At 39.0% G+C, this 144,179-nt stretch overlaps 2 protein-coding genes across 3 annotated transcripts; one reads left to right on the top strand and one right to left on the bottom strand.

The window, feature by feature from the left end:
- Positions 1-52,390: 52,390 nt before the first annotated feature.
- Positions 52,391-120,926, bottom strand: CHIC2 (cysteine rich hydrophobic domain 2). Of its 2 annotated transcripts, none has more exons than XM_055294735.2 (6): positions 120,363-120,841; positions 105,105-105,159; positions 104,893-104,964; positions 66,017-66,073; positions 65,791-65,850; positions 52,391-62,096 (listed from the first exon to the last, which is right to left on the bottom strand). In XM_055294735.2, exons 1-6 carry the CDS (start codon positions 120,479-120,481, stop codon positions 62,046-62,048), a joined length of 414 nt encoding a protein of 137 aa, XP_055150710.1. In that variant the 5' UTR covers positions 120,482-120,841; the 3' UTR covers positions 52,391-62,045. The 2 variants fall into 2 exon arrangements, with proteins under 2 accessions (XP_055150710.1, XP_055150709.1); XM_055294734.2 differs by having other exon boundaries at positions 60,317-62,096; positions 104,809-104,964; positions 120,363-120,926.
- Positions 84,377-84,790, top strand: LOC129491029 (cytochrome c oxidase subunit 7C, mitochondrial-like). Its single transcript, XM_055294738.2, has one exon. The coding sequence runs from the start codon at positions 84,461-84,463 to the stop codon at positions 84,650-84,652; it is 192 nt and encodes a 63-aa protein (XP_055150713.1). The 5' UTR covers positions 84,377-84,460; the 3' UTR covers positions 84,653-84,790.
- Positions 120,927-144,179: the final 23,253 nt, after the last annotated feature.

Here is a 144,179-nt window from a genome sequence, read left to right as displayed (position 1 = left end):
TGTGATGGTTAATTTTATGTGTCGATTTGACTGGGCCATGGAGTGCCCAGATACTTGGTCAAATATTGCCCTGGGTGTGTCTGTGTGGGTGTTTTGGGTGAGATTAACATTTAAATCGGGAGACTGTATAGATTACTCTCTCTATTGTGGGTGGGCCTCATCCATTCAATTGAAGGCCTGAATAGAACAGAAAGGCTAAGAGAGAATTCTTCAGCCTGACTGCCTTCAAACTGGGACATCACGATTTTTACTGTCCTCAGACTCAGACTGAGCTCTTTGCTCCTCCTGGTTCTCAGGGCTGTCAACTCACCCTGCAGGTCTTGGGACTTGCCTGGCTCCATGACCACCTGAGCCAATTCCTTATAATCTCCCTCTCTCTCTCTCTCATATATAATATATATTATATTGTATGCTAAATTATATAATTTAACATAAAGAAATTTATGAGGATGTTTATTATAATTTATACACGTAGGTGTGTGTGTGTGTCTATATATATGTAAGGGCTCAATAGGCTCAGAAATGTCACTTCTTATATTCTACAAAAAAAGGGTTTGGAATCTGTTGAATCAAAACTCAGGTCCCATTTTGTGATGTGAAACAGCTCATCACAAAACATTTTCTCAGCTTGTTTCTAGATTTTAGGGCTTGATATTCATATGTTTGTGTAAAGGCTCAATAGTTTCATATAGGCTTAGAACATAAAATACATGTTCTGTTTCTTTGGAGAACACTGACTAACATAGATGGGTAGATGGATGGATGGATGGATGGATGGATGGATGGGTGGATGGGTTGATGGGTGGGTGGGTTGGTGTGTGGATGGATAAATATGAGGTCGTGAAGGAGGATATCTCTGTGGTTCAGGGTCATCAGGGGAAGCTTCCCTGTGGAGGAAGGACTTGAACTTGAAGGACAGGTGAGAAGGAGGAGAACACTGGGGAGTGGGAGGTAGAGGAAAGAAATCATGGACAGCAAACGCTAAGAGGAGGCAGACTCAGAGCATTTGGGGGACAGTGAACAAACCAGTATGGTTGGATCCAAGAGTCTGTAAATAGGAAGAGTGTGAGTTATATTTAATGAGATAATGAGATTGAGATTTGAAACCAGTTTGCTTCCCCATAGAGTACGCTTTCACACCATTCCCTTAACTTCCAGGTGAATACCTTTGGTCAAAGAAAAAGATGTGATATGTTTACTCTTTTCCAAAAATATTTTAAAGTGCAATTCCTTCAAGAGGCATGGAGGTCACCTCCTCAGGAAAGAATTCCCCATGTAACCCTGTGTAACATAGGAACTCTCATCATGTTCTATCTCAGCACCCAACTTCCTTCTTTCCCAACATTGATCATAATTTGCACAATTTGCATGCTCATTAACTAACTGTTTTTCCCAATCATCTGTCAGTTCCATCAAGATAGAGACCTGCACTATTCACCCCAGCACAGTGCCTGGTTGACTGGATAAAACACGGCAGCTAGAAATGTGAGATTTAGGACTGGGCACGATAGCTCACACCTATAATTCCAGCACTTTTGGAGGCCGAGATGAGTGGATCACTTGAGGTCAGGAGTTCAAGACCAGCCTGGCCAACATGGTGAAACCCCATCTCTACTAAAAATACAAAAATCAGGCAGGTGTGGTGGAGCTCGCCTGTATTCACAGCTGCTTGGGGCGCTGAGGCAGGAGAATCACTTGATCCTGGGAGGTGGAGGTTGCAGTGAGCCAAGATTGTGCCACTGCACTCCAGCCTGGGCAACAGAGTGAGATTTCACCTCAAAGAAAAAAAAAAGGAAAAAGATATGTGAGATTTAGGCTTATTATATCCTAGCTCTATTAATGACTCTAACAGCTTGACCTTGGGCAAATAACTTCAGCTTCAGTGTCTTCATCTGCAAAATGAATGATAATACCTCACAGCACTATCATGAAGATTAAATAGGATAGTTTATATAAAGCACAGTGCCCCGTACATGGTGAGCATTCAATAAAAGTTTGCTATTGTTTGTTATTACACCTCAAGACTGCTTGGTGTCATTTTTCTGCTGGGTGAAATTGCCTCTGATCAATTAATTAAGACAGACATTGAGAAAGAAGCTTTAATCATTTGAATCATGACATCCAGATTAATGACTCCTTGTACTTTTTGGTGACAGTAAATAGCCCTTAATTACTTCAAAAAATTGTTAGATCCCTCCAACATGATAATAATTGTGTATTTTTAAAACTTTGATTGAAATACATATAAGACCAAAAAAACTCTCTAAATTCAATAATGCTTTAAATGTATTTTATTGGCCTTAACAGCATTGATATGTGTCTTAAAAATGGCAGGACGAGATGGGCACAGTGGCTTAACGCCTATAATCTCAGTGTTTTGGGAAGTCAGGGCAGAAGGATTGTTTGAGGCTGGGAGTTCTCAATCAGCCTGGGCAAAATAGGAAGACCCTATCTCTCTAAAAAGTTTTTTTAAAAAATAGCCAGGTATGTTGGAATGTGCTGTAGTCCTAGCTTCTCCAGAGGCTGAGGTGGGAGGATCACTCGAGCCCTGGAGTTTAAGGTTGCTGTATTAGTCCGCTTTCACATTGCTGATAAAGACATACCTGAGACTGGGCAATTTACAAAAGAAAGAGGTTTATTGGACTTACAGTTCCACATGGCTGGGGATGCCTCACAATCGTGGAGGAAAGCAAAGAGGAGCAAGTCACATCTTACGTGGATTGCTGCAGGCAAAGAGAGAGCTTGTGCAGAGAAACTCCCATTTTTAAAGCCATCAGATCTTGTGAGACTTATTCACTATCATGAGAACAGCACAGGAAAGGCCTGTCCCCATGATTCAATTACCTCCCACTGGGTTCCTCCCATAACACATGGGAATTGCGGGAGTTACAATTCAGATGAGATTTGGGTGGGGACACAGCCAGATGTGTGTGTGTGTGAGAGAGAGCATTTATTCAACCAGAAACAATGTTTGGTGGTCATCTGAGTTTAAGACCCCATAGGCTTCCCTCCAGGGCCATCCCGGGATCTGAGACCCAGTGGGGTGGAATCACTGATTTTGTTGGGTAACTGTGCAACTCGGAGAAAAACCTCACCTTTTCCTCCTTGTGGGCTTGAAGTAAGTGTTCTTCCCTCTCATCCTTCCAACAAGGCAGCCCTGCTCAGACACGTGTGTGCCCATCTCAGACTTCCCTCCACCATCTCCTTTAGAGGGGCTGCCTGTTCACACACATCAGTCATTTGCTCTTTTATATACCCCATCATGAATAGGTGACCATGACTATGACTTCACATCACTTCATTCTCAGAACCATATTTCTGAGTGCATTGGCCAGAAAGACAAAAACCCTGAGGAGACCACACATGAGCACAATGTCCAGCTAATTTTTGTATTTTTAGTAGAGACAGGTTTTCACCATGTTGGCCAGGCTGTTCTCGAACTCCTGACCTCAAGAGATCCACCCGTCTCAGCCTCCCAAAGTGCTGGAATTACAGTCGTGAGCCACCACGCCCAGCTGAGATGATGGCAATTTGAACTTCCATGGTGATGTGGATGATGTGAGAGATATCTGGCAGATAAAATTAGTGGGTGATAGAATGGACGTGCAGGCTGGGGACGGGAGGTAATGAGATCGTCTCCTAGATCCCTGGCTTGCACAGCCGAATGCATGGTAGGGCCATGCACTAACATAGGAAGAACATGGACAACAACATCAAAAGGGAAAACCTTTGTCATCCAGTCACATGCTTTGTCTACATGCCACTCATTTTGTCAGTTTATTGGACTAATTCCCCAGCCCATTCACTAAATTGATAGATACTGGAGCAACAATCATTTGACCAGCTGCCATGGTACCACATAAATGGTCCCCTGGATGCCATGTGATGAAAAGGAAGGAACACAGATGTTGAAGTCAGAGAGTTATGGTTGCAAAGCTCAGCATCCTGCTTTCTAGGAGATTACAGTTCGTGCTTTGCTAAACCTCAGGTTCCTCATCTGTAAAGTAAACTTACTTTGCATGAGTGCTTTTAGGATTATAGGAGTTATTGCGCATAAACCACTAAGTGCAGGTGCTGTTCGGGCACTGCTGAAAAATCTAAGAGGAGCCACCATGTACGGCCTTACAACATGACTTTTTAAGGCACAAAGTAGTATAACCTAAGTGCCATAATTTGTTTAGCCGATTTCTTAGTATTGGACAGTCAGATTGTTTTTTCAGTATTTGTTATTGTATATAATTCTGTATTTTAAGTTATATACAAGCAAAGATCTTACACATAACATTTTGTGTACATCTCGGATTACTACTTTAAGATAAATTACTAATGGAATTATTAGGCCAAGGCATATTAACATTAAAGATATTAAAGTATTAATCCCCCCAAAAGATTATACAAAGTTCACTCTTGCTCACAAAGTTCAAATGTACCTGTTTTTGGTCCTACTTCAAGGATTTGATAGCCTGTTTGTTAAAGAGTATATTTGGGTTCAGAGGTTTTGACCTTCTCTACCTGAAATCCGATAAATATACAATGATATTTTCTTCTTGCTCAATTTTATTTTCTTCTTTTTAAACCTCTCTGGAAAAAAAATTGATGATGATGTGAACATCAGTAGGGACCTTTGTTCTTTCCCTCACTGATTTATTTAACTCCTCCCCCTCGATCTGTTTCTAGTTTGTTTTGTTTGTTTGTTTTTTAGTGTCATTGACTTATTTGTATGCAAAAACTACTATATTCATCATGGATAAGTCAAAATATCTGGCAGTGTAGCCGCCTCATCCCCCTCAGTCTTCTTTTTGAAAAGAATAAAATAAAAACATAAAATTACAGCAAATACTTTGATACCACCTACCGCATATTATTAAATGTTAATATTTTAACATAGTTGCTTCAGACATGTTTCTTGGAAAAGAAATAAAATATGACAGATTGATTCAAAGTCCCTTAGGCTTGGTTTTCCCACTCACTCCCCTTCCTCCCACCCTAGAAGTAACCACCAACATGAACTTGGCATGGAAACTTCCAGGCCATGTGTTAAAACTTTAACTTCATATATATCTGCCCATAAATAAAATATCATATTGTTTTGTGAGTTTTCAGTTACATAAATAATCTTCTAGATGAATTTTAGAATCATGCCAAAATCCCCGTAGACTCTTCTTTTGGATTTTTATTGGAGAGGCATTAAAGGAATATATTACTTTGGGGAGAATTGACATCTTTACATTATTAGTTTTTTCCTCTAAGGACTAAAGTATGTTTTTCATTTATTCAAGCCTCTACTCTGTCCCTTAGCAAAACACTGTTATCTTCTTCTTGTAGGTCCAGCACATTTCTTGCTAAGCGATATCTTTTTTTGTTTGTTTGTTTCCAGGGCCCAGTGTTTATTGCTAACTTACTTCTAGGTATTTTATGATTTGTCTTGATACTGAGAGTAGGATTTTATTTTTGTATTATAATTTCTAACTCATCATTACTGAGATGAAAGAAAGCAGTTAACTTTAAATATTTATTTTGGAACTGGCCATGTAACTGGATTCTTATGTGTATCTAATACTATAATTTTTCAATTGATTCTTTTGGGTTTTCTTGGTAGACAATTATACATTATGTATAACACTAAAGATTTGCAAATAATGATAATTTGGTCTGCTTTCTACTGACAGTTACACTTAATTTCTTTTTCTTATCTCTATGAATTAGCTTGGACTTCTACAACAACAAATTACAATGATGATAGACAGTGTCCTCATCTCATTTTTTATGTTAAATGGAGTTCCTCTAACATTTAATACTTACATAGAACGTTGACTGTTGCTTGAGACAGCCTTTATTATGTTTTTTCTTTTAGTATAATGAACATTTTTCCCAATCTGTATATAATTGCAAAAACAGAGTGATTTTTGAAAATGGGAACTCAACTACAATTTTTGATAGTATTTGTAAAATTGAAGATTCAACCCTCAACATTAGTATTTTTGGTTAATCATATGAGAAGGAGTGTTAGCCTATTCCTAATCCTGGCTTTAAAATGAGTTAATGATTTTATTTTGATCAAGGCCTCAGTTTTCTCCTTGTAAAATGAAGAGTTAATTGCTAAAAGTTTATTTCAATTGGGTAAGAATCCAAGCCCTATTTTAACAAAAACTTATTTTTTTTAGTCAAACAATTTTACAAGGTCAGCCACACCTAATAAATTCACAAGGCTGAAGAATATTGAAAGTGGCCAGTTGCTGTGGCTCACGTCTGTGATCCCAGAATTCTGGGAGGCAGAGGCAGGTGGATCACTTGAGCTCAGGAGTTCAAGACCAACCTGAGCAACATGATGAAATCCCATCTCTACCAAAAATACAAAAATTAGCTATGGTGGCAAGCGCCTGTAGTCCCAGCTACTTAGGAAGATGAGGCGGGAGGATCTCTTTTTTTTTTTTTTTTTGAGACGGAGTCTCGCTCTGTCGCCCAGGCTGGAGTGCAGTGGCGCAATCTCGGCTCACTGCAAGCTCCAGCTCCCGGGTTCACACCATTCTCCTGCCTCAGCCTCTCCGAGTAGCTGGGACTACAGGCGCCCGCCACCACGCCCGGCTAATTTTTTGTATTTTTAGTAGAGACGGGGTTTCACTGTGGTCTCGATCTCCTGACCTCTTGATCCGCCCGCCTTGGCCTCCCAAAGTGCTGGGATTACAAGCGTGAGCCACCGCGCCCGGCCCGGGGGGATCTCTTGAGCCTGAGACGTGGAGGTTGCAGCGAGCTGAGGTTGCACCACTGCACTCTAGTGTGGGTGACAGTGAAATTCTGTCTAAAAAAAAAAAAAAGATTGAAAGCTTAGGTTTAGTACACAGAAAAATGAACTGAAAACAAGTTCAATATAAGTGGACTATGAAACCTGCATAAAGTTCATAGCTGAAGTTTTAAAAATAATAACTACTACCTATTGAGAATTCATGATGTCCCAGGAATAGTGTTTTACTTACAATATAAACTACTAATTGTCTATAACAATGAAGTAGGCAAAATCAGTTTTCCCATTAGAGACAAGGAAACTGAGGTATTGTGGAGTAAGAATGATGTAGATTCACTCACTCAAAGTCCATTCTGGCCTCCTTCTGGTGTGTTTCCTTCCTGTGTTGGATTGCCCTAAAAGCTCAAGTCCAGATATCCCAGACTTTCGTGTAGATAGCATTCCTGATATGATTTAGGTTGCATCAATAAGCTTCACTGGCCAGAGACTTGATTTTGAGACAGATCTAGGCAGAGAGAAGTGGCATGCAAGACTCTGCTTTGCAGATCGTTGTAGTGCAGACTAGAGCCTACAGTTCTGGGACTGGCTTTCTAATCTCCAGATCACAGTCAAGGCAGGGGACCTGGACCCAGTGGCTGGAATAGCAGCTCTCTGAGTCCTCAGAATGAGATGGAGAAGGCAGTCCCCTACACAGGCCAATTCTAACGTGTCTTTCTGGAAGCCATTCACCAGAGGCCCCCACCTATGGCCTGTTTTTCCAGCCCTTCCAGCAACATTGTAAGCACTTAGAGCCCTTTGAAATCCCTTTCTCCTTGAAGTATCTAAAGTGCTTTCTATTATCTGCACTTGAACTCAGATAATTATAACAGGTGCAATCTTTCTTTTCTTATGTGCCCCATTCAGCTAAAATGACCCACCACATAGTATAATGGGCCCGGGATTAGATTTGGATCAGGTACCCTGGCTTCTTAGTCCCAATTGTTATTTAATAGCTGCATGACTTTGGGCAAATTTCTTCAACTCTTCTGGGACTCAGTTTTCTATCTTTGACATGAAGAAATTGTCATTTCTGGTGTTAACAATGTATGATTATCATTGACACAGAAGAAAATGTAACACCCTCGATGCAGATTTCCTGCTCAGCAGTTCCTAGTAAGCCAATGACAGACCTGAAAATAGCAAGCAAGGCTATTTCCCAAGTCTTGGCTCTTCCTTGATTTAACGCATCTGGCAGAATGCCCTGTGATGGGCGTAGAATCCAGACCCCTTCCCAGTTAGGGACTTGAACCACTGCAGCATCACCCTGGGGGGCAGGGTATGACACCAGCAGGACTTAGCATCATTAGGAAGTCATTGAGCAGGCAAGCTGAGAGCTACAAAGCCTGTGGCTGCTACAGATCAACCCAAGCAAGAGGTCAGGAAACTGGAAAATGAGGACAGGACCACGGACAATTCTGGGGGCAGAGGTCAGTCACAAGTCAGCATAGAAGTCAGGAAGTCTAGCCTGAGGCCAAGGAATCTACAGTTCATAAAATTCTGGTCAAACAAGGAGACCGAGATGTGGACAGGCACTCAGGCCTCACTAGTGAGGACACAGAATTCAGAGTGCAGGTTACCAGGTAAGATGAGCTCCCTCATCCACTCTCTCCCTGTCCACTCAGATTCAGCTAACTCAGCACTGGGGCCATAGGTCTTTGCCTGGCGTGAAAGGAAACTCAGAAACGATTGTTGCATCAAATTGCCTTGAATGAGTTAAGATCTCAGGGATCATTACATAGAGTAAACCTGGTCCCAGAACAGATGTTTCCAGCCCCCATGATAAGCAGGAAGTGTTTTCAGAAGCGAGCAAATCAGTGGCATTTGGTTAGAATGTCTGGCTGACTGAGGACAAGATAATGAAGTGCAATTGAATTCTGGCAATTGTCTGGGGGTGGGGGAGGGGAGGGAGGGAGCTGGATGGGGTGGTGGGTCCTCTGGCCATAGGAAAGTGGTCTTCTAGTGTCCCACCATCTTTCAGGAGGAATGAAGATACATTCTAACATGAATAATGCCTTCTTAGTTTCCTATCTTCATGTTCTCTATCAACTCTAGCCCACAACTCCAAACACTACCCATTTCTATACCTGCCTTCAGATACAGAAAGGGTATATCTCTCTATATACCCTTTAGAAAGATTTAGATTTAGAAAGACTTAGATTTAGAAAGGGTATATATCAGCCTCTTTCCTTCTCAGCAAAGAGGCTGATAAATAAATCCATAAGAAGATACCAATGATTAAAATAACATAATTTGTTTCCCTTCCTAGAGGTTGTTGCCTTTCTATAGGCAAGGTAACAATGATGAATTTAGAACTGTCAGGGAAATATTACGGAACAAGAACAGGGCTGATAGACTCTTACCTTGTCAATCTTCATTATTCATAGATTTCCATATTTGTGAATTCGCCTCCTTGCTCAAATGTATTGGTAACTGCAAAACCAATACTTGGCAGGGATTTTTTCATCATTCATGGACACGCACTGTGACAAAAAAAAGTGAGTTGCCCAATGGGAATGTTCCCAGATGAGGTTGAACAAGGCAACACTTTGCCTTCTTGTTTCAGCTCCTATTCTAACAAGTGTCCTTTTCTAGGTATACATAGTGTCACATTTTTTCCCATATTTGTGCTTCTTACTAGTTTCACTGTATAAAATGGCCCCCACTACAGTGCAATGCTGTCTGGCCTTATAGAGGAAATACGAAGTATGTGTGTTAGAGAAGCTTAGGTCAAGCATGAGTTATAGTGCTACTGGCCATGAGTTCAACATTGATGAATCAACAATATATATTAAATAAGGTGGACCAGGCGCAGTAGCTCACACCTGTAATCCCAGCACTTTGGAAGGCCGATGGGGGGCAGATCACCTGAGGTCAGGAGTTCATGACCAGCCTGGCCAAAATACATTTTTAGTCTCTACTAAAATTACAAAAATTAGACGGGCGTGGTGGCAGGCGCCTATAATCCCAGCTACTCGGGAGGCTGACGCAGGAGAATCTCTTGAACCCAGGAGGTGGAGGATGCCATTGATTGTGCCATTGCACTCCAGCATGGGGTGCAAGAGCGAAACTCTGTTTCAAAAAAAATAAATAAGGTGTCTCTAAACAGAAACACACACAAAACAAGGTTACGTATTGATCCATTGATGAACATGTTGTGACCAGAGGCTTAAAGAACCTAACCCTGTATTTCCCCAGAAGTAATAGTTCCCTACTTTCTAATTCAGCATTTGCAGAGACTCTACAGAACCTCACTACCCGAATAACAAGAACAGACCGTGCTCGGTCTCCACCAAGCAACTTGCTCAGCCTAACGCCATTCCTAAGAAATGCTCACAGGGGCCCCTTGCATGACTGCTGCAAAGAATTATGATGAAAATACTCGGAAATGTTTTTCAAAATCTTTACTTCTTAACCTTTTTACAGGCATGGTCCAAAATTGTCACTGACAAGCCACGAATGGGATGGCCCGTTTAGGACTGGATGTGCTGTTCCGGAAACTGAGATAAAAGCAGCCCTGTAGTAATTCTGTCTCAACTGCTTTCTCTGTCCGAAATGTTTTTTCTGTCCTCTTCAACAGATTCCGGATGTGAATGCAACACTCTTAAAAGAGGCACCTAAGTAAGGAATAATTTCACTAAAACGTTTCCACATAGACTTCCCAGGTGGAATCCTCAGCAGGAGGTTTGGCTCAGGGCAGAAATGCGTTGATGGAGGTTTCCAGAGGGCGCTGTTCGTCCTACTCTGGCAAACTGGAGGGAGTTTATTGATTGATTTATTTATTTTGAGATAGAGTCTCGCTGTGTCGCCCAGGCTGGAGTGCACTGGCGCGATCTGGGCTCACTGCAACCTCCGCCTCCCGGGTTCAAGCAATTCTCCTGCCTCAGCCTCCCGAGTTGCTGGGATTATGGGCACCCGCCATCATGCCTGGCTAATTTTTGTATTTTTAGTAGAGACAGAGTTTCGCCATGTTGCCCAGGCTGGTCTCGAACTCCTGACCTCGAGCGATCCACCAGCCTCGGCCTCCCAAAGTGCTGGGATTATAGGTGTGAGCCACTGTGCCTGGCCAAGAGAGTTTAATTTGGTCACCGACAGAGGGAAATCTTTCTTTGGCACTTAGTATGAACTGTTTCTGTCCCTTGAAAACCTATTCTGACTGGAATTGCAACCTGACAATGTCCTGGCGAGAATCAATCCAGTGACACCAGGACACAACTGCCCCTATAGAAGCCTGGTAACGCTTCTTCGCCATCCTTAGAAGACACAGCCTACAAAAGGAATCCTTGTTTATTTTTAAGCAGTAGTACCAGATAGGTTGCTTGTCAAAATTGTTAGCGCAAATGTCAGCTAAAAGTTTTGTTTTTTCTGGAAGGAAAGCATTTCAAGGTGATACAGAGTCCCTTTCTCCTGTATTTTTCTTTTCAGCTAAGTGTTGTGAATTTCTTTTCTTTCCATTTAAATTCATGAGATAAAAAGAAGGCTCCCTCCCCATCATTCACTGCTCCCTAGACTTGTAAATGCCACATATTCTGAACACCACATCTCGGACACACATTTCTCACAGAAAAGAGCTGAAAGGCCTCTCAGTGAGGCCTCCCCTAGCTGAGGGGCCCTCTCAGCCCGGCCTCCCTCAGGGCCTTCCCAGCTCCTCTGCAGCTCCAAGCACAGCGGTTTGTGTGGCTGAGCCTAGGGAGGAATTTGTAGCTGGGGACTGGGGTCACCAGCCTTCCGGTTTTCTACTTAGTGACACACTTTCTCACACAGGGGTCAAGAGTTAGGGCCTCACCAGTGCATCCTTCAAGATGAGCTGCTAGAAATGTTTTCTTAATAAGAGTCCTTTTCTTTTCCCTTGAGACACGAGGGTTTGAACCCTAGGCCTTTCAATCCCTCGACAGAAGCTATAAACCACGAATGTGCTTCATGTTGAAAGGACATGCAAGTGACCAGCACTCTCTTCTGCTTTCTGCCCCTACACCCTCCGCCTGTCATATGTGCCGACAACACTCTCTTCTCTTCCTCAGCCCACTGACTGCTCGGGCAGTCTGCCCATTCTGGTGGGGAAAGAAGAGGGGGAAAGCTTCCTCTGCCCCCAGGGAGCCATCAGGACCACATCAGCTCTGGCGGGTGGTCTCTAGCGGGCCTTTTCTCAGCCCCTTCCCCTGGCCCCAGACATGTGCACCATTCTCCGCTTGCCTGTGGATGACCTGCCTGTTTAACACATCCTCTAAGAGTTCTGTCTGAGAAGTCACATTTGCCCCGTTGCTGTGGGGCAGAAAAACCTAGCCACTGCTCAACGGGGAGAACAGGAGAACCAGCCCAGCTGTGGAGAGACGGATGAACCGGAGCACACCCACACTTGTGCTTGCCCCTAAAGCCAGCCGATGTAGATGAGTTTGGAATGTTGGAACATATCACAGTGCAGATTTTCTTCTTCTTCTTTTTAAAAATTGTTTTTGCAAATATTTTTAGCAAGTGTTAAAATGTGTGTGTGTGTGTGCGTGTGTGTGTACTGGGATTTTCTTTTTTTTTTTAATTAATTATTTTTTTTGAGACAGAGTCTCACTCTGTCTCCCAGGCTGGAGTCCAGTGGCACAGTGGTGTGATCTCAGCTCACTGCAACCTCCACCTCTTGGGTTCAAGCAATTCTCCTGCCTTAGCCTCCAGAGTAGCTGGGATCACAGGCACGTGTCACCACACTCGGCTAATTTTTGTCTTTTTAGTAGAGACAGGGTTTCACCATGTTGGCCAGGCCAGTCTCGAACTCCTGGCCTCAAGTGATCCGCCTGCCTCGGCCTCCCAAAGTGCTGCGATTACAGGCATGAGCCACTAGACCTAGCTGGGATTTTCTTTATTAAAAAAAAAAAAAAAAAAAAAAGCCTGAAGAAAATGCAGGAGGGTAAATAGAGACGAAGAAGAAGCCAGGTACTCAGCTAAGCAAGTGAGGGCAATCCTTGACCTCCAATGCTCAGTCCCCCTGCTGTCTTGATTGGCGCAGGATGTGAAGGGACGACAAGAGAGGGTGGCTAAGAGAGGTGAGGGCCTGAGCAGGAGCCATGAGCTCTGTGTTCCTGGATCTGAAGTCCCAAGCCTGGGCCTTCACCCCATACCCCGCCCCTGCACTGACTCTACCCCAATCTGCCTCTCACTCTCCCAGCTCTCTGCACCTTGTACTTCCCAGTACAAGCTGAAAGAGCCTCTGACGGCTGTCCCGGATGTCACAGGGACACACAGGTGTGGCTGGATCAGGGAGGACAGAGCGGCAGTCTCTGTGGTAGCATCTCAGGCATGAGGAAGGTTCCCAGTTCTCTCCTGGGTCCTGCTTGGGTTCCTGCCACCTGAAATTCTCTCCTCACGACTTCTGTCTTGTGACTTAAGCTTATAAGGATTTGTCTTCTCGAAAAATGCAAATGTCCTCAGGATGGGATAGCACTTTAAAAATTATGACTACGGGGATCTTATCATCCAAACACCAAATCAGAATATTTTACAAAGCACATTTCCTATCTTTTTTCACTGGATGAATTTTATTTTCTAGATTTTTTTCTATATCAAAGCAAGTTATAAATGTTATTTAAAACTTTAAACAAATATAAAAGGAAATCTACTCCTAGCTACACATCATTTCCCTGGCATCTACTTCACAAGAAGTGTAACCATGGTTAACAATGTGTGGTTGTCCTTCTAGATGTTTCTCTGTGTGTGCATGTGTGTAAGTGTGTGTGTGCGTTGTTGTTGTTTTTAACAAAAATGTCATCCCACATTACATACTGCTGTGGTATTTGGGTTTTTTCCTCCCATTGGATACACTAGAAACATCTTTTCAGGAATAACTTTTTTTCAGTCTATAAATATTGCTTGAAAAATCTTCAAAAGTTACATTTCATTACTATACTTTTAGAAGATCATGGGTTTTTATTGTTTTTGTTATCATTCTTGGCCTTTATTAAACAGAGTAAAATTATAGGAAGTCGGGGATTGTCTAGGGCAGTGTTGCCCATTCAGGCTTTGTGCGATGCTGGAGATGTTCTTGACCTGTGCTGTCCAATACGGTAGCTGGCAGCCACTTGTGGTTGCTGGATACTTGAAATGTGATCAGTGTGACTGAGCAACTGACTGTACAATTTGCTTAATTTTAATTAATTTAGATGTGACTTTCAATAGCTCCATGTGACTAGTGACTACTGTATTGGACAGCGTATTTTTTGGATGAATTGATCATCCATTCCCAAAGGAGTTATAGAAAGAAACTTTGAAGCCAAATTTCCTGGATTTGAACCTTAATTCCTTCTACTTGCCAGCTGTGTGACTTTGGATAACAATAGAAACACTTTATTGGGTTGTTATAAGGATTCAATGAGTTAATACTTGCAAAGCAATTGAACCAGTGCTTGAACATGCCATTAGAGCTCAACAAATATTAGGTATGGAATTCTTTCCTGAGAACAGGAAAGGAGAGGAAAGAAAACTTTGGGTCGGGAAGGGGAGAAGGATGGAGAAAGGAAGTAGTGAGTGAATAAAAGGGTGCTTTATTCCCACGGTAAGGGTAGGGCAGAGTGCTACCAAACCACAATAGCCTCTCAATATTGCATAGAGCTTACCTTGACTGCAGTCTTACAAAGATGGGGGAGGCAAAAGTATTGCCTGGAAAGTCAATTTTTTCAACCCTTTATTAAATTCCTCTTTTCTCTTCAGCTCTTTATTAAATTATGATAGGGTTGTGAGCAGCTCTGCAGGGCGCCTCTCCTGCAGACCTGCCTGAACCCTGCCCGGGGCCAGGCCAGACAAAGCCCCGCTCAGAACAGCCACTGTCTTCACCCTCTATGCCCAGGTGGCTGCACAGGCCTCCCAGAGCCTGTGGCAAACAGCAGGCACAGTGTCTCCAGCCTCCGGGGCAGTCCTTGTCCTGCAGCTGTATTTAAGGCTAATCCCAGCAAAGGGTGAGAAAGAAGAATCTAACTTTGTCACAGAAGCAGGATCCTCATTCCCGAGGAAAAGTGGAGTCTGTATAGTTAGACTAAGTTTATGAAGCGAAGCAAGTATTTTTCTCGTGGGCTGTTTAAGAGGAGTTTACTAATTCAGACTGCAGGCCCCTCCTGCTACACACACACACCACTCCCGTGTCTAGGCTGTCTGGAATGTGTTTCTCTGGTTATTACCACCTCCTGAGACACTACTTTGAGCAGCAAAATCAATTGACTTATTTGTCTCTGTAACCCCTGCCCACTGAGTGATTCATGAATGATTTTTGAATGAGACCTTGAAAATCCATTTCTATCACGTATGTTCTCTGAACACTAAGCATCTTTAACATTAGCAACAGGGTTTAAAGCAGGGGGGATCCATTGTGTTATCAGTCTTGAGTCAGCACAGATCGTAAAATGCACCCCTTTCTTAGAGAAAGGCATCAACACTAAACTGGTCATTGGGAGGCCTGGGTTCAAGCCAAGATTGCCCTCCAGCATGAATCTCAACTTCCTTTTTTGGTAAAATGTGGCAGAGACACAGGTGACCTTCAAGATCCCCCAAACTTACATACATTGTACACTGCCCCAAGCTCTCAGGGTTGAGAAGACTCTCCCCATCTGGCGCCATTTTCCCAGCCAGGCAGCCCTTTTTCAAGACTTGCCGGATATTGTTGCTCTTACTGCAGCTTCTGAAAAAAGGGCCAGTTATTCCAGTGGCACAACAGAAAGGTCCACAACGGTTGTCTTCTATGGGAGCCAAACCCATCCCTCCAGGCCCTAGCTACAGTTCCGATCACCTCAGTTGCTTTTGAGGGGGGATTTTCATTTACAAACCCCATTCAGAGGCTTTTTGGATGCCTTCTGTCCTGGTGCAATGAAGCAGGCTGCCTTTTTTTCCACCAAATGTCCCAAAGGGAAATGACATTCACCAAGAATTTGGACGAACTTTTTGAGAAGAAGAAACAGTGTGAAAATTGCACAGATCCTTGTTACTTAAAGCATTTGAGAAGAAAACTGCAGGAAGTAGTAGATTCGGGACATAAAGGACATCATTTGCCTGCCTTATTATCTCATTTTTCAGTGGAGCTGACAGGACAGCTGCCTGTTATTACAGGGCACACCAGGAAATGTTTAGCTGCCAAACAGAAAAGAACGAGTGAGGGATTAGCAGCCCTGTTCATGCCACACAAATAGAATTCTTGCACCTGGTAGTCACGCAGTTAGATTTATTATTTCATAGGGTATGTTACTTAAATCCCATTTACAAAGAAACAAAAACAACCCAAAAAGGCGCCTTAATGATATTGTAATCATGAGAAGTATTAGTAAGCATTTTGCAGTTTTTAGTCTAGATTAAATTAATTGGTGGTGGTTTTCGTTTAATCACACTAATCTTTTATTTGGTTTCTATAATGTCGCAAATTTACTATTCTATGTTGCAAATCTAAAGCATTCCTAAAAATGAAAGATGGATAACAGTTTAATCCTCCACAAGGCTGCTCTCATTAATGATGTTGTGTAACAATAGAGATCTCTTTGCAAGGTGGCAGATCACCTACAGAAGTGAGATTTCAAAAAAGGAAATAATTTCCATCTCAGCTTCATTTCTAATATTAGGGGGGTAGGGGGGTAGAGGGGAGAGTTGGGGGGAGCCAACTCCTTGAGCTATCAGAGATCAGAGAGGCTGCAGGGGGGATGGCAGGGCTCCTAAATGGCTTTCTTGTTTCCACCCAGAGTGAATTCGCTTCCCTCATGCCAAGCTCCAGTAAGGAACCTAACAAGAGAAAAAGTAAGTTTAAGATCCTGTGAAAACCACCCTTCACTATCACTGATCACGTACTTTATCAGATGATTCTTTGAATTAATTAAAAACAAAACAAAACAAAACTCCTCATGGAGCCTTGCTGCTTAAATCCTTAAAGCATTAGGGTAGAAGCTTGAGACTGTTAACTCTTCATTTTCCTGTAGCATCTGTTATGGACTACTGATTGTGTGTATCCGTAAGATTCACAGGTTGAAATCTTAACTTCCAATGCTATGGTATTAAGAGGTGGAGTGTTTGGGGGGTGATTAGGTTACAGCCCTCATGAACAGGATTAGTGCTCTTATAAGAAGAGACACAAGAGGGTTCTCTCTCTTTTCCTTTCTCTCTCATTCTCTCCTCTCCACCATGTGAGGATACAAAGAGAAACAGCCATCTGCAAGCCATGAAGGAGGCGCTCACCAGACACCGGATCCGTCTGTCCCTTGATCTTGGACCTCTTGAGGCTGGGAAGGATCCAGATTCAGATCCTTCCAAGCCTCCAGTACTGTAGAGTGAGAAACAAGTGTTTGCTGCTTCAGCCAGCCAGCCTATGGTAATTTGTCATAGCAGCTCAAACTAAGACAACATCTACTAAGGCCTCTATGTATCAACCCTAGATATTAAAAAATGAGTCCGAGTCTGACCCTGTAGGGGCTCCTCACCGTCGGAGATCACCAGCTCTTCTTGGAGGTGTCAGGAATGTCTCAGTTTTCAAGGGGAGTATTAGTTTTTCAGGTGAGCAGGAGTCAAGGACATCCCAGCCAGAAAGAACCACAAGAAGGGCACACAAAAGGCTTGAGAGGGGAACTGTTAAGTAGTCGGGTGTGACTAGAACTTGGGTGGCTATGGGTGAATGAAGGGAGGGGAGGCTGAGCCAGCACCCAGGGCCTTAAATGTCCTTTTAAGGGATGTGGTCTTTGTCCCCCATGTGATGGAGCATCATAAGCAGCAGAGTAATACAGCTTGGTGATGACTGTGAAATTTACTCCTACGGCACAGGGGAAGATGAATTTGAAGGAAAAGATGCAGCAGGTGGGAAGATATAGGAGACTCAGGATAGTCCAAGTAGGAGATGCTCAGGTGGGATAGCAGTAAGAGTGGAGAAGAAAGAACAGTTCCCAGAGAGCTTTGAGACATAGCTTTAACAAGACACCAAAGAGATATAGAGAAAAGGATCTAGATTTTTCTCCTCGGACACATGGGTGAAGAATCGTACCACTAATACAGATGGGGAAGTCAGTAGAAATCTAGATTAAGGAATGAGGGAAGAGTGGATCTGCTCCATTTGAGCATGACAAGTTTGAGGAACTGTGGCCTGTGTAGGTGGAGATGTCTGGTCCGGTAGCTCAGAAAAGAGTATGAGCATTCAGGCACCAGAGACCTGGTGCATAAAGGGAGTTTAGGAAGCACAGATTTGGGAGTCCTTGTTAGAGCTCTCTTGTACTTATCTGAACAGAGATAGTGGTCAAGTCCACCAGATTCAGTAAATTCACTTGAGGACTGAGTGTGCACTGAGACTAAACACAGGCTGAATACCAAGGTTAGAGACACCACTCTAAACTTGTACATAGAAAGAGCCAGCGAAGGACAGCAAGCTGGAGGCCAGAAGCCGAGGAGAATCAAGTTTTCATGAAAAAGAATGTGGCATGCCACCTGCCAGCCAGGCCGTGTCCGTGCCCGTGGGAGTTGGCAATGAGGAGGTCATCGATCATCTTGGCAAGCCGTTCTCTCTCTTGAGGTGCACGAGGTGGGAGGTGGGGTGCCCAGTAGGGTAGAGTAAGGGCACCGAGTAAAAGAGCTGAATTTCACTGGGATGAGGAGAGAATAGAGGGTAAGAACATGGAGACCACAAACAGAGACTTGCTTTTGAAGACTGTGACAGAAAAAAGCAAATATCCACAAGGAGATACAAAATTATGGAAGGAATTTTGTTTTTAAAGATGGAGAAAACCTGAACATGTGTATGAGCTACTGGGAGAGAACCAGGAGACAGAGAGAGATCAGAGAGGGAGGAAAAGACAAACCAGTGTGCAGGTGTGGCAGCTGGCCTTGTACTCCTGCTGTAAACCCTGTCTGTGGGGTCAGAAGTGGCGGTGCTAGGAAGAGAGTGGCTGAAGCGCTGGGTGACTGTGTCAGGCTGGCTTTGCACATGCTGATGCTCTTCTCCCTGTCACAAGGGCTCCCCTTCGTCCCCTGCCCCTATCACCTCCAAACCAGATTCTGCATACTCCAAGGCCCCTTAAGTGCCCTTTTCTCTGAAGACCCCTTCATTCCTCCAGCTGTAAGTGATATTTCCCTTATCAGAACCTGGGCATCTGTTTTCTTCCTCATGGACCAACATGCTGTATCTTGTATTATTATTATTTGAAATCAGGGCATAACCCCATTATTAGATGTTTAGCTCTCTGCGGGAAGGAACCTTGTCCTAAATAATTTCATGCCTCCCATATCCACCCACATAACCCAGAACAGTGTGTTACACATGCTAAGTATTCAATAACATTCTCTAAAAGGACAAATGCATAACTTGAAGCTAATTTTAATTTCCTACTGGCTGCGACCACTTCTGGGCCACTTCTTGCCATCATCAATTTCTATTTTCTAAAAATGTAAATGATTTTCATTTTAGCTTGGATGAAATTTATTGGAAAGATAAATCTACTGTAATCAAAGTAAGATATAAAAATATTTAAATTATCTCTGCCATCCAAGGTAAGTTATATAATATCATGGAGTATTTTTTTATCAGTAAAGTGGAAATAATAATACTATCTATTGTATGAGATTGTTTCCATCATTAAATGAAATAATGTATATACAGTGCTTAGCAAAAGACCTGGGATATAGTAAATGCTTAACAAACAATAGACATTAATAATAATAGTTATTAGCCAGCTAGATAATTTCTAAGACCTATTCCAATTAAGTTTGTAATTCTCTCTCCATTAGTGAAGACAATTAAGAATAGATTTTATACATAAAATATGCACATATTTGATAATACACCATAGTCATGACGGTATGGTTAATCCTACATTTAATGTTTGTGTTTCGTTTATTTGTTTGTTTGTTTTGAGATAGGGTCTTGCTCTGTCACCCAAAGGTGGAGTGCAGTGGCACAATCACAGCTCACTGCAGCCTCAAACTCCGGGGCTGAAGCAGTTCTCCCACCTCAGCCTCTCGGGTAGCTGGGACCACACACACATGCCACCATATCTAGCTAATTTTTGCGTTTTTTGTAGACCTGGGTTTTCTCCATGTTGCCCAGGCTGGTCTCTAACTCCTGGGCTCAAGTAATCCTCCCACCTTGGCCCCCCAAAGTGTTGGGATGACAGGCAGGAGCCACTGTGCCTGGTCCCTACATTTAAAATTTAAAGTAGGGGTAAAAAAACCAACTCAGAACCTGAAGCAAACTGAGAACATAGCACTTCCATGTTCCTCTCTGTAAACCTTCCTGTGTGATCAGAGGCTATGACAGCTCATTCATTTGTTCATTCCACAAATATGTTTTGAGCACTTATGACATGCAAGTTTCTCTGGAAGAAGCCACAGGGAAACACAAGGATGAACACAACCCAGGCTTTGCTCTGAAGCATTCTGAGGTGGGAGGAAGATAAATAAGTACACACAGAGCCCAGTATTGTGTGATATGACAAGATACTGAAGAAGACAGGCTGCAGGAAGGAAAGTCTTCAGAAAGAAGGGGAGGGGACCACAACAAAACCTTGCACCAGGCACATCGATTTAGAAGCAAAAGCCTTAAGATCTTGCCTTTCGGAAGAAACATGCTCTTTGTATGAGCCTCCTTCTCTCTCTCTTTTCTTTAATTTATTTATTATACTTTAAGTTCTAGGGTACATATGCACAACGTGCAGGTTTGTTACATATATATACATGTGCCATATTGGTGTGCTGCACCCATTAACTCGTCATTTACATTAGGTATGTCTCCTAATGCTGTCCTGCCACACTCCCCTCACCCCACAGCAGGTCCTGGTGTGTGATATTCCCCTTCCGGTGTCCAAGTGTTCTCATCGTTCAATTCCTACCCATGAGTGAGAACATGCGGTGTTTGGTTTTTTGTCCTTGTGATAGTTTGCTGAGAATAATGGTTTCCAGTTTCATCCATGTCCCTACAAAGGACATGAACTCATCATTTTTTATGGCTGCATAGTATTCCATGGTGTGTATGTGCCACATTTTCTTAATCCAGTCTATCACTGATGGACATTTGGGTTGGTTCCAAGTCTTTGCTATTGTGAATAGTGCCGCAATAAACATACGTGTGCGTATGTCTTTATAGCAGCATGATTTATAATCCTTTGGGTATATACCTAGTAATGGGATGGCTGGGTCAAATGGTATTTCTAGTTCTAGATCCCTGAGGAATCGCCACACTGTCTTCCACGATGGTTGAACTAGTTTGCAGTCCCACCAACAGTGTAAAAAGTGTTCCTATTTCTCCACATCCTCTCCAGCATCTGTTGTTTCCTGACTTTTTTTTTTTTTTTTTTTTTTCTGAAACGGAATCTCGCTCTGTCGCCCAGGCTGGAGTGCAGTGGCGCAATCTCGGCTCACTGCAAGCTCCGCCTCCTGGGTTCACGCCATTCTCCGGCCTCAGCCTCTCTGAGTAGCTGGGACTACAGGCGCCCGCCACCACGCCCGGCTAATTTTTTTTTTTTCGTATTTTTAGTAGAGACGGGGTTTCACCGTGGTCTCGATCTCCTGACCTCGTGATCCGCCCGCCTCGGCCTCCCAAAGTGCTGGGATTACAAGCGTGAGCCACCGCGCCCGGCCTGTTTCCTGACTTTTTAAAGATCGCCATTCTAACTGGTGTGAGATGGTGTCTCATTGTGGTTTTGATTTGCATTTCTCTGATGGCCAGTGATGATGAGCATTTTTTCATGTGTTTTTTGGCTGCATAAATGTCTTCTTTTGAGAAGTGTCTGTTCATATCCTTCGCCCACTTTTTGATGGGGTTGTTTGTTTTTTTCTTGTAAATTTGTTTGAGTTTTTGTAGATTCTGGAATTAGTCCTTTGTCAGATGAGTAGATTGCAAAAATTTTTTCCCATTCTGTAGGTTGCCTATTCACTCTGATGGTAGTGTCTTTTGCTGTGCAAAAGCTCTTCAGTTTACTTAGATCCCATTTGTCAATTTTGGCTTCTGTTGCCATTGCTTTTGGTGTTTTAGACATGAAGTCCTTGCCCATGCCTATGTCCTGAATGGTAATGCCTAGGTTTTCTTCTAGGATTTTTATGGTTTTAGGTCTTAACATGTAAGTCTTTAATCTATCTTGAATTAATTTTTGTATAAGATGTTAAGGAAGGGATCCAGTTTCAGCTTTCTACATATGGCTAGCCAGTTATCCCAGCACCATTTATTAAATAGGGAATCCTTTCCCCATTGTTTGTTTTTGTCAGGTTTGTCAAAGATCAGATGTTTGTAGATATGTAGTATTATTTCTGAGGGCTCTGTTCTGTTCCATTGGTCTATGTCTCTGTTTTGATACCAGTACCATGCTGTTTTGGTTACTGTAGCCTTGTAGTATAGTTTGAAGTCAGGTAGCATGATGCCTCCAGCTTTGTTCTTTTTGCTTAGGATTGTCTTGGCAATATGGGCTCTTTTTTGGTTCCATATGAGCTTTAAAGTAGTTTTCTCCAATTCTGTGAAGAAAGTCATTGGTAGCTTGATGGGGATGGCATTGAATCTATAAATTACCTTGGGCAGTATGGCCATTTTCACAATATTGATTCTTGCTATCCATGAGCATGGAATGTTCTTCCATTTGTTTGTGTCCTCTTTTATTTCGTTGAGCAGTGGTTTGTATTTCTCCTTGAAGAGGTCCTTCACATCCCTTGTAAGTTGGATTCCTAGGTCTTTTATTCTCTTTGAAGCAATTGTGAATGGGAGTTCACTCAAGATTTGGCTCTCTGTTTGTCTGTTACTGGTGTACAAGAATGCTTGTGATTTTTGCACCTTGATTTTGTATCCTGAGACTTTGCTGAAGTTGTTTATCATCTTAAGGAGATTTTGGGCTGAGACAATGGGGTTTTCTAAATATACAATCATGTCATCTGCAAACAGAGACAATTTGACTTCCTCTTTTCCTAATTGAACACCCTTTATTTCCTTCTCCTGCCTGATTGTCCTGGCCAGAACTTCCAATACTATGTTGAATAGGAGTGGTAAGAGAGGGCATCCCTGTCTTGTGCCAGTTTGCAAAGGGAATGCTTCCAGTTTTTGCCCATTCAGTAGCTGGTTTTTTGAAAAGATCAACAAAATTGATAGACCGCTAGCAGGACTAATAAAGAAGAAAAGAGAGAAGAATCAAATAGACGCAATAAAAAATGATAAAGGGGATATCACCACTGATCCCACAGAAATACAAACTATCATCAGAGAATACTATAAACACCCCTACACAAATAAACTAGAAAATCTAGAAGAAATGGATAAATTCCTCGACACATACACCCTCCCAAGACTAAACCAAGAAGAAGTTGAATCTCTGAATAGACCAATAACAGGCTCTGAAATTGAGGCAATAATTAATAGCTTACCAACCAAAAAAGTCCAGGACCAGACGGATTCACAGCTGAATTCTACCAGAGGTACAAGGAGGAGCTGGTACCATTCCTTCTGAAACTATTCCAATCAATAGAAAAAGAGGGAATCCTCCCTAACTCATTTTATGAGGCCAGCATCATCCTGATACCAAAGCCGGGCAGAGACACAACAAAAAAAGAGAATTTTAGACCAATATCCCTGACGAACATCGATGCAAAAATCCTCAATAAAATACTGGCAAACCAAATCCAGCAGCACATCAAAAAGCTTATCCACCATGATCAAGTGGGCTTCATCCCTGGGATGCAAGGCTGGTTCAACATACATGAATCAATAAATGTAATCCAGCATATAAACAGAACCAAAGACAAAAACCACATGATTATGTCAATAGATGCAGAAAAGGCCTTTGACAAAATTCAACAGCCCTTCATGCTAAAAACTCTCAATAAATTAGGTATTGATGGGATGTATCTCAAAATAATAAGAGCTACCTATGACAAACCCACAACCTCCTTCTCTCCTTAGCTCAAATTCTTTACAAAGTGAGGAAAGAGGCCAACTTGTCAGCATTAAGTACCCAGTGGGGCATCAGTAGACTAGTTCCACGGAGACTTCTATTATTAAGACAGCTGGATTATCCTGCTCTCAGGGGCAAAGCAATTTCTATAGGAAGGGTTGGTGGTGAAACTTTTTTTCTCTTTTTAAGATGCCAGAAGAGCTAACAGAATCAAAATCCTCTGTCTGAAAGAGAGGTAGTTTTTGGCAGCCTATGGAAGCCCGAGTCTTCCTTCTATTCAGGTGTCTGGCTGGCTCCCCATCATCGGGAAAGAAGCCTCATGCTTCAAAGAAAATAAATCCTCGGAAAACTGAGCATCATTTTAAAAATAGAATTTCCAGACCATTTGCAATTTGTAATATAGACTTGGGCTTTTGTGGACAGGGGAAAGTGAACAAATTGTTGGGACTCTAATTGATACATGGATTGGCAGACATCCTGGAGGAACTTCAGCCTGTTGGTTTATCAGGTGGCTTGTCCCTTCTGCCTGTGATGGGTTTCTGGGAGGGAAGCAGGTGGTGGCAGTGACTGGGAGCCACTTGTGGAGACTGTTGGCCAGTTATTTACAGATCATATGCAGGAGTATTTCAGGAATAACCTGAAGCTTATGCCTTTGAAAGTTTTAGCACAAGAGGTGTGTCCCACACTTAAAAAAATGTTTTTTGCTTTAAATTGCCTCTAAACTTGCTAGATACTGATAACAATTTGAATTGTTTTTGTCAATATCAATTTTTGGTGGCCTTAATGGAAACTTCAGAGCATAATGAAGACTATTTGCAGATACACTGGGTTTTTTAAATAATATAAAATTAATTAAAGGAACACATTTTAATTCTAAAACCTAGTTTTCTTAAACCTTGAAGTTCAACATAGAAACCTTATTACTCCATTTATAAATTGAGTAGAGTTTAACCATCAGTTTCAAGGAAATTAAAGCTCTGTCAACTAAAGCTGCAGATACTAACTTTCCCAAACACTGTCATTTACATATTGAGTTAATTAAATTCTGTTAAAAATTTCAAACTGCATTTACATACTTAATGTACTGGATCTTTTTTAGCACTTCAAATGCTTCTATTAAACAAAATGTTCTCAAATATATGACTCTAGCAAAAGGTAACTATAGTAATGGTTTAGAGCCTTAGTAAAAGGGTTTTTAAAGGCCTCCTTATACGTTTCAATTAAAAATTACAAATTAGACTCTTTAAACTGGGATAATTCCCTAAAAGGTGAAATCCTCCCTTACTAATATTTGTTGTTTTTTTTTTTTTTTGAGACGGAGTCTCGCTCTGTCACCCAGGCTGGAGTGCAGTGGCGCGATCTCGGCTCACTGCAAGCTCCGCCTCCTGGGTTCACGCCATTCTCCTGCCTCAGCCTCTCCGAGTAGCTGGGACTACAGGCGCCCGCCACCACGCCCAGCTAATTTTTTTATATTTTTAGTAGAGACGAGGTTTCACCATGGTCTCGATCTCCTGACCTCGTGATCCGCCCGCCTCAGCCTCCCAAAGTGCTGGGATTACAAGCGTGAGCCACCACGCCCGGCTCTCCCTTACTAATATTTGAAATACCAAACAAATATATATTATCCTCAAGATTATAAAAATCTCTTCCTGACTTTACACAAAAATGCTAACCCTATAGATTTGATTTACTTCTCTACCGCTCTACTTTAAACCTTAACAAAATTAAAAGACAGATTAAGAAAATAGCTACACCACCCCAAACAAAAGGAAGTCACTGCTTTAGTGGAACAAGCATTCATATTGGCCAGAGGTTTTTAGCTGAGGCATAAGATTTGATTCTCTCCATGGTAATGACCTGCAACACAGTGAACTCTTTTTATAGTTGCCATAGCAAAAGTGACTCCAAGTCCATGCCCTTTAAACATCACTGGTTTTACCTGGTTTCAAGATACAACCTTACCAGTCTATCTGCAACCCAGACCCTGCACCAGTTTGCTTACCACTTTATTCACTAGAATAAAGAATATTTATGCTTGATTACATTCTGAATGTTTTTCTTATTCTTCCATTCTGACTCATAAATATCTAAATGATATCCTATAAAATTCTGCACATCTCTCATCATTGCTCTAACTGATGGCCTCAAACCAAGCTGGTCCCCTTCACATGACCCAGCCGGTCTCACAACATGAGAGACGGTTGACACATGTTCTCTTCCGAAATTTTCCCATTAGGTCCATCTCACACATAAGTCTCTTTGATTGTTCCCAGAGGGACTGACCCAAGTTCAGACACAATAGATCAAGCAAGGTGTGGAAAGGGGCTCTCCTTTAAAGACTGCCTCTCAAACTGTAATGTACATATGTACCACTGAGATTTCATTCAAGTGCAGAATCTGATGCAGTAGGTCTGACCTGGGCCCAAGACTCTTCCTTATGAACAATCCTGTGGCAACCCTGATCTGTTGGTCTTCAGACCACACATTGAATAGCAAGACTGCGTAGTTGATGGTACGAGAACTGTAGGGTCAACTTGGCACCTCGATTCTATGAATTATGCAAGCAAACATCTTGTTTCCCTTCACTAAAGTCCTTCCGTCTCTTTCGTCAATCATTGGTCCTCAGCTTACATTTTTAATTTAAAAAAAAAATTATTGGTGTAAAATTCACATAACATGAAATTAACCATTTTATTTATTTTATAATTTCACCTTTTAGATACAAGGAGTGTAAGTGCAGGTTTATTAAATGGGTACATTGCATGATGTTGTGGTTTGCGGTACAGATCCCATCACCCAGGTACTAAGCGTAGTACCCAATAGGTAGTTTTCAAACACACACTCCCCTCCCTCCCTTCCCTCCAGTAGTCTACAGTGCCTATTGTTCCCATCTTTATGTCCATGAGTACCCAGTATTTAGCTCCCAGTTATAAGTGAGAACAGAAGGTATTTGGTTTTCTGTTCCTGCATTAATTTACTTGAGATTATGGCCTCCAGCTGCATCCATGTTCCTTCAGAGGACATGATTTTTCCTTTTTAATGGCTGCATAGTAGTCCCCAGTGTATATGTACCACATTTTCTTCATCTAGTCCACTTCTGGTGGACACCTAGGTTGGTTTCATGTCTTTACTGTTGTGAATAGAGCTGTAATGAACATACAAGTGCATGCGTCTTTTTGGTAGAATGATTTGTTTTCTTTGGGGTATATTCCCAGTAATGGGATTGCTGGGTTGAATGGTAGCTCTGTTTCAAGTTCTTTGTGAACTTTCCAAACTTCTTTCCACAGTGGCTGAATTAATTTACATTCCCACTAACAACGTATAAGTGTTCCCTTTTCTTCACAGCCTTACCAGTATCTGTTATTATCTGACTTTTTAATAATAGCTATTCTCTGCAGTGAGCCCACATTGTGCCACTGCACTCCAGCCCGTGTGAGAGAGTAAGACCCTGACTCAGAAAAATAATAATAAAAATAATAACAGCCATTCTGACTGCTGTGAGATGGTATCTTATTGTGGTTTTGATTTCCCAGCTCATTTTTTCACAAGTATTCTCTCTGTCTCTGACACACACACACACACACACACACACACACACCAGGTCCTTTTCCTAACCCTTTTCAAACCTGCCAGCGAGAATCTAACGCTTTAGTCACTTGAAAAGTACTCTGTATGCAGACTTGAAAAGAAGGCTATATAGAGAGAACGCTGGGATAATGCTATGGTTTGGCTGTGTCCCCATTCAAATCTCATCTTAAATTGTGGTTCCCATAATCCCCATGTGTTGTGGGAGGGACCCAGTGTGAGGTAATTGAATCATGGGGGCAGTTATCTCCATGCTGTTCTCGTGAGAGTGGGTTCTCATGAGATCTGATGGTTTTATAAGGGGCTTTTCCCCACCCTCACTCGGCACTTCTCCTGCTGCGGTCATGTGAAGAAGGATATGTTTGTTTTCCTTTCCGCCATGATTGTAAGCTTCTTGAGGCCTCCCCAGCCCTGGGGAACTGTGAGCCAATTAAATTTATTTTCTTTATAAATTGCCCGTCTCAGACATATTTTTACTAGCAGCATGAGAACAGACTAATACATATAGTAAACACAAACTTCAGCTACATGTTAATAATAATGACCGTTTATTATGTGCTGATTACATGTTTGTCACTAGAAGTATTTATCTCATATAATCCTATGAAAAAGGTATCATTGTCACATTTTAAAGGAAGAGAAAACTGAAGTTCAGAAAGGTTAAGTAACTTGTTTCAGGTCAAAGCATTAGTATATGACGGAGTGGCAGATGTCCACACTTCTTTGAAGCTCATCCCACCACGCTGGCCTTCTGAGTAGCTTTAACTGATAGAATGTAGCAGAAATGACTTCCAAACTTTGACCTCAAGAAGGCTGGTAGCTTCTGCTCTTGCCTTTTGAACACTGCTATCTCATGAACAAAATTAGGCTCACCTCCTTGAGGAAGAGAGACTTCACAGAGAGAGAGGCCCAGTTATCCCACTGTGGCAGCCAAACCAGACATATGAGGCAAGTGAAGCTATGTGGGACCAGCCATCCTTCAACCTATTTACAAGCTAACTGTGGACATACGAGTGAGCCCAGGTGAGCCATCCTAGGCTGAGCCCGGCCTAAATTGCCTACACATTATGGAAAATAAAGGCTATTGTTTTGACCCAGTAAGTTACGGGATGGTTTATTATGGAACAATATACAACTGAGCTAAGATTTGAATTATAAGGAAGTCTAGTTCTAAAACTCATCTGAGCCCAAAGCCATGATCCATCATACACTAACTTGTGGTCCATAACTGATTTTGGTCCTGCTTGTTCCTCTCAGAGTTCTAGCTCTAGACCTGGTATAATCCATATGTCACTTCTGATTTTTCTGTGCCTCCAACACCTTCACCACCATTGGGCTGACTGTCTTATCTTTCTTATCTTTGGGCTCCAGTCCTCCTTCCAGATTCCCCTATGTGTCCTTTTTTAGTTGTCTGCCTGGTAATCTGTATGTGGGGGTTCATGTTCTGATCCTGCTTGGGGTCTCTAGGAGACTGTTTCTTAAATTGTACTGTGCTTACACATCTAACGATTTTGTTAAAATGCACATTCTGCTTTAGGTGGTCTGGGGTAGGACCTGAGATGCTTCATTTCAGATAGGCTCCCAAGGTGATACTGATGCTACTTGCCAAAGGATCACACTTTGAGTAGCAAGGCTGTAGGCTACTCTGCAGATAAACTATTTCACTGACTCTGCAAAGAAACTATTTCACTGCTTCCTCATTCACATAAATAATAGTCATAGCTGATGGGGATCACGGCCGGATTCTTCAGCCAAAGAGGGAGTCTCAGCTGTTCATTCATCAGTGACCTGCACACTTGCCAGTTTAACCCAGGGAACAGTGTTAAATGGAGGAAAAGATAAAAGATAAAGACTCAATTTTCAAAGTGTTCATTCAATAATGCAACAAATATTTACCAAGCATCAATGCCAAACCACTATGTGGTAGTATCTAGGTAGGAAACCTCAGGACATCCTCTTCTGAGGGCTTGGATCACCTAAGAAAATACCATTTATAATGAAATGTCCTTTCTCTAGTCACCTCACAGCCCTCTGAACTAATTAGCTGAACTCTTTGAGTTTTAAATATAATGCTGACTGAAACAATTTGTTTGTAATGCAGCAGTTTGAGTTTGGGAACCAGTGTTACGTTTGCAATGTAACAGTATGGTTAGTGTTTAGCTATCTGTACATAGGTGAATGATCAATCTTGAAAGGTATATGCCTGGGCAGCCCAACCCCTTTCCTAAGAATCAGAGATACATTGGCCGGGCGCAATGGCTCACGCCTTTAATCCCAGCACTTTGGGAGGCCAAGGCAGGCAGATTGCCTGAGGTCAGGAGTTCGAGACCAGCCTGGCTAACATGGTGAAACCCCGTCTCTACTAAAAGTACAAAAATTAACTGGGTGTGGTGGAACACACCTGTAGTCCCAGCTACTTGGGAGGCTGAGGCAACAGAATCGCTTGAAGCTGGGAGGCAGAGATTGCAGTGAGCTGAGAACGTGCCACTGCATTCCAGCCTGGGTGACAGAGCAAGACTCCGTCTCAAAAAAAAAGGATCAGGGATACACATGATACATGTAGGTAACCCTGTAAATAGGGCTAGATAGGTGTCTTATTTGATCTGAATCCCTACATTCTTTGCTTCAGGAGTTCCCCCACAAAAGAGAATGTCCTGGAGCTCTCTAGATAGATACCACCACATACTGTTTGGCATAGGTGTCTTGTGAATATTTGTTGTATTATCGAATGAATGCCTTGAAAACAGAATCTTTATCTTTTATCCCTTTTCTCCTTTTACCTGGTAAGTCCTTTTAAGACAAGTGCTGTCTCAGCCCTGACTAGATGAAGGACTCAGTTTCCCTAGGGACCAATCAGCTGCAAGAACCACTCCACCTTCCTCTACATCAACACACGTGCCTGTACCTGGAATGGTGAGAAACTGTCATTCTTTTTTTTTTTTTTTTTTTTTTTTTGAGACAGAGTTTTGCTCTTGTTGCCCAGGCTGGAGTGCCATGGCGCGATTTCAGCTCAAAACCTCCGCCACCCAGGTTCAACTGATTCTCCTGCCTCAGCCTCCTGAGTAGCTGGGATTACAGGTGCCAACCACCACACCTGGCTAATTTTTGTATTTTCAGTAGAGACGGGGTTTCACCATGTTGCCCAGGCTGGTCTCAAACTCCTGACTGACCTTAGGTGATCTGCCTGCCTCGGCCTCCCAAAGTGCTGGGATTACAGGCGTGAGCCACCACACTCGGTCCAAGAAACTATCATTCTTAACTTCTCTCTCTTGCCAAGAATCTACCTTTTTCCTTTTCTTCTAGACCTCACAAGGAGAGGGATGAGAGCTTGCTTTGTTTTACCCAGTCCTGGGTTTGCAGTGCAAAAGCCTACCTCTGGAATGATAAACTTCATCGTAAATTAGTCTAACACAGATAGGATCCAGAGAAGCAATGTGGTGTGAAACAGACAGGGTCCCTTCCCTTGAGACGGCCCAGTGAGAGATGGAGACAAGCTGTTGGGCACTACAGGTATGGCTACTACAATGGGGGAACACACAGTGTTCCTCTGAGCATTTAGGAAGGCACCCACTCTTATTTTGGGAATGGAATTGGGGTGGGGACAGGAAAGGCTTCCCTAAGAAGTTATCACCTAAGGTGGATATTAAAGAATAAATAACAGTTAGCCAGGCAAAAAGGAAGGAAAGGGTGGTAAGAGAACATCCTGAAAGAGAAAAGCCACTGTGCAAAATAATTTGAAGAAAAAGTCATTAATTCAAGTGGCAATGGTAATTTGAGATATGCAAAACATCCTATTTCTTAGTATTTGAGATTTTGCTCCATCTTTTACAATTGTGCTTACTTTTAGAAAGTGAATTCCATAGTGGAAAGCTTCCCTGAGGAATATGTGATAATTGGACAAAGCTTTGCTGATATTTACCTTTGCTGCATCTAAAAAGAAAGAATTTGCTGAGATAACTAATAGAGCAACCAAAAGCAGATGTACCTAATCTACTTCAAGGACACTTTTTTTTTTCAGCATTTTGTAAGCACACTAAATGCAAATTATATTATGCATAAAATTAAAAATCAACCTCATCTAGTCATCAAAACAAGTTGTGGCTTAACATCTACCAGAAAACAGCCACTATGAAAATAAATTTGAATTGAATTACGCAATGCAGCTTTTTAAAAGCCATTCCCTTTTAACTTTGTATTGAGCTATATTAAGTTAGCCTGACCTTCTTGTAATTTATCTCACCTATAAGGTTTCACCAAATTTGATAGATGCTGAATTACCTGTGACTGACTTATGTTTTTTGTTAGCTTTGAATACGAAAAAGGAAGTTTCCAAATTCTTTTATTAGTATTGGTTTAAACAGGACTATAATAATCAATCAAAATAAGCTCATTTATTAATACAATTTGAGTATCCCTTTTCCTAAATACATAGGATCAGAAGAGTTTTGGATTTGGGATTTTGGGGGATTTTGAAACATTTGCATATACATAATGAGATATGAGACCCAAGACTAAACACAAAATGCAGTTATGTTTTGTATATACCTTATTCACACAGCCTGAAGCTCATTTAATACATTATTTTAATAATAGTGCGCATGAAACAAAGTTGTGTACATTGAATCATCAGACAGCAAAGGTGTCGTTATCTCAGCCACTCATGTGGACAATCTGGGGTTGTTTGACATCATCCTCCTTCCTGACTTTGAATTTATATGCTACAAATTAACAATCATTTTCACTTATTCACACATAAGTACTTAACAGTAAAAAAAAATCCCATTAATACAGTTAAAAAATAATATGTTCAGGGTAACTCAGCAACACAGTAGGCTTCACTAGAACACCTGCATCAGCTGCCAAACAACAGTAGTAACAAATAACAGCAGGCTTTCAGCCTCCACCTATGATGCTGTGTTTTGATTAAAAGGTTACTGTCCACTGTATTTTATTTTTTTAGGTGAGAAGAAACATCAGAAGAAGTGGAAGGACCAGGAAGTGGGTCTTCTAGGGACTAGGAGGCATTCTGCTGAATGCCTTTCAAAAATGTTTCCTCTAGACTCTTCTGCCTCATTAACAACGGTTGTTGTCTCAGAAGTCTCTTTCATTTTGTAAACTGTCATGATTTCTCGTTCTTGAATGAATGTATGCTGCTCTAGTCCTTCAATAAGCCCATCACACATTTTCACCATGTTGTCTATAGGTACTTTTTCTGTAGTGTTAACAACATGAAATTTATGACTATTATGAGAATTACCTTGATTCAGAACCATTTTAGCTATTCTACCATCAGGTGGTGAATGAACAACTGCAGCCTCATTATCGATGTCAAAAACTTCTTCAGGCTGGGCATGGTGGTTCACGCCTGTCTTCCCAGCACTTTGGGAGGCTGAGGCAGGTGGATCGCTTGAGCCTAGGACTTTGAGACCAGCCTGGGCAATATGGAGAAACCCCATCTTTGCCAAAAATACAAAAATTACCTAGGTGTAGTGGCACGCACCTGTAGTCCCAGATACTTGGGAGGCTCAGGTGGGAGAATCGCTTGAGCCCAGGAGGTTGCTGCTGTTGTGAGCCATGATCACACCACTGCACTGCAGCCTGGGCAACAGAGTGTGACCCTGTCTCAAAAACAAAACAAAACAAAACTTCTTCAATAGGCCGGGCATGGTGGCTCACACCTGTAATCCCAGCACTTTGGGAAGCCGAGGCAGGAGGATCACTTGAGGTCAGGAGTTTGAGACCAGCCTGGCCAACATGGTGAAACCCCATCTCTATTAAAAATACAAAAAAAAAAAAATAATAACCAGGCATGGTGGCATGCACCTGTAGTCCCAGCTACTTGGGAGGCTGAGCCACAAGAATGGCTTGAGCCAGAGAGGCAGAGGTTGCAGTGAGCCAAGATCAGCCTGGGCAACTGAGCGAGACTCCATCTCAAAAACCCCAAAAATGGCAGGGTGTGGTGGCTCATGCCTGTAATCCCAGCACTTTGAGATGCTGAGGTGGGCAGATCACAAGGTCAGGAGTTTGAGACCAGCCTGGCCAATATTGTGAAACCCCATCTCTACTAAAAATACAAAAAATAGCCAGGCATGGTGGCAGGTGCCTGCAGTCCTAGCTACTTGGGAGGCTGAGGCAGGGGGAGTCCCTTGAACCTGGGAGGTGGAGGTTGCAATGAGCCAAGATCGAGCCACTGCACTCCAGCCTGGGAGACAGAGCAAGACTCTGTCTCAAAATAAATAAATAAATAAATAAACCCCCAAAACGAAAAAACTTCTTTAACATAAGAAGAAAGTAAAAAAATTTCTTCCAGCTTTACTAATGGACTCCGAAGGTATATTTTTTGCATATGTAAGAAGGCCACACGTCATTTTTTTCTCACTTGACATACAGAATCGTTCAAACTTGTCACCTTGCTCATCATCATCACTGAACACAGTTGCAGGCCAGAAGTTGTGCCAGACATGCCCACCCGTGTGTTTAGTCATTGTGTCCCAAGCACTGGCAATAGCATATATAGTATCCTTCAGGCTAAACTCCTTTTGAAAACTTTCCACAGCCATGCCTCTGTTCACTATTGCTAGCATGCCCTTCAAAAAGTTTATTGATCTAAGGATAGCATGGTCATATGGCTAAATTAATAAAGTCATCTTTGTGAGAAAGTATATGACATAAACATTATTTTTGCTGAGGATCTCAGGTGAAGGATGAGCAGAACAGTTGTCAAGGAATAACAAGATCTTTGGACATCCAGTTCAGCTTTTCTGCAGTGTGCATGAACCACTGGTACAAAATATTTGAGAAACTGCCAGAAACAAATGTCCTTAGTGATCCATGCCTTTTTGTTAGCATAACAATGGACTAGTAAGAAATTCACTCCTTGTAAACATCAAGTATGCATGTTTGTGCCTATCACAGTGAGTTTACACTCTGTGTGGCTGTTGCATTAGCACATCCCAGCACAGTTATTCTATCCTTAGTATCCTGAATTCCTACAGGAGCTGCCTCATCAGCTGTAGTCAGAGTCCTTCTGGGGTAATAATGCCAAAACAGAGATGTTTCATCAGCATTATAGACTTTTTCTGGGATAAGACTCTTATCAGCAATGACCTTGTCAAACTGATACACTTTTATGTGTTTTTATTTTGTTTTTTATTTTTTAAGAGACAGGGTCTCACTCTGTCATCCAGGCAGGAGTGCAGTGCAGTGGCATGATCATAGCTCACCGTAGCCTCAAATTCCTGGGCTCAAGTGTTCCTCCAGCCTCAGCTTCTGGAGTATCTAGGACTACAGGCATGAACCACCACCCAGCTAATTTTTTTAAAAAAGATTTGTAGCAATTGGGTCACCCTATTTTGCCCAGGCTGGTCTCAAACTCCTGGGCTCAAGCAATCCTCCTGCCTCACCCTCCCAAAGAGGTAGGCTCATAGGCATGCGCCACTGCATCCAGCTGATGCTGGCAAACTCATCAATGAATTGCTCAGCTGCTTCATGATCAGCAGAAGTTTTATCACCACAAATCTTTAAAAATTTAATGCCATGTCTATTCCTACATTTCTGCAACCAGCCTATTGACTAATCATAGTTCTCTTCAATTTTCAATTCATCGTGACAAGTCTTTGCTTGTTTCATGATCTACATACTATGAAGTGGCATGTGTTTGTTCACTGCAACACTGACAAACCCACTCTTTCAATACATGATTGAGGTCTTTATTTTTAGCTTTATGCAGTGTTTTTCTATTTTTAATTAACTTCTATTCATCACTTTCAGCATAGAACTTCAACAGTCCTGTTTCTTCATGTCATATAGGGTGGTCATTCTAACACCACACTGCTGTAAGATGTTTCACACTTATACCACTGTCCAGTTTGTCCAATAGCTTGACTCTCTGTGCTACAGATAAATATTCTTCCTCTTTCTCTTACCACCGTTACCCATAGGGGTATCTATAGGGCTTTTTGATATTTTCAACAATATCTTTACAGAGAATAAGTAAAAATAAAGTAAGTAATGCACGTGGGTCTTGGTCCCATGTGGGGCATCATGGGGAACCTGCTGTTGGCATATCTGGCTTGCACACATGCCATGTTATTACCTTTTGTGGGTGTGCTTGCATGAAGGAATCTGGGCATGCCTAGAAAAGATACATCACAATTAAAGGGCCTGGAGGATGTTTCTTTGCTTGGGGACACTGAAGGAATTGTGTGTTGTGCATCTGTGTTTTGACTTTGACTCATCACATGAGGTCAGATGTGAAGTTTTCCACTTGTGGTGTCATGTCAGCACTCAAGAAGTTTCAGATTTTCAAGCATTTTGGATTTGTGGTTTGCATATTAAGGATGTTCAACCTGTATACAATCTAGGCCCAGCCTCTTTATTCAGTTGTCTTATGGGGAATTGAGTCCAGTGAAGGGTATCAAGGAATCATAAAATGTTGAGCAGGAAAGTAGTTCAGAAATTTCCAAACTCAAAGTCCTCTAGAGAGATGAAGTATTTCCCCTAAGTTCACGATGCTTAGTGAAAATGTCAGTACAGGTTCACCTTCTTTTGTTGCAATTCTGAAATCTCAAAGTCGAAATCTTAAAATCCAAAGTTTTGTTTTTTAAAAATTTAGTGCCTAAACTTACACAGCAAAATGTGTCCTACACCAACATGAGGCTATACATCCTACTTAATATGAATATTCATACATTTTCCTGAAGACACACTGATGTGCTGGATTACAGAAACTTTCCAGGACCTCCATGGAGGTGTATCAACCGTGAAGCTTTTCTACAGTCTGAAGAATTCTGTGTTACAAAACAAATCTGGTCTCAAGGGTTCTGGATAACAAGTTTTATGAATCCCTAATAATAGTCATTAATTACTGGGCGTTTGCTTTGCACCACATATTGTGCTACAATTTTAGATGCATTTTCATAACTTTGATTTGACACATTCCACTCTGACCTCACCTACTATCTTTCCAGCTCACTAATTTTATTACCCCAATTCCAAACCTTTTAAACCAAGGGTCTCTCCACCATTGGTCCTTCTCCCACTTTGCACTTGAGGTCCTATCTTCTCTCTATAATTACCTGACTTAAATGCTTTGGTCAATTATTATGCTGTAAATACTCACTTCAGAATCCCTCAAATCCCTTGCCCATCTCTGGCTTTAACTTATTTGTTTAGCAAAACACAGCCCTGGTGAAACCCACCTCTTTCCCTGTACTGGAATGGTTGAATATGTCTGGTGAAAACCATGCTGATTGATCTTGTTTTGAGTTCATAGTCATTAATCCTTAACTGGGCCCTTAATGCTGCCTGGCATTCATAACCAGGCATGAGGTTCACAGCAGGATGAGGTTCCCTTCATCCATTCACTCTCCTGTTCTAGAGAACAAGCTCATACTTCCTTCTTCCCCTCAAGAATACTCCTTTCCCCACTTACTCTTAGGTGATTACTATGCTACCTATTTCTCTAAGAAAAGTGAGAGAAACAGAAGAAAACCTCCACAGACTCCCACAACCACATACTCTCCTACCAGTCACTGTACGCACACTCTCAGCCTTCCTGCCTAGTCCCTATGAAAACTCCCTGTGAGTCCCTGGCGCCAAACCCTCTCACGTACTCAAGCACATTCTCCTCTTTCCTGCATCGTCAAATTTCACCCGATCATTCACAGAGTTAGATCATCAACACAAACCTCCCATAGCCACCCACCCACATCAGCAATCTGTTAAGTGATTAGTTAGGCGGGCTCCCCCATTTCACACCAAGCTCTGACAATAGCCTCAAGGTCCTATACAACCTGATCTGCAGTTACTTCACTTCTGCCTCTCCAACCACTCTGTCTTCTTTGATCTTTGCTGTCAAACATGCCTCGCATACTCCTGTCCTCTGGCCTTTGTAATGGCTCTTCCCTTTGCCTTGAACCTGCTGCCTCTAGATATCCACATGGCTTACTCCCTCACCAGCTTCACATCTTTGCTCATGTTATCTTCTCAATGGAGGTTACCCTGTCTCCCCTATACAAAATTGTAACCCACTACCAGCCTCCCATATCCCCCAACCCTGCCTTTGGAACCCTTACCCTGCACCGCTATTTTCTTAGCACACAGAACTTCTAACATATTCATATATTTTCTTACGGTTATGGTGTCTTATTTGCTTCCCATCCCCCTCCCCTCACTAGACTGTACATGCCACAAAGACAAGGATCTGTATTCTGTTCACTGACATATCCCAAACACCTGGAACAATGCCTGACACATAGTAGGCATTCAGTCCATGCTGAATGAATGTCATAGTTTAAATTTCACAAAAATCTCATGTGTTAGGTTTTATATTATCTTTATTTTATATATGAAGAAACGGACTAAGTTTTAAAAATAGGCCCATGGTCAAGTCACAAGAAAGGGAGACAGCCAGGAGCCCAGTCTTCCTGATTCCACAGTCTACTTGCTAAATGGCCAGGCCATGTGGCCTTCCTAAATTGCACTTGCCTCAAGGTTTGGAATAAACATGTTGAACTGCATCTACCATCAATAAACCATCATCAAATGCCACAGAATTTTATTGTGTCCTCTTGGGGTACATGAGAGCTTGGTAGTTTTGATCTAACATCAAATTCTACTCAATTTACTTCCTGACTCCAGAAGATAACAGGTCCAAGAGCTCATCTATTCCAGGCCAAAGAGGTTAGTTTCATTCATGTATCCATTTTTTTTTCTTTTTTTGAGACAGAGTCTCACTCTGTTGCCCAGGCTGGAGTGCAGTGGCATGACCTCAGCTCACTGCAACCTCTGCCTCAGTCTCCTAAGTAGCTAGGATTACAGCAGCGCACCATCACGCCTGGCTAATTTTTGTATTTTTAGTAGAGATGGATTTTCACCATGTTGGCCAGGCTTGTCTCAAACTCTTGACCTCAAGTGATCCACCCCCGCCTCGGCCTCCTAAAGTGCTGGCCAGGCTGGTCTAGAACTCTTGACCTCAAGTGATCCACCTGGAGGTCACGTGGCCTCCCAAAGTGCTGGGATTACAGGGGTGAGCCACTGTGCCTGGCCGTTTATCCACTGATTCATTCATTTATTGAGCACTGACATGCTGAGGGTATCCTGTAGACGGATGATTTGGATGCAGCCAGTAAACCAAATTTCTCTTCTTGAAACTACCATGAAGGAAAAAATGCCCACATCATTTTTCGAACTAAATCCACAGATGAAAAATCATCTTTTCTCTAACTGCATCAGAACTAATGCTACTCCCCCCAGCTCAGGAAGAGCCTCCTATCCCAGCCCCTGTGCTAGGGCCTCCATTCCAGTGCAAGTAAATGTGAGCTACATGACTGATAGCTTACTAGTTCTGAATAGCTTTGTACTGGAATTTGGAAGGAATGCGTATAGTGCTCAATATGAAGCTCAGTTTGGCTTCAGGGACCATTTTAATTAAATTAATTATCTCTAAAAGAAACACTTAGAGCTGTTTAAGCCTAAACAATAGGTACTTGTTCTCATTTCTAATAGGAGTCACATTGTTCAGAGTTCTCTTGGTGAGCTGAGGACAATGTTACCACCAGCTGTTTAAGGAAGGCCTTCCCCTTCTTGCCTCATGCCTTCTCTCTCACACACAGGAGAGAGGCTTTCAGAGAAGTGGGATGGAGGGCCTGGCACATTAACGTACCAAATCTAAAAATGCACTCCACTGCTTTCTTTTTTGTTGTTTTTTGATTTTTTTGTTTTGTTTTGTTTTACAGCCAGAGGTCTTTTATTTTATTTTATTTTATTAACACCTATGATGCCATGAATTCACAGGGAATAGGTTCCAGCAGCTCAGGCTCCTTCCCACTGGCTTTCACAAAGTGCGCTTTTCTGGGTGGAGCAGGCTGGTGCTTCACTTGAACCCAGATACCTTCCCCTTTGGCTTCTTTCTTTTTCTTATCATTTTCCTTCACACACTTCTGGAAGCTATCTTGGCTCTTAGAGTGCTTAATGTGCTTAATATGCACATTAATTCTCTTGGCAAGAATCTTACCCTTGTTTGTTTACAACAATGCCAACAGCATGCTGGGGAACACTGTAGACTCAGTTTTGCCATGGTAACACTTGTGGGGCATTCCTTTTTGAACAGTATCCATTCCGTTGATGTCTACCGTATCACCTTTCTTATAGATTCACATATTTGTGGCCAAAGGAACAAGTCCATGTTTTCTAAAAGGCCTAGAGAATGTATATCGGTGCCTCTCCTCTTTCCCTTTGTGTTCATCATTGTGGCAAATTACTGGAAGGTGGCAGTTTTGGCGAAAGGAAGGACTGCTTCCTTAACTTTCCTAACTCATATGTGTCTTGTGTTTGTTTCTGTTGTGGATTCTTAGTCACATGGCCTTGCTCTGTATGGTCGGCATTTCCAGGAAAAGGGTCCCAGCCTAAGTGGCCCTTGTCCCCATGAAGAAACAGGCAGTGTCACTTTTACTTTGTGTTCTCCTTTCCTCCACCATTTCTTCCTAGTGTGTCCTTGTTTTCAGAAACTCTAGACTCATTTTTAAAAATAATATTGTATACTCCGCCTCATTGCAAGACGACTCAATCTGGCTTCTTCGCTCCATTCTTTTTTTTTTTTCTTTGAGGCAGAGTTCGCTTTTTCGCCCAGGCTGGAGTGAAGTGGCGCAATCTTGGCTCACTGCAACCTCCGCCCCACAAGTGCAAGTGATTCTCCTGCCTCAGCCTCCCGAGTAGCTGGGATTATAGGTGCCCACCACCACGCCTGGCTAATTTTTGTATTCTTAATAGAGACGGGGTTTCTCCACGCTGGCCAGGCTGGTCTCGAACTCCTGACCTCAGGTGATCCACCTGCCTCAGCATCCCAAAGTGCTGGGATTACAGGCATGAGCCACCACCCCTGGCCTCTTCATTCCATTCTATCTGTTCTTTTTATTATTACAGTACAAAGAAGTAAAATGATATCTCCCTCTCATCTTCTGCTCCTCACAGTCAGCCATGCCCCCACAACCTTGTCATCACTAGGAAAAGGAGTGTAGGAGGGCTCTCTTCACCCCCGACATTCACTTTTCAGAGCTGTGTGTTATTTTTAAGGATGCATTATGGCTTTGTGGAAAAGCCTTAGTGTGTGTGTGTGTGTGTGTGTGTGTGTGTGTGTGTGTGTAATTCCAGTCAAAGGTAAGAGTGTTTAAAGCTTTTCTGTGTTGTGCTAAGCCCTTCTCCCTGAGTCTTCTCTCTTAGATACAGTGTGATTCATCTAACTCCAGTGACTCCTTAGCAGAGTTGCAAATGGCCATGCTGAGTACAGGGTGATGGTCTCTGTTCTTTGGTCTCTGTCTCAGTGAGTGAAGAGTGGACAAGGCACACAAAAGAGAGCTCTAAAGGCAGTCAGTCAATACTGCAGACTGACTGACAATGGCTGTATTAAGTGCCATAGTGGTTGGGTTTACTGGAATGAGTGCAAAATAAGGACCAGAGCTGGCCAAATTAGCTTTACATAATAACACTAGGCAATTGGTATTGGAATTGGAAGACATTCCAAGAGATGGCTAAAGCCCGGGCCACAAGATAAGCAGATCCCTTCCAGCTTTGACTATAGTTTTGGTGTTCGGTTTTTTGTTTTTTTTGTTTTGTTTTTGTTTTTTTGTGAGACAGGGTCTCTCTCTATCTCCCAGGCTGGAGTGCAGTGGTGTGATCCTGGCTCACTGCAGCCTCAAACTCTTGGGTTCAAGCAATCCTCCCACTTCAGCCTCTAAAATAACTAGAACTACAGGTATGCACCACCATGCCAGGCTAATTTTTTAAATTATTGTTTGTAGAGACAGGGTCTTCCTATGTTGCCCAGGCTGGTCTCAAACTCCTGGCCTCAAATGATCCTCCCACGTCAGCCTTCCAACGTGCTGGAATTAGACTCAGCCTCATGACTAATTGTTAATGTCTGTTTTTTTTCTTTCTTTCTCTAGAATGACCCAACCCATTTGACAAAAACATTGTTTTGAATGCATAGTCAAATTCCAAGTCATATCAACATCGTTTGTTTACAAATAACAATCAAGTGGGTAGGCCAAATCCAAATAACCAATTTTTAAAGTTTTTCTAATATGCCTTGGTACCACATATTTTGTATCCTAACAATATTGACCTCTACAGGTACGGAAGCAGAGACCTAGTAAAAATTAATGGCAAAAGTCAGTGCGTTAACAGATTAGATTGCGGCAACCCTTAATCATGAACTGCTAAACTTTAGACCATGAGCTACCTGTTTCCTAAGATCATTTTAGCGTACAGAAGAGTTTCCATATTTGAAAACAAATTTTAAAAATGGGGGAAAAAGTGAGGTAAACGAAGGTATTAATCATACTCTGCTTTCCATGTTCTAATGCTTAGTAAATTTACTTGGCACACACACACTCTACATTAGGAAATACATTTAAGTGAGTCTAAGTTTCATTGTTTCACTCACTGAAAAAAAAAATCTACCTTATACAATTTAGAGAAAGGAAAAGATTATTCTGTAGTTGGAAAGGCAAGCATTATACTCTTAGGCTACCCCCTTAACTCTGCTTTGGACAAACACAATAAAGGATAAAAATGTTTATGCTGCTTTTCTTCCCTGTGTTTTCCCCATAGGACAGTCTGTGTGGTCTAAAATCATGACCTATCAGAGATTTACATATTTTTAAAGTAGACTGGAGCCTCAGTGTCATCTCTCTTCATCATGATAGTGTATTACCTTTTATCAGCCACGTCAGGGAAGTATACTTGTTCATTTAAACCAAGTGTCAATCCAAATACTCACGTGTGTGGGAGGAGTTCTTTTTATAACATGACAATGTCTCTATCTTTTATTTTGGCCTGTATTGATGATTTAATGATGAACTTCCTCCCTGATGTTTATTCAAAGACATTATTATCCTTCTTTTCATTCTAAGGGATTTGGGGGCTATTATTTTTTAGCAGTGGCTGGTATAGGTGAAAGCAGTGACAAAGCTTCTCAAAGCAAGGAATAAGGCAGTGAAGCCATGGACACACAGAGCCATGGGAGAAACAAGGCCATGGGAGAAACATGACTTTCCTCAGGTTAAAGTCGTGGGGTTAAAACTATTTTATATTAAAACAAGTATGATTACAAAATGTACTTATTGAACAAACATTTATGGTGCATTTATCATGTGTCAGGCAATATTCTTGATTCTGGAAATATAGTGGTGAAAGTTAAGGTGGCCAGACAGGGCACCCAATTTCATGGAGCTGGTATTCTAATAGAGAATGACAAAAATATGAATAAGAAATTCAGATAGTGAAAAGTGTAATGAAGAAAATATACAATGTCACAGTGACAGGGTAGAGGAGCTAATTCAGATTGGCAGGTTGGGAAACGTTTCACTGAAGAAGGGACATTCGAGCTGAGACCTGAAATCCTAAGAAGAGGGGGTCATTCTAGGCAGAGACAACAATGAATAAACAACCCCACGGGAAAACTAACTTTGCCTTTCTGAGTAACTGAAAACGACAATGCAGTCAGACTGGAGTGGGTGGAACACTGATGATAAGAAATGATGTCAAAAGGCAGGCAATGGCCAGACTGTGTAGAACGCGGGGAGAACAGCTAAAGAGGCAATTGCAATTCAGGTAAGAACTGATAGAAGATAATGGAAACTTAGAAAAAAGGAAAAGCGATGGATATGGAGGAAAAATTAATGTACTGCAGGTGTATTTTTGAAGTACATTATGGGATTATGGGAAATGGAGGAGAAATAACAGCTCCTGGGTTTTTGTCTGAGTGAAATATATGAGTGAAAGGAGAAGGGCCATATAGTGAGATGAGGAAGAATGAAAAAAAGAACCATTTTCACAGGGAGAAAGTCAAGAGTACTGTTTTAGCCATTTTAAGTATGAAACACCTTTTTATTATTCAAGTAGCGAAGGGTCAAGTGGGCATTTAGGTATCTAAATTTATAGCTCAGTGGAAAGGTCAGAACTGGCAATATAAATCTGCACATAAGGTGGTATCTAAACCATGCAATTAGATGAGATCAGTAGAAAAACAGAAAAGTCTTAGGCCTGAGCCTGGAGCACACCAACACTTAAGATTTAAGAGGAAGACCTAGAGCCAATGGATACAGCAAGAAGCAAGAAACTGGGAGAGCATGCTGTTAGAGAAGCCAAGAAAAGACAGACAGTGCATGAAGAGGACTTAACGGCCAGCTGCATAAATGCAGCAGGAGTTAAGACAGAGATGACTGATTTGGCAAAGTGGAGGTGTTTGTAATCTTGACAAGAGCAGTTTCAGGGAATGGTGGGATCCAAAACCTAGTTAGGGTCCATAGAGGTAAGCTGGAAATGTGAGGAAATTTTTGAGCAGGTTTCTGTGAAGGTGTGAGAGAAGTGGCAAAAGAAGATGTGAGGTCAAGGGAGGGTGTTGTTTTGTTTACAAATGGGAGGCAGAAGAAAATGTTTGTATGCTGAAGGAATGGTCCAGTAGTCAGAGGCTGGTGTTGGAAAGTTGAAGAGGGAAGTTATGACACAGTAATTTTGGAGAGTAAGAGAACAAACATGTTTGTGAAGCACAGTAAGATCTTTGGGTAGTACCTATTTGAAATTTGTGGTAATGGATTTAAAATGAAGTTAGTCAGCATTGGCTTTAGATTTTTCTCCAGCCCCATTCAGCTGCTGGGTGTAAGCACAGAGTAAAGAGATGGAGCAGTGCTTAAAACAAGTTAGGGCTCGCAGGTAGGAGACTATGACAGAGAGTAGATGAAGTTGATGCGATTACAAAAAAGCAATTGCCAATGATAGGCTACGATAAATTCCCAAGACATGTGTTTATTAAATGTTTGATGAATGACGCAGACCTGGAATCAGACTTTACCCCTTCCTAGAAGGGTAAGTCGCTGAACTTAAGTCAATGCTTCCTTTATAGAATTTCTGAGAGGATTTAATTATAATTTTTGTATAGTGCCTAAAATAGGACCTGGCATTGAACAGTCACTCAATACATGTTAGTTTTCAACTCCACTTCCCAAGTACAATTTCTCTTCCTCGTTCAGTTACTCAACAATCATTTCTTCAAAACAGTCTGTGCCAGGCACATACTGGGTGCTAAGATATAATAGCAAGGCTGATAAGAACCTGCTTTCATGGGAAAGCAGGGGAAACAGACATTTTACAAATAACTAAACTTAATATTTATGTTCAGTTGTGATAAACACCGTGAAGATTGACCAGTATACTTATATAAAAGGGAGATGTTGAAAGCAGATTTGTAAAACTTTTAAACTTTTGTAAAAATGTTCAAAGAGAATCTGTTGTTAGAAGTTTAACATTCTGATTTATCTGTTTTGAATACAAATAATACAAACTCAAAGTAAACATCTAAAACATAAGGCAAATCTATCCATACAGAAAAGGAATAAGAAGGTACTGACCAACAAAGTTGAAACAACACTGTCATATTAATCTCAAAAATGGACCAAACTGGTCTTCATGTTAGGGTCAGAATGCATGTGAGAGTTGGGCTCAATTCTTTTAGAATTGTTCCTTAGGATATTTCTTAAGCTTTAACTTTATGCCAGGCATTGTGCTAAGTGATAGAAAGAGAAAAGCAGCCCTTGGCATCCAGCAGTTGGCTTGTTATTACCAGCTAGGCCTTGGTGTTCTCCTGTTGAACATAAACAATCTCACAGAAGACCATCAGTCAAGGTTACTCTGTGACCATGATGAAACGGAAAAGACCTCTTCATATCTTGCGTAATAAGACAAAAACAAAGTCGCAGTGCAAAGCACAAAGTACTAAACATCCCCTTCTAGCATCTAATATGAGTGACTGCTGCTTCTTTACAAATTATGGCTTTAACTTAGCTTCATGTCTCCCACCTCCTAAATGAGATCTATTCAGACCAATCATAAAATTACCCCACTTCCTTACAGAATTGAAATCCAGTGCAAACTCTTGCTTGAATCTTTCCCAAATCACTCAACACAAGCCCAAATCCTAAAAGAAGGCCTTTCCAGCACTCAGGATTCTCTACAATGTATTCTCTAGTTTCAACAAACAAAAAAACTCGACTTTTTTCAACTCCTTGTGTGTTCCTAGTGGTCTCCTGTGTTGAGTGGCATTACCAGTGGAATATATGCATTATATTATGTAATCCTCACAAGTATTTCTTGAAATAGGTACTATTAACAAATCCATTTTACAAATGAGGAAATGGAGGCACAGAGCTGTTAAGTAACATTTCCAAAGTCACACAGCTGGAGAGTGGCAGAACCAGAATTAGATTCCAGTCTGACCCCAGTGAGGTTCCCTGATAATGTTCCAGATAATTATTTAGAATTGTTAGTAGGCTAGTCTTTCAGTTTAACAAAGGGCAAAACAGTCTTTCTATCCCTCTATTCCTTCCATCTTACATACTCTTTGGTCTCATTTGTTAAACAGTGAGTTCTTTATTTAAGGAATTTTTACTGCTAGCTTTACAGGTTAAAACAAATTAACATTGGAGCTTGCTAATTTTGGCTTATTTCAGGGTCAGAATGAGCTTCATCAATGACAGATTCGATCAGGTCCACTCACATTCTCAAAATCTTTCAGTAGCTTCAGGCTAGAGTTAAAAAAATTTCAGGACGATACACTTGTCCCTTCTCCCTTTTCTGACCTTATCTCTTGATGCTTCTGCACAATTCATTAAACAGGCATTTTGTACCAGACCATCTCCCCATATTTTCCAATCATACAGAAATCCTCAGTACTTTTTTAACACAGCCTTTGCATGTGTTAAGCTTCAACGGATGCAACTGATGACCTTTCCACCCAATATATTGCTCCTTTGTAGCTCCACCCTATCACTTACTTTCCTTGATTATTAGCACTTTTCATACCACGTTACATGCTTATTCCTCCAGCCTCAACTCTTCAGAAACCAAAAGGCATTATTCTCTTTGCTATCCTTTATACTTGGCATGATGCCCGAGATTGGGCCAAGCTTAGACCTTAAACCATTTCTTCACCAAATTCAAATGTCTCCCATTTCTTTAGTAATTGGTATGGTTTGGGTCTGTGTTCCCCCACAAATCTCATGTTGAACTGTAATCCCCAATGTTAGAAGAGGGGCTTTGTGGGAGGTGATTCGATCATGGGGGCAGATTTTTCCCTTGCTATTCTGGTAATGGCGAGTTCTCACAAGATGTGGTTGTTTATAAAAATGTATAGTACCTCACCCTTCATTCTCTCTTCCTCCTGCTCTCGCCATGTAGGAAGTGCCTGCTTCCCCTTCACCTTCTGCCATAAGTTTCCTGAGGCCTCCCCAAAAGCCAAGCAGAAGCTGTCATGCTTCCTGTACAGCCTGTGGAACTATGAGTCAATTAAACCTCTTTTCTTTATGAATTACCCAGTCTCAGGTACTTCTTTATAGCAGTACGAGAAGAGAGTAACACAGTAACACATTTCTAGTTCTGTTACTGCACTCAGAAAATCTAAGTTTAATAAATTGTGCATTAGTCATAATGGAGGACAATTGGTTTTCAGATTATTTTCCAAAAGTTTATTGTGGATCAGAAGATAACTGGATTTTTTGGATGTGTGCTTCTCAACCAGCAATGTAAGTTCAATAGGTCTTTGGGTTACAGCAGTGTCAACTCTTGAAGTAAACTATGATTTTTTTTTTTTTTTTTTTTTGAGGAAGTCTTCATTTGCTTTGCCAGGCCACTGGTTGTACATGATTAGGGGACACACGTCTAATAATGAGTCTCCTTGATAACTAGTAATAATGAATCCTAATACCAAAATGCCAATACCAAAAACAAAACACCTCACGGTAGAATGATTACTTGGGGAAGCAGACTGAAGAGAATAGAAACTAGCTACTACTCTCTTTTTTATATTGAAACTTGAAATTGATGCAAAAGCAATAAAAATATTCTTTAAAGCTAAAAATGTAGTTGCTGGGGATAACAGAAATAAAGTCATATAGCTAGTGTGAAATAACTGAGACAATTTATCTATTTAAATATAATGGGCTGTCCTATGAAGAAAAACATATCAAAAGAGTGGCTTTTAAGCATAGATTTAAAAAATTGGTCCAGATTCCTTTTAGTTTCAGGAAAAAGGGTTAATCATATATTTTAAAACTGTTAAAACTAGGGACAAAGAAAACACACTTGGCATTAAAATGTCAGTAAGTTTTTGAAAGAGATTACCTTGGAAAGGCAATTTTTGTGAGTAAATAAATTTGCTGTAATAGTATGTTCTATCTTGTTCATATTAGCAGTCTCTTACTTCTATAGGATTTGTTCAAAAAACTTTAACAATTATATCAAAGTTTCAAAAAGTTCAAAGCCTTAAACCTCTTGTTGAAGAAAGCAAAAGAACCATTTTGTCAAAACATAAAAACTCAAATTCTGAAATCTAAATGTTATTCCAAGACAAGACTATGATTGACTCCTCTATCTCACCAACACTTTTAACTATTTAAAAATAAAAATTGTTTTTGTTGTATTCCCTCCGTTTTAAGCTGTTACGATTTTATATATCACCCCAAAATACTCCACATAATTTTTTTTTTTTTGGTGGGGGGACTGGGTCTCATTGTCACCCAGGCTGGAGTACCGTGGCATGACCACGGCTCAATGCAGCCTCAACCTCCCTGGCAGCTGGGACCACAGGTATGCACCATCATTCCCAGCTTTTTTACATGTTATTTTTATTCGTAGAAATGGGGTCTCCCTATGTTGCCCAGACTGCTCTCAAACTCCTGGGCTCAAGGAATCCTCCCACCTTAGCCTCCCAAGTAGCTGGGACTACAGGTGCATACCACCATGCCTGGCTAATTTTCAAAAGTTTTTTTAGAGATGGGGTCTCACTGTGTTGCCCAGGCTGGTCTGGTGGGCTCAAGCGATCCTTCTGTCTCAGCCTCTCAAAGGGCAGAGATTATAGGCATGAATCACTGCACCCAGCTCTTTAAACAAATTTTAACATACTATTAAATTATCAGTAAACAAGTTTTAACAATGTCAGCTCCTTTACTTCATCTTCCTGTTCAATTAATTAAAACCATTCTCTAATTGTTTTTGAATGATTTAATGTCATTTTGATCCTGATACAAATTTATTCCAAAAATGCAATTTTGATGAGAACATTAGAATTTAAACATGGACTTACTAAAAAAGTAGTTCAATAGGGGAAACAAAGGAAAGAACCAAAACACTGTTCATGTCTATCCACTCATGTGTGAAAATGTAGCATTCAAAAATGACAGCACATTTGAAGCATAATTACAGGGACACCATAGTGGTGGAAGAAGACAATGTAAGAAAGACAACTGTCAAAGAGTGCAGTACTCTGGAACATCAAAAGGCTATATTCGTCATTGATGGCTGTTTCTTTGAGAACTCCCAAACTATGTAAGTTTCTGAAACTGCTCCAGGCATTCAATAAAGCAAAAAGTACACTTATAAAAGTGTTTAAAACTTTGTGATTTTTCAAGTGTATTTTATAGTTTTATCAAAAATATATCCAAAGTTTTTTTTTTAAGTAGCTAAATTTTCAAACTGCACAATAACAAACTCTTAAATGAGGGATTCTGGTCAAAAGGCATTCGGTCAGCAAAAGCAATTTTAGATACTGTAGTTTTCTGCTACTAGTTAACAGTTGAAATTTATATGATATACAATTGCGCTCGCAGAAAATATATTCCTCAATCGTGGTCTAAAGCCATAAGGTTATTATTACTGATGCCAAAGACCAAAAGTAGGGCCTTTCCTGTCATTTCTCAGGCACCTGCTTGTCATTTACCCTCAAATGACAGCCTGCTGGACAGCCAGGTCCCTTGGGCATAGAGTTCTTGATTCCAACGTTTCAATTCATTACACTAGTCAGCCACTATTTCCCGCACCACACTTTCAAACTTTTTCTAACTTCACAGAACTTCCCAAAATATAACTTGCTTCAAAGAATGGCAATCTGAAGTTGAATAATTCACTCTTAATTTCTAGTTAATATTAATCGTAAAATATTACATTTTTATAATGCCAATTCATTTTCAAGCAGATTAATTTCTACCCATGTAGCTGCAGAATTAGAAAGGCAAGTCTCTATAGAGCTGGTTTACTACACAGCTGAGGAATGATGCTCGAGTACCCTTCATTATCCCAAAGCATTTATTACATAAGAAAACATTATGTAGACTTTATGTGCATATATCTATAGAGAACGTAAAGGAGGTTTTACTAAAATTAATGTCACTACACACCACAGCTTACATTTTAAAATAAAAAGAAATCAAAAATAAAAAACAACAAAGGATATAGTTAGCACATTATTCACTTGTTTGCGTGGAAAATGCAATGAGCACACACACACAAACACACAAATCGGTATTTGTAGACCTGCCTTTGTAATTTAAAATGTTAATGAAATGTAAATTTTTTCAGTACAAAATTCATGAATGTTCATCCCTAGGCTGCATTGTGTCCAACCTTGTAGGAGTTCTTTTTTAAATTTTATTAGTCCCAAAAGTACCTCATTGTCCCTTTCTCTTCCATCCTACCAGCACCAAAGAAAATACATTTGACAACCACAATTGGAACGGTGGCAGTAAAACATAAAATAATTTTAATTTAGAAAACAACACACCCCTTGCACATTTTGTAACGAAATTAAGTTTTTAGGTTCCAAGCTATTCATCATGAAGAGAATGTGTTTAATCTGATGTGAAGTTGGCTACCCGACAGTCTAGTCAGGCTGTAGAATGTTTAACTCCGGGTCTGGTAGGCTGCCAGCCATTCTAAATGTTTTCACACGGACAAGCAATAAATAATTAAATGTCTAAGTCACAGTTCTTACATTGGGCAGTAGATAGAACTAAAACTTAACCACTTACAGAGACAGATAAACAATTTTTGAGTGGCTGGAATCTAACAATTTACCTTTCAGTGCCCCAGGCATAGGCGATGCTCTTTCAGTTACAGTGAACCAGTTGTGGTCATGCTTTCTTACAAGGATTCTAAATGATCACTTTTAGGATTTTAAAAAATCACTAATAACCTGCAATGGAAGATAAGTGATAAACTTCCTAAGCCTTATTGTCATTATAAAATTAGGTTAGAGAGGGAAGGGAAGATATCTTTTTTTAAAATTTTTAAAATAAGAATAGAGACAGGTTCTTGCTATGTTGCCCAGGCTGGTCTTGAACTCCTGGGCTCAAGTAATCCTCCCACCTCGGCTTCCCAAAGTGCTAGGATTACAGGTGTGAGCCACCACATCCAGCTGGAAGATGTCTTGTAATTGATAAAAATATTGAAAATATACATGGTCTTCTTTCCTTCCTCCCAATTCTAATGTGGAGGGTAGAGCCAAGTGTATTTTTAAAACCAAACTACTGGGCTGGGCACAGTGGCTCACGCCTGTGATCCCAGCACTTTGGGAAGCTGAGGCGGGTGGATCATCTGAGGTTAGGAGTTCGAGACCAGCCTGGGCAACATGGTGAAACCCCATCTCTACTAAAAATAAAAAAATTAGCCAGGTGTGGTGGCAGGCGCCTGTAATCCCAGTTACTCGGGAGGCTGAGGCAGGAGAATTGCTTGAACCCAGGAGGCAGCGGTTGTGGTGAGCCAAGATCGCACCACTACACTCCAGCCTGGGTGACAAAGTGAGATGCCGTCTCAAAAAAAAAATTAAGCCTATATTAAAATTCTAATTTACTCATCAAAATTACAGTTTTGGAATGCATTTGTATCAAGATCAAAATGACATTCATTAAATCATTCAAAATCAATTGGAGAATGGTTTTAATTGAAGAGGAAGATAAAACAAAGGAGCTGACCCTGTTAAAACCTAGATACTTGAATAGTATGTTACAGCTTGTTTAAAGGGCCAGCAAAGGACTCATGCAGGTAATCCAAACACTTTGAGAGGCCAAGGCAGGAGGACTGCTTGAGCCCAGGAGTTCAAGACCAGCCTGGGCAACATAGTGAGACTCTCTTAAAAAAATCTTTAAAAATTAGCCAGGCATGGTGTGCTCATCTGTAGTCCCAGCTACTTGGGAGGCTGTGGTGGGACAATTGCTTGAGACTGGGATACGGAGGCTGCAGTGAGTCTTGATCACATCACTGCACTATAACCTGGGCGACAGAGCAAGACTCTCATAAATAAATAAATAGACAAACGAACAAAAAAACTTCCCAGCTGATTTTATGCACATCCCCACTAGATACCTCCAAGGTTTCTTCCAGCTCTGAGACTCCACCTTCTTTTAAATGGATGTGGCCTAGCTTAGAAGCAAGATCCAGTGCTAACAGAATTTGGGAAACAAACGAACAAAAAATGCCTCTCCCCTCCTCCTCCCCCACTCTTTCTTTAGCACTCTCTTTCTTGACACACCTGTCGACAGTTTTGATAGACAGATTTAAAACATGTAATGCATTTGTTTATAGATGACCTAGTTCATCTTTGCTCTAAAATGCATATAGAAGCAACACTGGTCAGATGATCACGGCAGAAATTACCATCCAGCAGATATGTTACAAACAGAAGACGATAAAAAGCTGGCTTTGCAGGACTAATAAATCTAGAATATCTCTAGTAAAATTTATGTATCTTCAGACAATAACTTAAGAGTTTTTGTAACATGCTTGATGTGCAGAATAATACACTGCTAACATCTTATGTAGACAAACGGGTTTACCTACCTGTCAGGCTTTCTCGGCATAAGAGTTTTAAAATTTAAAGTCAGTTCTCAATATATTCATTCCAACTTGAAAAAATACAAAGCTCTCAATATTTAGTATAGAAATATGTGTTTTTTCTATCTTTCACTTATAATTTATTCATAGCTGTTTTTCTCATTCTTAGAATTTTTAACTTTAGGATTACACAATGGAACAATGGTATCATTAATATAGAAACCATTGACAAATACAGTCAGAACTACAAGGCTGGAAACAGAAATTCATAATTATATTTTCCAACTTTTGTCTTTAAGCTGAAGTTAATTTTAAAAACTTTAAAAATATTACAGGGAGAGAAAATCTCATAAGTACAAGTAAATCAAGATATAAGACCAAAAAAAGTTACATTCGGCCTGGAAATTGAGATTTTATCCATTAAAGCAAAGTAATTGACAAGCACCCTTTGCAGGAAAAATCTACTGAAAAAGACACTGTAAATACAGGAATTCAGAATTTCCTTTTCAGAGTGTTGTTTTTTTTTTTTTTTTTTCCTGTTCCATAGAAAGAACAGGGCTATCCCCCTAGGCAGTGGCCTAGTCTCGCCCTTTTTCAGATGTTTTTGTAGATTTCATATTTCCCAGTGATTGCGGGAAGTCTCTGCAATTATTTCTTGCAAAGACTATCAGATCATCCAACATTAGACTGACAGACTTCTATTTTGCTGAAATAACAAATCATGTCAGTAGAAAGTCATTTTTCATCTCCAAATACTGCAATAAAAACTTGAGATGCTTCCCTTATGATTGATTTTTAATTTCCTAACTTCTATAGAAATTTTTCTTCACGGTTTTCATATTTTTGGCATTTCTAACTTAAAATATCTAAAACTCTTTAAGTTATATGCATGAAGCATTTGTACTTTGAATTAAAAAAATGTTAATATCATGCTGTTTGAACAATGTGAGCCACTAAAGGGTATGACTGTGCTACCATGGTATTTTTTTTTTTTTTTGATGCAGAGTCTTGCTCTGTTGCCCATGCTGGAGTGGAGTGCAGTGGCGCGATCTCGGCTCACTGTAAGCTCTGCCTCCCAGGTTCACGCCATTCTCCTGCCTCAGCCTCCCAAGTAGCTGGGACTACAGGCGCCCGCCACCATGCCCGGCTAATTTTTTGGTTTTTAGTAGCGACAGGGTTTCACGGTGTTAGCCAGGATGGTCTCAATCTCCTGACCTTGTGATCCACCCGCCTCGGCCTCCCAAAGTGCAGGGATTACAGGCGTGAGCCACTGCGCCCGGCCCATGCTATTCTTTAGCACCTCCATGCACTGCAACCTGAGCAAACCACTTCACTGGTTAAAGACACCATCTAGTTGGTCTCTTTCCACTCACAGACGGAATACTTGGTTTTTTTTGGTAGGGAGACAGTTTTTGGAGTCTAAAATATGACACAAAGTAAGAAGCATACAACTAAAACCAATTTAATCTAGTTAATATCCTCCTCACCTGGGAATACATTCCAACATTTGAAATACACTAGTCCTCAGAACCAAAAGAACTGGTCCATCCATAGGTTATCCTTTACAAGATAACTTCAGGTCATAAGGCATGGGAAGTGTGGCCTCAGTCATGCTCTAGGAAGGACTCAAAAAGGAGATTTAGAAGTGATTTTGCCACCTCAGAAATTGTCAAGCCCTGTATTAATCAATGAGGTAATCTTTGGTGTGCCAGCCTAGGCTCCGAAAGTGGGTGGTCTTTGCAGAGGGAGGTGCTCACTCACTCTACCTCTGGCCAGAGCCAGTTCCTGCAGCTGGACCAAGGGCAGCCCACAGACTGCACTCGGCACATTTCTTCATTTCTCACTTGAGTGCCCTTCTTTAGTTTCCTTTCAACTGCCCACTTTATATCGGCTTCATTACACCACCGCTCCATTTGTAATGTAAATTGGGAAACTCGGGGAAGTTTTTCTTTTGGCCTTGTCTACGAAAGAATACCGAGAGGTATTCAAAACGTATTAACACAAATCAATGGCAGCAATAAAAGCAAAATCTCCTTAGCAACATAATCTTGATTGCAAAAGGAGAACTGAGAGCATTTAGCAGAACAGTGGCCCACATGGAATACGCATTTGTCTGGAAGAATCCAGCACAAAGCCTAAAAGAGAGATTTTGAAAAAATCCAAAATTAACTCACAGGGAACAGTTACTCTTTTTTTCAAAAGTACACAATTGGCTACATTAAATCTATCGTGTGCTTTTGGCTCAGCAACATTGTATCACACCGCTTTGCAAACTGAAATTACAACACCCTGCATGCTTCACATGAGTTAGAGGGTGTTTTTTGTTTGTTTTGTTTTTTGGGTTTTTTTTCCCTTGGTTGATTTCTTTAGTAGAGCAAACAAAAAAGTCTCAAGAAATATTCATCTCATACACAATGCAAAGAAAATTCAATGGCTATCTAACAATATCTAAGACTGTAGGTACAAAAGGTTGGGCTATCTTTTGGGCTTTCTGTGATGGATTCTAAGATAGTAACTAGTGCAAGCAGTAATGGCATTTTTTGCATTGGTCTCTATATGTGAAAAAAGAAGTCACTTCTGAGAATGCTCACGTTTTTCTGGTCAGGATGAAAAACGTGAATAAAAGAATAAAAATTCAGAAAAGTTATCAATTCTTTAAAAACTACAGAATGATGACTCAAGGAAACAAAAATAACTCACAAAATTTCCCTTTAGTTTCTATGTTTCACATAGAATCAACTGCCATTTTGTATTTTAACTGAAACAATCCAGGTGATGGAGTTACCTTTACTGTCTACTGCAAAGAGATGTCTTAGTGTACTGAGTCACAGTTACTTCATCTTTGATTTTGTGGGTGTATGTGTATGTGTATTTCCATATATGGATCTATATCAGTAAAGGTTTATACTGGAATCTGGGTCAATTGAAAAATGAAAAATTTGTATTACAAATAGTCACTTGATACAACGCCACAGAAAGCTATTTTAAATAGTGCTAAACATCTATTTACAGAAGTGGCAACTGGAATTATTTCTGCCTCCTATTGAAAGCTTAAAAACTGAAACAGGATAACTGAGAATCCTATTTACAAGCTGCATTAATTTTAAACTTAAGAGATAACTAAAACACCATTGTGGGGAAAAAAAGGTAATATTATATAAGCTACATTTTGCCCTATTCTTTTCTCCAACTATGATGTAAGTTCATGAACACACAACATAAAACTTTATTTAAATTCATTGTACACAGTTTCTAAACTCATATTCATAATGACGGCAATTTAATTAGTTTTTCCCCACACATTGTACAGGTCATATCTACAGAAGCAAGTGTCTGTGCGTGTATTCATTCATTCATATGGTCATTTTAACAGACATTATTAGTTTGGCCAATTTCCTTTAAAGTGATTTCATCTAAGTTCCAGATTCCCTTTTCCAGTTCCAACTACACTGGCTTAAGATCTTATTTAATATATTATATTCTTTAAAGTCAAAATGCTGTGAATTAGCCCATATTTTAGTTTTGAATATGGAATTGTGTGTTGAAATGACATGCCGTAGTAGACTCACTTAAAAGCAACAAAACTCAACTAGCCAAAGCAAGCCAAAAGTGGGGAAAAAAAAAAAAATCCCTAGCTCAAATTAGTCTCTATTTGTTTACTAAAAAAGGAACAATCAATACAATAAATGAAGACTTAATTTTACAAGACTAAATATACTACAACCAACACAGGACCAAAAACTAAGCCACCTTAAATATAACCCATTATGTATTTCTTCATCATTATGAAGGCCAACAAGTTTTTATCTAACAAAACAATCTCATTTTAAGAAAAATAGGCAGGGTGTGGTGGCTCACACCTTTAATCCCAGCAGTTTGGGAGGCTGAGGTGGGCGGATCACCTGAGGTCAGGAGTTTGAGACCAGTCTGGCCAACATGAGAAAACACTCTCTACTAAAAATGCAAAAATTAGCTGGGCTTGGTGGCTCATGCCTGTAATCCCAGACACTTGGGAGGCTGAGGCAGGAGAATTGCTTGAACCTGGGAGGCAGAGGCTGCAGTGAGCCAAAATTGTGCCACTGCACTCCAGCCTGGGCAACAGAGTGAGACTCCGTCTCAAAAAAAGAAAAAAAACCATGTTTATTTGGCAGTGGGATTAATATCTTAATAATGAAAGTAAAAACATAATACATACCTTTGACATTCGACTTTATATTTTACCAGTTATCTTCATTTTCTAATGTTACTAGACTTACCTGAATGCTGTATAATTATCTGAAAGCATATTTTTAGGGACCCTGCTCTTAGTTCTGCATAACTGCTCACCATCAGAAATTTCTGATTATCTTATATGAAAACTATTCCATGTTAATTTAAGGATATAAATGACGTTAGTGGCAAAAAAAAAAAAAAAAAAAAAGATTTAGGAACAAATTCCTGGAACCCCCTGTTTTTTTAATGGTCACATTTATATTATAAAAGATAAATCTAAGTATATTTGTTTCAAGGTAGCCTCCCATTATCTTCTCAAAAGACATGATGATAAAGGAAAATTCTATCTAGAATAATATTTTTTCTTTTTCTTTAAAAATAATTTCCATTGTAATATATAAAGAATGTATAAAGAAAGCAAAAAGCTGTGTGCAATCGTGACCAATGCGTTACGTTCACCCTTGTAAACCAAAGAGTAGGATAATAATGCAGTTATTTCTCTCAGCCAGTAGATTTCAGCATCTTGCCTTCCAATCATGTTTGCCTTGCTGCTACTGCTGCAACTGGTAAGTTTAACAATACTTAACTCTTCTGAGAGGGCATAATGCTAATAACCTCAACAAACATAAAAAGAAATACAGAATTTAAAAGTGCTTTGATAGTTGAGTTAAACAAGCTCCTGTTTATAAAGACTTGGTGGCCACGTAATGAGACTGTTGTAATTACCTAATTAAATAGCTGCTACTAAAAGAAGAGTTCTTTAATTTAGAGCAAAAGGTTTCTTGAGGAAATACTCTTTCCTTCTAGAACATTTTAAATCTATACAGAATTTATGCCAAGAAAAAGAAATGGAACCAGTTATACTAAATTAAGAACCAGGAGAAGACACAATAGGATAGAACTCTGCAGTCTGAGGGTACATTATGTCTCAATAAAGTAGAGTAGACAAAACACTGACCCATCATTTATGTCTCTTGAAGGCTGCTTAACACTATGTTTCTTTAAATAAAAAACAACAAAGCAATATACAGCTTATTTGCCAAAATTAAGAATGCCGGGTATGGTCAGTTCATCAAAATACTTTCTAAGATAAAGAGCTAGGAAAGCAATATACTGGTTTTCATAAAGAGAAAAAAGTAATCAACTCAATATCAGAGCACCATGTTTATGAAATAGAGCGGATATAAAAAAAAGGCATGATTTTGTTTAAGTATCTCAGACATTACTATATTTTTAAAAATCTTATTAGAAACTTTCTTCAAAGTACTATATTTAATGTTTCCCTGATTTTTAAACATGCAAAGCATTATAAGTACATACAGGGAATACCCAATCTCTTCCATTTTAAATGCAAAACCTGACAATAATTCAAGTTTGCGCTGACTTCGTAAATAAATTGAAAAACCTATTCAATCGTTATTATTAAACATCTAACTACTTACTTTTATACAGGACCAATAACAGGAAAATAAACTATTGAAAAATATTGCTTCACAAGATAACACCATGAGGTAGTCACAGTATCTTCCTGCTTGGGAAATGAAAATGAAAGCAAAAAGGCCAAGTAGTTGGATGATCTTGTAGAATATCAGAAATAAATTCCAAATCAGGATCAACATCCTGAATTTCTGTTTTCAGTACTACCTATTAAGATTACAAACAACCTCTGTTAGTTCAGTATGCCACTGGGGTGGAGGAGATAATGCTCCATATTACAGAAACAGATAGAATTATGATTAATACCAATAATATTGAGGCTTCTCTTAATTAGTATCTAAAGATCTCCATAGAAGTGCAGAACAAGGTAACTCAAGATTTAAAGACATTCTTCAAATCTCAAGTTAAGATATATTCCTAAAAACAACATAAAGTTGGCCATGATATCAAGGAAAAATTAAGTTACTTTATTTAAGAAAGGGTTAAATAAACATAAATGGCTATGGGACAATTAATAGTTTGGTTTAAAATTAGCCTATTCTTTCCTCCCAAAAACTAATTATTAATCACCTTCTTTCAAAAACAGAGGTTTGAGAAGCAACCCCATGTCCAACCATCCTATTGTTCCCTCCCTCGAAAGTGTGGACCATTAGGGTCTTTTCAGAAGGAAACATCAATTGCACCACTGCATCAATTAAGAAATCTCTTTTTAAAATGCATTTTTAAAATGCAAGTACCACCTTAGCAGAACTGAGGGTGTCAGCCATTCATCACTTAATGCGACTTGCTTTAATTGGTCTTCTAAACACCTACCTAAGAATGCAAAAGAATTACTGTTCTTATTTTGGGAGGCCAAGGCGGGCAGATTGCTTGAGCACAGGAGTTTGAGACCAGCCTGGGCAACAAGGTGAAATCCCGTCTCTACTAAAATACAAAAAAAATAGCTGGGTCTGGTGGCGGGCGTCTGTAATCCCAGTTACTCGGGAGGCTGAGGCAGGAGAATTGCTTGAACCCAGGAGGTGGAGGTTGCAGTGAGCCGAGATGGTGCCAATGCACTCAAGACTGGACAACAGAGTGAGACTGTCTCAAAAAAAAAAAAATTACTGTTCTTACTGGGAGCTTTGAGGAAGAAAGATAAAAATGCAATTCTGAACTATGTTCAGGCCTAGGTAAAGACTCTAGTCTTTACGGCAAAAGAATCCGTGGTGTCCAAAAGGATAAAAGGAAAGAGAATGCAGGACTAGATGCTGGAGTTCAGTCCAAGGCAGCTTTAACACACAGTAGTTTTCATTTAGTACTACTCATCAACAGCAAGTCAAAGCAGATATTTACAATAAAACATCAGGCATGCAGTTAAAGGATATAATTGTGAAGCTAAATACCACAAAAGTTGAAACAGTCTGACTATGTACATAGTGTTATACAAAACTAGTAGTCTGAACTCATGCAAACTGTGGGTCCAACTGTACGTATTACTATTTAATGTCCTTTTACATCCAAAGATAGAGACAGAATATTGTCAAAGATTTTTATGGTTGGCCTGGGTCTATTAATATAAAGAAACAACCAGAAGCTCTCTAACACTGAAAAAATAACACTAAAGACAAAACCTTGGGGAAAGCTGGATTCTTCCTGATTTAAAATTATTCAATTACAAAACTAGTTTTTCTAATAAGAAAAGAAAATCATTGTTTACTATTATTCAAGGCTTTGTTGAATTTATTTTGTTGATTTTAGGGCAAAATTACATGTTTGTATTTTAAATAAATGAAATCTAGTCATTAAAGAGTCTTAATAAAGCATCTGATGATCATTTTAGACAGGTAAGGTGATCTCCATGTAAGGGAGGGCCAACATCTACCTTAGAAGCTAAATGTGTCACATCAGTTTTACTATAGTCATTAGGCTTTGGAGTATCATTTTGACCCAGATAGCCAGAGTTATATATTAAAATATAACAGGATTGTCAACGTACATTTGTTGAAAAAAAGAATGTTTCTATACAGAAATGGTGACTGATTGTAAAATGCCAGTAATGTATTTTTAAAAAGACCATAAGTTATTTACCTTAGCCTATGTAGAATCCATATACCAAACTTTCTGTCAATAATATTTTTTCTTGGCCAGTTTAAAAAGCTCTACGGTTTATGTCCCAGAAACTTTAAGTCAGAAAACAGAAGCTGAAGAAAAATCATCACTTTAAATATTTCCTTAGACTGATGTTTACTTAATATGGGCATCTCTATTATCCAGTAATGTGGGCACTTAAATTCATGGTTCAAGAAAGGATAGAGTTATACTACAGGCTACTAATGAAAATCCAAGCATGAAAATCTAAATGCCCAAGGCATAACTGGCTTATGATAATACCACATATTAAGTATTCACAGTTCTTTTCTATATATACATTGGAAGTGTATGTTTCTAGGGAATCTTTAAGCAAATGGCACGTGGCTGAAAAAAATCAGAAAAGCTTTTAAAAATTCCATACTTAATATCATCAACTATGAAAATTATCTTACAGTTAAAATATACCTAAGGGAATATAGTAATTTTAAAATTATTATCCACAGTAGACTAACAATAGGAGAATAAATTATGTAAATAGATAAGTTCTTCTTATAAAGCTTATCAATACGGTGCTCTATGGATTTATACAATTTTATACAGGGAACACTGTGTTGCATAGTTTACACAGTCATTATATTTTTCTGATCTTTCTGAATCCTGAGGCAGATTTAGCATTGTATGAAGATACAATTATTTTTCACACTGAAACCACAGAGGAATATTGAAGTTTCTAGATGGCATTATTTTTAATTGCACTACTTTAAGGTGGTAGGACACACCCTAGATACAAGTTGAATAAAATAAGTATTTGAATTATTTGTACTTTGAACTCTTCACAGGAAAAGTGTTCTACAAATTCAAGTTGTTACTTGGGGGGCAAGGAAAACATATAATTCTCAAACAAACAAACAAAAATTTTAAATCTTAGTTTTTAAGATAGCTCCTAATATCCAAGACAGGATATAGGACATGAGATACTGGCATTTGACTATTCAAATTTATATAGGATTACAGTACTTTGGTAAGTACAAAGAAATACTTTTAAAAATACAGGTATATAAATTAATGAAACTGGTATCTAAAAGATTTAATACAAGGAAAAAAGTATTGTATAGTGGTACCAATTCTCAATACAAATTATTAAGCATAGTTTATATAATTCCAAAAGTTATTAACATTATTGCTCGATACCACAGTTGTATGGAACAAGTTCTTGACACACATTAAAAGTTGTATAATTTCTGGTTTATAAAAAAAATTTACACATAGGTCATTCACAAATCTAAAAGTTTAAAAATGCATAGAGATATGCACAACAAAAAGGAGAAAAAATTATATGTATTTGTGTATATGTATATTTAAAAGAAACAAGCTCATCTGATTTAACATGTATGTCACACTCTCAATCAAAACAAGTATACATAACTGTACTGAAAGTGAACTAGTGGATAAAAATAGTACTAAATGCATCCTCCATTTCTTATTAACAATCTTTTCTAAATATCAATGGGATATTAAACATCAGCTTACTTTTAGTTCTAGAACTTTTGCTTTCTTTCAAAAACTTTTCAGAAACATATATCCATTCTATAATTGTGATAGATTGGAAGAAATATTTTCCTTAGAAATTTTGTAAAGGAATACTTCCACTCTTTTGTATGTAAGATTTGATAAACAATAAAAATAACCCAAGTAAGGCCATTATTATCATCTTGATCAAAAATATACACAGATCGTGATGCTACTATATTTTATGATCCTGAGTTCTAGTAACCACTAGATACATGCATACCATTCACTGATTTGTCTATTCTAATAAAAATTTAATCCTGTCTTACTACCTTTGAAGACAGAAATACTTTTAAAACTTTTTGATAGGTCTTCATAACGTTACAGATTATCTGCCATAAACAGAGCATTAGGAATTGTATGAGAAAGGGTATGTTAGGTTCCAAAAGATTATTAAAGAAAACTTACTATTTTAAAATAATGACAGTATCAAATTTTAAAAGAAAGAAAAAATGATAGAAAAAGTGTGCTTGCTGGAATAGGTAAGTTGAGCCTTACAAAGGTGTTTTTCTCTGTGAAGGAATTTATAAATAAAGGACTGTGTGTACCTTGGTGACAAAATAAAAAAGGCTGGCCACTTTTTATGCTAAGTTCAAATGTATTTTTTTGATAATACAAAAAAGTAATTCTTGAAAATCAGAATACATAACAGAAAAGAGCACAATAACTTAAGTATTAAACATCTGTATGAAATAACTGTTGCAAAGATTGACAAAAATGCACACTTAGAACATGCGGTTATTTTAAAAAACAAACAAACAAACAAAAAAAACACCACACGATTCTGTAGAACCAATGTTATGTCACCACCAGGAGAGCACCAAGCAAGGCACCATTGGAAAGACAACATACTTGGAAAGTCTCTATAAATAAAGTAAATGCTAATCTGGTCGAAAAATCGGTGTCTTTGGTAAAAATTCTATGAGGATGACCTGTAAAAGGAGAAGAAAAAGTTTTTAAAAGATTTAAACAAAATTTTTTCTTAAAACTTCAATTATATGCTATCACAATTTTTTTGAAAATCCATTCACATTTTAAAACTGCAACTTTGCATTACTCAAACAGATCTTTATCTGATAATGCAGAGTTCTATCACTGATAATTTTTCTTTTTATTTCTGGACCTTTACCAAATACACGAAATACCTTGGCTGTATGAAAAGGAAGACAAATAAACAAGTAAAATCACCAAAGTCTGAGAAGGGTGATATAGATGGTGCCCCTGATACACTGGAGGAGCAAACATGCATACATGCACGCTCCCCTGCACTCATGAGAAAAGGGGCTAGTATTTACTTACAACTAACTATATACCAGGTGTTCCATACTACATTGGGTCTCTTTAAACCCAACAACTTTTCTATGAGGCAAGTATTATAATCCTTATTTCACAGATGAGGAAACTGATGATCCAGAGAAGTTGTATCACAATTGATTGTGGAGTCACTGTTTGAATAAAAGACTGTCTTAACTCCAAAGCCTTGCCCTTTCTACCACCCTACGTGACTGCAGCTCACCCAACATTTTTCTTCAGACTTTCTCCTTTTTAATCAACCCAATTACATGAGTCTTCTCTAAGTTCTAGATTGCTCTCATTTTACTCTACCAGAATATGTAATCTTTAGATAAAAGGTCCTTTATCTCTCAATTTTTTAAAAAGTCCATTTCTTCTTAGGTTAGCAAAATTAAAGGCTAAAATTTGTTCCAAAAGGCCTTTTAACAGGAAACTAAAGGAAAACCAACAAAAACAAAATATGGTAACACAGAATTACATAAAGTGACCAGAGCTAATTTTTCCAAATTTGAATTTTAAATTACAATCAACTCTTTCTTTTGCTCCTAATTTGTATTAAATAGATGGTGACTTAAAAATTATTTGATTTTAAAAGTTTCTAAGTCTGGTGAACTCATCATTCTTTTTCAGAAACTGTGTCTTGCTTGATATGACCTCCAGATTTCAATACTTCTACAAATTAGCTGTCTGGGCCAGGAATCTTTATTTTCACTCTTCAGTTCTCCTGGCTTTTGATCTGCCTCAATAAAGGTGATACACTTCTATACCTGGCTCAGAAATATTCCTGTCCTACTCTAGGTATCCTGCACTAAGCCTTAGCTGTCACATTTGCCACTCTCCTGACCTGTGATTTGCCTACAAAATATTCACTAGCTCCCTTTTAAAATACTTTCTCCCAACTAGCTTCATTTGAGCTAGATTTTCCTGTTTCTCAGGTTTCTTATCTATAAAATAAAGGCATCGAACTAGATAACGAGATTCTTTGCAGCTTTAAAATTTGACAATTAAACGTTTAAACTAATTAGGAGTCAACATTAAATAAATTATTTTGTATTTCAAGTATGTCCTCAATCAGTCTTTATAATTTTAGTCCCCAGGTGTGGGCATCCCCACACTTTACAATATATACTATTGATACATAACATAAAATAAAGGCTATCTTTGCCTACATTTGAACTATTAGTTTTTAAATAATATATTCTACAAATTTTTCCTTCAGAAGCCACACATAGAGACTGGCCACTTGTCTCATTTATTCTAAATCATCCATCTCTACCATATCTGAACAAAGAAAAGTTAGCACCAGGGTGGTATATATATATATATATATATTTTAGTATCTCCAATGTTCAAATTATAATCAAGGATAATTATTTTCTTTTAACAAAATTAAATTTCTATAAGTTAAAGAAAAGTTGAGGAAAAGAGGGACACATGGTTAAAAAGGCCTAAATTCATTAGATAAAATGAATTTTATTTGCTAGTTTAACTTTTAAAATTCATTTTTATGTATTTTTTAAGCTGCATTATTCTCACTTTCAACTATCACAAATATATATATATATACTCTAAGAAAATCTAGCAAAACACATTTTTTCTCCCCAGCATTTTTTTTTTTTTTTTTTTTTAAGAGAGGCTGGTATTGCTGTGTTACCCAGACTGTCTTTGTACTCCTGGACGCAAGTGATCCTGCTACCTCAGCCTCCCCAGCTAGACTACTGGCATGCCCACTACACCCAGCTTTTTCCTAGCAATTGAAATATTTATTTTATCTTTACTACTCTTTTGGATATCTTCTATGATGGAGTGAAAATAATATAATGGCTTTAGCAGAAGTGCTTAATTATCTAAAAATTCAAGGAAACTTATTTTACAAACAAAGCATATAGTTCAGAATGTTTTGGAAGGTTACTAAATTATTTTATGAATAAATTATAGTCATATAGTTCTATCTGGAAATCATAGCATTGGGATAACTTTTATGTTTTCCTTTCCAAAGTAAATTTAGAAATGCACGAAAAAATTAATACCTCAGTTTTAAGCTTAGTGTTTGTGTTATAAATGTAGTAGATATGTTTTTCGCTAAATTCTTTACATCTCCTATCCATCCCTCTCCCCAAAATATATACATAAACCCTCTTACTAAGATGAAAATACAAAACTAGTATCCTCACCTCAAAACGAGTTACTCAAATGTGTTATGATTATAAAGAAGTATCAAGTGTCTTTCTCATCATCATAAATTAACATGTTTGATATAGTAAAGATAAAATCTACATTATTTGGTTCATTGAATAAAGCTAGTCTAAGACATTTTAAAAATATTTTTTATGTTCAAGGCTAGAAATAGGATTTGACTGTGTGATAATGAAAGAACAGGAAAATGCTAAAAGAGAAAAATGATTTTATGATAATTTACAACTAAACACTGTTTTAATCAATATTTTACACATACACACACACACATCTATGATGGCTATATTGTTTTAAAGAACAGACAAAATTCCTCAGAAATGTTATAACAGGTACTTCACAAAGGCTCTGAGTTTTATTTTCAACAATTAACTCTTCCTTATATCTTTTCTTTTAAAGTAATAACCTGGCCATATTTAAAATAAAATATCCAAGCTCAAAAGAGAATTAAAATTCTTAATTTTCTAGAGTATTCTGAAATTTTCAAAATGAGAAAAACTGTTCAAGTAAATCATGGAGTCAGTAAATTAAATCCCATGCTGAGTAAGTTCTAAAATTCATTGTATATATATGCCAAATTAGGTATTTTTTAACAAGTAAACACAAGATGATCAACATCTCATCTCCTGCTTACTTTTAATTTTTACAAAGCAGTATTCTAATAACACTTTAAAAGAGATTCTTTAAAGGGCACTGAGGTACGGGCAGTTAAAATCTATAAAGGGTAAAGGTTTCTTAAGCTCCAATGGCTTGGCTGAAAGGTTTTCTTCCATACTTGGAAACTTGATTAGCATTATATAAAAAAGCCATATCTGACTTGCTGCGTAACCAAAGTTGTGGTTATTCTTTATACAGCATCTAAAATTTCACACTCCATCAACACATGTTCAGGCTATTTTATCTTGGCAATTAATTTATTATTTTTCAGAACACAGTGAAGCCTTGTTTTCAAGTCATTCATAACTTTATAAATCAGTCTTGCACATGAAACCATGCATCTGTGAACCGTAGAAAATCCTTGCACTCAGGAGATTAAGCTCCTGACACCTTTGCTGATTAATAATCATGGAAAGAATAAGATCAGAAGCAAAATAAATGATCATTTAATAGAGAAACTCACAAAACAGCCCTTTAACTTACATATTCCATCATGTTATTCGTTTCACATTTCCTTTTGCTCAGTCTCCAATGCAAGCACAGCTAGACAAGTAGGAGAGTAAAAGAAGAAAAATGAGCTCTATTTTATTGCAGCACACAGACTAACCCATTTGTCCACCTTTCATATTTTTAGTTCAACAAAAGCATCTGTTTCCATACTGTGCAATTCAGACCCCAACAGTACGAAGCTGCTCCCTGTGGTACTCACCTTGTGGTATAACCTATTGTTTTCCCATTCTAATAACTTCTCAATCGATCTTCGTGTCTGGAAGACAAATGAGAAAAAAGTTTACTCTTGACTGGTTTTAGAAAACTTTGTTTTGCAGCTGCTTTTTCTGTGAAAAGGGGAGAGGTACAAGACAGTGACTGAGTATAGTGTGGTGTGCATCACCATCGATGTTCTAAGCACTAAATGGTAACCTGAACACAAAGAGTACTCTTTCTTAAAAAAGATATGGCTTTATTTTTATCATATGAATCTTTACTAGCCTCTGATTTAAAACTATCAAGGTTTAAAAAGCTAATGTCATCTGCCAAATAAAATTAAATCCCCACTTCTTTCAAAAATGTTTCCAATACTTAAGTAGTAACGAAAGTTCCTTAACACATATTTTAAAACAAAAGTAAATATTAGTTAACAAAATGCAAATGGCCTTTCAGTAAGTTCCAAAACAAAAAATTGGAAGTTAGTACTAAAAAAATCAATGAGTTATAAAATCAAACTAATTTTCACATCATGCTTAAAATAATGCCCATATTTAAAAGCCAGCTTACTGATTATTCTACCAATAGATTTTTTTGAACAGAGCCAAAATTTTATTTAAACCAACATAAAAGTGTCATCTGAAGTAAAATCAAACTCTTAATTCAATATTACTGTTTCAGGAATCAACTGAGAATTTACTTCAGTTGGTTGTTACAAGATCTGCTATGCTGCATGAAATGTTTCTTGCTTGAGAATATGAATAAAAGAGGATAATTCACGGTGCCAGGTGTTAGGATGAGACTGACACAACTGCAGGTGCAAAAATGACAGTGTTGCCACCAGGATCAACTTGCAACTTGGTTCAGCTGCACTTTTCTTGCAAGGGAAAGAAAAAACATTTTACCGCTATTAATGTGGTATAAAGAAGTACTAGTAATCAAATATGAAAATTTGCGTGTCAAGCAAGGATTAGCTAGGTGAAAAACTGTTAGAATCAAGCTGGGTTTGAACAGTTTAATGTTACATAATAAAATTTTAATATGTATTTAAAGTATCTATTTTAAATTGTTACATTACCTTTTAGCATATTAAACATGCTAAAGACACACCAAAGTCACATAGATGCCAATTATAATTCATAACTACCAATGAATTACAACTACTGTCTTACATTTTCCAAGCTTATGTCATAAAAATCAGAAAATCAACTACTTCTCGGGGTAATAATATGCCAGTGACTAATTTATTACATTACTTTTTTTGAAGAGTCTTTTTGGCAAGAATTTTAAAGAAAAAAAATGTGCCCTTGTTAACAATGATCAGCAGACCTCACTTGTTTCTTTGTAAAGATAGCCTTTTAGAGGCAGCTCTCCTTTTAAATGAAAATAGGGCAGCAGTTATGGTCACACTTTTTGTTAATTTAGTTGCCAGTCAGCCCCAAATCAAAAGAAAATCAGGCTGCAGAGTGTAATTAACATTCAGTTCGGTCGTTTTGTCCCTTGTCTAGCCCCCAAGCTTTGTTAAAATTGCCATCTGAATGCTGAAGGCTGTAGGGAAATCGATTTGATTCTAATCGCACCATGAAAAGAACATGATCTAACTGCTTTCAGCCCTCCGTAAATCTGTACTAGGTCTTCGGCACAATGCAACTTCCAATTTAAAAAGCACTGAATGTCTCGTCAATGACTTTGTGAAGAAAAAAGAACAAGGAGCAGACATAAAAATTCCAATAGTTGTTTAAGCATTAAAGTTCATTTGCATCACAGCGAACCTGAAAAGGGCTGACCTCTCAAACCGCCTCTCAGGTCTATGAAGTTGTAGCCTTGACAAGCTCACATTGACAGAGCTCATTGACTCTGAAAGGCTACTCTATCAATGGTGAAAAATGGCAATAGGTTCTACTCTGAGCAGGCATCTGCCTGCCCACCCGCTGCTAAACCAATGGCAAAACCGATTCAAAACCTGAATCTACCTTGTAATCTTTCTTTCTAGGGCCTTTTAATAATAGATTAAGATTACTATACAATTTGAGGTTTTACTGATGATTTTGGGGGTGAGTGGATGATGAAAGAACTAGAGCGGAACAAGTTTTCCAAGTCCATTGTTTTATATTAATGTATAAAATAGTACCCAAAACCTTAATACTACATTCTGCAAATACTTATTAAAGAAAAAAATGTAGTTACCACCATCATTTCATCAGAAATTTAAATCCATGCTATAATAAGAATAGATCTCATTATGACAGACACATACATACACACAATTTTAAAACTTAAAAATATTTACTTTAACTTAAATCAACTACTAGTATTTGTATAAAAGGTAATTACAAAGTATAAATCTTAAATTCCAAAATATTTAAGTAGGAATTCTGAATTTCTTATTTGCTTATAATTAGGAGTTTAATGATAGGGCTTGGTATAATAATTGTATCTTACAATATTTAAGAATTCTAAAACAAACAAGCCCTGATATGCCACATTCTGAATAAGCATATAAATATAAAATATTTCTACACACTTCACAGTCTGAAGTAAAAGCTGTGAATTAGTACCATCTAATCTTGCTATAAGACTTCTTTCCTGCTTGACAGGTGGAAAAAAAAAGCACTTGCACGTGCAGCTTAATTAATCATTGCACTTGACATCTCAATGATTTACAGTGAGGAGCAGGTGAGAACATACAAAACCAGAAAGGAACCCTTGATTTGAGTGGAACATTTCTAGCACACTAAGGTGACAAGTATATAGATTCTAGCAGTCATTTAAAAAAAAAAAAAAAGAAACTGTGCCACAAATTATTTGTTAGTAACAACAAAAGCTCAAATTAAATAGAAAAAAAAAAAGGTTGAGCTACTGAGAATGTTTAATACTATGCAATTATTTTTAGTTAAGAAAATCAAAATATATTTTCAAGATTAAATACAATACCAATTTGGCAGATACGAAAAAAATGACACTTCAGCATTTATAAAAGCTACTTAAAAGCTTTTAAAAGAAAGCACTTTATAATTGTAGTCATCTAGATAAAAGTTAAAGAGTTTATGTCCACAAGGCTGTCAGGTAGCTATTTCTAATGAAATGTAAGATTCAACAGTGTCGAACTCTACACTTGCTAACTGTGGACAAGCAAATCTAATCATAGAACAACCTGTCCTTGGTTTTTAAATGTGTATTTCAACTCCAAATTCAAAACAAGCTGAAGCAAATTAACACGCATCAGAAAAAAATAATATGTATGGGATCTGTCAACATGAAACAAAGTACCAAAAAACACCATCTTTCAGTATTCCAGGCCAGTTTCTAAAAAATAAGTCATCTTTGATTTTCCTAAGAGAATTTAGTGCTTGTGAAAAGCACCAGATTGATAGTCATGGGAACTAAAAATCTATTTAGCTGAAAGAACAGGGGAAAGGGCAGTGCAGGCTTTAGTGCAAGCTTCCCTACAGTGGGCCTTAATCCTTTTCACTGCTCACACCCTGGGGGTGAGGGGACAGGTTAGCGGTTCTTTACCAATGGAATTCTCAGTCTTTCTGCAAAAGATGATCAACAAGAAATGTAATTTTATCAAGTATTCTTATCTTTAATTAAAAGGACGAAGACCACCAACTCACAACATGCAGGCAAAACAACTTTTTTGTGTGAATGGCGTCATGTTACTAACCTGGTCTGGAAGTAGACAGCTCCAAGCATCTGGATCCCACCCATCTCCCTCAGCTCACTTTAAATAACCCTTTTTCTTGAAAAAAAAAAACCAAAAACACATTTCTTCATTTCCACATATTAGTGGTTATATTTTTCTCATTGGTGAACTAGTTTTAATATAGCCATTCAGCTTTGTGAAAGTAAAAATTAACAGGAGATTAAAAAAATATAATTTCAATTACTAAATAGGTATTAAACAGACTTAAGTTGAGCAACAAGTAGTAGTAACATAAGAATAGAAATTTTGGCTTCTATTTATATTGCCTTTGGTCCCTTTTAGATTTTTCGTAGAATTGTGAAAATAAGGAAAAACATGAAAACAGAAAGAGAACTAAAAGGGCCTCAGTAATTCATAAAATGGCTAATAAGGTAATGATTAATCAGCAATATTAGATAAGACATACCCATATAAGACATACCTTCCAAAGAAGCATCTAAAGTAAGCTTATAACAGCAAAGCACACATACACCTAGACAAACTCAATTACTGCAACAGAAAACTAAGATTTCCTGAAAATTCAAATTTGAATTATTAGGTACTTTTGTAATTTTTCCTAAATACTGTAACTTTCTTAGGAATAAATTATTAATGTTATTCCCTATAAACAAATTAAATGCCATTAGACATAAATAAGTCTTCCAGGACAGCAAAGAATCATTTAGAAAATCTTTAAGGTATTAATCTCCTACTTTGCCACCACTATTACTTAAGAGTTTCCTAATTCCCAATGACTCATTTATTCATAATCAATTGTTTGAAAACATGGTTTTACAAAGAAGTGGTTTTCTAGACATTACTAATAAAACCAATGGAAATCTCATGAATTTTAGAGTACTAAGAGCCAAAGGAAAAAAATGTTAAGTGTAGAAACTGTAACAAAGTTTATCTTAATATTTCCCAATAAAATAGTATTACCAGTCTTTAGAACAAAAATATGCTATGATATGCTAATAAAATGTATAGAATATCTCACTAATAGCTATTTATAAAAGTTCACCTATTTAAACCTATAATTAAAATGTATTTGAATTGGATTTATTCATACCATCACAAAATGGGAAAGCAAAATTTCAAATGTTCAATTCCCTACTTAAATTTTAAACTCCTAAATCTATAATGCATTAATTAACCTTTAACTAAAATAATGTTTTGAATGTATTCATAATCTTGTTTTTAACTTATATTTTTCAAATAAGAATGCCATTTATCTTTAGACATCTGTGTAAATTGAATTTGTTAAGTAAAACAATGTTTTTAGCTGTAAGTTATTAGGGAGAAATCATATATAATTTAAAATGAATTATTTTAACATAAGACAACTTAAGAGAAATTATATTATTCACTTCTGTTCATTCTGGATTAATATGAAATTTTATATTCCAGTAATGTGCAGAAAATTAAATAATTATATCACAGTATTATGCTACATGAAAAACCTAGATTCACCAAAAAAATAAGACTAGAATATGATTTCTCAAAAGGATTTTTAAACAAATTCCCTTCTTGTACATTAAAGCACCTTTTAAAATTTTAATATGAACATTAACTTTTAAATAATCTAGATATATTAAAACACTCACTGAAGTATCATGTACTATTTGTTAAAAGTAATATTTTTAGATAGAAATACACTAAAAAAAATTGCTAAAATTTTGTGAATCAAAAATATCCTCTTAGTACTGAGCAGTGTCTTAATAGGTGCTAATCTTAAACAGAATTTCATCAAGTTTACGATCTAGGCTAGTGAGAGAATATTAACTTGTTTAGGTTATACTGGCTATGAATTATGAAAGATAGGGATTCTCTCTCTTGAGAAAAAAAAAAAACATGTACACAAACATGCACAATTTAAAGGGGGTTATCTACTAACTCTGAGTAACAATTCAGAAAATACTAACATTTTAAAAAACTAAAATTAAGTTTTGAGGTCCCCATCTGACCCACCTTCTGCCTGACCTATTTCCACTAAGCAATCTTCCCACTTGGTCTCAAAGGGTTTTTTTGGTTTCAATAATCTAGTCAAATAAAAATGCGCTTGGGCTGGGGCAGGGTGCAGGAAGGGTCTCCTTGAATTTGGGCAGCAAATATGTCACTATTATTGTTAAAAAAAAACTATCCAAAAAAATTAAAAAATAAAAATAAATAAATATAGTTTCAACTGACCACAGAATATTAGAAAAGCTGTTCATAAGACAAAGGAATTTCACTAAGCAAATAAAATAAAAAGTACGGCTATCAGGAATTTTTAAAAATATATGTAATTACAAAAGGAAGAATCAGTGCTTACTGTCAGGCCTCTGAGCCCAAGCTAAGCCATCACATCCCCTGTGACCTGCACATACACATCCAGATGGCCTGAAGCAACCGAAGATCCACAAAAGAAGTGAAGATAACCTTAACTGATGACACTCCACCATTGTGATTTGTTTCTGCCCCACCTTAACCGATCAATGTGCTTTGTAATCTCCTCCACCCTTAAGAAGGTTCTTTGTAATTCTCCCCACCCTTGAGAATGTTAGATCCACCCCCTGCCCACAGAACACTACTCCTAACTCCATCGCCTATCCCAAAACCTGTAAGAACTAATGATAATCCCACCACCTTTTGCTGACTCTCTTTTTGGACTCAGCCCACACGCACCCAAGTGAAATAAACAGCCACGTTGCTCACACAAAGCTTGTTTGGTGGTCTCTTCACACTGACGAGTGAGACATTTGGTACCGAACACCCGGGTCAGAGGGACTCCTTCGGGAGACCAGTCCCCTGTCCTCGCCTCACTCCATAAGGAGATCCACCTACAACCTCAGGTCCTCAGACCAACCAGCCCAAGGAATATCTCACCAATTTCAAATCGGGTAAGCAGTCTTTTCACTCTCTTCTCCAGCCTCTCTCACTACCCTTCAATCTCCCTGTCTTTCCAATTCCAGTTCTTTTTCCTCTCTAGTAGAGACAAAGGAGACACATTTTATCCGTGGACCCAAAACTCCGGCGCCAGTCATGGACTCAGGAAGACAGCCTCCCCTTGGTGTTGAGACACCTGCCTGATTATTCACCCACATTTCATTGGTGTCTGATCACTGCAGGGATGCCTGCCTTGGTCATTCACCCACATTCCCTTGGTGGCAAGTCAATTGCAGGGATGCCTGCTTTGGCTGCTCACCCACATTGCAGCCCAGGGCTGCTCCCCACCCCTCTTCTCCGTGTCTCTATCTTTCTCTTTAAACTTACCTTCTTCACTATGGGCAACCTTCCGCCCTCCATTCCCCCTTTTTCTCCCTTAGCCTGTGTTCTCAAGAACTTAAAACCTCTTCAACTCACACCTGACCTAAAACCTAAATGCCTTATTTTCTTCTGCAATATCGCTTGACCCCAAGACAAACTCGATAATGGTTCTAAATAGCCAGAAAACGGCACTTTTGATTTCTCCATTTTACAAGATCTAGATAATTTTTGTCGAAAAATGGGCAAATGGTCTGAGGTGCCTGACATCCAGGCATTCTTTTACACATTGGTCCCTCCCTAGTCTCTGCTCCCAATGCGACTCATCCCAAATCTTTCTTTCTCTCCTGTCTGTTCCTTCAGTCTCCACCCCAAGTTCTGAGTGCTTTGAATCCTCCTTTTCTACAGACCCATCTGACCTCTCCTCCCCAGGCTGCTCCTCAACAGGCTGAGCCACGTCCCAATTCTTCCTCAGCCGCTGCCCCCCCACCCTATAATCTTTTTATCACCTCCCCTCACACCCATTCCAGCTTACAGTTTCATTCCGCAACTAGCCCTCCCCACCTGCCCAACAATTCCCTCTTAAAAAGGTGACTGGACCTGAAGGCATAGTTAAGGTTAATGCTCCTTTTTCTTTATCCCACCTCTCCCAAATCAGTTAGCATTTAGGCTCTTTTTCATCAAATATAAAAACACAGCCCAGTCCATGGCCCATTTGGCAACAACCCTTAGACGTTTTACTGCCCTAGACCCACAGGGGCCAGAAGGCTGTCTTGTTCTCAATATACATTTTATTACCCAACCCACTCCCAACATTAAAAAAGGCTCCAGAAATTAGATTCTGGCCCTCACACCCCACAACAGGACTTAATTAACCTTGGCTTCAAGGTGTACAATAATAGAGTAGAGGCAGCCAAGTAGCAATATATTTCTGAGTTCCAGTTCCTTGCCTCCACTGTGAGACAAACCCCAGCTACATCTCCAGCACACAAGAACTCCAAATGCCTGAACTGCAGCTGCCAGGGGTTCCTCCAGAACCTCTTCCCCAGGATCTTGCTTCAGGTGCCAGAAATCTGGCCACTGGATCAAGGAATGCCCGCAGCCCGGGATTCCTCCTAAGCCATGTCCCATTTGTACGGGATCCCACTGGATATCAGACTGTCCAACTCGCCCAGCAGCCACTCCCAGAGCCCCTGGAACTCTGGCCCAAGGCTCTCTGACTCCTTCCTAGATCTTCTCGGCTTAGTGGCTGAAGACTGACGCTGCCCGATCGCCTCAGAAGCTTCCTGGACCATCACAGACACTCTGGGTAACTCTTACAGTGGAGGGTAAGTCCGTCTTCTTCTAAATTAATATGGAGGCTACCCACTCCACATTACCTTATTTTCAACGACCTGTTTCCCTTGCCCCCCATAACTGTTGTGGGTATTGATGGCCAGGCTTCTAAACCTCTTAAAACTCCCCAACTCTGATGCCAGCTTGGACAACATTCTTTTATGCACTCCTTTTTAGTTATCCCCACCTACCCAGCTCCCTTATTAGATCGAGACATTTTAACTAAATTATCTGCTTCCCTGACTACTCCTAAGGTACAGCCACACCTCACTGCCACCCTTCTTCCCAACCCAAAGCCTTCTTCACGTCTTCCTCTTGTATCCCTCCACCTTAACCCACAGGTACGGGACACCTCTACTCCCTCCCTGGCAACCGATCACACGCCCCTTACCATCCCATTAAAACCTAATCACCCTTACCCCGCTCAATGCCAATATCCCATCCCACAGCACGCTTTAAAAGGATTAAAGCCTGTTATCACTCGCCTGTTACAGCATGGCCTTTTAAAGCCTATAAACTCTCCTTACAATTCCCCCATTTTACCTGTCCAAGAACCTGACAAGTCTTATAGGTTAGTTCAGGATCTGCGCCTTAGCAACCAAATTATCTTGCCTAGCCACCCTGTGGTGCCAAACCCACATATTCGATCCTCAATACCTCCCTCCACAACCCATTATTCTGTCCTAGCAAACCTAGCTGACCCCATACATCCTAATTCCTTTCACCACTCCTCTTTCCGTTCCTTAAAAACAGCCCTAGAAGCTGCCCCCTAACTCATCCCAACCCTTTTCATTACACACAGCCCTAGAAGCTAGCTCTCCCTAACTCATCCCAACCCTTTTCATTACACACAGCCAAAGTACTGGGCTCTGCGGTCAAAATTCTTACACAAGAGCCGGGACCGCGCCCTGCAGCCTTTCTGTCCAAACAACTTGACCTTACTGTTTTAGGCTGGCCATCATGTCTCTGTGCAGAGGCTGCCGCCACCCTAATACTTTTAGAGGCCCTAAAAATCACAAACTATGTTCAACTCACTCTCTACAGTTCTCATAACTTCCAAAATCTATTTTCTTCCTCCCATCTGATGCATATACTTTCTGCTCCCCAGCTCCTTCAGCTATACTCACTCTTTGAGTCCCCCACAATTACCTTTGTTTCTAGCCTGGACTTCAATCCAGCCTCCCACATTATTCTGGATACCACACCTGACACCCAACCCCCATGACTGTATCCTCTCTGATCCACTTGACATTCACTCCATTTCCCCATATTTCCTTCTTTCCTGTTCCTCATCCTGATCAAACTTGGTTTATTGATGGCAGTTCCACCAGGCCTAATCGCCACTCACCAAGAAAGGCAGGCTATGATATAGTATCTTCCACATCTATCATTGAGACTACTGCTCTGCCCCCTCCACTACCTCTCAGCAAGCCGAACTCACTGCCTTAACTCAAGCCCGCACTCTTGCAAAAGGACTACGCATCAATATTTATACTGACTCTAAATATGTCTTCCACATCCTGCACCACCATGCTGTTACATGGGCTGAAAGAGGCTTCCTCACTATGCAAGGGTCCTCCATCATTAATTCCTCTTTAATAAAAACTCTTCTCAAGGCTGCTTTACTTCCAAAGGAAGCTGGAGTCATTCGCTGCAAGGGCCATCAAAAGGTGTCAAATCCCATAGTTCAGGGCAACACTTACGCTGATAAGGTAGCTAAAAAAGCAGCTAGCGTTCCAACTTCTGTCTCTCATGGCCAGTTTTTCTCCTTCTCATTGGTTACTCCCACCTACTCTGCCACTGAAACTTCCACCTATCAATCTCTTCCCACACAAGGCAAATGGTTCTTGGACCAAGGAAAATATCTCCTTCTAGCCTCACAGGCCCATTCTATTCTGTCGTCATTTCATAACCTCTTCCATGTAGGTTACAAGCCACTAGCCCATCTCTTAAAACCTCTCATTTCCTTTCCATCGTGAAAATCTATCCCCAATCCGCCACTCTTGCCTCCCTCTTGGAGTGGATAGATGATCTTTGCTGACAGGACACACTCCAATACTTTCACCCTGATGAAGTCCTATTCTTTACTTTTATACTCACTGTTATTCTTGTTCCCGTTCTTATGCCACCCACTACCTCTCCCCAGCTATCTCCATCACACTATCAATCTCACTCACTCTCTCCTAGCCATTTCTAATCCTTCTTTAACAAACAATTGCTGGCTTTGCATTTCTCTTTCCTCCAAAATCACCGAGGCCCTGACTTACTCACTGCTAAAAAAAAAGGGGACTCTGTATATTTTTAAATGAAGAGTGTTGTTTTTCTCTAAATCAATCTGGCCTGGTATATGACAACATAATAAAACTCAAGGATAGAGCCCAAAAACTCGCCAACCAAGCAAGTAATTATGCTGAACCCCCTCAGGCACTCTTTAGTTGGATGTCCTGGGTCCTCCCGATTCTCAGTCCTTTAATACCTGTTTTTCTCCTTCTTTTATTCAGACCTTCTATCTTCTGTTTAGTTTCTCAATTCAGGCCATCACCAATCATTCTATATGACAAATGTTTCTTCTAATAACCCCACAATATCACCCCTTACCACAAAATCTTCCTTCAACTTAATCTCTCCCACTCTAGGTTCCCACGTTGCCCCTAATCCCGCTCAAAGCAGCCCTGAGAAACATCGTCCATTATGTCTCCATACCACCTGCCCCCCAAAATTTTTGCTGCCCCAACACTTCAACACTATTTTACATTATTTTTCTTATTAATACAAGAAGACAGGAATGTCAGGCCTCTGAGCCTAAGCTAAGCCATCACATCCCCTGTGACCTGCACATACACATCCAGATGGCCTGAAGCAACTGAAGATCCACAAAAGAAGTGAAGATAACCTTAACTGATGACACTCCACCACTGTGATTTGTTTCTGCCTCACCTTAACTGATCAATGTACTCTGTAATCTCCCCCACCCTTAAGAATGTTCTTTGTAATTCTCCCCACCCTTGAGAATGTACTTTGTGAGATCCACCCCTGCCCACAAAACATTGCGCCTAACTCCACTGCCTATCCCAAAATCTGTAAGAACTAATGATAATCCACCACCCTTTGCTGACTCTCTTTTCTGACTCAGCCAGCCTGCACCCAGGTGAAATAAACAGCCTTGTTGCTCACACAAAGCCTGTTTGGTGGTCTCTTTGCACGGACGCATGAGACACTTAGGACCAACAGGTAGAAAAGGGGTAAAGGCCAGGCACAATAGCTCACGCCTGTGATCCCAGCACTTTGGGATACCGAGAAGGGCAGATCACTTGAACCTAGGAGTTCAAGACCAGCCTGAGCAACATGGCGAAAACCCATCTCTACAAAAATTACAAAAATCAGCCAGGTGTGATGGTGCACACATGTGGTCCCAGCTACTTGGGAAGCTGAGGTGAGAGGATCACTCGAGCCTGGGAGGTCAAGGCTGCAGTAAACGTGTCACTGCACTCCACCCTGGGCAACAGAATAAGACCCTGTCTCAAAAAAAAAAAAAAAAAAAGGAATTGTTTTAAAAAAACAAGAAGAAAGGGGTAAAAGAAAATCACCTGCTGAAGGATGATAACAGACAGCTGGAGAAACAAGAAGAGATAAGGAACCAGCATTTGTGGATCCTCACTTTGGGTCTGACCCCACGTTAAGTGTCTTGCTTTTATTACCTTAATCTGCACAACAAGCCTATATGGTGGCTTAGACTACTTTCTTTTTACATATGAAAACTAAAGCTTACAGAGGTGAAGAAACATAAATCTATACTAGGAAATGATGGAGCTCGGATCTGAAACCAGGATTAAATGGCCTTCAATTTCCTGTTCTTCTCATCATGCTACAGAACTATGATAATACTATAACAAAAAAACAATTTTTGTAGGCTGGGCACCTTGGCTTATACCTGTAATCACAACACTTTGGGAAGTGGAGGTGGATGGATCACTTGAGGTCAGGAGTTTGAGACCAGCCTGGCCAACATGGTGAAACCCCATCTCTACTAAAAATACAAAAATTAGCCAGGTGTGGTGGTGTGCACCTGTAGCCCCAGATACTTGGGAGACTGAGGTAGGAAAACTGCTTGAACCCAGGAGGTGGAGGTTGCAGTGAGCCAAGAGTGTGTCACTGCACTCCAGCCTAGGTGACAGAATGAGACTCTGTCTCAAAAAAAAAAAAAAAAAAAAAAAAAGAATTTTTGTCAAGAACTTTTCTTTTTTACAGATATGTTATGGATATTTTACAGATACTATTCTGAGACGAATAAAGGAATGGCCCTAGTATACATCTACTAAACAAAGCTGGCAAATAGAGATAATTCTTTATACACCTCCTCCTCTGCCCTTCACCTTTTTATTTCCTAGTACGCCAAATTCTGACAGTTTTTGTCTTTTAAGTATCATTTTAATCTGTTTACTTCTCTTTCTTGTCTACTTTTATGCCTTTCTCTTCTGGACTAATGCAGTCATTTCACTGAATCCACCCTTCTTCCCTTCACTTCAAAATCTTGATGGTTTCATTTCAATTATATTTTACATACATTTGTTGTCAAGGCCATTCATGACTTTGTAAAGAAAAATTTGTGTAAATCAGAACTTTTTTATAGATATTATCCTGAGACAAATAACATATCTATGACATGCAAGTTATCTAAGCCACTAACAAGGCTATCGGCCTTGAATAATCAACTTACTCTAAAACTATGATTAATGTGTTCAAGAAAAGAAAGTAGAAAGCTGGATGAAAAAATGAAGAATTTCAAAAGAGAACTGGAATCTATTTTAAAAAACAGCAGATGGACACCCTAGAATTGAAAAATACAGTATCTCATATTAAAAACTCAGGCCACAGAAGAAGATAGGTACGAATCTTTCTATAAACCACCACACCAATACTATGTTCTAAATATTTACAGAGAAATGAATGTCAGCCAGCTGTTGACAAAACACATTTTCTAAGGATTCTAGCATCTTTAGAGTGCTACCTCTGCATTTTTAAGGCTCAAAGTTTACATTTTTATGAGTATCCTCTTTTATGATGAAAACTTAGTAACACGGTTTAATTTTAATTAAAAACAAATTGTCACTAGTGTTCATAATAATGGCAGTAATTTACATAAGAATCTGTTCAAGTTTCAAGGCCAAAGCATTCTTTAAAATGGAATGGTAGTAAATGTAGTCGTCTAGTTATGAGAAATCTTTTATGTAGGATCCCTTTTGTAAAGGGACTGAAATAAGACTGCAAAAAGGTCAAACCTATTTCATTATTCTGTATCTTATAATAGGGAAGACAGTGAAGAAGGGGCAAGAAACCACAAATTAAATGCCTAGGGCTAGATAAAGAAAACCCAGTTATTTCATTCAGAGTTCTTGTCCCATCTTCACTGCATTAACTCATTACATGTCATTCTCAATCTCTCTAAAAGTAAATACACAAGTTTCAAGAAAGGATCTAATACTAGAAGAAAAATAACTTTACCAGAAGTCAGGTAAACTTATTTGCTAGGGAGTAGGAACCTAACAAGTAACTTTTCAAAGACAGGATGTTGATTTTCATTTGTTTTTATAAAAGCAAAACAGAAGCAAAAGCAATATATCAACTCTTGGTTGTCCAACTATAACTTTGTATAAAATCTGCTTAAAATGTATATTTTTCTCCTATACCCATTTTACCTGCTTTACAGCTTCTTTCCTTTACTGTTTGTGTCTTCAAGAAATACAAACTTATTTAAATATTAAGAAAAAATACTTACAAAGATAAATCTGCTAAAAAACTAAAGTACTTCAAAAGTTAATATAATAATGCTTGGATATTGTTACCATTTATCAATCAACTGGACAAATTCGGTAAATTATAACCCCTAGGCCTGAATTTCCTAACTCATCAAATCTTTTAAATTCCTTCCAAAGCTCTAAAACCTATCTCTCTGCTGCTAGGTATAAAGTCAAATTTTAATAATAAAAAATAGCTTGATTTTTGTAGCTCTTTAAAATAGTGGGAAAAGCATGAGATTTTGAGCTGTAAGATTGGAATTCTAGTTTGGCTTAACTTTATAAACTGGGAGATCTCAAATAGGTTACTTGACTTCTGAGCCTCAGTTTTCTCATCCTTAAAATAATCTGAATATCTGCTTTTGTAATTTTGTAAGAATACAGTACATGTAAATTGATTAACTCCATCCCTGGTAAACAGTGAGTAAGGACTCAACTTTCTGATGTTACCATGAAATTTTCCACATAGGGTGTTATGAAGATTAAAAGAGAATGTATGTAATGTGCCTTGCTAATAGCCGGTATACAGTAATTATCTTTCTCTTCATTTGTTCCTTGTAGTCTATTATTTCATTGCATATCAACACATATTTTCCATTTTATAGCAAAATCTTTCAAGTTAAACATCAGGAATTTAGCCATTTGGAATAACTGGTATTATAAACTAAGTGTTTCTATCTTAAATTACATTTAAGTAGGTGCAAAAGTCAAACATCGACTGGGTGCAGTGCCTCACACCTGTAATCGCAACACTTTGGGGGGCCGAGGCAGGCAGATCATGAGGTCAGGAGACGAAGACCATCCTGGCCAACATGGTGAAACCCTGTTTTTACTAAAATACAAAAAATTAGCCGGGCGTGGTGGTGCGCACCTATAGCCCCAGCTACTCTGGAGGCTGAGGCAGGACAATCACTCGAACCGGGGAGGTGGAGATTGCAGTGAGCCAACATCGCGCCACTGCACTCCAGCCTGGTGACAGAGCAATACTCCATCTCAAAGAAAAAAAAACAAAAGTCAAACATCAAATATGATGTGAAAGTTTTTATTAAGTGTAAAAATAAGATGTTTCTGATTTAAATATAAACCATAACTCAAGTTTGTTTCTCTAAATTTACTCGACATAAATTTCTCTAAGTTGTATTTTATATTGCTAAGTCTATCACTGTACATTAGAACAGTATAAACATCCCCTGCACAAGAAAGATCAGGTTCCTGAAAAACCTCTGTAATAAAATCATATGAAAGTCAAGAAATATAGGGTAATGAAGATTAAGACCATTATTGACCACATGAATATTTGTTATATTTACCAAAATAAGGCAAATTGGATAGCATCCTAAAAAAATAGCATTGATTTTCCACGTCTTCAATCAATAATAACAGCAGTTATAAGACTACATTTCATTCATCATTCCTTGTTCACTAGAAATTACTCGGGATTCTCACTTCACTAGAATTTCAATATAATTTCAAATTTGTTCTGCCTTGTTTCAGTATCTGTAATATGTTGTATGTTAGAGGTATTTTCACTTCACTAGAATTTCAATATAATTTCAAATTTGTTCTGCCTTGTTTCAGTATCTGTAATATGTTGTATGTTAGAGGTATTTTTCTTTATCTGATTCTTCATCCAAATGTTCCTTTCTCTTTTTATGACTCAGAGTTACTGACTATAAATGGTCAATCCCAAACACAGAGTAAATCAGTTCTGAAAGTTTTGGATAACTTTTAATACATCGGTATAACTGAATAGGGATATTTTATATTCCTCCCATATACTGATATTCTTAGCTTTCTGCTTATGATTCCCCCAGGTTCACTTTCCTTTGAATTTCTTTAAGTCTTACAAAGTTGCATTCTAACTTAAAAACAAAACTTTACTATTCACTTCTCCCATTTAGATTCTCAACACTACTATACCCCTAACCAGAGTAAGTCACAATTACTGGATAACTAAACTTGAACTTGAGAGCAAAGATATTCAGAAGAAACATAAGTAAACTAGCATCTCAACTAAAAAAAAATACAGTGAACTGGATTACCATTTATTTGTATGCCTGCAAAATACTTTACATGAGAGAAATACAGGCATCTTAGCCAAAGTTTCAAAAACTAAATAGCAATTATCTTTTAAAAAATTCAGAAAAGAAAAAATCTAAGAAACCTATATTAAAGTATTTATTACAATGATGGCCAGGTGCGGTGGCTCATGCCTGTAATCCTAGCACTTTGGGAGGCCAAGGCTGGAGGACTGTTTGAACCCAGGAGTTAAAGACCAACTAGGGTAACACAAAGAGACCCCATTTCTACAAAAATGTTTTGTTTTAAATTGGCTAAGCATGGTGGTGTGTGCCTGCAGTCCCGGCTACTTGGGAGGGTGAGGTGGGAGGATCACTTGAGCCCAGGAGGTCCAGGCTGCAGTGAGCCATGATCATGCCACTGCACTCCACTCTGGGCAAGAGACTCCCTATCTCAAAAGAAAAAAAAATATATATATACACACACACACACACACACACACACACATAATATATAAATGTATAAATCTATAAAATATATATATATACACACATATATATGTTTATATTTACTAAAATGCTAATTTTTTTTTTTTTTGAGACGAAGTTTTGCTCTTGTTGCCCAGGGTGGAGTGCAATGGCACAATCTCGGCTCACTGTAACCTCTGCCTCCCAGGTTCAAGTGATTCTCCTGCCTCAGCCTCCCAAAGTGCTGGGATGACAGGCGTGAGCCACCGCACCTGGCCTAAAATGCTAATTCTTAGGCTTTAAAATAAAAATTAACATTGAGAACTTTTTTTTTTTTTTTTGAGACGGAGTCTCACTCTGTCGCCTAGGCTGGAGTGCAGTGGTGCAATCTTGGCTCACTGCAACCTCTGCCTCCGCCTCCAGGGTTAAAGCAATTCTCCTGCCTCAGCCTCTTGTGTAGCTGGGATTACAGGTGCATGCCACCACCATGCCTGGATTCTTTTTAAAGCATGGAAATAGAAATAGTTTATAGACCTACAAAGCTCAATTTTCAGAGGATTACACATTTTTGGAACTGGAAAATATCTGAAAAATCAGCTGGCCTGTCCTTTCCTCAGATTAAAAGGAAAGGAAAAAAAAAAACCTAACGCTGAGAGAGGTTTTAAGCGACTCTCTCAAGGTCACCCAGCGTCAAACATTGGTTTACTATCCTTTATACTGTATCACACTGCTCCTACAGCAGTAGGAGCTCCTATTACTTATTCTAAAAGGCAAGATGCTTCTATTTATCAGGGAATCTTCTTCTGATTAGTAAGTACCATATCTTATGAAACATTATGATCTTACTAATGCCAGGATTTCAAAGGCCAGATGAATACATTCATTCAACAAATATTTATTGAACACCAAGTAGATGCTAGGCACTGTGAGAGCACTGAGGATACAGTAGTTAAGAAGACAAACACTGAGAATAATAATACTAAAATGATAATAACAATAACTACATTGAACTAAGCACCTACTGTGGGCAAAATAATATATTAAGTAGCCTACATGTACTTGCTTTTTTTTTTTTTTTTTTTGTGAGACAGAGTCTCACTATGTCGCCTCAGGCTGGAGTACAGTGGTGCCATCTCGGCTCACTGCAACCTCCACCTCCTGGGTTCAAGCGATTCTGCTGTCTCAGCCTTCTGAGTAGCTGCGATTACAGGCACGCGTCACCATGCCCAGCTAATTTTTGTATTTTTAGTAGAGATGGGGTTTCACCATATTGGCCAGGCTGGTCTTGAACGCCTGGTCTCAAGCAATCCACTTGCCTCGGCCTCTCAAAGTACTGGGATTACAGGAGTGAGCCACAGTGCCCGGCCCACTTGCTCTAATTCTTAAAACAACACTACAAAGAAGGGTTTAGAGTGAGTGGTTTGATAAGTGTCACAGTCCAATCCAGCTAGTTCTAGCACCAAAATACAAGTTCTAGCCACCACATGTTACAGGCCACTTACCTATTCCTAAATGAATGATTTCCTGATATAATTTTAAATATAAATAAAAGCACAAAGGAAATGAAAATATGCAATATTTTTAATAAATCCATATAGAGACCACTTTTAGAAAGTGGCATAATTCTGGTTAGCATATCTAAAAGAGTAAAGCATTTTTATAAAGGAGATAAGACAACTAACAAGGTTAAGAAGTTGGTGTATAAACAGTCTAAAACTTAGGGTTCTTTACTCAGATATGATGAAGGCTGAAAGCATATATAAACAAAGTCTATAAAGTCATTAAAGTTGTGATAGGAAATAAATGTACAAAATCTTAGAAGACTGGAAAAAAGGTCTTGGTGAGGTGCCACCATTTCATCCGTCCTCGGTCTCTGCGCCTTTCTCAGAGCTTCCAGCAGCGCTATGTTGGGCCAGAGCATCCAGAGGTTCACAACCTCTGTGGTCCGTAGGAGCCACTATGAGGAGGGTCCTGGGAAGAATTTGCCATTTTCAGTGGAAAACAAGTGGTCGTTACTGGCTAAGATGTGTTTGTACTTTGGATCTGCATTTGCTACACCCTTCCTTGTAGTAAGACACCAACTGCTTAAAACATAAAGATGTTTCAGTTCCTCCCTTTAACAGATATGAAGAGCATTTTAAGAGGTGCAGCCTCTGGAAGTGGATCAAACTAGAACTCATATGCCATACTAGATACGTTTGTCAATAAACTTATGATGTGGAAAAAAAAAAAAATCTTAGAAGACTGAAGACTGAAACTAACAGTTGCTTAGGATGGAAGACAAACCAAAACAAAAACATAATATGACACAGTATATAGTAAAATTATGAAACATTTCTTCAGAAAGTGAGCAGGCTAAAGGCACATACAATATGTGATATCCATTTAGTTGAATATAAATTTTCTAAGCTATAATACTATTAATTCAGGTACAGCCAAGAAGCAAAGTATAATAAAAATAAGCTTTACAAAGAAAATGTCATAAAATTTAATAAAGCTGAAGCATTTTATTCACTTGTAAGTTTCTCAGGTTCTTACAAAGAAATCTACTAAAAGATCAAAGTTTCCTATTTTACTGACTTCTAAGCGTTGATTACTCTTTGAAACTATCTTGAATTTATTTTCCTGCTTTTTTCTATCGTTTAAGTCCACAAGAGAAACCATTTAACCTAGGCATCTGAAACAGTACCAAGCCCACAGTGCTGCTTCAGGAATATTCACTGAATCAATCAACAAATGAAATGCAGAGAATAGCACACTAGCAGCATAAAGAAATGGTAGCCAAACCTAGCAATTTTATAAGACGAATATGCTTATCTTCCTAGATTATCAACTTTACTCAATGTTAAGTCATTTTAAACAGTCTATTAAAACAAATATATACCATGTAATAGAATGTAAAATTCAAATGAATGTTTAAGATATGAGATTTCAAATATATTTTGTGACTGCTGGTGGCTATTTCATATTTCCAGACCCTAAGGACACATTTTTATTGTCTTCTGTTATCAGACTACTTCATGAAAAACAAGAAAAGTACCTACAAGCTTACACTATCTCTGTACCCACGTAGCCAGCTCTCTAAATAGACTATATGCTCTTTGAGGAGAACATTCGTGTAACCCTTCCTTACTCCCTCCCTCCCTCCCTTCCTTCCTTGAGGAAAACATTTGTATAACCCTCCCACCCTTCCTCCCTCCCTCCCTCCCTCCCTTCCTTCCCTCCCTCCCTCCCCTATCCTCCCTTCCCTCCCTTCCCTCCCTTTCTTCGTTTCTTCTTTTCTTTGTTTCTTTTATTTATTTATTGAGACAGAGTCTCACTCTGCCACCCAGGCTGGAGTGCAGTGGCACGATCTCGGCTCACCGCAACCTCTGCCTCCTGGGTTCAAGCGATTCTACTGCCTCAGCCTCCTGAGTAGCTGGGATTACAAGCACGCACCACCACATCCAGCTGATTTTTGTATTTTTAGTAGAGACGGGGTTTCACCATGTTGGCCAGGCTGGTCTCGAACTCCTGACCTCGTGATCCACCCACCTCAGCCTCCCAAAGTGCCGTGATTACAGGCATGAGCCACTGTGCTCAGCCTTAGTATAGACTTATACTATCCCTGGCACCTAACATAGTACGTATATGTCAAGAACACCTCTATAAAAAGAGGATGTTTAGACTTCCATTTTCAGCCAAGATGTCGCAATGGACACCAGATTTACCTTCTAACTTGAAACAACCAAAAAAAGACAAAATATCTGAAATAGTTTTCAGGACGTGGAAAAGGAAAGACAGTGATCCCTGAAAAACCAGAAACAATTTGGACAAGCCCTACAATTTCCCAAACTCCCTGACTTAAAGCTTCCAGGCCACAGAAAGCAGGAGAAACCAGGCAAAGCCTAGGGACTCCCTAAGTTAAAAAGATAGAAGTGAAAGAATAGGAAGACCAGGGGAGCTAGAAGTCACAGAGCGAGTACCAGAGGAGAGTGCTGAACAGAGAATGAACTCCAGAGATCTGCAGATAGTCCTTACTGAATATCAAGGTGAGTAATGACCAAGTAAAGAAACTATCAGAGGCAGATAAGATCCTATGTAAGGCAAAGCATGGTGGCTCATGCCTATAATCTCAGCACTTTGGGAGGCTGAGGTGGGAAGATTGCTTGAGCCTAGGAGTTCGAGACCAGCCTGGGCAACATGGTAAGACGCCATCTCTACAAAAAATAAAAATAAAAAATAAAAAAAATCCAGCATAGTGCCTCTTTCCACCAGCCAGACTAGAAAATGCTTTAATTCAGAGTACCCAGGAGGGTCTTACCTCACGAGGACACTATTCTGGATCCTCAAGAAGTGAAAAACAGAATTATCATATTTCTAGGTATATACACAAAAGAACTGAAAACAAGTACTCAAACAAATACATGCACATCCATTTTAATAGCAACAACTGCTAGTGGAAACAGCCTAAATGCCCATCAGCTGATGAATAAATAAATTGAGATATACATACAAACGAATATTATTAACCCATAAAAAATGAAGTACTGATACATGCTACAATGTAGATAAACTTGCAAAAAATTATGCTAAGTGAAAGAAGCTAGACACAAAAGGTCATATATTGTATGATCCATTTATATGAAATATCCAGAATCAATAAATCCATAGAGATAGAACACAGACTGGTGGCTGCCTGGGGCTACAGGGAAGGAGTAATGGGAAGAAATTGCTTGACGGGTAAGGGTGTGATTCCGTTGTGGAGTCATGAAAATGTTTTGAAACTAGATAGAGGTGGGAGTTGCACAATACTGTGAATATACTAAACATCACTGAATTGCTCACTTTTAAATGGCTATGTTACATGAATTTTACCTTACTAATTATTACTTTCAAAAATAAGAAGGCAGGCCGGGCACGGTGGCTCACACCTGTAATCCCAGCACTTTGGGAGGCTGAGGCAGGCACATCACAAGGTCAGGAGTTCGAGACCAGCCTGATCAACATGATGAAACCCCATCTCTACTAAAAAAAAAAAAAAATACAAAAATTAGCCAGGCATGGTGGTTCATGCCTGTAATCCCAGCTACTCAGGAGGCTGAGACAGGAGAATCACTTGAACCCAGGAGGTGGAGGTTGCAGTGGGCCAAAATTGAGCCACTTTACTCCAGCCTAGGTGACAGAGTGAGACTCTGTCTAAAAAAAAAAAAAAAAAAAGAAGGCGGCAAAAAATAAGGCCGGGTGTGGTGGCTCCCGCCTGTAATCCCAGCACTTTGGGAGAACAGGGCAAGTGGATCACTTGAGGTCAGGAGTTCGAGACCAGCCTGACCAACGTGGCGTAACCGCGTCTCTACTAAAAATACAAAAATTAGCCAGGCATGGTAGTGCATACCTGTAGTCCCAGCAACTGAGGAGGCTGAGGCAAAAGAATCACCAGAACCCAGGAGGTGGAAGTTGCAGTGAGTTGAGACTGTGCCACTGCACTCCAGCCTGGGAGACAGAGTAAGACTGTCTCAAAAAAAAAGAGAAAGAAAGAAAAGAAGTGAAAAAAAGAAAATAAGACAAAAAATGAGAAAAAAATGTAAATTTAAAATCTGATTTAAAAAAAAACAGCAAAATGAAAGACGAACCTAGCCATAATGATGATCACAAGAAATGTAAATGGATCAAAATCCCTAATTAAAAGGCAGAGATTGTCAGATTGAATAAAAAAGCAAAACCCATCACTGCCTATAAGAAACAAACTTTAAATAAAAGGAACAAATAAGCTAAAAAAGTAAAAGGATGGAAAAAGATATATCATGCTAACATCAATCAAAAGAAATGGAATGACTATGAATATTAGACAAAGTAAATTTCAGAGAAAAATACAGGTCAATTTTACAATGATAAAGAGGTCAATCACAAATATCCTGAAAATTTATATACCTAATTATAGAGTGCCAAAATACATACAGCATAAGCTGCATGAATAAATACACAAACCCACAATTATAGTCAATCCACAGAAATGCATTTAAGGAACTGAGAAACTGCCAAAAGTGGAAGTACTATTATTTTATGATCTCACACTACCGTAGGATAGATTCTGTTCTGCTACATCCTTGTCAACATTTAGTATAGTCTTTTATAAAGAGTTTGGGTATGTGTCCTCTCTAAATCTCATGTTGAAATGTAATCCCCAGTGTTGGAGGTGGGGTCTGGTGGAAGGTGATAGGATCATGGGGGCAGATACTTCACGGGTTGGTGCTGAGTTCTCTCAAGATCTGGTTTTTTAAAAGTGTGTGGCACCTCTCCCAACCCCCTTGCTCCTGCCCCACCATATGAGATGCCTGCTCCTTTTCATCTTCCACCATGATTATGAGCTCTTTGAGTCCTCCCCAGAAGCTGAGCAGATGCCAGTGACATGCTTCTTGTACAGCCTGTAGAACCACGAGCCAATTAAACCTCTTCATTATAAATTATCCAGTCTCAAGTATTTCCTTACAGCAATGCAAGAACAGACTAACATAGTCTTTTTAATTTCAATCCTTCTAATAAGTATGTAATGTTATCATTATGGTTTTAATCTGCATTGTTCCTAATGGTTAGTGATGTTGAGCATCTCAAAAAATGCTAATTTTTCATTTACATATCTTTTTTGGTGAGGTGTCTGTTCTAAATTTTTGCTCAATGTTTCTTGAATTCTTGTCTTACTGTTCAGTTTTGAGAATTCTTTATATATTCTGGATAAAAGTATCTGCTTTGCAAAGATTTCTCCCAGTCAGCAGTTTGTCTTTAAATCCTCCAATAGTTTTCAAAAACAGAAATTTTTAACTTTTATGGAGTCCAATTTGTCTGGTGTTCTTTTAGGGATTGTGCTGCTAATGTTATACCTAGGAATTCTTCCTAAGCCCAAGTCACAAGGATTTTTCTCCTGTGCTTTCTTCTAGAGTTTTACAGGTTTAGGTTTTACATTTTGAGTTAAACTTTCTATTAATATACGGTTTAATGTACAGATTGAAAGATTTTTAAAAAATATATAGCTATTTAATTTTACCAATTACATCTCTTTAAAAGACTGTTCTTTCTTTACTGAGTTGCCTTTCTACCTTTGGTGGAAATCAGTTCATAAAGGGGTCTATTTTTTGGCTCTGTCTCTTCTGTTTATCTGTTTATCTTGATGCGAGTAGCACACTACTTTGAGTATTGTAGCTTTATAATTACGTCTTGAAATTAGGTAGTGTTGGTTCTCCAACTTTGTATTCCCTTTTCAGAGTTGTTTTGCTTTTGTAGGTTGTCTGTATTCCACATGAATTTTAGAATCAGCCTGTCAATTTCTACAAAAAAAAAAAAAAAAAAGTCCTGCTGGGAATTTAGTTTGGATTGCACTACATCTATGGATCAGTTTGGATAAATTGGCCACTTAAAAGTATTTCCTCGCCAGATGCAGTGGCTCATGCCTGTAATCCCAACACTTTGGGAGGCTGAGGAGGACAGATCACCTCAGGTCGGGAGTTCAAGACCAGCCTAACCAACATCGAGAAACCCTATCTCTACTAAAAATGCAAAATTAGCCAGGCGTGGTGGCGCATACCTGTAATCCCAGCTACTCAGGAGGCTAAGGCAGGAGAATCGCTTGAACCTGGGAGGCAGAGGTTGTGGTGAGCTGAGATCACGCCAATCCAGTTCAGCCTGGGCAACAAGAGCGAAACTCCGTCTCAAAAAAAAAAAAAAAAGTATTTCCTCTTCTGACAGATGTACCAGTATTTTCCCCCATTTACTTAAGTCTTTTAAGTTTTTTTCTGAGTGGTATTTTGTAGATTTTAGTGTATGTGTCTTCTATATGTTTTTTTTCAGCTTTCTCTATAAGTACTTAGTATTTTTATGCTATTTAAAAATTGTATTTTTTCATTTTAATTTTTTATTTTTTGTTGATAGGGTATAGCTTTGCTAAACTCACCTGTTAGTTTCAGGAGTTTCTTTAAAGATCCTATTGAATTTTCTTCATAGACAAACATGTCATCTGCCCATCAAGACAGTATTATTACTATACTTGTTGCTTTTTCTTGCCTTACTGCCCTGGCTAGAATCTCCAGAATAACACTGATTAGTAGTAGTTAGAATATACTCTTGGCTTGTTCTTGATCTTAGAAGAAATGCATTCAGACTTTCATTATTAAGTGCCATGTTAATTGTAGGGTTTTTGTAGATATCCTTTATCAGCTTGAGGAATTTTTATTCTCTTAGGTTGTGAGAGTATTAATCAAGTATAGATGCTGGATTTTGTCAAATGCCTTTTCTGCCACTTTAGAGATTGTTGTGTGGTTTTTCTTTTTAGTTTAGAAATATGTTGAGTTACATTCAGTGCATTTTTGGATGTTAAACCAACCTTACTTACCTTCCTGGGAAGGACAATGTACTTGGCCATGTGTGTTTTTCTTTTCATGTTTTTGTTGGACTTGATAGGCTAAATGTCTGTTTAGAAGTTTTATATCCATGTTCATGAGGAACATTTTTCTGTAGACTTTTCTTTTATAATATCTCTGTCTGGTTTTGGCCTCAGGGTAATGATGGCCTCATAAAGTGAGCTGGGAAGGGTTCTTTTCTCTTGATTTTCTAGAAGAGTTTGTGTAGAATAGACATTATTTCTTCCTTAAATTTTGTAAGAATATACCAGTAAAGGCATCTGGGCCTGGAATTTTCTTTGTTGGAAGTGTTTAAATTACAAATTCAATTTACTTAATTGATATGGGACTTTTCAAGTCATCTATTTTATCTTGGTTAGGCCTTATAGTTTTTGTTTTTCAAGGAATTTGTCCACTTTAAGGTGTTGAATTACAGGCATACAGTTTATAGTATTCATTAGTCATTCTTTTACTATCTTTAAAATCTCTTAGTCTCATCACCTGTTTCATTCCTGAAACTTAATTTATGTCTTCTTTCTCTTTTCCCCACTCTGGCTAGAGATTTATTAATTTTATTGATCTTCTCAAAGGTTTGATTATTTCTATTGATTTTATGCTTTATATTTCATAGGTTTCAGTTTGACCATTAATTTTTTTCCCCCTCCTTACTTTGGATTTAATTTGCTCTTGTTTTTCTAATTTCTTAAGGTGAAAACAGAGGTCATGGATTTGAGGCTTTCTAGTGTAGACTTTCAGTGGTATAAATTTCCTTCCTTGAACACTGCTTTAGTAGTATCACACAAATTTTGACATTTTGTGTTTTAATCTTCATTTAATTCATTCTGCTTTTAAATTTCCCTTTTGATTTCTTTGACCAATGAGTTATTTAGAAGCATTTTATTTAGCTTTCAAATATTTGGGGACTTTCTAGTGATTTTTCATTTACTGATTTTTAATGTAATTTTATTGTGGTCAGATAACCTACTTTGTATGTTTTGAATCCCTTTAAATTTACTGAGACTTGTTTAATTACTTTGAATAAGAACTATTTCAGTGATCTGTATGTACTTGAAAAGAATGTGTATTTGCCTATTGTTGGTTAGAGTGTTTTATAAATGTCAATTAGGTTAAGTTGGCTGATATTTGTAGGGATTTTCTGTCTACTAGTTCTACCAGTTATCAAGACAGTGGTACTAAAATCTCGTTAGGCTGTTCTTGCATTGCTATAAATAAATACCTGAGACTAGGGAATTTATAATGAAGAGGTTTAATTGGCTCACGGTTCTACAGGCTGTACAAGAAGCATGGCACTGGCATCTGTTCAGCTTCTGGGGAGGACTCGGAGCTTATAATAATAGTGGAAGATGAAAGGCAGCAGGCATCTCATATGGCAGAGCAAGAGCAAGGGGGTTGGGAGAGGTGCCACACACTTTTAAAAAACCAGATCTTGAGAGAACTCAGCACCAAGCTGTGAAGTTATCTGCCCCCATGATCCAATCACTTTCCACCAGGCCCCACCTCCAACACTGGGGATTACATTTCAACATGAGATTTAGAGGGGACACATACCCAAACTCTTTAAAAGACTATACTAAATGTTGACAAGGATGTAGCAGAACAGAATCAATCCTACAGTACCGTGAGATCATAAAATAATAGTACCTCCACTTTTGGCAGTTTCTCAGTTCCTTAAATGCATTTCCATGGATTGTCCCACCACCACAAAAAAAAAAAAAAAAAGAAAGGAAGCTAAACATACACATATACACATGACATATGACCAAGGCATTCTGCTCAGGAATTTTTACTCACGTAAAAAAAAAAAAAAAAGTGTATGTCCCCAAAAAGACCTGAACAAGAATATTCACAGCAACTTTATTTATACAGACCAAAATGTCCATCAACAGGTAAACAGATAAACAAATGTGGCATATCCATATAATAAACATTATTCAGCAATAAAAGGGAATGAACTACTGATGCAACAACATTGTTGAATCTCAAAATCATAGTAAGTAAAAGACAAAAAGGGGCTGGCCAAGCACGGAGGCTCACACCTGTAATCCCAGCACTTTGGGAGGCTGAGGTGGGTGGACTGCTTGAGCTCAGGAGTTTGAGAGATGAAACCCTGTCTCTACCAAAAATACAAAAATTAGCCAGGCATGGTGATGCGTACCTGTGGCCCAAGCTACTTGGGAGGCCGAGGTGGGAGGATGAGTGGAGCCTGGGAAGTCTGGGAAGGCTGTAGTGAGCCATGATCATGCCACTGAACTCCAGCCTCAGTGACAGAATGAGACCCTATCTCAAAAATAAATAAATAAAAAATAAAACAAGAAGACAAAAAAGAATGCATATTGTATGATTTCATGTAGATAAAACTCTAGAAAATGCAAACTAATCTATAGTGCCCAAAAGCAGATCAGCACTAGCACGGGGAATTTTTTGGAAATGATGAATATGTTCACTATCTTGATGCACACAAGTGTATCAAAACTCATCAAATAATATACCTTAAATATGTGTAGTTTATTGTATGTCACTTACACTTCAATAAAGCTAGTAAAATATAAATAAAAGTTTTGAACATGCCATTACCAAAATACACTGTATTCAAGGCCGTAAAATAAAACACATTTAAAAGAACTGAAATCACACCAAGTATATGCTTTCACAGTAATAAAATTAAACTAGAAGTCAGTAACAGAAAAGTTTCTGGTAAATCTCCAAATATTTGGAGGTTAAACAAACTTCTTGATAATCCATGAGTCAGACAGAAAATCACAAATACTTTGAACCAAATGAAAACAAAAATACTATATAAAAATGTGTAGGATATAGTCAAAACAGTGCTTTAGAGGGAAAGAGCATTAAATGCTTATATAAGAAAAGAAGAAAAGACAAATAAATGACTTCTACCTTAAGAAACTAAAAAACAAAAGTAGATTATATCCAAAGCATGGAGAAGAAATAATAAAAACAAAAAATCAATGGAAGTCAAAACAGAAAAACAACACAGAAAATCAAGAATAAAGCAAGGAGTTTGCTCTCATCACTCCTATTCAGCATTTTATTAGAACTCCTACACTGTGAAAAAGAGAAGGAAAAGAAAAAGTACACAGATTGGGAATAAAACTGTCATTATTTTCTGACAACATAGTTATCTCTGTAGAAAATCCCAAGGAATCTACAAAAAAGTTCCTGGAATTTAATAAGTCAATTTGGCAAGGTTGAAGGACATGATGTTAATATACAAAAATCAACTGTATTTTATGTACTAGCAGTGAACAACTGGAAATCAAAATTTAAAAAACAATACCATTTACAATAGCACCAAACCCAAAGAAATACTTATGTATAAAGCTAATAAAACATGAGCATAATCTATATGCTACGCAAAAAACTACAAAGCTCTAACAAAAAAAAAAGTCAAAGACCTAAATACATGGAGACTATGTCATGTTCTTGGTTTAGAAGACTTAATATTGTTAAGATGTCAATTCTCTCCAATTCATCTGTAAATTGAATGTAATTCCAATCAAATACCAGTGTTTCTCATAGATATTTGACAAGCTAATTCTAAAATTTATAAAGAAAGGTAAAGAAATTAGAACAGCCAAAACAATCTTGAAAAATAAGAAAAAAATTGAAAGGCTCAATCTACCTGATTTCAAGACTTACTATAAAGCTACAGCAGGCTGGGCACAGTGGCTCACATCTGTAATTCCAGCACTTTGGGATGCCGAGATGAGAGAATCGCTTGAGCCCAGGAGTTCGAGACCAACCTGGGCAACACAGCAAGACCCTGTCTCCTTTTTAATTAAAAAAGAAAAAAAAGCTAAACTAGACATTGTGATATTTAATCAAGATAGACATATAGATCAATAGAACAGAATAGAGTATGGAAAGAGACCTACACAGGTATTGTTGACTGATTTTTGACAATGTACAATGACAATTCAAGGGAAAAAGGATAGTCTTTTCAACAAATGGTACTGGAAAACCTAGAAAGTGATATGCAAAAAAAAAAAAAATTTCACCCATACCTCACACTCATATAAAAACCTGAGTCAAAATGGGTCACACACCTAAAAGTAAAGTAAAGAGATCACAGGAGAAAATTTTCATGACCTTGGTTTAGGCAAATTCTTAGATATAGCACTAAAAGTACAATCTATTTTTTTTTAAAGCGATGAATTCATCAAAAGCAAAAACTTTTATTCTGCCGAAGACATTGTTGGAGAATGAAAAGACAGCTACAGACTGCAAATACATATTTGCACATATCTGCCAGGGAACTTATTTTCAGAATTATATGAAGAACTCTCAAAACTCAACAAGAAATAATAATTTTTAAATAGGCAAAATATTTCAATGAGCACTTTAACAAAGAGGTACAAATGGCAAATAAGCACATGAAAAGGTGCTCAATATCATTACTCATGAGGGTAATGCAAATTAAAACCACAATGAGATGCTATTATATATCTTTTAGAATGACTATAATTTCTATAACTAACCATACTAAGTCCTGCAAGGATGCTAAGCAATTGGATCTCTCATGCATTGCTGGCTGGAATGTGAAATGGTTCACCCACTTTGGAAAACAGTTTGGAAATTTTTTATAAAATTAAACATTCACTTACCATATAACCCGGCAATCCCCTTCCTAAAAATGAAAACTTGTGTTCACACAAAAACATGCATGTGAATGTTCATGGCAAGCTTTATTCAAAAACTGGAAACAACTCAGTGTCTTCAACTGATAAATGGATAAACAAACTGTGATACATCCATACAATGGAATACTACTCAACAATAAAAAAGAATAAACTATTAATACATAAAAGAAAATAGATGAATCTCAAATGCACTAAGCTACATGAAAGAAGCCAGACTCAAAAAGTTATATATATTATTTTATTCCATTTATATAATATTCTAGAAAAGACAATATTGTAGGGATAGACAACAGATCACTGGTTGCCAGGGTTTAAGAGAGGACGAGGGTTCAACTACAGAGGGACAGCACAAGTAAGTTTTTTATGGAAAACTGTTATGTATCTTGATTCTGGTGGTGGTTACAAAACTATGCGTTTATCAAAAATCACAGAACTGTATACAAAAATTTTACTGTATATTAAAAAACAATTTTCAAAAACAGGCAAAGGTAGTTAAGAAAAAAGGCAATTTGGAAGGTCTAAAAAATAATCAAAATAACAGAACAGGCTGGGCGCAGTGGCTCATGCCTGTAATCCCAGCACTTTGGGAAGCAAGCAGATCACCAGAGGTCAGGAGCTCGAGATCAGCCTGGCCAAAATGGTGAAACCCCATCTCTACTAAAAATATAAAAATTAGCTGGGCACGGTGGCTCATGCCTGAATCTCAGCACTTTGGGAGGCTGAGGCGGGCAGACCACCTGAGGTCAGGAGTTCAAGACAAGCCTGGCAAACATGGTGAAACCCCGTCTCTACTAAAAATACAAAAATTAGCCGGGCATGGTGTCGGGAGCCTGTAATTCCAGCTACTCCAGAGGCTGAGGCAGGAGAATCACTTGAACCGGGGAGGTGTAGGTTGTGATGAGCTGAGACGACACCATTGCACTCCAGCCTGGGCGATAAAAGTGAAACTCTTGTCTCAAAAAAAAAAAAAAAAAAAATTAGCTGGGTGTGGCTGCAGGCACCTGTAATCCCAGCTACTCAGGAGGCTGAGGCAGGAGAATTGCTTGAACCTGGGAGGAGGAGGTTGCTGTGACTAGAGATCATGCCATTGCACTCCAGCCTGGATGACAAGTGTAAAACTCTGTCTCAATAATAATAATAATAATAGAACAGAATAAAAACAAGGTCTTGGGAATAATAGGTCATAAAAAGAGGGCACTAAGTTGGGGATAGATTTTTTTTTTTTGAGACAGAACCTCCAACTCCCTGGTTCAAGCGATTCTTCGGCCTCAACTTCCCGAATAGCTGGGATTACAGGCACGTGCCACCACGCCTAGCTAATTTTTATATTTTTAGTAGAGATGGGGTTTCACCGTGTTGGCCAGGATGGTCTCGATCTCCTGACCTTGTGAGGGGATAGATTTTAAAGGCAAGACAGAACTGCAGTTTTCCAAATCAGTGAATAATGTCAAGAAAGTAAAAACACTGAGCTGCATATCAAGTATGGCTTTGGTCCTGATTCGTCTTAGAGTCTGAGACCATTCTAACCATATAAGAGGATTTCACATCACAAGAAAGAAAGCAGAAGTTCACAGGCTGGCAATTTTTTATACTCATGCCTCTCGACCGAGGGTTCTTAACATACAGTACCTAGACAGAATTCTGGGAATCTGTGAAAGTGAGTGAAATGAAAATACATCTTTTTAAACACTAACTGAAATGCATTACATTTCCTTAGGTTATGAATATATGCAACTAACCGCAATAGACTAAACAGGACCTGCACCTTCATCACTTAAAGAAATCACAGATTCTTCCTATCATTACCATGGATTTGTTGCTCTTATTTTGTATGCATTAATAAACATATTTATAAATCACATTGAAGTTTTCTAGTATTTTGATAACTATATTTTATATAATTGGTTTCCTTTGTAATCCATGTATTTTACCTTATACATTTAGAATACATTAAATATTTTTAAATATATATAAAGCATCTAAGAAAGTATTCATAGGCTTCCCTAAACCATCAGAAGGATTTATGGCAAATAAAACATTAAAAATCCCTGCTCTAGAGCGGAACATCACACACCGGGGCCTGTTGGGGAGTTGCGGGCTAGGGGAGGGATAGCATTAGGAGAAATACCTAATGTAGATGATGGGCTGATGCGTGCAGCAAACCACCATGGCACGTGTATACCTATGTAACAAACCTGCATGTTCTGCACATGTACCCCAGAACTTAAGTATAATTAAAAAAAAAAAAAGGAAAAAAAAATCCAAATTATTTTGCCCCCATCTTACAAAGCACCTCTTTCTCCAGGGCCTGTAATATCCTTCACACATGCATGAAGTGTCACTCTTACCATGGTTATGTAACAGTTTACACCCAAGGACAGATATGTATGGCTTCTTTAAAAAGCAAGTCATGTTTGTTTATGCTCCCTGGATAGTAGTCCATATAAAATTAAATGCATCAAATAAAATTCCATCTAGTCATATAAAATACAAAGAGAGAACTTAGACTAAACACTACAATGCTAAATGAAATGTACTTTCAGAAACTACAGATGAAACTAGTTTAAAAAAGTCAATCTTACATCTCACATAAGAAGGAATTTAATGAAGGCATTTCAAAAAGGATCTCAAGTTGATAAGAATGCAAAGTTTAACTCATTTACCTTTGTTTTCTAAATACACCGTACACACACTGCAATATCCTGTTACTCATTTAAAGGTCAAAAAAAAGGGTATCAAAACAAAACCAACACAAACAAACAAGCCAGATCTCAAAGGTATCTACAGTATTAATACTCCTAGGATTTTTTGGGTTACATGATGACAATTACCAACCAAGTGAGACATAGCAGGCATTGAAACAATGGAAATGCCCACATAGCAGAAGGGAGTGAGGGGATCCAAACTACAAGAGCAACAAAATCAACTGTGGATCCAGAGACGAACAAATGTTCTGTAGTGTAAAGGTAATCTGGTGAGAATGATGAAAAAAAAAGGACCATTTTTAGAAAAAAGGAATATTAGAAATATTGAAGTAAATATCACAAAAGTCATTCTATTACAAAGGCATTAACTCCTTCCTAACAATAGAATGTACCAGTTTAAAAATTTTTAGTAGGAATATATCTTTTATTTCATAACAGAAATCAAGGGACAAAGAGAATTTGCTCATCCATACTTCCTACTCTTATTGGTTGTCAAAACGTAGCCACATAAAACTGTTCATTCATTTTCAACTTAACAAAATATCATTTTTGGCTGGGTGCAGTGGCTCATGCCGGTAATCCCAGCACTTAGAGAGGCCAAGGAGGGCAGACTGCTCCAGCCCAGAAGTTCCAGACCAGCCTGGGCATAGAAATCCTGTCTTAGCCGAGCACGGTGGCTCACACCTGTAATCCCAGCACTTTCGGAGGCCAAGGCGGGCGGATCATGAGGTCAGGAGATCGAGACCATCCTGGCTAACACAGTGAAGCCCTGTCTCTCTGAAAACGCAAAAAATTAGCCGGGTGTGGTGGTGGGTGCCTATAGTCCCAGCTACTCAGGAGGCTGAGACAGGAGAACGGCGTGAACCCAGGAGGTGGAGCTTGCAGTGAGCAGAGATCGTGCCACTGCACTCCAGCCTGGGCAACAGAGTAAGACTCTGTCTAAAAAAAAAAAAAAAAAAAAAAGAAAGAAAGAAAGAAAGAAAGAAAGAAACAGCTGATCACTCAGCAGAAACTCTACAAGCCAGAAGAGAGTGGAGGCCAATATTCAACATTCTTAAAGAAAAGAATTTTCAACCTAGAATTTCATATCCAGCCAAACTAAGCTTCATAAGTGAAGGAGAAATAAAATCCTTTACAGACAAGCAAATGCTGAGAGATTTTGTCACCACCAGGCCTGCCCTAAAAGAGCTCCTGAAAGAAGCACTAAACATAGAAAGGAACGACCGGTACCAGCCACTGCAAAAACATGCCAAATTGTAAAGACCATCAAGGCTAGGAAGAAACTGCATCAACTAACGAGCAAAATAACCAGCTAACATCATAATGACAGGATCAAATTCACACATAACAATACTGATCTTAAATGTAAATGGGCTAAATGCTCCAATTAACAGGCACAGACTGGCAAATTGGATGAAGAGTCAAGACCCATCAGTGTGCTGTATTTAGGAAACCCATCTCAAGTGCAGAGACACACATAGGCTCAAAATAAAGGGATGGAGGAAGATCTGCCAAGCAAATGGAAAACAAAAAAAGGCAGGGGTTGCAGTCCTAGTCTCTGATAAAACAGACTTTACACCAACAAAGATCAAAAGAGACAAAGAAGGCCATTACATAATGGTAAAGGGATCAATTCAACAAGAAGAACTAACTATCCTAAATATATATGCACCCAATACAGGAGCACCCAGATTCATAAAGCAAGTCCTTAGTGACCTACAAAGAGACTTAGACTCCCACACAATAATAATGGGAGACTTTAACACCCCACTGTGAGCATTAGACAGATGAACGAGACAGAAAGTTAACAAGGATATCCAGGAATTGAACTCAGCTCTGCACCAAGCGGACCTAATAGACATCTACAGAACTCTCCACCCCAAATCAAATAAATATACATTCTTCTCAGCACCAAACCACACCTATTCCAAAATTGACCACATAGTTGGAAGTAAAGCACTCCTCAGCAAATGTAGAAGAACAGAAATTATAACAAACGGTCTCTCAGACCACAGTGCAATCAAACTAGAACTCAGGATTAAGAAACTCACTCAAAACCGCTCAACTACGTGGAAACTGAACAACCTGCTCCTGAATGACTACTGGGTACATAATGAAATCAAGGCAGAAATAAAGATGTTCTTTGAAACCAACGAGAACAAAGACACAACACACCAGAATCTCTGGGACACATTCAAAGCAGTGCATAGAGGGAAATTTATAGCACTAAATGCCCACAAGAGAAAGCAGGAAAGATCTAAAATTGACACCCTAACCTCACAATTAAAAGAACTAGAGAAGCAAGAACAAACACATTCAAAAGCTAGCAGAAGGCAAGAAACAACTAATATCAGAGCAGAACTGAAGGAAATAGAGACACAAAAAATCCTTCAAAAAATCACTGAATCCAGAAGCTGGTTTTTTGAAAAGATCAACAAAATTGATAGACTGCTGGCAAGACTAATAAAGAAGAAAAGAGAAAAGAGTCAAACAGATGCAATAAAAAATGACAAACGGGATATCACCACCGATCCCATAGAAATACAAACTACCATCAGAGAATACTATAAACACCTCCATGCAAATAAACTACAAAATCTAGAAGAAATGGAGAAATTCCTTGACACATACACTCTCCCAAGACTAAACCAGGAAGAAGTTGAATCTCTGAATAGACCAATAACAGGCTCTGAAATTGAGGCAATAATTAATAGCTTACCAACCAAAAAAACTCCAGGACCAGATGGATTCACAGCCAAATTCTACCAGAGATACAAGAAGGAGCTGGTACGATTCCTTCTGAAACTATTCCAATCAATAGAAAAAGAGGGAATCCTCCCTAACTCATTTTATGAGGCCAGCATCATCCTGATACCAAAGCCTGGCAGACACACAACAAAAAAAGAGGATTTTAGACCAATATCCTTGATGAACATTGATGCAAAAATCCTCAATAAAATACTGGCAAACCGAATCCAGCAACACATCAAACAGCTTATACACCATGATCAAGTGGGCTTCATCCCTGGGATGCAAGGCTGGTTCAACACACACAAATCAATAAACGTAATCCAGCATATAAACAGAACCAAAGACAAAAACCACATGATTATCTCAATAGATGCAGAAAAGGCCTTTGACAAAATTCAACAACCCTTCATGCTAAAATATCTCAATAAATTAGGTATTGATGGGACGTTTCTCAAAATAATAAGAGCTACCTATGACAAACCTACAGCCAATATCATACTGAATGGACAAAAACTGGAAGCATTCCCTTTGAAAACTGGCACAAGACAGGGATGCCCTCTCTCACCACTCCTATTCAACATAATGTTGGAAGTTCTGACAAGGGCAATCAGGCAGGAGAAGGAAATAAAGGGCATTCAATTAGGAAAAGAGGAAGTCAAATTGTCCCTGTTTGCAGATGACATGACTGTATATCTAGAAAACCCCATTGTCTCAGCCCAAAATCTCCTTCAGCTGATAAGCAACTTCAGCAAAGTCTCAGGATACAAAATAAATGTATACACCAATAACAGACAAACAGAGAGCCAAACTATGAGTGAACTCTCATTCACAATTGCTTCAAAGAGAATAAAATACCTAGGAATCCAACTTACAAGGGATGTGAAGGACCTCTTCAAGGAGAACTACAAACCACTGCTCAGTGAAATAAAAGAGGATACAAACAAATGGAAGAACATTCCATGCTCATGGGTTGGAAGAATCAATATCGTGAAAATGGCCATACTGCCCAAGGTAATTTATAGATTCAGTGCCATCCCCATCAAACTACCAATCACTTTCTTCACAGAATTGGAAAAAACTACTTGAAAGTTCATATGGAACCAAAAAAGAGCCCACATTGCCAAGTCAATCCTAAGCCAAAAGAACAAAGCTGGAGGCATCACGCTACCCGACTTCAAACTATACTACAAGGCTACAGTAACCAAAACAGCATGTTACTGGTACCAAAACAGACATAGAGACCAATGGAACAGAACAGAGCCCTCAGAAATAATGCCGCATATCTACAACTATCTGATCTTTGACAAACCTGACAAAAACAAGCAATGGGGAAAGGATTCCCTATTTAATAAATGGTGCTGGGAAAACTGGCTAGCCATATGTGGAAAGCTGAAACTGGATCCCTTCCTTACACCTTACACAAAAATTAATTCAAGATGGATTAAAGACTTACATGTTAGACCTAAAACCATAAAAACCCTAGAAGAAAACCTAGAAATACCATTCAGGACATAGGCATGGGCAAGGACTTCATGTCTAAAACATCAAAAGCAATGACAACAAAAGCCAAAATTGACAAATGGGATCTAATTAAACTAAAGAGCTTCTGCACAGCAAAAGAAACCACCATCAGAGTGAACAGGCAACCTACAGAATGGGAGAAAATGTTTGCAATCTACTCATCTGACAAAGGGCTAATATCCAGAATCTACAATGAACTCAAACAAATTTACAAGAAAAAAACAAACAACCCCATCAAAAAGTGGGCAAAGGACATGAACAGACACTTCTCAAAAGAAGACATTTATGCAGCCAAAAAACACATGAAAAAATGCTCATCATCACTGGCCATCAGAGAAATGCAAATCAAAACCACAAGGAGATACCATCTCACACCAGTTAGAATGGCCATCATTAAAAAGTCAGGAAACAACAGCTGTTGGAGAGGATGTGGAGAAATAGGAACACTTTTACACTGTTGGTGGGACTGTAAACCAGTTCAACCATTGTGGAAGTCAGTGTGGCGATTCCTCAGGGATCTAGAACTAGAAATACCATTTGACCCAGCCATCCCATTACTGGGTATATACCCAAAGGATTATAAAATATGCTGCTATAAAGACACATGCACACGTATGTTTATTGTGGCACTATTCACAATAGCAAAGACTTGGAACCAACCCAAATGTCCAACAATGATAAACTGGATTAAGAAAATGTGGCACATATATACCATGGAATGCTATGCAGCCACAAAAAAGGATGAGTTCATGTCCTTTGTAGGGACATGAATGAAGCTGGAAACCATCATTCTCAGCAAACTACCGCAAAGACAAAAAACCAAACACCACGTGTTCTCACTCATAGGTGGGAATTGAACAATGAGAACACACGGACACAGGAAGGGGAACATCACACACCGGGGCCTGTTGTGGGGTGGGGGTAGGGGGGAGGGATAGCATTAGGAGATATACCTAATGCTAAACGATGAGTTAATGGGTGCAGCACACCAACATGGCACATGTATACATATGTAACAAACCTGCACATTGTGCACATGTACCCTAAAACTTAAAGTATAATAAAAAAAAAAGAAACCGTGTCTCTACTTTTTTAAGTATGTTTTTTTAAAAAAAAATTTTATTTTAAAAAAATTTTTTAAAAATATCATTTTTATACATATAAATACAATTTTTAAACATTTTAACAAAAATATAATACATTTAATCTATAATAATTTGTCATATCTCTACCAACATCTTAAAATTTTGTTTGTTTTTTGAGACAGAGTTTCACTATTGTTGCCCAGGCTGGAGTGCAATGGTGTGATCTCAGCTCACTGCAACCTTCACCTCCCAGGTTCAAGCGATTCTCTTGCCTCAGCCTCCTGACTAACTGGGATTACAGGCACCTGCCACCATGCCTGGCTAATTTTTTGTATTTTTAGTAGAGACAGGGTTTTACCATGTTGGCCAGACTGGTCTTGAACTTCTGACCTCAAGTGATCTGCCCGCCTTGGCCTCCCAAAGTGTTAAAATTGCAGGCATGAGCCACTGTGCCTGGCCAGGATTTTTTATTATAAGCAGTCAAAATAATGAGTCTTGAAAATTACTTTTTCTGATTACAGAATCACTTTGTGTTCACTACAGGAAACTTGTAAAATATAAAAAGAAGAAAAGAATGCCCCATAATCTTACCAACTAGAAACAACCATTGTAACCATTTTATTTCTTGTATGGGTACTATCTTACAGTTAGTAAGAATACTATTAATTAATACTTATTAACCACTTCCTTTGAGCTATCCAGCTAAGAGTTTTCCAAACATTTTCATTTTACCTTTACAATAATCCTATTCAAGTAGTAAGTGAACATTTTACGGTTGTGTCAAGTAGGGTTTAAAGAGGTTAGGAAACGTGCCTAAGGTCACAGAGATAAGTGGTAGAGCTGAAGCCAGCATCCTTGATCACTATACTATACCACACCACCATCAATGTACAGATAGAGACAATGCCATACACTACTCTTTGCTCCTAAAATTATAAACACAATTTTTAGATGGCTATTTAATAACAGCACTTGGATATATAGTAACTTTACTGACTCACTCCTCTCCTGGATCAGATTATTTTCATATTGTATTCAGGATAGTGTGATTCATGCAATATAAAAAATAAAAATTCCATAATTTTTATTTAGACTTGCTTGTCCACTTCTAAATTTAAATTCAAATATATAATTCAACTTACTCTTTTACTGAGGCAAATAACTGGCCACATACTGCAACCTAATGTGCAGCAGCAACAAAGGCAGCCACAAAGTAGCCAACGTACATTAACAGGAAGGTTCTTCTTAAGACAACTGTTAACTCTGTTGATGCTGGCTTTAAATTCTTCAGGAGCTACCTAAAGAAAAATTTTAAGAAATAATAACAATGCAATATTAATGTCAAAAAACATAACTGATGAGCATACTTTTTTCTAATTTTCTCAGAAAAAAACCTTCATTTTGAGGCATGCAAATAGTACATAAATGAGACACTCACTTTTCCAGTTAACGAAGAAGGGAATTCTGATTCAAATTTGTTGCTCAGTCCAAATCTATTTTTAAAAATAAGAAGAATATGTTATTACATGTTATTGTTGCCAAAAATGTAGACCATTTAATTTAAAGGTCAAGTCAATAGAAAGCATTTTCACATACAGAGGAAGTTTGAGACATAAAACGGAAGTTTGAGATAAAATAACTGTAATAAGCAATTTATGAAATGTAACAAGCAATTATTTTAGCAGTTAAATGGAAACTTTTGCATAATGATAAGGGGCTGAATGTTAATTAACCAGCAGTATGTAAACAAAAATATAAATGGTTCATTTAATTTGAGCTACCTACCACCTTTGTATCTTAAAAAGTAACTACAAAGCATATTATTTTAATGGGTGGGATAGCGATTTTTTCCAGCTTTTAATGTTATTGGTGGAAACAAACAATAGCTGTGAATTTTAGCAGGTGTTCTACACAAGCAATAAGATGAGAAGGAAAAATGCAGGAAAAAGAGTGGGGAGGGGAAGAATAAGGAAAAAGGGAGAGAAAAAATAAAAAAGTAGGAATGGACAAAGTGCTACCAAGAACTGTCTTAGGTTCCATTCAACATCTATTTGTCAGTGCATTAATGGTATGAAAGAAAATGTAGACGTGTACTATACCGATATCTATTCCTATTACCTAAAAGATCTTTTCTTGAATCATGGTTAAAATATTCCATGGCTTTAGAATTGATAAAAGATTTAAACTATTTTCAAAGAATGGTAAATATAACAAGAAGATAAAAGACATAATAAAAACAACCTATTTTGCTTTTATCTATTAGAAGTCTACCAGTACTTGGAGAAAAGAGAATTCATTCAAATCACAACTACTGAGCACATTCCATGCAACACTTCAGTACAGGCTTTTATGGCTTTTACAGCTTCCTTTGTTTCCTTAAGAAATCACACACGAGACCAATTTTACTATAATTTGAGATAATTTTGAAAGTTCATGTAATACACTGTAAAGTTTTGAAGGGGGGACTCCAACTTTACACCTAAATCTAAATGGAATCTTCAAACAGGCTTGTTTTACTCATATCCCACATACATCCATTTCACTATCTCTATATTCCTCCAGTCTATAGTCATAACTCAGTGTAAACCACTCCAATCTGTTATCCTGCTTTCTCATGATCATCAAATTCAAGTTTATCTTTCCTGATAGGCCTTTTCCATTCCAAACTCCTTTAACATTTTCCTCTGAAACCCTGAATCTGTTGATCTGCAGGTATCAGGATACCTCCTTATATCTTATCTTAAAAAACAAAACAAACCTTAAATACATACAGTCATGTGCCATCTAACAATGTTTCAGTCAGGACATACTAGAAGGTGGTCCCACAAGATTTTAATACTGTATTTTTACTGTACCTTTTCTATGTTTAGATACACAAAAACTTACCACTGTGTTATAACTGCCTACAATACACAGTACAGTAACATACTGTACAGGTTTGTAGCCTAAGGGCTATGGGATATACCATATAGCCTAGATGTGTAGTAGGCTACACCATTTAAGTTTGTATACACACTCTGTGATGTTTGCACAATGATGAAATTGCCTACCGACCCATTTATCAGAATAGTCCCCATGGTTAAGCACCACACACTTTTATACATCTTCACTTTAACCACAAACCCTGTTGAAATGCCACTCTTTCCTTAGAAATCCTCAACTACAGTTCACTCCTGACCTTATCTATTCTAAAGAACTTTACTTCCTGCACCTCCATCTAATTCAGCAACCTACTCACTGTGATACATTCTGCATACTGTCATCACTTGGGACTGTATCACCTCTGAAATTCTGAACTGTAAAATTCTTCTCTTACCACTGCCATCAATCATTTCATTTCTCCCATCCTTACTAAATTTGTTTTTTGGCCTCTGGTTGTAATTTATTGCTTCCCACCCCTCCATAGCTCCCTGCAACTCCATTTCCTTCCTTATTTGCCAGAACTACATAGTCAATCATTTTTGAACATACTCCAACAAACACCTTTAATCATCTCTACAGTGTCCCTTGCCAACACAGGTTCAATTAAATTGTTTACTTTCTTCACACTGCCTGGAGCTACTGGAGAAAAATCACACTTATAAATGTATCACCATTAATAAATATATACATATAACATACATATCTTATTTCTAACCTCAGTGAGTATTATTATAACAATCTTTATCATCCCCAATAAGTTCCCTTTTCCATGCTCCGTAGTTGTTGTGCCTGTCTTTAGGTACTCCACTTTATCCTCACAATTAACATTTTTTTGCAAATAACCACAGTTGTCAACTCTGAGAGAAAAAAATGTCATTGAATATAAACTGCTTTACCTTCCCTCCCTTTTATTTTTGGATTTACTTATATATCTTCAGTATTTTTACCATCTCTCAATGGAGGAAAGCTTCCAAAAACTAACCATTTACTTCTGGGTGCATCTCCTCCAGTCTCCTCTGCAATTCACTGTATTTCTACCTCACTTCAGGCTCCTTAAACATAGCCGACAAACCTGAATTAGTCTATCCACCTGAGGATGTGAATCCCTATTTCTTCTTCTCTCTCAATGTCTGATGGCATCTATTTCTTTCCTTCCTCAATTAATGTTTTGAAAGACTCCTTTACATTAACTATCTTTACATTATTCATTATTCATTATTCAAACTACCACAATCCAGGCTTTCCTACACACTTCTTTACTAATAAGACTGTTCTCATCAGAGTAGTTGAAAACAACTCTTTTCAGCAAGTCTTCTTTCATATAGCATGCTTTCTCCTGGCAAAGAGCTTGAATGTCAGAATTTCTTATTTGGCACAGGTCACAGCAAATATCTCCTTTGCTATGTTTTTCATCCCTGCCAAAACCTTCTTTTTTTTTTAATCCAAATCTAGACCAACCAAAATAATAGTATCAGGCAGAATTTTAGCAAGACCATCTTATTTTATTAAATGGATAAGAAAAGTCACACTTCTTGTTTGATAATATAACTGTAAAATATCACCTCTAATGATTTACTTTTGACATAAACCACTTAATTTTGACAATACCTTAGTTCTGCCTTCTTTTTTAAGTTCAGCAGGAGGCAGAGATTGTTAGAATGAAAATGGCATATATGTTTTGTTTTCAATTGACAGCATTATAAATGTACCTACAAGTTTACATAAGTTTTTATATATGGTAAAAATAATTTCCTTTATTCTAAGATAAAGTACAATTGGCTCAGGACAGTATTAGAAAAGGCCAAGTTTCATCCCATAAAATAATAATTTGATGTACTTGAAAGAAGAGCAATGATTCCTGCATTGAGTAGGAAGCTGAACCCCCTTCAGACTCTAATAACCAAACATTCTACTAATCCAAAAAGCTAGAAGTAGCACTTGGATAATTTTTAAAAATATGATTTAAAGTAGGTGGCATCTTAATTCAGTTATCTACAAGACTAATTAAATTTAAAAAAATATTTTATGTTGGCAAGAAGGTCAAGATGGAAAAATATCACACACTGTCAATGGAACTACAAATTGTTACAACCATTTCAGATTAATTTGGCATTGAAAATATTTATACCTTTGTCATAGTGTTTTCTCTTTAGAAATGTAATATTTATTACCTTAAAAATAATTTGAAATGTGGATTAAATTTATGCATAAACAAGTTCATTGAATCTTTATTCACAAATATAAATATGTATCTATTTATAGCATTTTAGGAATGGTTAAGAAAATTATCTTATCTCAATATAACAGAATATTAAACAACCATTAAAAATGAAATTTGCAAACTAAAAACATGGAAATACCATTGAACATAAACTTATTTACCTTCCCTCCCTTTCATTTTTAGATTTATTTATGTATCTTTAGTATTTTTACCATCTTTCTCAAAGGAGGAAAATGTTGAAGAAGAAAATTCAATATACCGTGATATTAACTGAAAAGAACAAAACTCTTGCAAGTTGATAGAATTTTCGGGAGTGCCATCTGGTAGTATGTAAAAGGGGTCTTAAAAAATATTTCTACCCTGGCTGGGTGCAGTGGCTCACACCTGTGATCCCAGCACTTTGGGAGGCCGAGGCGGGTGGATCACCTGAGGTCAGGAGTTCAAGACCAACCTGGCCAACATGGTGAAACCCCGTCACTACTAAAAATGCAAAAATAGCTGGATGTGGTGGTGGGCACCTGTAATCTCAGCTACTCAGGAGGCTGAGGTAGGAGAATTGCTGGAACCCAGAGGCGGAGGTTGAGGTGAGCTGAGATTGCATCACTGCACTCCAGCCCAGGCCGACAACAGTGAGACTCAGTCTCCAAAAAAAAAAAAAAAAAAAAAATCCTACCCTTTGATCCAGTAATTCTACTTCCAGAAATGTATCAAGAGAAAATAGCTGCAGTGGCACAGATATGTTAATGAATAATCAAGTATTCTGTAGTGTTATTTTAGGGAGGGAGTATTAAAGACATTTTGTGTCATTTGTTGTTTTTTTAAATAAGAGCTATTTTTCAGTAATCTATAGTTGTTGCTAACTAAATAACTGACGAGTATTTTATTTTATTTTTTTGAGACAGAGTCTCCCTTTGTTGCTCAGGCTGGAGTGCAGTGGCGTGATCTCATCTCACTGTAACCTCTGCCTCCCAGGTTCAAGCGATTCTCATGCCTCAGCTTCCCAAGTACCTGGGATTACAGGCACTCACCACCATGCTGGGCTAATTTTTGCGTTTTTAGTAGAGACGGGGTTTCACCATGTTGGCCAGGCTGGTTGCGAACACCTGACAAGTGATCCGCACGCCTTGGCCTCCCAAAGTATTGGGATTACAGGCGTGAGCCACTACACCCGGCAGACAAATATTTTATAATGTACAATATCATCCTAATTTTGTTTTCTTATTTGAATATTTTATTTGGTATTAACTAGGTATTTTAAGATAAGTAAACAAGGAAATTCAGGTTCACTAGTCAATAGTTTTCTTGAACGCATTTCAATGTTTTCCATAGTGCAAGTCCATATAATCCTCTGTCCTTCTTACTTCAGTTTTAACTTCTTCTATGTTCCTTGTATCTCCTCATATTAACAATGTCTCTTGGCATTCACTACTGAACTATCATTTTAAATTAAGACATGTTTTAAACTCATAACGAATTTTGCTTTTTAAATGCAGAAATGCAAGAATCCACTGCTTCAACTTGTTTTGCCCTTAATCAAAAATATATGTTCAATGTTTCTTTTCTTCTGAGTTACAGTGATATTTTTAACAGTGAAATTTTTAAAACAGAAATATCTTATAATTAAATTAATTATAATACAACAATCTAAAAAGATGCTACACAGCTCAAAACCATGTATACTAAAGAGAGCAGTCTGTTACTCCGCATGCCTAACTAGGAACTCCCTATACTTTGGCTAATTAGATCACAAGTGGGCATCTGCTTTAAGAACAGCTAATCCCTGGGCTGGGTAGCAGCACATGGAATGGCAAGGCCAAACAGTCCTGCCTAACTTAGATAACATTAACTAATTCAATCAGCTCTCTCTTGAGGTATCTGAACATAAGACAAATAGATGGTAACACGCAGAGCTGACAGAGAGAGGGCTTAAATTGAAGTCAAGATGTAGTAAAGCCATCGATAATTAGAAGTCAAAATAATGCCGGGCGCGGTGGCTCACGCTTGTAATCCCAGCACTTTGGGAGGCCGAGGCAGGCGGATCACGAGGTCAGGAGATCGAGACCACGGTGAAACCCCGTCTCTACTAAAAATACAAAAAATTAGCCGGGCGTGGTGGCGGGTGTCTGTAGTCTCACCTACTCGGAGAGGCTGAGGCAGGGGAATGGCGTGAACCCGGGAGGCGGAGCTTGCAGTGAGCCGAGATTGCGCCACTGCACTCCAGCCTGGGCGACAGAGCGAGACTCGGTCTCAAAAAAAAAAAAAAAAAAAAAAAGAAGTCAAAATAAACTGAAGCCAATAGTAAGCAGAAACTGAGATCAGCAGACAAGTAATGATGGGCCAGATCGGGGAGGGTCTTGTAGAACATTAAAAGGACTCTGAAGGAAATGGGGAACCTTTGAGGGGCCTGCCTGATACAGAGAAAAGACTTGAACTGACTTATGTCTTAAAAGGATCACTATAGCAGATGTTACCAAAATGATTGTATAAGAGGAGAGGCAAAGGTGGAAAGGTGGAGACGGGGAAGAAAAAAATATATATATATATATTTTTTTGTAATTTAGATAGATTCTTGCTATGTTGCCCAGGGTAGTCTCAAAGTCCTGGGATCAAGTGATCTTTCTGCCTCAGCCTCCCGTGTAGCTGGGATTATAGGTACATGCCACCATGCCTGACTTAAGAAATACATTAAGTGTAAGGCAGAAGGGAGACTGGCAATTCACTCCAGCCATGTAGGTGGCAAAATAGGGCCAGATTTTGAAGACAGAGCCAAGGTGTCAAGACAGAATGGATGCAGTGAAAGAGAAAGAGGAAAATCAAGAATACATCAAAAAGTTTTTGAACTAAACAAACAGGGTCCTCGATCTGCCATCAACTGAGAATGGAAGGCTGCCGTTGAAGCTGATTTGGGGTGTAGATTATGAATTCCATTTTGGATATTCTGGATTCTGAGACATTCAACCTGTACAAATCTATAGATACAGAGAATTTTTATGTTCCTACAGATATGACAAGACCTATGAGCATATGAACTAGAAATTTCAAACTGAACACACTGGTTATGCAGATGGCACATGAAGCGAGTGCTTATTTCCTAATGTTGAACTTTGAGCTCAATGAACTCAAATTTTTAGCTCGTTTTGGAGATAAAGTCATAACTATGGAAAAAAATTAACAGGCTTTGATGCATATAAATCATGCTTTAAGTTTATCTGGTTGATTCAACACATGTCTGAATATCAATGTTGCTCAAGGAGGATGGGATCTAACTGAAAGTATACTCTATTTATCCAAAAGATACAGAAACCCTGGAGTTGGAGACGTATATTTGGGTTTCAGAATCATTCTAAAAATTTTAACTCATAACCACATTCTGAACAATATTTGAGTTCATCTGGTTTTATGAAAGTTTAATCTCATTCAGGAAACTAGTGAAATCAAAGACAATTCTCTAAAGCATGTGTTAAATTTACTCTATCATAAATCTCATTATTACACATAGTCTTATAATAATCTAGCATTAGCATTTTATCAATTTTTAATTATTAAGGTTATAATTTCCATTATTAACAGATTAAATATGTTGTTAAGCAGTGAAAGTTATGTAAGTGTACACCAATGCACAGTATAACTAACTTCTGGCAATATAGGGATGCAGCTGATCTAACTTAACAACTTTTAAATTTTCTGTACTAAAGAAAAAAGGTTTTTGTGTATCTGATTTATACATATTTTAGAATATTCTTCATACTTCTATAAATCTTAAGAGCAAAATAATGCTAAATTATGTTCATTTAAGCAAAATATATGGTTGAATTGGTTTACAATATAGACTAACAAAAATATTCATTTCAAGTAACATTTATAATTGAGTAGTTTAGAAAAGACCAAGAAAGGAGACTGGGTACATAGGAACTCCACCACTGAACTAACCAAGGCCCACATTATGACTACAATGCAAGATCAAAGAGAATAAAACAAGAAGCTCTTGCAGGAAGCTCATTATATATAGTACATTCACTTTTTATCAATCAAAATAACAAAGTTAGGTTACCTTCAAGTCCAACCAACTCTATCCTAAGTAGATAGTGGGACAGAAAAAAAGCTTAAGAACAAAAAAATTATTCTTCAGGGACACTGTGAGAACATTTCAGCTCCTATGGATGCAACTGGGTTTTAAATGTAAGATTCAAAAAACACAATTTTTTCCTTAAATCTAATGAATCATGTACTGAGGGCTGTCACATACCACACACTTTATAGCTAAAGGATATCACGTTTACGAGGGTTCCCACTTCAAAATCTATGATCTTGTGGGAAAGACTCTCTACTTTTGGCACGTGCTATTCTCTTGGCAAAATAGCTGCCCCAGCAGCAGAACAGAAAGTGCAAGTATGCCATCAAAATCATTCCCAGTGAACAGTAAGGGGAGCCAGTTATTTAACCTCAGCCTACACAAAGCTAAAATTAAAAAATAGACCAAAACACACGTAACAACTGAGGAATTAGACAGCAAAAGTGGCCATTGCTATGTATTTCCATACCTCATAGGAAAAGCTGTGAAATTTGATGGTTTATATCCAGAACTGTAATAACTCCTTTAATCTAGAGATCAACACCCTAGCTGGGGCCACTACCATATCTTATGGAGGCTGCTTCAATAACCTTCTAAATTTCATCCTAATCCCTTTACAATCCTTTCTGGCCCCTACTGAACTTTCCAACCTCATTTTAAGACATTATCCCCTTTGTTCACTATATTCTAGCCATAATATAGAGGTATCCTTTCAGTTCCTCAGGCAAGTCAAGCTTGTTTTGGCTTGGAATCTTGGCACCTGCTGTTCTCCAGATCCAGGGGCTCTTGACAGGACTCTTATCCTTCCTAAATGTTAGCTTCCTCAGAGAGGTTCTTCCTAATCACATTATTTTCAATCACAGGATCTCATCCATTTCCTTCACTGCAATTTTATCAGATAAAATTTGTCTATTAGCTGTAAACTCCATGAGGGCAGAAACTATGTGTGTTTCATTTTGGGTTTCATTATATACCCAGAGCCTTGTGCAATACCTGGCAGAAAAATGGGCATTTAACAAATACTCATTAAATTACTTATCGGGAAACCTCAATAAGACAGCTGATAATCAAAGATTAAGCAAAAAATACTCTGAGAAAACAAAATAAATATTGTAAAACCCAGGTACTAAAACCCAAGCATCGAAACCCAAGCATCTACATTCAACAATCAGAATGAACTTCTCTTACTTTATATGCAGTTCTAGTAAGGCTGGTTGGTTGTTTTGCTTCCAAGTACAGCTGACCAATTACAAAGACAGAAGAAAGCAAACCAAAAAGAACAGCCCACATATGAAATTTAAATGAAAGTGCCATTTAGAGAAGGTTCTCAAACTCCAACATACCTCAGGTCCACTAAGGCATCACTGTGTATCAATCTGATAGCCGCTTTTGATTAAATGATTCCTCTAGTCAATTAGATAATTCTGATCTATGCTCAGAATCTTGTTTTAAAGCAGAAAAGCATACATCACATTTTAGACTGACTTCCCACAAAATGGTAAAGAGTAACCAAAAAATGTGCATGCAGGGTTAAACATCAAAATATGTCATAAGTAATAATTTGTTGAATGCCTATTAATTAGATAAATTCTGACTCTCACATGTAACCTCTAAGGTGGATATTATCCTCTTTCGCAGATGAAAAAACTGAAGTTTGGAAAGGTTAATTTGCTTATGGTTACTGTTAGGAAGTAACTGAGAATTGAAACCAATTTGCCTGATATCAAAGACCACACTTTTTCCACAGTACCATCTATTACTTTCCAAATATGTCTGATAGAATCACATAACACTCTTACCAAAAATAAAAATCCCTAGACTCTTCCCTTCCAGACCCAATATTCTGACTGGGTCAAAAGTCACATACACACACACACACACACACACACACACACACACAGTCTCACACAGAAGACACTAGAAGGATACTTAAGAGCATCTGTTACTACATGTTATATTTAAAGCTTAATTTTATTAAGAATAAAATCTAAACAGCTTTATAGCAGATTAGAAACCTAAGCCAGACATAGCTATTAGAGATTTGAAAGATTTCTTTCTGAGTATACAGCTGGCCTAATATCCTGGACCTTTAACCTGTTGACAATATAAACTCCAGCTGGAATTCTGCTTTAGAGTAATATTATTATTTAAATTATTTAGAATAGTATTTGATTATTTAGTATCATAATAATTACATATAATTTACTTTTCACCATTTAATCCCTCTTTTCCACTTAGCTAGTCATATAAAATTTTAAGTACTAATCAATTTCATATCCCTTGGTAGGCAAAAATCCAACACTGAACTCTTTGGACCAAATGTCATATAAATTCTCAAATTCAAATACATTAAAAACTTTGAAACCTCAGTTAATTATCATATTTCTCATTTCTTCAAGAAAATCTATGCATTAAGAAGTTTTAGTAGTTGGTACAAATAAAATGCATAGAATTTTTTCTTCATATTACCAAAGATATGTATTATATCAAATTATCAAATTATAATCAAATTAATTTCCTCTCAAACTATATGGAATAAGAAAAATCTCTGGGAAGCCACCCATGGTGGTTTATACATACAATCCCAGCATTTGGGGGAGCTGAGGCAGGAGGAACACTTGAAGCCAGGAGTTCAAAACCAGCCTGGGCAACACAGTGAAGCCCCATCTCTACAAAAAAAAAAAAAAAATTAAAAAAAAAATTAGCTAAGCATAGCAGCGTGTACCTGTGGTTCTAGCTACTTGGGAGATTGAGAAAGGAGGATCACTAGAGCCAGGAGGTCAAGGCCACAGTAGGCTGTGATCAGGCCACTGCCCACCAGCTTGGGTGACAGGGCAAGATTCTGTCTATAAAAAAAGAAAACAAAAATCTCTGGAGAAAAAAAAAAGAGTTATAAAAAAAAAATCTACCTTAATTTGATAATTTCCTCGCAATTACCAGATTTCATTTTTTAAAACAGAGGAGCCATTTATCTTTTCAATGTGATAAGTATTCTATAATAGAATATTGTTTGCCTTTGTTAGGAGGTGCAGAAAGAGAAGAAAACAGTGATTCATTTGGCAATTCTGACAAAATCCAAAGATGTATACAATTACTTCATTCATTTAGAAAATATTATAGGAACTATAATATTCTGGACACTATATTAAATAGTAAAGAAAGATCAATAAACATGACCTCTGCCCTCAAGAACTTATAGCCTGTGGAGATATATCAATGAAGCCTTCAAAAATTTCAAAACAGAAAGCTTAATCTTTAGAAATAAATAGAATATGTCTTAAATATTATGCTGGGTGGGAGAAAGAAGTAGGAATTATAAAGTTTAACAAAATTGTTTTATTGAAATGATTCTGTAATTTGGCAACTCACATTCAGGTCTCTTACTGCTAACCACAGCATCTAGTAGCAGTCCTGAAATACTGACACATTTCAAGACAATTTTTTACTAACTCTACCATTTGAAAGATCAATAAACACTAAGGTGTACTTGTGATGTCTCTTATTCAAAAATCATATTCCATCCCAATGTAGTTCCCAAACATTTTCAAGTCACATTTCTAAATCTTTAATCTTCCATAACATATCTGGAATGAAAACAAGCAAAAAGTGGTTTCCGACAGCCATTGATAAAAACTGGTGTTGAAGGATAAGGAATTATTTGTGGAGATGGTGAGATTACACCTCAGAAGAGAGTATATGAAGGCATGGTAAAATTACAAGAGAATAACATCCGAAACAAATCTCAGCAAAATAATTTGGCTCTAGGACAGGGCTTGAGTTAGAAGTCAAAGATTATACATACTCTAGGAAAGCCCCAAGTTTGATTCTGATACAAGAAGGGTAGAAAGTGGAGATGGGAGCAAATAATGTCTGTTATAATGATCGATTACCTAGGAAATATTGGCCTAAAACTACTTATAAATTCTAACTTTTAGACTGACACATCCTTTAGAGTTATCACTGTGAAAAATGAAACTCTTCAATAATGATCAACATATTTTACAAATACATTTTGAAGCTTAAGGAACTCCATAATTTTAAAATATTAACCAATCTGGTCAAGACTACCTAATGGTCTTTTTACAGTATTACTGTTTATTTTAGAAACTATTTTTCCTCATCGTCAATTATAAAAGAAGTCACCACGAAAGCAAAAAGGAAATCTACTTTTAACTGAATGGTGAGTGTAAGCCTTTTAGGTTACATGTACCTAAATATTACGCAATAATAGGAATTTATCATTTATTTTCCTTCCTTCCAATACCACTTTCCTCAAAATATGCTTCTGCACAAGATTTCCCCATATTGCTACCTAGAAATCTAACAATGAAGGGAAATACACTTAAACAGAAGAATGTCAGAAAAGCATACTGACCATGAGAGAGGTATAAAAAATAAGTCTGATTTGGGGGTCAAGATGAAAACATTTGTATTAAAAAAAAAGGAAAACATTTGTATTAAAAGCCACTTTAAAGCAGACTTTAGGCAAATTAAACATGTTGCATCCTACGTCACAAAATCTGATTATGCCTAGAGACTAACCTAGAGAATGAAGGCAACTTACTTTCTCACATAACCACAATGACAGGCCAATCACATCACGTGAGAATACAAGTTTCTAAAATAAACAGTAATATTGTAATATATTAAAGTAGAAAAAAAGAGCAGAAATAGTCAACTGTAAAGGGCTACTCAAAAGTTACATCTGTGAAAAACATATGGATTGATCTATATCCTTCTAGACTGATCTAGACTACAGATGATTCAGTTTACATGGTCAATTACTTTCAAATTGGTAAGGGAAGACTGCTCTGATCAGCACCTAGTAAAAAAAAAAAAAGGTGGGGGAGGGGGTGTTAAATTTAGCCAGTCTTACTACAACTGTTCTAATAGCTCTTCCCATTTATATTTAAAGCATGAAAAATTGAATGTGCTCAACAGTTATAGTAACACATATGCACCAATTCTAAAAACCTTTATAGGTGCTAACTGGGCTACCCACTGGCATGGTGTGCTAGTGTGCCTGGGAATTATGCATGACAGAGCCATGTTTAAAAAAAAAAAGTTTTGTATTACTACCTCTGTCTCCACAAAACAGGCTTAAGTTTTCAATGCAGAAAGATCCTTACTGTCATCAAAATACTTCAAACCAGTAATTTAAGCACGTACGCATTGCTTAGAAATGGAAAAATAAGACTAAGGTGAATCACTGTTATGTTTGACAATGGCAGTTCTAATTTTTCAGTACTTTGTTTTACACCTGTTTCTCAAAGTGGAAAACTATATCTGAGGAGGAGAATAATAAAAACTAGTATCTATTGAACATAGTACCACACACTGCAATAAATTCTTTTCATGTACTATCTCATTCAATCCTTAATAATCTTAAAAGGTATCGACTGTAACTATCCCCATCTCAACTAAAGGTCACGAATAAACAATTTATCCAGGAAGTAGCTGAGATAGATTTTAACCCAGAGCCTAGAACCAAGATAAATGGGAGAAGAAGGAAGTTGCTGAGGAAAATCAGAGATTTAACTCACAATATAGAAAAGCATACTGTTTATTGATGATAGATAGTCCCTCCCTATAACCTGGAATAGTTTTCAATCTTGGCTACACATTAGAATCACCTGTGAGATTTTATTTATTTATTTATTTATTTATTATTTTAACTATCCATGCCTAGGACCCTCGCTTAGTATTTGGCCTTCAACCGGCCTGGGGTGTAGCAAAGACAAGGGTCTTTTTTGAAAGACACCCAGGATTCTAATGGACAGCTAAGTTTGAAAACCATTAATAATTATTTTCTACCCTATTAACCTCTCACGTAGCCAACTACAATCAAGTTTACTGATTACCTAGGTTCTGAGCACTTTGCCCACTATTGCATTTTCCACTTGCCCAACAAAGTGCTTAGCTTTTCTTCTTAACAGAGGAAACATTACAACTACAGTGGCGCCTTTTTAAATGACAAAATTCTCTAGCTTTTCTTTGACATGAGGAATGTAGAAGGAGGGATAGACGGCATGACAAAGTTTGGAAATCACTTCTTTAAGCATCCACATACTCCTTAGGCTTAAAACAATGCAAAAAGGTCCTAAAAGTCAAAATAAAATCAAATGGCAGGTTATGAATTCTGTGATATATGTTAAAAGTTTAATATCCATGATATTTGGTTATATTTCTTAAGCTGGTGACAACACTAAGAAAGTATTATTGTGGTGAATTAAATTCCACTGTCTTGTCACGGTGCTGTGATGGCAATTATGCAGTGTTTTTACCCTGTTAAGTCACCTGAATATAAACTAACAGGTGCTAAAAAATCAAAGCATTACATAAGCATACTCAAACAACAATATGGCTGGTCATATGAGAAATGCAATTATTTTGCTGACAAACTTATACGAGAAGTCTTACTGTTTCCCTAAGTTATTCACAGCACATCCCACTCACTCTTCACCAAAATATAATGAAGACTATTCCAGACATTCTCAGACTTGCTGGCTCTTTTATTTTACTGAAAAGGTGAAGAAGTACACAGATACCTGACAAGTATGGAAGTTTGATCTATGATTTGAACAAGAGATCTAAAATGAGAGAGTATCAATATATCAAGTGGTACAAAACTGTGGACTTCATAGAGAAACATTACAAAACTTCCTGCTTCCGGACAGCTCATTATTTGGTTCAAGTCTTCACATTCCTTTATTTGTCATGGTCTTTCCGAAAGCTTTCATTCCTTATTAACACCAGACTTTTAATGTTACTAGTGGGACTTTCCAAATTAAGAAGCCCCAAGTTCGTGCCCCAAGGAGGAGCTTCAGGACTACAATTTTCCCTCAGTAACCTGAGCAGAGTGTATGTCCCTCATGTAGTTTTGTTGTTGTTGTAGTAAACATATTTCTCTCTGTATATCTTAAATTTGTGTTCAACTATATATTTTTATCACGTACAATTGCAAGAACTTGCATTAGTTTTGCGGAAATTTGTGGAAAAACTGGGAGACCTGTGGGTATGTGTGAAATAGACGAAACGGAGCTTCGCTGCCAATTGTCACTGGGGTCTCACACGGCCCAGATCTGGCCTCTGAGCCATGTCACTGGGTGCAAAGGCACAGACAACCACAGGATAACTGGGCGAGAAAACAAGGAGGCTCCCCGTCAATACACGTACTTCCACCTTGAAGGGGAAAGGTGGCCCGCAGGGCAGACCCTAATGAAAACCCGTGCCTTCTGGGATCGTCACATCGCCCGGGCCTGTAGGGCCTGCTAAAGGGGTGTGTGGAGGAGGAAGGACAGCGTCCGTCCCCACTTCGGAGACCCAAACAAATGAAAATAAGCCAAGTTCTCACTTCCTGGTCGCCTACTCTTTCCGAAGGCCCCCGACACCAGACGGACACAGGGGAAACGGGGCTCCCGTGGAGTAACGGGGCCCACCCCAGCCCGCACCTCCCGCCCTCGCCCTCCTCCGGGCCTTACACGGTGACGTGACCGGAGCCGCGGACGACCACCGGGTCCGGCGAGTACTTGAGCAGCTGCTCCTCCAGGGCCCGCTCCTCGTCCTCCTCTTCCTCATAGATTTCGTCGAAATCCGCCATCCTGAGGCTCCGAGCTCCCTTGCCCAAAGGGCCTGACTCCTGGGGTTGGCGCCGGGGTACCGGCGGGCGAGACGGCGGAGGCTGAGGGGAGTCGCCGCTGCCGCCGGCTCCGAGGCCGCGGAGTTTGCTGTCGGCTGTCTAGGCTCCGGCTACAGAGGAGATGGGGTCTGGACCGTCGCCGCCACCGCCGCCGCCATTACCATCAGCAATAACAACAACACAATGTCAACATCCGCCCAGAGGCCGACACCTCCACAAGCACAGCCGCCGCTGCCGCCGCCGCAGCAGCAGCAACTCAGGCAACCACAGCAACAGCCCGAGCCACCCGCAGGGGAGCAGCCGGCTACGGCATCGCGAGACTTCCCGGGCCAACGGGCGAGCGGGCGCGTGCGTGGGCGCGTGGGCGCGCGGACCGACTGGCAGGCTGGCGGGCGCGCGCACGTGCGGCCTCGCGCGCTCCCAGACCGCCGTCTTTCCTCCGCTTCCACCAGCCGACGGCGACTGGGGCGCGCGCCCCCGCCGGCGCGGCCCCGCCCGCCGGCTTCTGGGTGGCGTACCCCGGGGGCGGCGGCTCCGCTGACAGGAGGCCGCGACCTGCGACTCCGACAACGCAGCTGGGAGTGTCCAGTGGGACATGCAGTTCCCCAAAGTCATCTCTAACCAAAACAAACAACTGAAAAGAAAAGCCCTGGCTGGAATAGACACATTTTTGTGCGTGTCATTGCCAGTTTATCTAATAATCGCATCTCGCTTTTCCTCAGGTTTTGAGTCTTAGGATGAGTACCAGAGTCTCTTTTTTCTCGATTTGAGGAGTCCAGCAGAGACACTGCAAACATTTGTGCCCACCACAGGATTTTCCAAGACATCTCCAAATTCAAACATCTTGTCCCTTGATCCACTTAAGTATAATCCAATATATGAGGCCAACGATGCTGGTATTTTTTTTTTTCTTACAAGAAATCTCACCGTAGTCATGCTATGAAAAAAAAACTGATAAATTACCCGGATTCCATATTAGAAGATGCAGTTTCTTGCCCCAACTCCCTCACCAAACATAACTTGGTTTTTGTTGTTGTTTCCTTAAAATCTTAGGGAATTCCTCTCCTTTTCTTACCAGTTCCTACCACAAAAAAGACCTGAAAGAAAGGGAGGAGGAGAAGAAAAGGAGGCAGGAAGGAAGAAAGGATAGAAGGAAGGACGAGAAGAATGAAAGAAGAATGGGAGAGAAAAAAAGGAAGAAGGGGAAGAAAGAAGGAAAAGGTTTAATGGAGTCTACTTAGCTGCCTAGTAACAGTTGAAGGGTCACTTTGCGTCCTTGGTTTCATTAAGCATATAAACAGTACAGGGGAAGGAGTGGGCTTCTTAGAAGAGAATCCTGGACAGTGAGGATACACCATGGGAGAAGAAAGGATAGTTCTACTGAGCCCAGCGCTGGTCAGGCTCTTCTCCAAGTGCAGTGTTCATGTCACAGTAGTCGGCTTTAAATGGGTCACTGTTGACGTGAAGAAAGTGCAAAGGAGGTCAATGAGGACAGCGAGAAATGCCAACCTCCTTTTGAAAACAACTGAAGGAAATGAGTGTGGTTAGCCAAGAAAAGATGAAGGAAAAATAAAGTAGTTGTATCAGACTTATTGTATCCCTCCCCTGGAGGATATTTGTTCATTCAACAAATATCTACTGAACTCTAGCTATGTGGCAGGCACTGTGGGCGTGTGTGAATGAGGCACAGGCCCTGCCTTCTGGTAGCTTATCCATTGTTAAGGCAAGCAATTGTCATCTCTGCCAGGGGCTCATGGAGGAGGACACAGGGAGTGTCAGTGGGGCACACAGGAGGCAGCTTGGTCTGGTGTTTAACAATGTGTGCTCTGGAACCTGACTAGCTGGCCTTGAATCTCAGCTCTGCCACTTACTGTGTGACCCTAGACAAGTCACTTAACCTCCCTGTTCAGTACCTGCCCCACTGGGATGCGCAGCAGATTCAAGGGCTTAAGATCTGTGAAGTGCCTAGAAGAGGCACTATACGGGGTGATAATAGGCGATGCTTAAGGCTCCCCAGCTTATCAACCCTATGAGGGTTACCACAGTATTATGTAATATTTTACTGCTTATAAAGCACGTGGATAATATATCATTTAACATTCCCCCAAGAACCTGTGAGGTAAGCAAAGAGGGTGTATTTATTTTCAGAGATGCTATGATATGCTATATTTCAGAGATGCTATGTGGCTTTCTAAAGGCCATGTGACGATTTAAGATTTAATGGTCTAATTTAGTGTACTGGTGGGCCAAGCTTTCCTGAATGTCTTTTTTTTTTTTTTTAAGACAGAGTCTCACTCTCTCACCCAGGCTGGTGTGCAGTGGCACCATCATAGCTCACTGCAGCCTTGAACTCCTCAGCTCAAGCGATCCTCCCTCCTCAGCCTCTGAATTTCCTTCTTGGCAGGAACCAGGAGACTAGTGGCTGCACTCAGTCAAAGGAACGGCTGCAAATGGGAAGATAAGAAAGAGAATAAGAGGAAATAAGGTCATATGTCCTGGCACAGCCCACACCTGGCTGTGGCTGAGAATTCACCTTTATGTAGAAACAGTGGCCAAGATAAGGGGCTAGTGCCCCAAAGTATCTAAATCATCACATAGCTGACAACTTCCCAAAGACAGAGGAAGCCACACAGAGCTCCTTAGAACTCTAGCACCTTCCACAGTTCCTGCTTCAGAAAAGGAGCTTAATAAATGTTATCTGAATTGAGATATAGTGTTACTAGTGCTCTTTCCAGAACACTATGACTTAATTAGGCTTCAGAGGACTGTGAGAACCTCACCCTTATCTTCACACTGGCTTGATGTGGGAGAAATGTTTTTATTCTAAGATCTATTCAACAGAGAGATCTTTGTAACCCCCACTGCCTGGGTATACGGTGGAGGGAGGGAATTGCCTTTTCTTTTTCTTTTTTCCTTTCTGTGTGTGTGTGTGTGTGTGTGTGTGTGTGTGTGTGTTTCTTTTTCCTGCTCTGAAAAACCTGTCAGAGCCAGCAAAAGGGTGTGGGACCTAGGAACAAGGCCAAAGGGGTGAGCGAACATGAGTCAAACATTTTTCTGATGAGAGTTGACATCATAATTCCAATCACCCACCTCCGCCCCGCCAACCTTCCAAGATCCAGTTTCCTGTAAAACTCCTCCCCCAATTTCTTCCTGGAGATAAGCCGCTTTTCCAGGATCCTCTCCCTCTGTGTCCAGGTGCTCCCCTGCACGCTGCTAAGTGCCCATCCCTCCATAGCCTCTTCTTCATTGGGTTTCTCTTTACATTCTTGCCTCACATATTTTCATATTTACCTTCAGACCAAATGGCTCAAACCCAAACTGGATAATGTCTCCAGGCCTCAGGAGTCAGGAAGACTTGTTTTTAAGGCAAATATTCCTTAGTTAATTCCTTAGATTTGAAAACTTCCCAGTTCCATTTCTACCTAGCAGAGTGGCCATTGGCAGCTTCACTTTTCTAAGCTTCCTTTTCTTCATCTTCAAATGGAAACTATGTCATGGGTTTCTGGAGGATCAAATGAGATCATGCATATCATGCATATACTATGGACTGAATTGTGTCCCCCACCCCCAAATTCATATGTTGAAGCCCTAACCCTCAATGTAGTGGTATTTGGAAATGGAGCCTTTGGAGGTAATTAGGTTGAGATGAGGTGAAGAGGCTGGGGCCCTCATGATGGAATTTGTGCCCTTATAAGTAGAAATACTAGATAGTTTGTGATCTCTCTGTGCCATGGAGACACAGCAAGAAGACAGTCATCTGCAAGCCAGGAAAAGAACTCTCACCAGGAACCAAATCATCAGGAACTGTGAGCTAAATTTCTGTTGTTTAAGCCACCCAGCCTGCAATGTACTGAATGTTTACATGCCCCCAAATTTGTATCTTGATATCATAGCCCTCAAGGTGATGGTATTAGGAAATATTAGGGCCTTTGAGAGGTGATCAATTTATGAAGGCTGAGCCCTCATGAATGGGATTAGTGCCCTCATAAAAGAGGCCCTAGAGAGCTGGTTTGCCCCTTCCACTATCTTAGAACACAGCAAGAAGACAACCATCTATACAAGGACGAAGCCCCTCACCAGACACCAAATCTACCAGCCATTTGATCTTGGACTTCCAAGTTTCCAAAACTATGAGAAATAAATGTTTGTTTATAAGTCACTTAGTTTATATTTGATTATAGCAGCCCAAAAGGACTAAGACACAGTCTATGGTATTTTGTATGGCAACCTATTTGTGTGAAACAAAATATACTCAATGTGCTTTTTCCTATTCTCCCACTTAACAACAACAACCAACACAGAAGACTCTCTGTGACCAGATGCGTTGGGGGGTTTTCCCCATCAACAAGCAGGCAATCAGTTCTGCAGTGGGCACCAGCTGTATGTCCTAATTCAATTCCAACACTCTCTACCTGGAGATAGCATCAAATCCCACAGGTTGAGGGCTCAGTCCGCAAGACTGCACCCTCCACTTCAAACACCAGTCACAAGTCCAGGTCTCCAGAACTTCTGACTGACCAGCTGTAAATTGGGATTCCCACAACACCCTCCTCAGGTTCAACTAATTTGTTAGAGCAGCTCACAGAACTCAGGGAAACAGGTTTACCAGTTTATTAAGAAGGATATTTCATTTCATTTCATTTATTTATTGAGACAGAGGTACAGTCACCATTCACTGCAGTCCAATAGTTATTTATTTATTATTTATTTATTGAGACAGAGGTACAATCACTACTCATTGCAGCCTCAACCTCCCTGGGCTCAAGCAATGCTCCCACTTCAGCTTCCCAAGTCGCTGGGAATGCAGGCATGCACCACCATGTCCAGCTAATTTTTATATTTTTTGTAGAGATGGGGTTTCACCATGTTGCCCAAGCTAGTCTCCAACTCCTGGCCTCAAGTAATCTACCCACCTTGGCCTCCCAAAAGTGCTGAGATTATAGGCATGAGCCACCACACCCAGCCAAGAAGGATCTTTTAAGGGTTACAAATAAACAGCCAGATGAAGAGACACAGAGGGTGAGGTCTGGAAGGGTCCTGGGTGCAGGAGCTTCTGTCCCCACGGAGTCGGGGTGCTCTACTTTCCCAGCACATGGATGAGTTCTTGTTCACCTCCCTGTAATCCTCCATGTGTTCAGCTGTCTGGCAGCTCTCAGAACCCTGTTCCTTCGGGGTTTTATGGAGGCTTCATTACGTAGGCATGATTGATTAAACCACTGGCTATTGACTTAATCTTCAGCCCCTTCTGGTGACCAGCTCTCATCCTGAAGCTACCTAGGAGCTGCCAGCCTACAGTCAACTCACTAGAATACAGAAAGACATTGCTTTGGAGTTTCTAAGCATTTTAGGTGTTGTATGCCAGGAAACAGGGTCAAAAACCAAATATGTATTTCCCAATATCACACAGCCCAAGCTGACTTGAGAAAGCATATAAACCCTCATTTGTTCACTCATTCATTCATTCAACAAATTTGCATTGAATGCATCTAATGTGTCACACAGTGTGCCAGGAACTAGGGATTTAGCAGTAAACCAAACACAGCCCCTGCCTTTGTGAGCATAAAGTCCACTGGGGAGGACTGACAGATAATTATAAAAATAAATAACTATTAGAATTGTGATTAGTTCTGTGGAGAAGCACGGGGGTCCATGGGAGCAGTAAACCCACCTAACTCACTCCAAGAAATCAGAATTTATTCTGTGGGAAAATGACATGTAAGCTGATGAGCTAAGCAAAGGTATGGAGACAGGGAAGTAGAGAGAAGAGAGGAGAAAGCTCTAGACAGTGGGAATAGCATGTTTAAAGACCTTGAAGGAGAAAAGAGCACAGCTCAAATGAGGTACAAAACAAAGCCAGTGTGGGTGGATCATAGTGAGGAAGGCAGAGCCAGACTGGAGTTGAGGTCAAAGAGGCTGGTGGAACCTTGATGGCCTTTGTAAGAAATCTTAAATGCATGCCAAAAGTAAAGGAGCCGAGGGCGTGAAGCCAGGCAGTGACATTATCAGACGTGCATTTTTATTATTTATTTATTTATTTATTTATGTATTTTGAGACGGAGTTTACTCTTGTCGCCCAGGCTGGAGTGCAATGGCACAATCTCGGCTCACTACAACCTCCACCTCCCGGATTCAAGCGATTCTCCTGCCTCAGCCTCCTGAGTAGCTGGATTACAGGCACGCACCAGCACACCCGGCTGATTTTTGTATATTTAGTAGAGATGGGGTTTCACCATGTTGGCCAGGCTAGTCTTGAACTCCTGACCTCAAGTGATCTGCCCAACTCGGCCTCCCAAAGTGCTGAGATTATGGGCGTGAGCCACCAGGCCTGGCCAGATGTGTATTTTTAAACCCCTAAGAGGGAGAACAGTAGTCCAACCTAGCCTGCATGCACCACTTCCCAGCCTTTTCTTCTGTAAATGGCACACATTCTGTAACAACACTCTCAGGATTTTCAGTAAATCATATCCCCTCCATCCTCAGTACATGTGATTAGGTTAAGCTGACCATATCTCCAATTCCAAGAGTGGGCATCTGACCTAAAATTTGCAGGTTGTGCCCCAACCTTAGAGTTTTTGGTGCCCACGGTGTAAGTAATAGAAAATAGCACTACTGCTCCAACGCTTTAGGATTAATGTATGTGCAATACAACTATGCAAAAGGCCTTTAGGGAGCAACAGAGATCCTCTTCGGCTTCCATACAACTGTGGCCACTAAGGGAAAGGGAAGGAAGATGATCTAAACTAGGCTGGGAGCTTCCTGAGAGCAGAACCAATTATGCTTGGAGAAAAAGCTAAATGCATATACAGATTGAGCATCCCTAACCTGACAATCCAAAACTTGAAATGTTCCAATGAGCTTTTCCTTTGAGTGTCATGTCAGCACTCAAAAAGTTTCAGGTTTTGAAGCATTTTGGATTTTGGACTTTTAGATTAGGGATACACAACCTGTATAGCACATACAGTATTCCAAGCACTGTTCTAAGCACTTTGTACAAATCAACCCACTTAGCCTTATAAGCCTTATAAACATCCCTATAACATAGGTACCATTTTCATCCCTGTTTTAGACATTATAAAACTGAAGTACAAGGAAGTTAGGTAACTTGGCCAAGGCCACGCAACTAGGAAGTGGTAGAGCCAGAACTTGAACTAAAATAGGATCTTTCCTTATCCCATAATCTTACCACTATGCTACACTGGTCTTAAACACCACTAGAGAAATATCTGGGTTCCTTACATCAGTCTTGCTAACACCTACAACAGTGCCTGCCATATAATTAGTGCTTAATAAATATTAAATGGGGTCAGGCGCGGTGGCTCACGCCTGTAATCCCAGCACTTTGGGAGGCCGAGGCAGGCAGATCACGAGGTCAGGAGTTCGAGATCAGCCTGGCCAGCATGGTGAAACCCCATCTGTACTAAAAATAAATACTACATGGATGGCTACATGTATAAAATCATATTTTCCAGATCATTTCACACTATGTGTACACATTTGGTTCAAAGTTGGTCCCTAAAATGTTGTTATAATAAATCTATGAAATCCATGTGGTTTCTCTTAGATTCTCCTGAAGTAACATCTAAATCTAAATAATAATGATACCTATAAAGTATCTAATTTAGGCTGGGTGCGGTGGCTCACATCTATAATCCCAGCACTTTGAGAGGCCAAGGCGGGCGAATCACGAGGTCAGGAGATCTAGACCATCCTGGCCGTCATGGTGAAACTCCATCTCCACTAAAAATACAAAAATTATCTGGGCGTCATGGCACGTGCCTGTAGTCCCAGCTACTCGTGAGGCTGAGGCAGGAGAATTGCTTGAACCCGGGAGGTGGAGCTTGCAGTGAGCCAAGATCGCGCCACTGCACTCCAGCCTGGTGACAGAGCGAGATTCTATCTCAAAAAAAAAATAGTATCTTGGCCAGGCTCGGTGGTTCACGCCTGTAATCCCAGCACTTTGCGAGGCCGAGGCGGGCGGATCACAAGGTCAGAAGATCGAGACCATCCTGGCTAACACAGTGAAATTCCGTCTCTACTAAAAATACAAAAAATTAGCCAGGCGTGGTGCTGAGCGCCTATAGTCCCAGCTATTCGGGAGGCTGAGGCAGGAGAATGGCGTGAACCCGGGAGGCAGAGCTTGCAGTGAGCCGAGATCGCGCCACTGCACTCCAGCCTAGGCGACAGAGCGAGACTCCGTCTCAAAAAAAAAAAAAAGTATCTTTTAAACTAACACCATAAATATAAAACACAAGTTGTACTTAGCTCTCTTCACTACCATCTTTTAAGTTCACAACGATCTGGAGATTACTACTAGAATCATAGGTTCATAAAACCAGAATGAACCCAAAAGTCATCTGGCCCACACTGGCCTTCAAAACCATGTACCAGTCTGCATCACACAGTACTTCCTCCTTTAGCTGAACAACTACAATAATTGTATTAAATATCTATAGCATATTGAACATATACAAAAATATTATGTTCTTCCACGCAAAAGACTAGATTCTTTAATGTCTAGAACTATGACTTAGTTATTCTTGTAATCTAAGCCCTTGACTATCGCCTGGAATCCAAGAGTCGTTCAATACATCTTCATCTGTTAGTTCTGATTCCTGTCTCTGAGGACACACGAAACAAGTCTACTTCTTCTATATGATGGTCCTTCAAATATGTTAAAATGTGCGCGGCTGGGCGTGGTGGCTCACGCCAGTAATCCCAGCACTTTGGAGGCCGAGGCAGATGGATCACAAAGTCAGGAGATCAAGACCATCCTGGCTAACACGATGAAACCCCGTGTCTACTAAAACTACAAAAAATCAGCCGGGCATGGTGGCGGGCGCCTGTAGTCCTACTTGGGAGGCTGAGACAGGAGAATGGCGTGAACCCAGGAGGCCGAGCTTGCAGTGAGCTGAGATCGTGCCACTGTACTCCAGCCTGGGCCACAGAGCGAGACTCCGTCTCAAAAAAAAAAAAAAAAAAAAGATGTTCGCATCCCAAATCTTTTTTGTTTGTGAACTAAACATGCCCATTTACTTCAACCTTATTTCCTCCTGGAAGGGAGTTTCTACTCTCTGCCTCTTTGCAGAGGCAGTCTCTCACTCCCATCAGCCTTGGTTTGGTCAACAGCCTTCTCAACATTTGGGGCTCTGACTAGATGGTGTGACTTAACTAGTGTGATAGCCAGCCTTCAGGATGGTCCCTGAGAGACTCATCAACTTGTGTGCAAGCCATTCTATAGTTCCCTCCCACAATGAATAGAGGTGACCTGTGTGACCAACAGGATTTGTGAAAGTGACAGTATATGACTTCCAAAGCTAAGTTATAAAAGACATGACACATTTTATCTTATTCCGTTAAATAACTCATTCTGGAGGAAGCCACTCACCATGTCATGAGGACACTCAAACAGGCCTATGGAGAGACTCACATGAACAGGAACTGAGGCTTTCTGCCACTCGTGGGAGTGAGCCACCCTAAAATTGGATCCTCCAGCCCCAGCCAAGCAGCCCCAACTAACATCTTGACTGCAACCCCAGACCGCCCAGCCATTCACCAATTCCTAACCTCCAGAAACTGTCAGAAATGACAAATGTTTATTGTTGTTTTAAGCTACCAAGTTTTGAGGCAATTGGTTATGTAGCAATAGATGACTAATACAGCAAAGCTAGAAGAAAGAGGGACTTAGCCCTTTCTTCCTGACCCTGGGTATCATAAGAAACAGTAGAAAGACAAAGAACAATAAATCAAACTATTAATTTTTAAAGTCGTAGGTTTTAGGCCGGGCACAGTGGCTCATGTCTGTAATCCCAGCACTTTGGCAGGCCGAGACGGGAGGATCACAAGGTTAAGAGATCAAGACCATCCTGGCCAACATGGTGAAACCCTGTCTCTACTAAAAAATATTCAAAAATTAGCCAGGTGTGGTGGTGCGCACCTGTAGTCCCAGCTACTCAGGAGGCTGAGGCAGGAGAATCGCTTGAACCTGGGAGGCGGAGGTTGCAGTGAGCCAAGATCACACCATTGCACTCCAGCCTGGGCAACAAGAGGAAACTCCATCTCAAAAAAAAAAAATCATAGGTTTTTTTCTCTTCTGTGTCTGTGTGTAAAATTTCTTAAGGGATATTTTTAATTAAGTTGTTTTATGTCTTTGTTAATTGCCATACTTAACTTACATAGACACTTAAAACATGGCTTTTAAGACACTGGTTTTCACTTTTAAGATCTGAGAGGCACAAACACGTTTTTTTGGCCCCTGAATGCATGCTGAGAAAATCTACTCTTTATCCTTTGGAACTCTCACTTGAAGCCAATGGCCTTCTTACACACCAGTGTTAAGGTTTTCTGTAGTTCTTTGCACATGGTACAGGGAAAAGTTGGATTTAATAGTTATAATCATGTTGGGCTTCTCACTTAATTGAGATTAGGAAGTACCAAGCTTCATCTGGGAACTCAAAAGAGAAATTATTTCTATGTTCTCCCACTGCCACCTCCACCTACCCCCTACTCCACACACACACAGGCCTTACTATGGTGTTTCTTTCCTATTTTTAATTTTTTCTTATATTTATGTGATTTTTTTTCTGAATATGTCTACTTTTTTAATTCATACTTTTCAAATTTCTTTCTTTTCTACTTTATTGGCTAGTATATCTCAACCTCTTCTTAACCTGAGTGACTCTTATGTAGAACTAAAATGTTTTAAAAAATTCTCAGCTGGGCACAGTGGCTCATGCCTATAATCCCAACATTTTGTGAGGCCAAGGCAAGAGAATTGTTTGAGCCCAGGAGTTCGAGACCAGCCTGGGCAACATGGTGAGACCCTGTCTCTACAAAAATAAATTTTTAAATTAACCAGGTATGGTGGCATGCACCTGTAGTCCCAGCTACTCAGGAGGCTGAGGCAGGAGGATCACTTGAGCCAGGGAGATCAAGGCTGCAGTGAGCTGTGATTGTGCCACTGCACTCACCTGGGCAACAGAGTGAGACCCAGTCTCCAAAAATATATAAAAATAAAATAAAATAAATTCTCTCAAGTCAGTTAACTTTATTTAAGGTGTCAGTATCCAGGGTATAACCTTGCTCTCAGTGACATTAAGCACATAAAGAGATACCTGAATTCGAGCTTTGAGGATCATCTGGTGACTCTGCACTTGATATATTTAAAGATATCAATGTGTCCTTTGAAGCTGTAATGGACTACGAGGTAATCTGAAGGTCCAGAAAACTAAATACACGTTAGTTACTGGAAGAATAACTTAGTCTTGGAGAAACAAAATAGTTTTAAGTGAATGTCTTCAGAAATCTTGCTATTATCTTTTTATGCTATAGTTAATCACACCATTTGGAGGACATTTGGATATGAATATGTATGTAAAGGAATGCAATATCTTTATTCAGAAAAATAAGGGGAAAAATCAGGCAAAGAAAAAAGTAGAAATAATATTTATTTATTTTTATTGTTATTTTGAGACTGAGTCTCGCTCTATCACCCATGCTGGAATGCAGTGGTTCCATCTCAGCTCACCGCAACCTCTGCCTCCTGGTTTCAAGCAATTCTCGTGCCTCAGCCTCCTGAGTAGCTGAGATTACAGGTACCTGCCACCATGCCCGGCTAATTTTTGTATTCTTAGCAGAGATGAGGTTTCACCATTTTGGCCAGGCTGGCCTTGAATTCCTGACCTCAAGCCTGCCTCGGCCTCCCAAAGTGCTGGGATTACAGATGTGAGCCACTGTGCTGGCCATATTTATATCAGTACTTACATACTGCTTAATATTTTATAAAACATGTTCATTTGCAATGTCACATCTGACCCTCACCATACCCCAGTGTTGTAAACAGATATTCATCCCATTCTATAAATTTCAGAGAAAAGTTAAATGACTTACTCAGACTGGGCATGGTGGCTCACTCCTGTAATCCTAGCACTTTGGGCAGCTGAGGCAGGAGGTCTGCTTGAGCTCAGGAGTTCAAGAACAGCCTACGCAACATAGCGAGTTCTTGTCTCTACCAAAAATTCAAATAAATTAGGTAGGCGTGGTAGGGCACAGCTGTAGTCCCAGTTATTTGGGGGGCTCAGGCAGAATTGCTTGAGCCAGGAAAGCCAAGACTACAGCGAGCCATGATCATGCCACTGTAGTCCAGCCTGGGCAATAGAGTGAAAATCTGTCTCAAAAAAATAATTAATTAATTAATTTTTAAAAATGACTTATGCAAGCTCAAATGGCTCCTAAAAGCTGAAATACAACTAAGGTCTAAGACTTCTGCTGTAGGTAAAAGTTTCTACTGCAAGGGAGAAAAGATAAATAAGAAGGAAAAAATATAAGCAATGAGAAAATAAAGCTAACCGGTTTTACTCAGTATAATTAGCAATTGTTGAGTGGTTATTTTAAAAGTCTATATGCTTCCCCAAAGATTTTACAATCCCATGATGATATTTAAGAAACTGGGCATTTCTCCCTCCGCCAGGAAGGACATTGGTGTTGAGGACAATGACTACCATGGCTTCCAGTGTTTTGAAGAAATCTCAGAAGCGTAGCCTTCTGGCCAGGTGTCTGTGATTTCATATTGTCAGAGCATTTCTTGTAATGCTGGGGGTTGCAGCTCTCTTAAAGTTTACATGGCTGAACCAAGAAAGAAGATATATGTAGATTTCTACAGAAATTGTGATTCCATGAAAGATTTTGAGGAGATGAAGAGGGCTGGTATCTTTCAGAGTGCAAAGTGATTTTGGAATGTTAAGAATGTTTTGGGATTGAGTTCCTCAGAAGTTTGTCACTGACCTATGTTCCTGAACTATGAAACATGAATATGTGGGCTAAGGAATCATTTGTACTTGTAAATAAACAGTTAAAAATTTAAAAAAAGAAACTGAGGAAACTGGGTTAACTCAACACTTGTTATCCTTGTTATCATCTGCGTAATGCAGCTAATTATAGTACTCATTCATAAAGTTGTTGGGAGGATTAAAATGAGATAACATATGAAAAGTCCTCAATGTTAGTTGTTATTGAGGATGTTGTTATTTTAATCAGGATGGACAAAATTCTAGATAAAGAGTAGAAGATATGCGTTTTCATGCTGTTATAATCAGCCAACTATAAATTGTCTTCCTTCAATTCTTTTTTCTAGAGAATGAAGACAGTATCCCTTTCTAGTTGCCTCCTTCACAGAAAAAATTCATCAGAATGGATTATGTTCTCAGCACCGTCAAAGCCTTGTAGAAATACAAGAAGATCCTGCAACCATTTTTCTCTTCCAGTCTGTCTCCTTGCCATTCTGAGCAAAGCCATACTGCAGGGCAGTGGAAAGGGTATATGAATGGTCATTCATTCAGACTTAAATGGCTGTCTGGCAATTTAAGAGTTCAATGGCTCAACTGGAAAGAACAGCCAGCATGATTTTATGGTTTTCTGAGAATCAAATGAGCAGCTCACACTATCTATGAGAGGTTCATTGAGATGGCAATGCACCTATCATCTAAGGAACAGACAGGTTATTTTGCTGAGGATGAGCATAGTCACTAGCCTGTAAGAGGTTTCTCCACAAGAATATGCTTCCTCAAAATGTACTTGCAAGGCTGTTGAGGTTACTGCTCACCTTAGACATCATCCCACTTTGGCCCAAAGATCCCGCTCTGCCAGTGGTTCTGTTAGGTCTCTATAACTTCATTTCTATAGCAGCCCTCCTGCCACCCGGCTGCCAACTGTGAGGACCTGTTGTTCAAGGGCATATCACATGAGCAGGTGAGCATTCTTATTAGTATCTCAGAGCAGCTATCATTCACAATTACAGCATGAATGTTGACTAAATCAGAGACCATTCAAACCCACCTACACCCTGTGACATCAGCATGTGATTCTATTCTGCCCTGCCTGATTTTAGATGCTTTAGGAATGATGTAACTTGGCAAAGAAATCCTAAGTCAAAATTTTTTTGATGATAATCTCAAATCAACTGAGAGTGACGCTAATCAACTCATGAATGTAATGTTTCTCACATGTGGGTTCTGCAATCAGTGCTTACTAATAGAGGTTTCTTCAAGTTACTGAAATGAGTTTACACACTTTAGGTAGCTCAGGACCCTACCCTCCTGTATATGTGAGATTTCTATTTTATAAATGCCACTGTCAAAGGGTCAGATGTTACTTTTTTATTCTCATTGCTAGGATGGTCAAAACCAACATTTTGATGATTGTGTTGAGCACAGCAGTCCAGTCAGATTTAATCCAGTCAGATTAGGATCATGCCATTAGAGAACAGTTCCACAATCTTTTCTAATTCCTCTTTTGTTTCTGGATCATAATTAAAATAATATAGGAACAACCTTATTGATAAAGCTTGAATTATATTTGTCTGTATTGAGCTGGCCTTTCATTTTTCTGTCACACAACCTTAAAACATCTCTCATGATTTATTTATTTATTGTTTTCAGATGGAGTCTGTCTCTGTCCCCAGGGCTGGAGTGCAGTGACACAGTCTTGGCTTACTGCAACCTCCACCTCCCGGGGTCAAGCAATTATCTGGCCTCAGCCTCCCAAATAGCTGGGATTACAGGCATGCACCACCACACCCCGTTAATTTTGTATTTTTAGTAGAGATGGGTTTTCGCCATGTTGGCCAGGCTGCTCTCAAACTCCTGACCTCAAGTGATCTGCCCACATTGGCCTCCCAAAGTGCTGGGATTACATACGTGAGCCACTATTCCCGGCCTCTCTTATGATTTGTTAACTATCATCTTTACCGTTTTCCTACATGACATTAAATTATAAAATCTTTGAAATTTTACTGTATACTTTCTTTTCCAAGTTAGTGTTAAAACTTCCCCTTACAGAGCCGGGTGCAGTGGCTCATGGCTGTAATCCTAGCAATTTGGGAGGCTGAGGCAGGTGGATCACTTGAGGTCAGGAGTTCGAGACCAGCCTGACCAACATGGTGAAACCCCACCTCTACTAAAAATATAAAAATTAGCCAGGCATGGTGGTCGGTGCCTGTAATCCCAGCTACTCAGGAGGCTGAGGCAGGAGAATTGCTTGAACCTGGAAGGCAGAGGTTGCAGTGAGCTGAGATTGCACCACTGCACACTCAAGCCTAGGTGACAGAGTGAGACTCCATTTAAAACAAACAAACAACAACAACGACAACAAAACTTCCCCTTCCAGAAAACTGACTTTTATCCTTTCCTTTTTTGTCCCATTTTTTCCTATATTCTCTTTCTCCTGAAATACATTATTTCTTTCCTTTCACCATAATCATAGTGATCTTTTTTCTTTTTCTTATTTATTTTACTAATATCTCGAAGGTGTTTTAATTGCTCACTGAAAACTTTGTTAAATTTAAGCCAAAAGACATTTTGAAGATTAATGTTTAAGAAAATGTCTTCACACTTAAACTGCATAGCAGCAGATATAAAAATATTTCTTAAAAATAGGAAAAATAAGGCTGGATGCGGTGGCTCACGCCTGTAATCCCAGCACTTTGGGAGGCCGAGGCGGGTAGATCACGGGGTCAGGAGTTCGAGACCACCCTGGCCAACATAGTGAAACCCCGTCTTTACTAAAAATACAAAAATTAGCTGGGTGTGGTGGCATGTGCCTGTAGTCCCAGCTACTCGGGAGGCTAGGCTGGAGAATCACTTGAACCCGGGAGGCAGAGGTTGCAGTGAGCCGAGACCACGCCATTGCACTCCAGCCTGGGTGACAGAGCGAGACTCTGTCTCAAAAAAAAAAAAGAAAAAGGAAAAATATTGGTCAAAGTGATGTGTATTTTATCCTCTCTGAGACATTGGTTAACAATTATCAACTGTCAAAATCGGCATATCCCAATGTGAATTTATTCTGAGAAAAATCTAACATGCTTCTAGAAGAAACAAGGGGGGAGAGTAATAATGTTTTTGTTTGTGTCAATTACTATGCTTTAAGTTGCAATTAATGAAACTCAATTCAAACTGTCCTAATAAATAAAAAGCATGTATTAGCTTCACTGATGGTTGAACTCCAGAGGTGGGGCAGGGAAGGTGCGATATAATCAGGCCTCCAGCTCCATTTCTTTGCAATTCTCTGGGCTCTATATCTGTGTGTCAGATTCTTCTCTCTTCTCTGCAAAATGACTGCAGAAGATCCAGTCCTGACATTTACACATTACACTCTTCAGGGTATAAGAGAGGATTAGTGTTTTTGAAATATCCCCAAAAAAAGTTCTAAAATTCACCTTTATTGGACCTTTTCAGGTGACATGCCCTTTACCAAACCAATCAATCATTGTGGAAGGTATAATGTGTAACGATTGGCTAAGCCTAGATCACATGTTCTCCTTTGGAGCCAGAAGTAATGTCAATTTCCCCAAAATTACAAGACTGAACTAAAACATGAACACAATGGAAACAACTAACTGATGTCAATTATAAATATATTGGAGAAATACTGGCCTATACCACCTCTTAATTCAAACACAGTCTTGAAAATGGAGAAGACTTCAAACCTAGAGAATAAGCATTGAGAAGACACCAGCCTAGTGACATTTATTATCGCTAAAACTTAATGTAAGGAACCATTAAAACATAAGCCCATTAGGAGAAAACTTATTCTGTTTTGTTCACCACTTTTCCCTAGTGCTTTGAAGTGTTAGACACATAGTAAGCACTCAATAAACATTTGTTGAGTTAAAGAACTATTTTCTAATGAAAAGTCTTTTATCTGAACATTAGCAAGCTTTGTTCTCAAAGGGAGGGAGGATCCGTAAAACTCTAAGGAAGCCCCTTCTGAAAAAAAAAAAAGGGCGAAAGCAGGAGCAGCATTCAGCACATAGCCCTGTACAAGGAGGAATGGAAAAACATCAGGAAAATACTAGAAACTGTTTCTGTCCTTTAAACAATGAATACTAAAACACGGTATACCGTCAAGATGATGAGCCACAGTCTCAAAGACATGGGTTTGATACACATATACAGTCAACTAATCTTTGACAGGGATATACAATGGAGAAATAATAATGTCTTCAGTAAATGGTGTTGGAAAAACTGGATATCCACGTGCAAAATAATAAAATTGGATGCTTATCTTATAATATACACAAAAATTAACTAGAAATGGCTTAAAGTCTTAAGCTAGGCTAGACGCGAGCATCACGCCTCTAATCCCAGCACTTTGAGAGGCTGAGGTGGGAGGATCACTTGAGGTCAGGGGTTCGAGACCAGTCTGGCCAACATGGCGAAATCACATCTCTACTAAAAATACAAAAAATTAGCCTGGGCGACAGAGCGAGACTCCGTCTAAAAAAAAAAAAAAAAAAAAAAAAAAAATTAGTCGAGTGTGGTGGCACGCACCTGTGATCCTAGCTACTCCAGAGGCTGAGGGAGAAAAATCACTTGAACCCAGGAGGTGGAGGTGACAGTGAGCTGAGATGGTGCCACTGTACTCCAGTGTGGGTGACAGAGGGAGACTGTCTCCACAAAACAAACAAACAAACAAACATGACAAAAAGACTTAAGCTAAAGTCTGAAACCACAAAATTCCTAGAACAAAACATAAGGGAAAATTTCCTTGACATTGTTATTGGCAATGATTTTTTTTGGATGTGATACCAAAAGCACAGGCAATAGAAACAAAAATAAAGAAGTAGTACACTGCATCAAATCAAAAAGCTTCTGCACAGCAAAGAAAACAAGCAACAAATGAAAAGAAAACCCACAGAATAGAAGAAAATATTTAGAAACCACATATCAGATAAGGGGTTAGTATCTAATATAGAAAAAGAACTCATACAACTCAATAGTGAAAGACAAAAAACCTGATTAAAAATAGGCAAAGGACCAGAATAGACATTTTTTCAAAGAAGACGTACCAATGTCCAGCAGTTATAAAAAAGGTCCTCAGCATTACTAATCATCAGGTAAGTGCAAATCAAAACCACAATGGAATATCACTTCACACCTGTTAGAATGGCAATTATTAATATTTTCATCCCTGAGAGGTCTCAGAAACAAAAAAAAAACAAATTAAAAAAGTAAAAATTTTTAAAAATAGAATGGCTATTATCCAAAAGAGAAAAGATGAGTGTCGGCAAGGGTATGGAGAAAGGGAACCCTTATAAACTGTTGGTGGAAATGTAACTTGGTATAACCATTATGAAAAACAGTATGGCAGTTCCTCAAAAAATTAAAAATAGAACCCCTATATGATCCAGCAATCCCACTTCTGGGTATGTAGCCAAACAAAATGAAATCAGTATCTCAAAGAGATATCTGCATTCTCATGTTTACTGCATGTTATGATATCAACTTAAGTATTCATCCACAGTTAATGGATAAAGAAAATTTGGTATATATATATATATATATACATATATATATACAGCCATAAAAAAAAGAAAATTCTACCATTTGTGACAATGAGGACATTATGCTAAGTGAAATAAGCCAGACAAAGAAAGACAAATGCTATATAATCTCACTTATAGGTGGGATCTAAAAAAATTGAACTCAGAGAGGCAGAAAGTGGAACAGTGGTTTCCAGGAGCTGAGGCAGGGGTTTGGGGTGCAGGGTAAGGGGAAGAGATGGGAAGATGTTGGTCAAGTGTACAAATTTTCTGTTGTAAGATTAAAGAGCACTGGGGTCTCGGCTGGGCGCAGTGGCTCATGCCTATAGTCCCAGCACTTTGGGAGGCTGAGGCAAGTGGATCATCTGAGATCAAGAGTTCAAGACCAACCTGAGCAACATGGTGAAACCCCATCTCCACTAAAATACAAAAAATTAGCTGGGTGTGGTGGCACACACCTGTAGTCCCAGCTACTTGGGAAGCTGAGGTATGAGAATTGCTTGAACCCGGGAGGTGGAGGTTGCAGTGAGCCGAGATCGCACCACTGGACTCCAGCTTGGGCTACAGAGTGAGACTCTCTCAAAAAAAAAAAAAAAAAAAAAAAGGTACTGGGGTCTGTAATGTACAGCATGGTGCAGCATGGTGACAATGGTTAATACTGCATTGTATACTTCAAATTTGCTATGAGAGTAGATCTTAAGTATTCTTACCACACATGGTAACTATGTCAGATAATGGACGTGTTAATTAGCTTGATTGTGGTAATCATTTCACAATGTGTGTATATATATATTAAATCATCACACATATACCTTAAATATATACAATTTTTGTCAGTTAAATTAAATATATACAAATTTTATTTGATAAATATCTCAAAAAGCTGGGGAAAAAAAAGACTTAGGTTTGAATCCAGGTTCCACTGCCTATAAATTAAGAGCTTGGGCAAATTACTCCTTTATTTGTTTCTTTTCTTTTTTCAGAGACAGGGTCTCACTATGTTACCCAGGCTGGCTTTGAACTCCTGAGCTGAAGGTATCCTCCTGCCTTAGCCTCCCAAGTAGCTAGGACTACAGGCACACACCACTGTGCCTGGCTTCAAATTACTTCTTTGAACCTTTGTTTTCTAGTCTATAAGATGGGCATGATACCCTTCTTACTCTTTACTGTGATAATTAAATGTAATAACATTACAAAATGCTTAGAGTGTCCGGCATGGCAAACACTTGATGAATGATACTTATTATTGCTATTATTCTCATCATCTATGATACTTCAATTTGATGTAGTCAAATATTCTATTCTACTTATCTACCTCTCTAAGTGAGGGCTACTCTGTAACACACTGCTATGGAAAGATCAGGAATCTGCCCTAGGCATGTATAAATAAGTACTTTATACCCAAATGAGTATAAATTTTACCTCTGATATAATTTCTATGGGGAGATAAAACTTTAATTGCCATATAGGAAACCATTGGTGAATTTGGCATGATTTGATGTGTTTGTTTTGGGTTTCTTGTTGCTGTTGCTGTTGTTGTTGTTGTTGTTGTTTTTAGAGATGAGGTCTCACTATGTTGCCCAAGATGGTCTCGAAGTCCTGGTCTTAAGTGAGCCTCCTGCCTTGCCCTCCCAAAGTGCTGGGATTATAGGTGTGAGCCATAGCACCCAGCCTAAGTTTTTACCATTGGGAAGCAAATGTTTTGCGGAGAAGCTATCATTTTGAATAGCAATTTAAAGATGAAAAATAGGTGGTAGAGGTGGAGAAAGGTGTCAGTGGGAAACCCCACGTATGGTAAGATAACTATGTGTGCCATGGACCACAAACAGGCTAGCCTGGTCAAAGTAAAAAGGTTGATCCCGAACGTAATGGGATGAGGGCATTAGATAGGTAAGGAAGTGACTGATGGAAAATCAAGAGTGATAGCTAATGATGAATGGTGATACTGTATATGATTTAGTGCATTGATATACCATTTTTCCTTTCTTTTTCCATCTACATGGATCTCAGAGATGAGCAATCTTCTCTCTGGAGGTGGATAAGACAGAACATTTTGCAAGCCCTTTAAGTCCTTCAGGAAACACAAACATCCTGTGATCTGTCACTCAGGATTCTGACTCAGACTGGGAATCTGAGCAATGCTCATGGTAATAAGCCAGGACCAGGCCCTAAACATCTGGCTGCTCCACTCTATGGATCTTTGGCATGTTAAATGTCAATAGACCTTGTGGATATAAAGTTGACTCAGTCAGAAAACATCTACAGTCTCCACGGAAAAGAAAGTATTTTGGAAAGAAAAGAAGGCAGGGTGTCTGAACCCTCCATCAGGATTTCCCTACTCCACTCTATTTCTATTAGATGAGAGGGATGAGGAAAGAGTACTCAGCCACCTTTTCAAGTCATCTGGTGGTCAGGGCTATTTGTAACTCTAATCTCATATTCATACCAATCGTTTCTAAATCCAATCCCATATTTACACCAAGCTGTCTTACAACCTTAATTTGGTTTCCCAGGTGTATTCCAGTTCCACTGTCAAATGGTTAAGTACTGGATTATCCCTAGATAGACTCACCAAAAGATTATACAAGTCCTTAGAGGAGGGAAGTGAGACTGTAGAAGAGACTCAGCATCCAACAAATATATCACATAGTATATTCAAACTACTCTAAGTACTACACCAAAACAATGACTTTCCTGACCACCATCCTAACCATAACACCAACCCTGGGTAATTTCATCTTAGCATATTGCTTCAAATATTATATATGCTTTAAATAATATAGGCTGATGTCATTTTTATTTCCACTCTCAATTTCTTTTTTCTTTCTTTTTTTTGAGACTGAGTCTTGCTCATTGCCCAGGCTGGAGTGATCTCGGCTCACTGCAACCTCTGCCTCCCAGGTTTAAGCGATTCTCCTGCCTCAGCCAGCCAAGTAGCTGGGATTACAGGGATGCGCCACCACGCCCAGCTAATTTTGTATTTTTAGTAGAGACGGGGTTTCACTATGTTGGTCAGGCTGGTCTCTAACTCCTGACCTCAGGTGATCCACCCACCTCAGCCTCCCAAAGTGCTGGGATTACAGGCATGAGCCACCACGCCCAACTCCAATCTCAATTTCTGTTAAATTCAGATCCATATTTCCAAGTGCTACTCTACATCAAAAATTTCCTCTTGGCTATTCTTGTAGCACTTAAAACTCAAAATATTTATAACCAGTTTATCTTCTTTCTGTTCCACTCACTCTATCTACAGTCTCATCTGAAACAACAAAAAACTGCTTATCTTTCATCTGTAACCACTATATTTGTTAACACAATCATATTCAAAACAGACACCTGAGCTAGAAACCCAAGTCCCCACTGACCCATTTGTCTTTCCGTACCCCTGTCCTATCTAATTAGTAACCAAGGCTCATTGGTGCTACCTTCCAAATTACTCTTGAATTTATTCTCTCCTCTCCATTCCCACCACCACTGATTAAGGCGACACTTATCATTTCAAGTCTGGACTTTGGTACTGGACACTAACTGTCTCTGGTTTCTCTGTCTTCCAATCCCATCCTTTACAATGATTACAATATAATCATTTCAATTTTCTGCTTAGCATCCTTCAAAGACCATTCATCTTACTACAGAGGCCTTCATACTTCTTCACCTGCCACTCACACTCTTTGCTTTCTGCCACTAAGCAGCCCTTCCTGCTTCTGTCTCCTGCAAGCAGCTCAATGCATATCCATCCTCTGGGCCTGTGCTCACTCTTGAAACTTTGGCCTAGAAGTCTCTTCTCCTGCTGTTGTTGTTTTTACTCTGAGCATCTCCTAGAAATAGTTCAAGGCTCAGTCTCAGAGTCCATGATGCCAGCAGGAAGAAAGAACAGATCTCTCCTCCATGGTTCCACAGATTGTTGCATGCCACTATCACACACTTATTTGAATTCATTGATGGCTATGGTTAGGTGAGCCACTGTGCCCAGCCTGGGGTCCAGTCATCTTTGTAGCTCTAGCACCTAACATATGTAGGCACTCAGTAAATAATGGTGAATTAAACTAAATTGAATTTTAATAGCAACTGTCTCCTATTTCCAGAAGTTCCTCTAACAATATGATGCAGGCCTTACATTTTAAAGTAGCCATTATTCTGATAAGTTTTATATTTTGTTGACAGCTAACTACACAAAGAGTCCTGTCTGGATAAGGGTCATTCTTTGGCCAATTAAAATGGTATTGTGATTATATTAGGCCCATATTGTTTGGAATCTAACTAAATTGTCTGATCTCAGAAAAATTAAAAAAAAAAAAAAAAGAAAACACAGGTAAAAACCCCTCTCAAGAACAGCAATGACGTAGTTAACTTTGGCTACCAATGCACCTTCTACATTCACAATTATTGTCACTGATGCTTTAGAGCATCCAGAATAGGGAAATAGTGTATAACTGAGACCTATTAAATTCTAACAGGCTAAGCACAGTGGCTCACACCTGTAATCCCAGTACTTTGGGAGGCCAGGGCAGGCAGATCACTTGAGGCCAGGAGTTTGAGACCAACCTGGCCAACATGGTGAAACCCCAGAAAGCAAAAAATTAGAGTATACTCAAAAAAGTATAAAAAATTAGCCAGGCGTGGTGGTGTGTACCTGTAATCTCAGCTACTCGGGAGGCTGACACATGAGAATCACTTGAACTCAGGAGGTGAAGGTTGCAGTGAGCCAAGGTTGTGCCACTAAACTCCAGCCTGGGAGACAGAGCCTTGTTCTGTCTCAAAAAAAAAAAAAAAAAAAAAAAAATCGAACAGGTAGCATAGAGACAAAATCTGAAAAACTAAACACTGAATTGATATAAATAAAGTGTTCTACTCCTTATCTCAAAATGTTTAAGTGCTATATTTTCCCCACTCACATAAAAAAGTAACAATTTATGTCATTCAAATGATAATAAATAACTCATTTATTTTATTAAATATGAATGTCCTTAAGGAAAAGTATTATCTTTAAAAACCTGTTCAGAATTGGTAATTTTATATTTACATCTATCTTCTGAATTATATTACCTTTTTACCACTTTTGTAGGTTTTCCCTTAACAACAGCTATTGATTTTAATTATTGAGATACCAATGATCTTGTAGGGGGATGCCAATTATTACAAAGTATCTGTGGAAGACAATGGTGTTGTGTATGCATACAGAATTAGGGACACTGTCTTGCTCAATCAATTTTCAGTCAATGAGCTCATCAGCTAAATCTGATGGACTGACAGAGAATCCAAACAGAGTAATACAATGACTAAGACAGTAGTTGGTTTGCCCAGAGCAATCAGATGAGGAAGGGCATCGAGCCAAGTCCAGAGACT

Source organism: Symphalangus syndactylus, chromosome 10, assembly GCF_028878055.3.
Source record: "Symphalangus syndactylus isolate Jambi chromosome 10, NHGRI_mSymSyn1-v2.1_pri, whole genome shotgun sequence".
In the NCBI taxonomy this organism is placed as follows: Eukaryota; Metazoa; Chordata; class Mammalia; order Primates; family Hylobatidae; genus Symphalangus; species Symphalangus syndactylus.
Note: the sequence above shows the minus strand (reverse complement) of the source record. Positions and strands in the feature narration are given on the sequence as shown.

Excerpts from the sequence above, each read along its gene's own strand:
- LOC129491029 (XM_055294738.2), top strand. The coding sequence starts at position 84,461 with ATGTTGGGCCAGAGCATCCAGAGGTTCACAACCTCTGTGGTCCGTAGG.
- CHIC2 (XM_055294734.2), bottom strand. The coding sequence starts at position 120,481 with ATGGCGGATTTCGACGAAATCTATGAGGAAGAGGAGGACGAGGAGCGG. Across the intron at positions 104,965-105,104 it reads CTTCTTCGTTAACTGGAAAA|GTAGCTCCTGAAGAATTTAA; the intron begins GTGAGTGTCTCA and ends ATTTTTCTTTAG. Across the intron at positions 65,851-66,016 it reads ACAATAGGTTATACCACAAG|CTGTGCTTGCATTGGAGACT; the intron begins GTGAGTACCACA and ends CTACTTGTCTAG.